The sequence below is a fragment of the Hydra viridissima genome, unplaced genomic scaffold, assembly GCF_058129835.1.
Source record: "Hydra viridissima isolate aposymbiotic clone 2 unplaced genomic scaffold, HvirCarnegie_v1 scaffold_6, whole genome shotgun sequence".
Taxonomy (NCBI): Eukaryota; Metazoa; Cnidaria; class Hydrozoa; order Anthoathecata; family Hydridae; genus Hydra; species Hydra viridissima.
The window spans coordinates 12046461-12189996 of record NW_028324305.1 but is presented as its reverse complement, the minus strand read 5'-3'; the positions used below and the strand labels follow the sequence as shown (position 1 = coordinate 12189996).

General features: G+C 29.8%; 15 protein-coding genes, 1 long non-coding RNA gene, 1 other non-coding gene and 4 pseudogenes across 24 annotated transcripts; 8 read left to right on the top strand and 13 right to left on the bottom strand.

Annotated features, from left to right (window-relative positions):
* The first annotated feature begins 14552 nt into the window (after window positions 1-14552).
* LOC145180214 (uncharacterized) lies at window positions 14553-16844 on the top strand (annotated as a pseudogene). The gene is made up of 8 exons (XR_016453659.1): window positions 14553-14843; window positions 14932-15096; window positions 15226-15399; window positions 15514-15588; window positions 15708-15746; window positions 16003-16238; window positions 16405-16582; window positions 16684-16844. The product of XR_016453659.1 is annotated as an uncharacterized LOC145180214 (transcript).
* A 10421-nt stretch (window positions 16845-27265) lies between these two features.
* LOC149887073 (E3 SUMO-protein ligase ZBED1-like) lies at window positions 27266-30051 on the top strand (annotated as a pseudogene). Its single transcript, XR_016453757.1, has 6 exons — window positions 27266-27909; window positions 27984-28228; window positions 28326-28399; window positions 28572-28926; window positions 29041-29450; window positions 29529-30051. The product of XR_016453757.1 is annotated as an E3 SUMO-protein ligase ZBED1-like (transcript).
* A 1004-nt stretch (window positions 30052-31055) lies between these two features.
* LOC145189919 (tRNA wybutosine-synthesizing protein 4-like) lies at window positions 31056-39194 on the bottom strand. The gene is made up of 7 exons (XM_090090634.1): window positions 36819-39194; window positions 36135-36623; window positions 35651-35742; window positions 35235-35366; window positions 33064-33116; window positions 32713-32845; window positions 31056-31329 (listed from the first exon to the last, which is right to left on the bottom strand). The coding sequence occupies exons 1-7, from the start codon at window positions 37735-37737 to the stop codon at window positions 31162-31164; spliced, it is 1986 nt and encodes a 661-aa protein (XP_089946760.1). The 5' UTR covers window positions 37738-39194; the 3' UTR covers window positions 31056-31161.
* Window positions 39185-49748, bottom strand: LOC145190474 (leucine-rich repeat-containing protein 45-like). The gene is made up of 3 exons (XM_080067353.2): window positions 48764-49748; window positions 44632-44780; window positions 39185-40482 (listed from the first exon to the last, which is right to left on the bottom strand). The coding sequence occupies exons 1-3, from the start codon at window positions 49410-49412 to the stop codon at window positions 39322-39324; spliced, it is 1959 nt and encodes a 652-aa protein (XP_079923479.2). The 5' UTR covers window positions 49413-49748; the 3' UTR covers window positions 39185-39321.
* A 1264-nt stretch (window positions 49749-51012) lies between these two features.
* On the top strand, window positions 51013-58768 carry LOC149887070 (uncharacterized). Its single transcript, XR_016453301.1, has 3 exons — window positions 51013-51150; window positions 51257-51326; window positions 58005-58768. It is a non-coding gene; the product is annotated as an uncharacterized LOC149887070 (long non-coding RNA).
* Window positions 52325-52398, bottom strand: Trnai-aau (transfer RNA isoleucine (anticodon AAU)). Its single transcript has one exon. It is a non-coding gene; the product is annotated as a tRNA-Ile (tRNA).
* LOC149887072 (uncharacterized) lies at window positions 52501-53838 on the top strand. The gene has a single exon (XM_090091896.1). The coding sequence runs from the start codon at window positions 52595-52597 to the stop codon at window positions 53786-53788; it is 1194 nt and encodes a 397-aa protein (XP_089948022.1). The 5' UTR covers window positions 52501-52594; the 3' UTR covers window positions 53789-53838.
* On the bottom strand, window positions 54415-57339 carry LOC149887071 (uncharacterized). The gene has a single exon (XM_090090221.1). The coding sequence runs from the start codon at window positions 57240-57242 to the stop codon at window positions 54516-54518; it is 2727 nt and encodes a 908-aa protein (XP_089946347.1). The 5' UTR covers window positions 57243-57339; the 3' UTR covers window positions 54415-54515.
* Window positions 58769-63012: 4244 nt separating the features above from the next.
* On the bottom strand, window positions 63013-64252 carry LOC145190331 (high-affinity lysophosphatidic acid receptor-like). Its single transcript, XM_080067167.2, has one exon. The coding sequence runs from the start codon at window positions 64174-64176 to the stop codon at window positions 63055-63057; it is 1122 nt and encodes a 373-aa protein (XP_079923293.2). The 5' UTR covers window positions 64177-64252; the 3' UTR covers window positions 63013-63054.
* Window positions 64253-71875: 7623 nt separating this feature from the next.
* Window positions 71876-76119, bottom strand: LOC145189849 (uncharacterized). 2 transcript variants are annotated; one of them, XM_080066532.2, is made up of 6 exons: window positions 75976-76119; window positions 75111-75251; window positions 73795-74443; window positions 73381-73580; window positions 72641-73001; window positions 71876-72554 (listed from the first exon to the last, which is right to left on the bottom strand). In XM_080066532.2, exons 1-6 carry the CDS (start codon window positions 76075-76077, stop codon window positions 71974-71976), a joined length of 2034 nt encoding a protein of 677 aa, XP_079922658.2. In that variant the 5' UTR covers window positions 76078-76119; the 3' UTR covers window positions 71876-71973. The 2 variants fall into 2 exon arrangements, with proteins under 2 accessions (XP_079922658.2, XP_089946625.1); XM_090090499.1 differs by having other exon boundaries at window positions 75924-76057.
* Window positions 76120-79967: 3848 nt separating this feature from the next.
* On the bottom strand, window positions 79968-82910 carry LOC145190782 (serine/threonine-protein kinase DCLK1-like). The gene is made up of 2 exons (XM_080067683.2): window positions 80683-82910; window positions 79968-80536 (listed from the first exon to the last, which is right to left on the bottom strand). The coding sequence occupies exons 1-2, from the start codon at window positions 82507-82509 to the stop codon at window positions 79985-79987; spliced, it is 2379 nt and encodes a 792-aa protein (XP_079923809.2). The 5' UTR covers window positions 82510-82910; the 3' UTR covers window positions 79968-79984.
* Window positions 82911-86624: 3714 nt separating this feature from the next.
* On the bottom strand, window positions 86625-91396 carry LOC145189690 (tolloid-like protein 2). The gene is made up of 8 exons (XM_080066341.2): window positions 91273-91396; window positions 91113-91142; window positions 90582-90983; window positions 88870-89238; window positions 88278-88655; window positions 87771-88121; window positions 87481-87652; window positions 86625-87266 (listed from the first exon to the last, which is right to left on the bottom strand). Exons 1-8 carry the CDS (start codon window positions 91307-91309, stop codon window positions 86696-86698), a joined length of 2310 nt encoding a protein of 769 aa, XP_079922467.2. The 5' UTR covers window positions 91310-91396; the 3' UTR covers window positions 86625-86695.
* A 511-nt stretch (window positions 91397-91907) lies between these two features.
* On the bottom strand, window positions 91908-92626 carry LOC145189691 (succinate dehydrogenase assembly factor 3, mitochondrial-like). The gene is made up of 2 exons (XM_080066342.2): window positions 92360-92626; window positions 91908-92207 (listed from the first exon to the last, which is right to left on the bottom strand). Exons 1-2 carry the CDS (start codon window positions 92540-92542, stop codon window positions 92055-92057), a joined length of 336 nt encoding a protein of 111 aa, XP_079922468.2. The 5' UTR covers window positions 92543-92626; the 3' UTR covers window positions 91908-92054.
* A 414-nt stretch (window positions 92627-93040) lies between these two features.
* Window positions 93041-94384, bottom strand: LOC145190443 (uncharacterized). The gene is made up of 2 exons (XM_080067316.2): window positions 93855-94384; window positions 93041-93646 (listed from the first exon to the last, which is right to left on the bottom strand). The coding sequence occupies exons 1-2, from the start codon at window positions 94285-94287 to the stop codon at window positions 93234-93236; spliced, it is 846 nt and encodes a 281-aa protein (XP_079923442.2). The 5' UTR covers window positions 94288-94384; the 3' UTR covers window positions 93041-93233.
* Window positions 94385-95490: 1106 nt separating this feature from the next.
* On the bottom strand, window positions 95491-97244 carry LOC149887069 (uncharacterized; annotated as a pseudogene).
* A 3242-nt stretch (window positions 97245-100486) lies between these two features.
* On the top strand, window positions 100487-106905 carry LOC149887067 (uncharacterized; annotated as a pseudogene).
* On the bottom strand, window positions 103836-105333 carry LOC149887068 (E3 SUMO-protein ligase ZBED1-like). Its single transcript, XM_090090459.1, has 2 exons — window positions 104645-105333; window positions 103836-104589 (listed from the first exon to the last, which is right to left on the bottom strand). The coding sequence occupies exons 1-2, from the start codon at window positions 105331-105333 to the stop codon at window positions 103836-103838; spliced, it is 1443 nt and encodes a 480-aa protein (XP_089946585.1).
* A 3230-nt stretch (window positions 106906-110135) lies between the features above and the next one.
* On the top strand, window positions 110136-116172 carry LOC145190311 (EEF1A lysine methyltransferase 4-like). Of its 3 annotated transcripts, XM_090090839.1 has the most exons (4): window positions 110136-110179; window positions 110283-110783; window positions 111068-111351; window positions 112332-114318. In XM_090090839.1, the coding sequence occupies exons 2-4, from the start codon at window positions 110624-110626 to the stop codon at window positions 112368-112370; spliced, it is 483 nt and encodes a 160-aa protein (XP_089946965.1). In that variant the 5' UTR covers window positions 110136-110179; window positions 110283-110623; the 3' UTR covers window positions 112371-114318. The 3 variants fall into 3 exon arrangements, with proteins under 3 accessions (XP_089946965.1, XP_089946966.1, XP_089946964.1); XM_090090840.1 differs by lacking the exon at window positions 110136-110179 and having other exon boundaries at window positions 112449-114318; XM_090090838.1 differs by lacking the exons at window positions 110136-110179; window positions 112332-114318 and adding an exon at window positions 115885-116172 and having other exon boundaries at window positions 110286-110783.
* On the top strand, window positions 116069-120248 carry LOC145190310 (lysine-specific demethylase 8-like). Of its 2 annotated transcripts, none has more exons than XM_090090837.1 (3): window positions 116069-116189; window positions 118333-118966; window positions 119143-120248. In XM_090090837.1, exons 2-3 carry the CDS (start codon window positions 118343-118345, stop codon window positions 119551-119553), a joined length of 1035 nt encoding a protein of 344 aa, XP_089946963.1. In that variant the 5' UTR covers window positions 116069-116189; window positions 118333-118342; the 3' UTR covers window positions 119554-120248. The 2 variants fall into 2 exon arrangements, with proteins under 2 accessions (XP_089946963.1, XP_089946962.1); XM_090090836.1 differs by lacking the exon at window positions 116069-116189 and adding an exon at window positions 116566-116880.
* Window positions 120249-124218: 3970 nt separating this feature from the next.
* Window positions 124219-136345, bottom strand: LOC145190780 (SWI/SNF complex subunit SMARCC2-like). Of its 2 annotated transcripts, none has more exons than XR_016453183.1 (32): window positions 136214-136345; window positions 135193-135264; window positions 134797-134844; window positions 133430-133515; window positions 133087-133168; window positions 132767-132859; window positions 132438-132510; window positions 132215-132284; window positions 131516-131591; window positions 131308-131388; window positions 131000-131027; window positions 130877-130923; window positions 130669-130757; window positions 130523-130571; window positions 130387-130420; window positions 130232-130291; window positions 129951-129997; window positions 129691-129824; window positions 129474-129545; window positions 129269-129382; window positions 129030-129183; window positions 128827-128934; window positions 128349-128388; window positions 128213-128269; window positions 127962-128097; window positions 127714-127836; window positions 127449-127550; window positions 127170-127360; window positions 126924-127058; window positions 126661-126825; window positions 126428-126527; window positions 124219-124880 (listed from the first exon to the last, which is right to left on the bottom strand). XR_016453183.1 is itself a non-coding variant. In XM_090089832.1 (32 exons), exons 1-32 carry the CDS (start codon window positions 136322-136324, stop codon window positions 124387-124389), a joined length of 3249 nt encoding a protein of 1082 aa, XP_089945958.1. In that variant the 5' UTR covers window positions 136325-136345; the 3' UTR covers window positions 124219-124386. The 2 variants fall into 2 exon arrangements, 1 of the variants encoding a protein (XP_089945958.1); XM_090089832.1 differs by having other exon boundaries at window positions 128827-128912.
* Window positions 136346-140584: 4239 nt separating this feature from the next.
* On the top strand, window positions 140585-142510 carry LOC145187465 (zinc finger BED domain-containing protein 4-like). Its single transcript, XM_080063903.2, has one exon. The coding sequence runs from the start codon at window positions 140585-140587 to the stop codon at window positions 142508-142510; it is 1926 nt and encodes a 641-aa protein (XP_079920029.2).
* Window positions 142511-143536: the final 1026 nt, after the last annotated feature.

The following is a 143536-nucleotide window of genomic DNA, read 5'->3' as shown; positions in this document are numbered from 1 at the left end:
TATTTATAAGATGGTTTCAACACAATGACTAAACTTCTTTTTAAAGATTTGAGTTTTTTATTTATTTTATGGATTCAATATTTGAATATTGCTGGTTGTTGTTCAAAAATTTAAACATTCCAAAAAATTGAAAAAGATTCCGTAAGATATTTTGTAAAATGCTTCTAAAAGTTGTTTTAAAAAATAAGAAGTCATGCGATCATTAACACTACTCAATGATATGTGAGGACTTATTCCATTAAGATTGAATAGCTATTATCACTTTATTGAGTAAAGTCAGTATATTTTTCTGAATCGAGAAAAAAAATTGTGGAAACAAGGTCTACGACAACTGATTGCTAACAAAATTATTGCCACCAAAACTGTCAAACAACGATTCTAGAGATTAATCACCTTTGAAAAATGTCTCTTGGAAAAATAATTGCATCTCCTCTCCAAAATAAAAATAATTGCATCTCCTCTCCAAAATAAAAATAATTGCTTCTCCTCTCCAAAATAAAAATAATTGCATCTCCTCTCCAAAAATAAAAAATAATTGCATCTCCTCTCCAAAAATAAAAAGCTTGAGAAAATATGCCCTTGGAAAAGACTCCGATCTGGAAAAGACCCGGATAAGATCTGCCCTCCCTCTTTCACTAGGTAGACCCTCAAACGATATTTATTTCTTGTTTTGTAACTTTTAAAACATGCATAGGAAAATTTTTTTGCAATAATGGTTGTAATTATTGTTTTCAAGAGATGCACTCGTTTTGAATTTGAAATCCATTTACATCCATAACGCACAAACATTTTCTGGGTAAATATTTAATTTTATTGTCTCAAATGATTCAAGAATTCGTGAATTTTATTGTCTCAAATGATTCAAGAATTCGTGATTCAAGGATTCGTGACTCAAATGATTCGTGAATTGCAATTCTTATAAATTACTCTTGAAGCTTAAATGAGTAGAAACTCGTCATTCTTCATAATTCTTCATAATTCTTCATAATAGAAATAACTTTACTTAAGTAAATTCTCTTTCTTCTCATTTTCATCATTTCATCATTTCTCATTCATCTCATACCGTAATTCTGAAAGAAAATTATGAAAGTATAAAATGATGCTTGATAATTTAAAGTGTAAAGAGTACACCAATGGCCATTTATAGAGAAATGTAAAATGGTTGGCTTTCTGATCAGAATGTAAGGTTTTTATACAAAATATCCTTGCTACCTATGCTAATGGGACAGGAGAGCAGACACTGGACATTACTAATAGCGCTTATGGCGCTTAGAAAACCAAATTCGAAATAGGGAAACATAATGTGATATTGGAAGGAATTGTGGAACATAAACACCTATTAATACCTCTTTTGTTTACAAAACCTCATGAGGCAATTCCTTGAACTCTTTATCAAGATTCTGAAACTCTTTATTATTTAAAGAACATTTTTCCTAAGCAATTTGAAACCAAAGTAAAAGCAGGTTTTTTTTAATATAATGGCCTGTGACAAATATTCATAACTCCCCAACGTTTATAAAAGACAAGCCTGAGACATCTTTAAACCAGTGGCTCGTAGTGTTCTCAGAAAAAATAGAGCACACACATAAAAAGAGCTTTTAGGAACTATGTAGGTTAACGTTAAACTTATAGGTTGCGGAACATCTCTTACAGTGCATATGTGATGGCCTATGAGCGTCTTTAGAGGCAATACTATGAGCATTTTTTTTGGGGGGGGGGGGGGGGGGCTTATACGAGAAAATATATTCAATCACTTGAGGAATACAAAAAACATTCAGTTACAAAAAGTATACAAAAAACATTCAGTTACAGCAGTTGTTAATTTTTCTTGTAAAGAAAATTGATTCAAGTTTATAATAAAAGTTTATTTTATTAGTTAGGTACCATGTAAGAAGCAGCATTGGCTCAAATTTTAAGAGTTGTAAGAAGCAGAATTGGCTCAAATTTTACCCAAATTTTCACATTTGTGAAAAACAGATCTAAGAGAAGAACAATCATATCTTTGTTTACTAAAAAAAAATGTGTTAACTGTGCTGAACGTGGTTCACTTTCCTCCTGTAAAACCAACTGTTTAATTAAAAAAACAAATTGAAGCAGAACAAACTAAAAGGTTTTAATTCATTGATATTTCATTATAAGTTGTTGATTTAAAATAAAAGTTGTTATTTCAAATTTCATTTGAAATTAATTTTTTTGCTCAAGGATCTTTTCATCTAATCTAACATGAACTTGTTAACCTAGTTCCCAGGGTTTCAACTAATACGAATGACTTAATCCAAATCGAGATACGAGCGGTATCTGAAAATTTTCAAGAAATAGATTTTATATTTCAATAAAATTTTCTCCACTTCAATAGACTTTTTTGAATATAACTCAATAGTTCTAATCTATCATTATAAAAAAAATTCGGTTTCTCTGCAAAATACCCATCCACCGTTGTAATGACTTCTTCATTCAATGTAAAGCGATTTCAAGTAAGAGATTTCTTCAGTTTCAGAAAAAGATAATAATTACTGGGGGTTAAATCTGATGAAAAAGGTAGATTGTCAAGAAATTCGTACCTTAGTTCATTGATTTTAGCTATCGTTAAAACGTTTTTGTAGCACGTGCGTTGTCTTGATAAAAAAAAGGTTTTTTTCTTTGCTGACCCTGGTCAAAATTCAAGAGTTTTTTCGTCCAGTTAAAATAAAATTCCTTTTTAACCGAAAAATGGTTGCCATAACCTTACCTTATGGAACGGTTGTTGGCTTCTCTGGTGCACTTCCACCAGTTTCCATTGTTTCAACTGTTGTTTTTGTTCTGGTGACATTCGAGTTTTATCAGCAGTTATAATCAGCAGTTATAAAAAGACGCTTGAAATGTATTTTGTTTTGCTTAAAACGATCTAAACAAGCTTGAGAATTTTAGATCGATTGATAGAAAATGGGGCACCCATGTGGCAAAATGCTTTTTCATCATTAAATCTTCACGAAAAATATAAGCCACTCGATCTTTGCCTAGAGTCTCAGCTATTTTGCATACTTTCAATCGTCGATTATCTAACACCATATCATTGAATTTTTAAATGACTTCTAGTATTATGATGTTTTTAGACGTCCATTCTGTAGATCATTCTCAAGACTTGTACAACCATATTTAAAATTCAACAATTCATTTTATACTGTTAAATTTTTATTCCGTTAAATTTTACTGTTAAATTTTTATGGCTTGGTGTTAGAATTAAAAAAAAATTTTTTCTAAATAAAAAAAACATGAAAATAAAATCTCTAGTGAAAATCCGGTCAAAAAATACGACGCGAAGTTTATAAAAATCATGAGCGTTGAATGTTTCATTAGATTTGGGTGGGTTGAGGAATTGACTTAGAAGACGTCAAATATTATTTATTTTATTCACTACACATCACGTAGCTAAAATATCATAATTATCCTCCCTGCTCGTCCTGAGTACATCGATTCAGTACATTAAAATTGTTGAACATGTTTCATCAGAACTAATTGTATTATCACAGCTACAAATAAAACTTAGAAACATCAAAGTTTTTGTAAAAACACTTGACCGTGAGGGACAATCAAATAGGGACCCGAGACCCGAGACTCGGATCCGGGTAGTTATTTTGTGTATTATTCGAATTTAAATATTTTGGCTAATTGCCCGAAAGTTATAAAGTACCCGTTTTTTTTAAAATCGGGTTACACTCGATTGTTTTTAATACTCGATACTTTATACCCGTAGAATACCCGTAAAATAATCATAGAAATACCCGAAGAAGTAAAAATACCCAACACAATTCAACATAATTCATTTATTACATTGAATCACAAATAACTAAAAAAATTGAAAAAAGAATATTTGCACTGAAGGAGTTCAAATTTCAGCATTAGTAAAATTAAAAGTAGCCTGGCTATTTTAGCTCTGAAATTTTATCTAGTTATTTTCTGTACTCTTTCATGAACACTAGCTTAAATTTGCTCTCCTTACATTGCAAATGTTCCTTGCAATTGAAAACAACACTCTTTAAGAAGTGGAAGATGAGGCTGAGATAGCCAGAATCTACTTAGCAAGCCTTGCAAGCATAGGGTATTTACCTGCATTGACCCTCCAAAAGTCCGAAATGAAAAATTATTGAAAATATCCGATCGTGCAAATATTCTGGTCCAATGATTGGGTAATAAAATTACCCGATTTTAGCGTACTTCTACGTGTAATATTCAGGAAGTTTAATCGGGTAATACCCAACTCGAAGGCTAAGGTATCGGGTGACTTAAGTTATTAAAATTTTCCGTCTACGGATAATTTTAATAACTAAAGTCACTTCGGGTCGGGTTTTCGCTCTCCACAATCAAGTTGTTAAAAGATGTCTTTCCTCGACTTAATGATGCAACGAACAAAGATGTGTTTTATAATGTGGTAATAAAGACAACCAAAGGTTTTTTAGGAGAAAACTGGAACCAGGATTACAAGGCAATAGCAATTGTTCTTCTGCCTTCATTTCATGCACAAGGCATAAAAAATCATTTTTTAATGAGTCAACGAAGATTCTCAAATAATAACCTACAGTTCAAAACCAGGGGTAAAATCTCAATATCTCATCAATCATCAATCATTTCATCATTTATCAATATCTCATCAATCATCAATATCTCATCAATCATCAATACCTCATCATTCATCAATATCTCATCATTCATCAATATCTCATCAAAGAAAAGCAAATCTAATTTCTCTTTATCGATTTAGATATTTCTCAATATTCTGTCGCAGTCCTAAGCTGCTCCCACACACTAGCGTAAAAAGCACGATACAGGGTTTATTGATTTCTTTGCAGCTAGTTTTTGAAAAATATTAAACATGTTTTCTAGATTATAGAAAAAAAAAATCAATTCAAAAATAAAAATGTTTACCTTCAAAGGTAAGAATTCTTCCCTCACAACAACTGTGTCTATTCATTTAAAAGAAAATGGTAGACCTCTAAAAATAAAAATGTTCTTAAAGCATTTATTCCAGTATGTTAAAGATTATTCACAAAAAATAATAGTTCTTAAAGCATTTATTCCAGTATGTTAAAGATTATTCACAAAAAATAATAGTTCTTAAAGCATTTATTCCAGTATGTTAAAGATTATTCACAAAAAATAATAGTTCTTAAAGCATTTATTCCAGTATGTTAAAGATTATTCACAAAACGAGTGTGAACCGTTCTATATCAGCGGAAAATTGTGCTTTGTTATCGTCATATTTGAAGGGTAAAGCAGGACATAAAGAGACAGGATGGATATTGTCAATCAATGATCTCTAAAGACCAAACCAGAGACTGGATGCGAAATAGAAAACTTAATTTTCTCCCTTTTATATTTAACAAAATAAAATCTTTGTAAAAAATTTATAAAAGATTTTTTTAAAGAAGATGATTCTCAGCATATTAAGAATCAATTTCTAGTACATCATATCCCACATTGACCAAATTTTACAGTGGAGCAAGAAATCTAATTTAAATTTGAAATAATTTGTTAAGAGGTATTTTAGTTTGTGAAACTTATAGTGATCTTCGGCTTACAAGATTTTGAAGGTATATACAGTACTATGAATAAGTTTTAGCCTACTATAAGTTTATAATTATTTTTGATTTTATCGTAAAAATATAAAGGACTTATGAAGTAAAAAAAATCAGGTTTATAGACATATATTATAAACAAAAATATCTAGAAACAATTTGATAAATTATGATACAAAAAGAAAGAACAGTTAATACTTCGTATGTCCGCCTTTTGCGTTGATCACGGAAGCGAATCTCTGGGGAATTGATTCATATAAATTTGTAATGAAATTTTGTGGAATATTGTCCCACTTTTTAATATTCGAAAACATTCTTCGACATTTTTGGGGTTATATTCAGCCTTTTTTTTTATCCAAATAATCCCAAACATATTCAATAATGTTCAAAACTTTGAGGAGGCCAGTTCATTACTTCGAGAACTCCCTCCTCACACATGTCCTGTAAATATTTTTTGGGCACTCGGGAACAATGTTTGGGATCACTGTCTTGTTGTAGAATGAAATTATTACCAATTAGTCTCATTCCAGATGGTATTGCATGATGTCTTAAAATTTCTTTATACTGTTCTCCTGTCAGTTTGCCATTAATTCTAATTAAATCACCTACTCCAGATGATGAAATACAACCCCAAACTAAAACAGAACCTCCTCCAAGCTTGATTGTTAGATGTAGACAATCAGGGCGATAAGCCTCTCCTACCCTTCTTCTTACATACTGTCGTCTTCTGCTACCGAACAATTCAAATTTTGATTCATCTATGTATAGTACACGGTTTAACATTCTTTGCGTCCAATTATTATGCTTTTTTGCATATTTAAGTCTTTTTTCTTTATTGCCACGACGTAGTAAAGGCTTTCGAACTGCAACACACCCTCTTAACCCAGCTTTTAGCAAATGTCGTCGAATGCAAGATGAGTAAACATTTGTCCCAGTCGCAGCCTGAATGTCTTGGGCTAGTTCACTGGAGGTTTTTTTCCGATTTCGCAGAGACACATTTTTAAAATACTTTATGTCATGTTTTGTAAGCTTTAGAGGTTCGAATTTTATCCTTAAGAGATCCCGTGTTTTTAAATTTTTTATAACTTCTCTAATGGCTGTCCTTGAATATTTTGTTCTTTGGACAATTTGTCGTTGAGAATAACCTTCTTCATGAAGCACGATAATTTTTTTTACGTTCCAGTAGTGGAATTTTACCCATTTTATTACTTAAATAACAATAAAAATAATAATACAATAGAAAAAAAAAAAAAAAAAAAAGTAAATTAGAAGAAGTTTCGCTCTTAAAAAAACAAAAAATGATATTAAACACACAGTATCTATGAAATATCTTTGTAAACTGTACTATCATCTAATATGAAGCTTTCACAGCAATAAACAAAAATGCAAGAGCAAACTAAAAACAAACGAGCTGATACGAATTGGGTTTAGATCAGCAAACAATAAATATAAACACGTTAGATATCTAAATACAAAAATCTATGTAAAATTTTGATAAATTTTGCTTTTGTTTGTTAAAATAGTGTTTAGTATTGTTTGAAGTTAGACATTATTTTAAATAAAAAAAAATTCGGAAGCTATTATTCAAAATCTGTTAAAAAAACATGAGTTTTAATAAGTGGGCTAAAACTTATTAACAGGACTGTATATCATCGAATTCGGCATGCTTTTGTATAAAAATCTAGTTATGAAATTTCTTGTGGGTCATGAGGAATTGCCAAGTAACCATCAAAATTTCAAAAAAACTTTCATCATTAAAATCTTAATTAGGAAAAAACATATTTAAAGCGATGTAATTTTGGGACCGTTTTATTTTCAGAAAAGTTCATACTTAAAGATGTTTTAAAAAATTTCATAAGTTTTTTAGTACATTGATGGGAGTGTTCTTTTAAAGCACTCAAATTTAATACTTTTTGAGCAGACTCCTTGTAAAAGCGTGGGGTGATATATTTTGAGTAATTGTTTTAAAAAATATTTGACAAGGTTTTATAACTTTTTATAACAGAAATTTTAAGAAAACCTAAAAATAAAAGTCGTCAATTAAATGAGAATAATTTTTTAAATCAAAATAGTTTTAAAAACTTATTAATTACAAAACACAAGTAGAACAATCTGGCTTTTAGAATATATAAATATTTTAATTAAAAAAAACAATAAACATGATTTATTTAAACTTTACAACAACCATTGCAAAAGATCAATCTACCCCAACCTATGGCGTACTATGACCTCCAAATTGGGCCGCATTGATCTTATATGAGTGACATTAATCAAATATTTAATACTTCTATATCTTATTGCTGTAAATGATTTAGCCGAAGCGTAATAGTGTATATTAAGTAATACATCTAAAAAAATGTAAATTATTTTAAAATATAGTAGTAAAAATATAGTATGTTAATAATTGTAAGTATGTTAAGTGGATTGTTATCCAATGTAAATTTTGGTTAAATTCTGTAAAAGGTAGAGTTTGATTTATTAAAGTTAGATTTAGTGAATTAATGTAATCCCAAATCAAGCGAAAATTAATGATGAAAATCGAAAGTTTGTGTGCTTGCTCTGTCTGAAAAAATGTTTAAGACAGCTTACTTTTTTCCAAGCACATCGAATATCCCAACTGTACAAGACTAAGATCACTATCAGTGATTCTCGGGTACCACAACGGCTCGCGAATCGTGCAGAACTACTACAAAGTATTTTTTTGCAATTAAGTGTTTGTTAAATAATTTATAAAACGCAAGTAAGGATTTGTGATCTTGTGATTTTGTGATCCATTCTCTGTTGTCGAAACTAATAAGTTAGGAATAATCCATTAATTTTGCACCACTCCACTTTGGTTTCTGAGACGCAATTTTTTGGCATAAATTAATAACTTTAATTTAAAGACAAATTAGCGAATAACTTTTATTTCTCACGATTGGCGATATGTTTTAAATATTTCATAACTAAATTTTATATGATTAATGTATATATATATATATATATATATATATATATATATATATATATATATATATATATATATATATATATATATATATATATATATATATATATATATATATATATATATATATATATATATTACAATAGATATAAATAAAATATATATATATATATTACAATAGATATAAATAAAATATATATATATATATTAAATATATATATATATATTTAATACATATATATTAAAAATATATATATATATATATTTAATATATATGTATTAAATATATATATTTAATATATAGATATATTTTATTTATATCTATTGTAAAAAATAATATTAAATGAATTCATATTCAAAAAGCCAGTTAAATTTTAACTATATTTCATTATCCAATATAATTAAATCTAAATTTTTGTTTATAGACAGAATGACCGGAACTGCCATCAAAACCATAACTAAATTGTACCTCGGCTATAATTTCGTTAGTATTAATGGATTCCATGTGCTGAAAAATCACTTCTTCTTGTAATTGTACAGTATGTTTCACTGTATGCTCTAACAAATTCTTTAATGGTACTTGTGCAATGATATCGGAAATTGATAAACCATTTGGTCTACATGCTGATTTACATTTCCAAATCTCTTTGTAACCTGGATACATTTTACAATTTTTGATAACTTCTTGTCTAATGTTTTGATACTGTTGTTTACTTAAATTAGAATCCAAAATTAATTCTAATGCTTCTTCGGCTGTATAACGTACTGTTTTTTTTTTTGGTGAAAATATATTTTTTTTAATTTTAGTTGGCCGAGATGGACTTGTATTCAATTCTTTTAGAACCAATGCTAAATCACGTTTCTTTTGCTGACGTACAACCATACCTGCTGCTTGTAATATAAAAGATGTTTCGTACAAATTATCCCAGCATAACTCTGATGCTTCCAATCTCTTGGCCCGATCCAATTTTTCGGTATATGATAACCTTGGTCGTCCAAAAGATGTTGATGCAATTGATTGACTAGAAGATGTTGATGGAAAAGCATCATCAGTAAATGTAATTTCTCTTTTCAACCAATCCGAATTTTTACTTTTAAATCGGCATATTGTTCTTTGACAATCTGACCATTTTCGTTCAAAAGAATTGCACAAATGACATTTTTTCTTTTGAATATTATTGCTAATAACTACTGTTTCATCATTTCCAACTATTTAACCCATATGTGGCTAGCGTCAGTTTACACTGACAGTCACATTATCCGATTTAATTTGCAAAATAACAAACATTCTTTGCATTTTTCGTAATAATTACGTCATGTGTGAATGTATGATGCTGATAATAAAGTAAACTGCATTAACTTATTTTAATTTTTGCTCAGTTGACACACTTTAGTAGCGTTGATTAATATTTTTCGAACATGAGTGTTTCGTCAAGAAAAAGGTATGCATATATGTTTTGTTTTTAGTTGAAATATAGATTAAATATATTGTTAAATATCGTTTTAACATTTGAATATTCGGTATAGTCAACAAAGCTAGTCTTCTTAAATTTTTATGCGATTTCTGTGCGTCAGTTTAAACTGGCACTAGCCGCAGGAGGGTACAGGTTTTCAAACAGTTTATTCACCTCAGAATAGAAGGCATTTTCATCAGTTTGTAGACACTGTATGACTCCTTGTAAATATATGAGCCTTATCTAATACAAAATAATTAAACTACAGCAGTCTGGTATTTATGTAAGTTACTGTGACCCACCTTATTTCCCTTCTGAGTTCTTATATTTGAAGGTTGAGAGTTGTTTATTGTTAATTTTTATTATTATTTTACTGCTATTTTATAATGACGTAATTTGTGGGAATGCTTTGACGTCATTTCAACATCAGAGCAAATAAATAAGTAATAACTAATTTCATATACTTTGCAGGTACCGGCTTCATGAGGTGCTACAATTGCTAGAAGATACAGACGATGAATGTCTTCAGAGCGCCGAAATATCAATTGTTCCTCCAATAACCTCTGGTGCAGACACTGACGAAGATTCTGGTGATGAGAATGAGGTGTGTGGAGATCCAAACAGTCTCAATCGTAATCAACTTTTGGCGGAAGCGACGATGAAACTACGAAGACCCAATGGAACTGATGTTATTGGAATGGAAGAGTTGGACGGTGCAGAAGACACTGCAGAGGAGGACAATGTAGAAAATAATACACAGGGTACTGCAGATGATATAGTGGAACAGGGTCCGCAGCACAAGAGAACAAAGAAACAAGTTCCGTATAAACCGTCATGGGTCAAAAGCGACCTCAAGGAAACCGTCAGAAAGGAAAAGTTTCCATGGACCATACCTCCACCTAAAGTAGAAAACCATCTGTCACCAATGTCATTATTTGAGTTGTTCATGACACCAGAATTAATGCACAGAATATGCAACGAAAGCAAAGAATACGCTGCTCAAAAAGGCCATGACAATTTTGATCTGGACATTACATCACTCAAGCTTTTCCTATCGATTCTTCTAATAAGCGGCTATGCTCCTCTGCCTCGTCGCCCTATGTATTGGGAAACTGCGGGGGATGTACACAATTCCATGGTGTCGGCCGCTATGTCACGCAATAAATTCAGTTCCATAATGAGTAATATACATTTTGCCAATAACAACGCACTTGATATGACTGACAGGTTTGCCAAAGTCCGCCCTCTTATCCAGTCCATCAATGCTGCTTGCCTGGCAAACTTTCAGCCTGAACAAATCATCAGCATCGACGAAAGTATGATCCCTTATTACGGAAAACACGGTGCAAAGCAATACATCCATGGCAAACCCATCAAGTTCGGGTATAAGATGTGGGTGGCAGCAACTCGTTTGGGATATGTAATCAATTTCTACCCATATCAAGGTGCCGGCACGACAGATAAAGATCTGGGCCTCGGTGGATCGGTGGTGGTCAATCTCACAAAAGATTTACCAAAACGTGACGGTAATTTCTTTCACATTTTGTTTGACAACCTCTTTACCAGCCCACGACTGTTGCGCTTACTAGCGGATAGAGGAATGGCCGCCACGGGCACTCTCCGTTCTAACCGAACTGAAGGTGCGCCATTGAAAAACATCAAAGCAATGGACAAGCTGCCTAGTGGCTCGCATGACGTTGCCCTGGATCAAAAGACTAATGTATGCTTGGTACGCTGGCATGACAATAAGGTTGTGACAGTCGCCTTCCAGCTGTACCGTATGCAGGAGAAAATACCTGGCGCCCCGGAGCATGATCTGCTGTCATTTCGACGTCAGATTGCACAAACCTATGTGCAGACACTATCAATGAAGAAGAATTCAGTGCCGTATCCGCCACCTCGTGTAGCAGTCAATCGACGAGTACTTACTGAAGTACGCACAGATGCTACAGATCACTGGATTGCTCAGGGTACACAGCGTCGATGTGTGACACTCGGCTGCAAAGGCACATCAGTTTTCTACTGTGAGAAGTGCAATGTGGGACTGCATCCTGGTTGCTTTAAGGCATTCCACAGCAAATAACTGATGCCTGTTTTTGTCAATGAAATATAGTCTTTGCTACTTAACATTAATGTAACATTACAGTTATTATGTGCTATTTAAAAGTTCATGATATTTTTTGCATCCATTTTGTTGTTTCTGAACACTTTTGCGTCAAACGGGCAGTTTTCATTCGCTAGGTGGCCCTGTGAAATAATTAATAACAGTTATAAAACGTCACTGAGTTATGCTGCATCAGTTAACATTGCCATGTGATTCCTGGTTTCAGAGTTTGACTATTCTTCTTGTCATAGCCAAATATGACACGTGAGAAAACCTGTACCCTCCTGCAGCTAGCGTCAGTTTAAACTGACACCTATATTTTCACCTATATTCACTTAAGTATATAAAAAGTTATGAAGCAGTTGATGAATATTGTTCATTTGGACCTAAATCACACCAAATAAAGACATATTACAGAGGACAGTTTTTCAGTTAATGAATCTTTTTATCAGCAATCACCTGATTTAACAGAAACCAATTGTTGTGAAAAGTTACAAAAATGGGCTGTAAACCATCGAAGCCATTTGACTGTTGAAACAATTGAAGATTTGTTAAAAATACTGAGGGCAGAAAGCATTCCTAATTTACCAAAGTCTGCAGTTACATTGTTGCAAACAAAATCAAATAAAAATATAAAGTTAATGAATAGCGTAAAAAACACAATGGGATATTTTATGTTTCTTGGTATAGAAGAAGGTTTAAATGATGTCATTACTGAGGATTATACTGATAGTGTTATTCGTTTATTATTTAATATCGATGGTTTACCATTATTCGATGGTTCTAATCAACAATTTTGGGCTATCTTGGGACTTATTTTGCACAACGAATATAATTCACAACCATTTATCATAGCTGTTTATAGTGGGGATTCTAAACCACAAAGTGTAGATGTTTTTTTAGAAGATTTTGTCTCTGAAGCAAAATATTTAGTTTTAAATGGAGTAAATATTGGTCAAGTGACCTTTAAAATAGAGGTTGTAGGTTTTTCCTGTGACACACCTGCCAGATCATTTGTTAAAAAATGTAAAGGACATGGTGGTTATTATGCATGTGAACGTTGCAAGACCAGAGGGACGAAATTTAAAAAAAAAGAGTTTATCCTAATATGAGATCTAAGCTACGAACAAAAAGTAGTTTTGAAATGAAAAGTCAAATTGAACACCATTTAGGTTCAGGTAAATCCCCATTGTTAGATATACCAGGTTTTGACCCAATTAAATCAATGTTCTTGGATTCTATGCATTTAATTTACCTTGGGGTCATGAAATGGATTATGCAGCAGTTAATTGGCACTAAAAAAGTAAACCATAGATGCAAGCTATCTGTGGAAGATATTAAATGTTTAAATTTAAAATTGAAAATCTTAGTGAATTTTATACCCAAAGAGTTTCAAAGAAAAAAATTTGATATACATAATTTTGCACATTGGAAAGCCACACAATTTCGTTTTTTTTTACGTTACTGTGGATCATTGGTACTACACAATATTCTGCCTAGTCAAATGTATAAACATTTTCTGCTTTTAGTTGTGGCTTGTCGAATACTTTGTGATCCTCAACTTTGCCTTCATAATGTAAACTATGCCAAAGAGTTATTGAGGAAATTCTTTGAGCTAACTCCGTCATTTTATGGCACTGGTTCACAGGTAATGAATATACACAATTTAATCCACTTAGCTGATGATGTTGAGTACACTAAGATGTCTTTATCTACAATATCTGCATTTCCTTTTGAAAACCATCTTGGTAAAATTAAACGACTAATTGGAGGAAGAAATAATACTTTGGGTCAGTTGGCTAGAAGAATATCTGAACAAAAAGCCTGTCCAAAATTAAAAAATAAAAATGCAATTAAGAAGAAAGTTCTTATAATGAACTTTAATACTATGCTTGAAGATGATGTTAATTTTGAAGATATAATATTTCAAGGAGTTACACTTAGCATTAAAAAGCCAGATGACATTGTAAAAATGTGTTCTGGCCATATTTTTAAAATAACAAGAATCCGAAAAGTGCAACATAATTTCTTTTTGCAAGGTTATATATTTATGGATGTCAATGATGTTTTTCAGTATCCATGTGCCTCTTCAAAAGTTGGAATAATGAAACTTGGAAGAATATCCACAAATGAAGAAACAGTTTCTTTAGAAAATATTGTTAAAAAATGTGTTTTGTTTGAAAGCAACGATAATACATTTGCCATAACTTATCTTCATGATTCATAAAAAAATCTAAAATACATTTGTTAACTTTATATTACATTTATCAATTATTATTGTATTATACTAGACTGTTTAATGTAACATACAATACAAGTCTGTTATTTGAATTTGTCAATAGATTTATCTTATTTGAATAGTGTTATGAATATTTGAAGGCTTTAAACTATTTTATCTTTAGAATATTTTTTGTTCAGATTTACTGAACAATAACTGTTTATTTTAGTTTGAAATAATCAGTATTCAAAGTAACTGAATTACAGTATTTTGTAAAAGTAATTTTAAATTTAATTTGCTATTTTTATAAGGTATTTAATTAATATGAATCTTCAGACAAGTACAACTCATGTTGTAGTCAAGTTTCTTGAAAAAACATGGAAAAAAAAGCATGGAAAGGAATGTATTGATGTTATTCCAATTTTATGGATGTATTCTAAAAAAGACAAATTATTCTGTAAATATCCATCTGAAAACGAGTATCATGCGCTTGATTCAATGAGTAAAATGTCATTAATACCAGGAGTTTTGTGGAAGAGTTTTGAAATTGTTTTAATTAAAGAAGCAAGTATGTAATTCAAATCTTTATGTAATCAATTTTAAATGCGTTTTAACTTAAATGTTGTCATATTAAAAGATATTTATTTACATGATAGAAAGCTATGAACAAGGATTGTGACGGATGATTAGGGCATGCTCTGAATTTGTAGTACAGAGCAGTAATTTTGAAGATCCAAATAGTTCAGAAGGAGAATCTGTTCCTGTTAAATTAAGCAGCTCTGAACTTAAAGCATCTTTAAAAGATATCTCTTCGTTTAAAGGTATGGTATTTTTTTATTATTGCAAACAAACATTACTTGAAATATTTTAAAAAATCGAAAGATTTATTTAACCATATAACTGTTTTTTTGTTTTTTTTTTAAATAATATCTATGTCTTATCTGTTTTAGAGCGTAGTATTGAAAGCTCTGGAGATAGTGATATTTCAGAAGAGTCCTTTGTTTCCTTTAAAGTAAAGAAAAAACGATCATCATCTCGTGATGAACAATCTAATGATTCATCGTTCTCGTCCCCCAAAATAAAGAAAATAGCGTCTTCTAAATGTAACAGAGAGAAACAAAACCGTATGTTTTCTTTAATAAAAAAAATCCTTATAATTACAAATAACCGTTATTGTTGCTCACACAAAAAAATGCGTCAAAGCAATTTTTATTATTCAAAAAGTTTATTATTTTCAGAAATGATAAAGTATTCCAGTATATCACATGAAGACACCAGGAAACATTTAAGCGACGATAAAACAAATAAAAAAGGTAATGCAATATAATTCTTAGTTTACATTTAAATATTATTTTAATTTTTTTTCAATGAAATCTTTTTTAGAATGTTGATCATTACTTACAAATGTAATATTTTGAAAATATTTTTTTAGATCCAAATTATAAGTATTGTCCTACATGTGGCTCTGCAGGTTAGGATATTGTCAAAAATTTTTTACTTACAATTCTTCATTCATTGTAAAGAATTAATTTAACTTTTCACTTGAATGAGGAAATGACACTATGGAAACCTTGTTTAAACCACACAAGTGTGGAAACGGACGTTAAACATTGAGAAAAAAATTACATAATGATAATGATAATTTAATAATTAATTACTGATTTAGTTATTTAAAATGGTTGTTTTTCTTTACTAATGCAAATATAAAATATATGTTTTCATGACAGCTAAAGATGCTCCTGCGTCGAAAGCTAATCTGGAGTCTGCCAGGAGAAGCATTGAATATCGTATTAGAGAGGAAGCAAAAATCACAAGAACGTTATTTAGTCTTAACAATAACACTGTTGATATCCAAAAAATAATAACCGAACAGACGATTAACGAATTACCATTCAACCGTATAGAGAGTTTCCATGATTTTGATAACCAATTGAAGAGTGATGTAGTAATGATTCAAAAACTGGTAAACAATTTAGTATTGATTCAAAAAATGCTAGAAATATTTGTTTTAAGTCTGCTACGAAGTATTGTTTTATTAAATATTATTTTTTATTTATAATTAATGTTATATTTAATTATTTGATATTTAGTATATGAATTTTATCTATAGATTAATTATTTTTTTTTAGAAATGCTTCATGATGTTAAATGTGAAAAGTACATTAAAACTTTCGGAAAATTTATCTTTTGTAATTCCAAAGATTATTTTACCGAATATTCAAGTGCTTTACAGTGCCTTTGGACGAGAGTCAAATGGTGTAAAAAAATTGAATTTTTCTGGCACAGAAACTTACAAATATTTGCTAGGTATATTGTCTTATTTCTAACTTTAACAAACATGAATAAAGTATTATTTTATTCATTTCTTACTTAACCCTTAAAATACACAGTTTTGATGTTTATTTTAGAAGTAATAACAATCAGATTTCCTGAGATAAACGAAAAACAAATTTCTAGTCAAATAAGTCGCTGGTTTTCAGGTGCGAAGGATAGAGCTGGTGGAAAGAAAAATAGATTGCTAAATAAAAAGAGTGGTGCTGGTGTTGAAATTGAAGACGAAATTCTATAAATTTTTTTTTTAATTATACAAAAAAAAACATTGAAAAATAATACTTTTGTCTTAAAAGATTACCTTATAAAATTGATGCTATAGTGTCATACCAGTCTTGCGCCAGTGTTAAACAGTACTGGCGCAATACTATGCCTGTTGCGAATTTTTAATTAAGGCAGTACTATGCCATTACCAGATGCCAGCTATGGTTAAGTACTGGACATTCAGTACTGGCAAAGCGTTATCATCCCATGGAAATGACAATACAGAACCAGTACTGACTGCCAGTATTGCACCAGTATTAGACAGTACTGGCGCTGTACTGCGCCTGTTGTGAATTTTTGCTTGGGATAAACAATTGGATTTTTAAGTCTATTTTTTTTTCAATTTGCACTAAAACAAGTAGCTGTTAATTAAGATCGTAAGATATAAGAATTGTGACTATGTTAAAATAAACTATAAGATATAAAGAGAAGAAAAAAATATAAAAATACTGAAACTATTTAAGAAAATGATGTTCTTGATGCTTATTAAGAAATAAAGTATTTGGGTCAAAATACATGATTTTTCTAATTATTTTGAAAAATAATAAAGTAATTCCAGATTTCCTTATATTACAAGATACATATATCTAGCAGATAATACTATACAAAATATCTCCACGATTGAGATAATCGTTAAGGAGATATCAACAAAAAAAAGATTATCTTTTTAAGGGCACCCAGCCAAAAATAGACAATTTTTAAGTACAAATAAAATAGTAAATATGTAAAATTATAGTATACATTAAAAAAATAGTAAAATTGAATAATGCTTTTAACCCCCAGGAAGAAATTATAGACAAAATAAAATTTCGAAAAAAATACTGCTATCAAATTTTTAAAAGTAAATTTAAATTTATTGTCTTTTTAAGAGCACTATACCTGTAATTTCCGATGAAGTGTTAAAATGCGGAAGGAATTTGCGAAAATCTAATTCGGTTTTTACGGTTAATTTAATCTTTTTATAGATTACCATCGAAATTTAATCAAATACCTAGAGACCGCCGATTCGTTACTGTTTATCGGTTTGCGGATTGTGCACCGAATTATCTATGCTAAACGGTTCAAACTACTTACGGATTGATTTGATCCGAAAATAATTTATCGGAAAATAATTCGTTAAAATTTTTTCGGATTATTTTTTCGGATTGCAATCCGATTCGATACTTTCGGATCGGATTGCAATTCGAAAAGTTTTTTTCGAATTGGAATCCGAACCGATATTATTTTTACGGATTTATACGGATTCAGAATAAAAAAAGCTTTCGAATTAAGATTCATTTTTATTTATTTATAATATTCAAATATACAATGAAACGAAATGATTTCCTTGTTAAGAAATAAAAAAAAAGTCAAAATCACACTGAAAGTTAATCATTTTCCAAATTCATTTCCTGGCCACACAATGTCTTGAATTTTACTGAGTTGCTTAGTGTTTTCTTTCATATATACCAACATCTCAACCTTTGAGATTGAAAGATTGGTTCTTCTAGAGCTGTATATATTCCCTGCTGTTGAGAAAACTCTTTCAGATGTTGATGATGCAGCAGGTATACAGAGGTTTTTTCTGGCCAACCTTGACATTATTGGGTAAATATACTGGTTTTGTTTCCAGAATTCCAGTACATTTGTATTTGCTGGAACTGGTTTTGAATTCAAATACCCCTCAATTTCAGTAGAAATGGCTTTCTTGGTGCTTGTTTCACCTCCAGGATTAATGTAACCTGCACCAAACACTTTCTTCCTCAGTTGTTCAGTGAAATCAAAGTCGTCATCATCTTCATCATCCAACATTGAAGGGGAAGGAATGCTTTCGCTAGCCAAAATTTCTTTTTTTGACAGTTCTTCCATAGCTTTTTTTACTGCAGTTTTGACTACTTCAAATTTTTCCCCCTCATCCACAAAGCACATGCCCTTGCTGTTAGGATCTAAAAAATGAGCTATAGAGAATTCAATATTCATCAACTCCCCTTCGAATCTTTTGTTTAGATCTTCATTGAAGTAGTGAGCAAGCTCTGATGACACCTCGGTTTTTGGCTTGATCATCTCCCTTGCTAATCTTCCTCTGATGTTGTATAGGCAATTAATAACGGAACAGATGCTAACATTCTTTTCACTGCTGCATTTCTCAGAGAATTCTGAAAAGCCTCTCAGAAGCCGGATGACAGATTGAATAGATTCCACTTCATCATCTGTTGGTAAAAGATCTGTCAACTTACAACCTCCAGAAACAGTAGGGTTCGGATTCTTTAAAGAATGCATCGCCGGAAGAAGATCCACCACAGACTCCATTTGATGGAGGTCAGAGTTCCATCTTGTGGGGCATCTCTGTACTAACTTCGTTCTGGAGTTTTTTAAGGCTTTGGCAGCATTAACTAAAGTCATAGCTTTTTGAGAGGACTGGTTGAAGTGACCTACTAATTTTGTTATTTTGTGGTTGAGAATTGACCATTTTGGACATCTTTTATCATCGACAGCACCACTGACAACTAGATTTAGACGGTGGTCGACACACCAAATTGCACTTTGAACCCCAATTGATTTCCTAACCCCTGCTTGGACATTAGCTGCACCGTTGACTGTTATCCAGGTTTTGACTCCAAAATCAAGTTCCAGTTTGTTGATAGATTCCTTGAGCTTCTTGGCAATATTGTCGGCAGTATGTTGTTCGGGGAAGTAGGACATTTCTACCAAGAAGCGCTTTAATTGGAACTTTGAATCTATATAGTGGAGTGTAAGGCTCATGAAAGACAAATTGGTGTGATCAGTGGTCCACACGTCGGATGTAAAGGCCACTCCATCAAGATTTAACTTGTCTGAATTGAAAATGTTTTTTACTTGTTCCTTGATGAATTTAAAAAGGAGAGGAATGTATTTTGTAGATATATTCTTTGCTGTAATGGCTCTGAATTGACCGTTGGTTGCAGTTCTCATCATCCGGGTGAGTGCGTCAGTTTCTACAATAGAAAATGGTTGAGTGTCCTCAATCACCCATTTAGTAATGTCAACAACAGTTCTTATTTGATTGATGTCAGTAACTTCCCATTCAGGTTTGGTAGCCTGTTTTCTGCCTTGCAGTGTCTGTGTGTTGGAAGTGCCACAAGTTCCACTTGGTCCAGGCTGTGGCGATACTGGTGTATCTTTTTGTGTTTGTGGACATCTCCTCTTTTTTCCTCTTTCTTGTGTTTGTTCAAAATCTGAGTCTTCAGAGGCAAGCTCATCAAAAATGTCTGGTATTGTTGATTTTTGCTTGTCTTTCCTTTCTAATTGTTTATATAAATTCAAGTGGACTCTTTTCAAATGGTTCCTTAAAGGACTTGTGGTGCTTTTATTGATTAAGTATATTTTGCCACAGGCCTTGCATTTTGCCTTGTTTTCCTCCACATTGTTGAAGAATTCCCAAATATTAGACAGCTTAGGCATCTGAAAAGAAAAAAAAAGTGAAATGAAAAAAAAAAAAAGAAACGAATCGGATTGAGTTTGCCATATCGGATCGGACGAATATTTCGGATTATTTATTGAATTTAAAATCCACAAAAACGGATCAGATTGTTAATAAGGATTACTTTTCGGATTAAAAATTCGAAAACACGGATCAAATCACATTTTCGATTTACTGACTTTTTATTGAAATATTTGCCTCAATATTTCCTTAATATTTGCCTTAATAAAACGTGATAGTTTTTGATGCATACAAACAGTTTCCGAAAAAGAACTAATTATTTATTAAGTTATTTGAAAATTTTCCTTAATATTCGTCTTAACAATAAATGATATTTTAGAGGCATGCATAAAGTTTTCAATAAAAGAACTAATTATTTGCCTTAATTATTGAAATGAGCGTAACAATTTTTCAAACTAGTTTTTATCTCTATTTCTATTTTTATTTCTGTTAATATTTAAGTAGAAGAAATATTACAATATAAATTTTATCGGACCAATCCACTAATTGAAGCAATCCGCAAAGCGAAATAATTCGCAAAGGAATTCGATCCACAAAAAAAAAAAAAAAAAACCGCAAAAATTCAGTTTGAAATATTCTTAACTTTTAAATCAAATTAATATAATATTGGCTTACCGTAATAAATGTAGGTGAAGAATAGTAGACTTGATCTGTTGAACGAATTGTTGTATGTTAAGATTTCCAAATAGAACTGATTGAAAATAAAAAAGATCCACTATTTATAGGACGCGCACATAATAAAAGCGTAATTTTTTTGGACCACACCATTTAATGGTGACGCGAACGGAACGCGATTCGTATAATTCTCTAAACGAATTAAAGTTAAATTGATTTGTAAAAATTTTTCGGATTAATAATCCGAACAGCAAAGAGAATCCGCAAAAAAAAAAATCCGCTAGTGGTTCGTAAAAATTTTTCGGATTGATAATCCGAACAGCGAAGTGAATCCGCAAAAAAAAAATTCGCTAGTGGTTTGTAAATTAGTTTTCGGATTATTAATCCGAAAAATTTTTACGAACTGACTATTTTAATCCGCAAAATAAGTCGGATTGGCTTTTTGCGGATTTTACGAACCGAATCGGCGGTGCCTACATATTTTACTTCAATCAAATTTTACAGCAATTAGTAGTCTTAACGACACATTTTTTTGAAAAAATTTATACTTAACGTAATGACAAGCACGTGACCAGTTTTGCGGTCCAATTATACATTCTGTAATCATTTCAAACATAATTCATTATGGTCAAAACATGTGCCCCAATTTTAAAGCAAGTATGTAAAAATTGTAAATTTATTATCAAAAAAAAAAAAAATTTTTGTATTAAAATTTCTTTAACATTTAATAATTTTCGTTCGGTAATAATTCCTAATTCTATTCCTATTTTCTTTTTTTGATGCTTATATTCAATTCTATTTCAGTTTTCGTTCTTCAGATATATCCAAATTTTAAATTTTTATTCACATTAACGAAATCAATTACTTTTACTTCCTCTTTTACTTCACGTTAATGAAAATATCACTGTATGGACAAATTTTAGGCACCGCCGATTCGGTTCGTAAAATCCGCAAAAAGCCAATCCGACTTATTTTGCGGATTAAAATAGTCAGTTCGTAAAAATTTTTCGGATTAATAATCCGAAAACTAATTTACAAACCACTAGCGAATTTTTTTTTTGCGGATTCACTTCGCTGTTCGGATTATCAATCCGAAAAATTTTTACGAACCACTAGCGGATTTTTTTTTTTGCGGATTCTCTTTGCTGTTCGGATTATTAATCCGAAAAATTTTTACAAATCAATTTAACTTTAATTCGTTTAGAGAATTATACGAATCGCGTTCCGTTCGCGTCACCATTAAATGGTGTGGTCCAAAAAAATTACGCTTTTATTATGTGCGCGTCCTATAAATAGTGGATCTTTTTTATTTTCAATCAGTTCTATTTGGAAATCTTAACATACAACAATTCGTTCAACAGATCAAGTCTACTATTCTTCACCTACATTTATTACGGTAAGCCAATATTATATTAATTTGATTTAAAAGTTAAGAATATTTCAAACTGAATTTTTGCGGTTTTTTTTTTTTTTTTTTGTGGATCGAATTCCTTTGCGAATTATTTCGCTTTGCGGATTGCTTCAATTAGTGGATTGGTCCGATAAAATTTATATTGTAATATTTCTTCTACTTAAATATTAACAGAAATAAAAATAGAAATAGAGATAAAAACTAGTTTGAAAAATTGTTACGCTCATTTCAATAATTAAGGCAAATAATTAGTTCTTTTATTGAAAACTTTATGCATGCCTCTAAAATATCATTTATTGTTAAGACGAATATTAAGGAAAATTTTCAAATAACTTAATAAATAATTAGTTCTTTTTCGGAAACTGTTTGTATGCATCAAAAACTATCACGTTTTATTAAGGCAAATATTAAGGAAATATTGAGGCAAATATTTCAATAAAAAGTCAGTAAATCGAAAATGTGATTTGATCCGTGTTTTCGAATTTTTAATCCGAAAAGTAATCCTTATTAACAATCTGATCCGTTTTTGTGGATTTTAAATTCAATAAATAATCCGAAATATTCGTCCGATCCGATATGGCAAACTCAATCCGATTCGTTTCTTTTTTTTTTTTTCATTTCACTTTTTTTTTCTTTTCAGATGCCTAAGCTGTCTAATATTTGGGAATTCTTCAACAATGTGGAGGAAAACAAGGCAAAATGCAAGGCCTGTGGCAAAATATACTTAATCAATAAAAGCACCACAAGTCCTTTAAGGAACCATTTGAAAAGAGTCCACTTGAATTTATATAAACAATTAGAAAGGAAAGACAAGCAAAAATCAACAATACCAGACATTTTTGATGAGCTTGCCTCTGAAGACTCAGATTTTGAACAAACACAAGAAAGAGGAAAAAAGAGGAGATGTCCACAAACACAAAAAGATACACCAGTATCGCCACAGCCTGGACCAAGTGGAACTTGTGGCACTTCCAACACACAGACACTGCAAGGCAGAAAACAGGCTACCAAACCTGAATGGGAAGTTACTGACATCAATCAAATAAGAACTGTTGTTGACATTACTAAATGGGTGATTGAGGACACTCAACCATTTTCTATTGTAGAAACTGACGCACTCACCCGGATGATGAGAACTGCAACCAACGGTCAATTCAGAGCCATTACAGCAAAGAATATATCTACAAAATACATTCCTCTCCTTTTTAAATTCATCAAGGAACAAGTAAAAAACATTTTCAATTCAGACAAGTTAAATCTTGATGGAGTGGCCTTTACATCCGACGTGTGGACCACTGATCACACCAATTTGTCTTTCATGAGCCTTACACTCCACTATATAGATTCAAAGTTCCAATTAAAGCGCTTCTTGGTAGAAATGTCCTACTTCCCCGAACAACATACTGCCGACAATATTGCCAAGAAGCTCAAGGAATCTATCAACAAACTGGAACTTGATTTTGGAGTCAAAACCTGGATAACAGTCAACGGTGCAGCTAATGTCCAAGCAGGGGTTAGGAAATCAATTGGGGTTCAAAGTGCAATTTGGTGTGTCGACCACCGTCTAAATCTAGTTGTCAGTGGTGCTGTCGATGATAAAAGATGTCCAAAATGGTCAATTCTCAACCACAAAATAACAAAATTAGTAGGTCACTTCAACCAGTCCTCTCAAAAAGCTATGACTTTAGTTAATGCTGCCAAAGCCTTAAAAAACTCCAGAACGAAGTTAGTACAGAGATGCCCCACAAGATGGAACTCTGACCTCCATCAAATGGAGTCTGTGGTGGATCTTCTTCCGGCGATGCATTCTTTAAAGAATCCGAACCCTACTGTTTCTGGAGGTTGTAAGTTGACAGATCTTTTACCAACAGATGATGAAGTGGAATCTATTCAATCTGTCATCCGGCTTCTGAGAGGCTTTTCAGAATTCTCTGAGAAATGCAGCAGTGAAAAGAATGTTAGCATCTGTTCCGTTATTAATTGCCTATACAACATCAGAGGAAGATTAGCAAGGGAGATGATCAAGCCAAAAACCGAGGTGTCATCAGAGCTTGCTCACTACTTCAATGAAGATCTAAACAAAAGATTCGAAGGGGAGTTGATGAATATTGAATTCTCTATAGCTCATTTTTTAGATCCTAACAGCAAGGGCATGTGCTTTGTGGATGAGGGGGAAAAATTTGAAGTAGTCAAAACTGCAGTAAAAAAAGCTATGGAAGAACTGTCAAAAAAAGAAATTTTGGCTAGCGAAAGCATTCCTTCCCCTTCAATGTTGGATGATGAAGATGATGACGACTTTGATTTCACTGAACAACTGAGGAAGAAAGTGTTTGGTGCAGGTTACATTAAGCCTGGAGGTGAAACAAGCACCAAGAAAGCCATTTCTACTGAAATTGAGGGGTATTTGAATTCAAAACCAGTTCCAGCAAATACAAATGTACTGGAATTCTGGAAACAAAACCAGTATATTTACCCAATAATGTCAAGGTTGGCCAGAAAAAACCTCTGTATACCTGCTGCATCATCAACATCTGAAAGAGTTTTCTCAACAGCAGGGAATATATACAGCTCTAGAAGAACCAATCTTTCAATCTCAAAGGTTGAGATGTTGGTATATATGAAAGAAAACACTAAGCAACTCAGTAAAATTCAAGACATTGTGTGGCCAGGAAATGAATTTGGAAAATGATTAACTTTCAGTGTGATTTTGACTTTTTTTTTATTTCTTAACAAGGAAATCATTTCGTTTCATTGTATATTTGAATATTATAAATAAATAAAAATGAATCTTAATTCGAAAGCTTTTTTTATTCTGAATCCGTATAAATCCGTAAAAATAATATCGGTTCGGATTCCAATTCGAAAAAAACTTTTCGAATTGCAATCCGATCCGAAAGTATCGAATCGGATTGCAATCCGAAAAAATAATCCGAAAAAATTTTAACGAATTATTTTCCGATAAATTATTTTCGGATCAAATCAATCCGTAAGTAGTTTGAACCGTTTAGCATAGATAATTCGGTGCACAATCCGCAAACCGATAAACAGTAACGAATCGGCGGTCTCTAACAAATTTGCTAAGTGAAATAACAGAGCAGTTCGCAAAGTGTAAAAGTTCAATTGAATTGCTCAAACCAATCTTAAGCCAGGAATTTGATATACCAAAGTCTTTTGTACATTGAAATATTTGGTACATTGAAGTATTTGACATTGGGACTGGCTAGAGTTCATGGATCATTGTTTGTGGAGAGTTTCATCAAACTCTTTAAGAGGTCTAAATGGTTAAGGTTAAATTTACATGATGCAATTCATCTGGCTTTCTCAGACATTTTGTAGAAGTAATTCCAATCTACGAAGAGGATATTAAAGATGACTGCACTTTAAACAACAAAGAAAAGTTAAATTTGAGATTGTGTATCAAATTATATGTATTATCAAATTCCATATTCTACACAATTTATGTTTAATTATTCTACGAAGCATTAAGAGTATTCATGCCTTTCAAAACTTTATTAACTTCATCTGAGTTTTTGTTTTAACTTCATCTGAGTTAGTTATTACTTAGTATTAAGAAGTCCTTGGGCATCAATTACTGCTTGCAAGCAACGAAGAATTCTATCAATTAGGTTTTGTAAATAGTTTTTAGGAATATTTTGCCAAGCATCCAAATCTAAAAATAAATCTTGTTTTTTAGTACTGTGCTCATCCCTATCATCTTTGTCATCCGAATAATAACACAAATTTTCAATCGGATTGATACCCAGGCTTTGACCAGGCCAATTTAACAATTCTGCTTCATTTTATTTGAAATGTACTTTGGCAATCTTACTAATATTTTTTGAATCATTGTCTTGTTCGAAGACAAATTGATGAACTAAGCTTATTTTTCTTTAGATGTTGTGTTCGGTGGACATCCTGAGAGTGCTTTATACTGCACACTTTCCATTTTTTAGTATTCTTGCATTGTTGATTGTACCGCTGCCTTGTTTTTATTATACTTTTCACCAATTTTTCTATACCCTAAGCTACTTTATGATCATTAATAGAGATGTGAGTCGTTTTTTTGGTTCTTGTTTTTTTGGCCAAAAAAACCAACTGCTTCGTTTTTTGGTTTTTTTGGTTGCTTTTTTTAAACTACTCTTTTTCTTTTTTTAAACACTGAAATAATTTTAAAAATTTGTTTTTAAGTGTTATTTACTAAAAGAGAATATTCATTCCTTTATTTAACATAAGATTTTGTTATTATTGCCTTTAAAGTTCATAAAGTAGCAGATCCCCACAAATTTTTTTTTTTTGTATTTTTTTAACTAACTACTTTAACACCTTAAACATTTAAATAAATATCACCTCAAAAGTGTGTTTTTGGGTGATATTAAAACACTTTGTCATTCTCTTATTTAACATACCATTTATCTGTCTTGTTTTACAAGCTCTTCAAATGTTCATCAAATAACATTAATTATTATCAGCAGATTAATTATTATTGTTTTTCAATGACTTACTTATGATAAGCTAAACAAAAATTGAAAAAACTATTTGAAGAAACATTTTTCTTGTAAAATACAGAGACATAAGTAAAGGAGATTTGTCTTTTTTGTTTGTTTTTTTATGTAGATATGTTTTTTGAGTTCGAAACAGTTTTTCTTCAACATTAAAAACAAATTTTTCAACAGAATGAGCGAATTTTTGTAATTTGTAGAATGAATGAGACCTTTTTTAATTTATGTTTTTTAATTTATAAATAAAATAACGCTGCATTGCAAAATGTATATGTATTGTATAAGTTTGCATAGTTTTAATTTTTTCAAATTTTGCTATCTTATTTTATGCTTTTTGTTTTTTAACTTTATTTCTGCAATTGCAAATAAGTTAAATTTGCCATTATTTAATTTCAGAAAGTGGAAATAGTACTTTAAATCATGTTATAAATGTTGCATAAGTGTGTTGTAGTATTTTTATTTTTTAATTTTCCCTTTCATAATTTGTAGTAAAGTAAATTTTTAGTAATACAATTATTATTATTTTTTTTGATAGTATAACTGAATTATGAAAATATTTTAGAATATAGCCTTTATAAGGTATTGTAAGCATTAAGCAGATTTCTAATCAAAATAATCCCATCATTTTGATTAAAACACAGTAATGAGTAGTAATAAAAGAGTAGTCTGTGGCCACACTGGGGGTAGAAAGAAAACATCTGTGAGCATTTTGTTTAAGCCAGCAAGCCAGGTGAGCAAAATGGAAAGAGTTCAATGTTCTTTTTGCAATGATGTTATGTCAAAAAGTGGAACACGTATGGCCATGCATATTAAGAAATGTAAAAAATGTCCAGCTGAAGTCAAATACAAACTTTTAAATGATGACACAATCATGTCAAAAAAAATCACGACAGAAAAAATACAAAGAAAAGCAACATGTAAATTTAAAAACCTTATTTCAAGTAATAGTACAAATGTCACAAGCATTATTTCAGACCCTTTAAAAAATTCTGAACCAATTTCTAAAAGTGGTAAATCCTGTTCAATGTTTGATAGCATGAAACAATATGAAAAGGTATCAGCATTTTTTTTTTTTTTTGTATAGCATATTTGTTTTTAATTGTTTATCAAAGATTATTATTGTCATAGGAATCAATTGATGCACATCTATCTAGAGCTATTTACGCAAGTGGGTCACCCATGAGTTTAGTTGATAATAAATACTGGAAAACCTTTTTGAAAAACTTACGCCCAGCTTATCAGCTCCCATCAAGGTATGAAGTGTCAAACACACTTTTGGATAAAGAATTCAATAGAATATCAAGCAATGTTAAAGAATCAATTGCAATAGCAGATTCTGTAGGACTTATGTGTGATGGATGGAGTAATATTAGGTTGGTACTTGTTTAATAAATTTATACAAAAATACTAATGTATTGTTTATGCAAATAATTTAAAAATTAAAACTTGAAAACTATTTACATTTTGCAGAAATGAAGCAATTATTAACTTTGTGTTGACATTGCCTTCATCATTGCCTATTTTATGGAAATCACTACCTTCAGGTAAAATTTACATAAATTTATATTTATTTTTAAGAATAAATAATAAATACATTTTTTAAAAAAATTGTTTTTAACTCTCTCCCAAATCGTAACTTATTTCTTCATGCTCAAAACTTTTAATTTTATAACTGAACAGTTTGTAAAGTATTTACATGAAAGTAATAATTTTCAGGTTCATCAAGTCATTCTGGGGAATACATAGCAGATGAAATAAGGAGGGTATTAGAAGAAATTAATCCTAAAAAAGTTATGGGAATAGTAATAGACAATGCAGCAAACATGAAAAAGGTATGGAAACTATTAAAAATCAGCTATCCTCTTCTTAATTGCTATGGATGTATATCTCATGGTCTCAATTTGCTTTTTAATGATTTTATAAAAATACCTACTCTTTGTGTGTTAATGTCACAAGCAACAGATATTGTAAAGGAAATCAAAAACTCTCACATAATAGGTGCAATATTTAAAGAAATTCAAAAATCAACTGTTGATTCAAACATTTCATTAAAACTACCGGTAAAGACCAGGTAATTATTATTTTTATACAATTAATTAAAACGTAGTTTTATATAGTAATCTATTTTATTTCGAATTTTACATTATTAAATTAGGATATGTGATTAAAATCTATTTATTAATAGATGGGGTTCCACTGTGGCGTGTCTTGAGAGTATACAGAAAAATAAAGTCTTTAAAATCTTTGGCCATCTCTGAGCGATGTGTATTGAATTCTACAGCAAAAAATAGCTTGTTATCAGATATTTTTTGGGATAATGTTCAAGGATTTTTAAAGCTGCTAGCACCAATAGCTGATGCAATCAAGATAACAGAAGCCGACAGCCCAATGTTGTCATCTATAGTTGAAAACTTTTATAATTTAGAAAATAATATTACTCAAAACATAGTAAGCAGTCCTTTAACAAAAAAAGAGGAAGTAGAAATGAAAGAACTATTTGCTAAAAGAAAAAAATTTTGCTTAACAAAAGTTCATATGGCTGCTAATCTACTTGACCCCAAATATCAAGGAAGATATTTAAATGGGGAACAAAAGGTTAAATTATTAGTAACTTTTGTTTATTTTTATTAAACCAAGTAAAACCATTAATTCATATCAAAATTTTTTTAACAGATTGATGCATGTGAAGTGATATATTCAATTGCTGTAAACTCACCTAATATCAAAATAGATATTTTGATGGCTGATTTAGCAAATTATCAATGTAAAGGAGGAGTTTTTTCAAAAACTTTTATATGGACAGCTGTTGACTTAACGTTCGGTCCAAACTGGTGGAAGGGATTATGTTCATCTACTGAATTAGCAAAAGTAGCAGCAAAAATTCTTCAGCTTCCTGCTACAAGTGCTGCTTGCGAAAGAAGTTTTAGCAGTTATGCAAATATTCACAGTGCCAAAAGGAACAGATTAACTAATGAAAGAGCAGCAAAATTAGTGTTTGTATTGCAAAATTTAAAACTGGAAGCAATAGATATGCGTGCAACACAACAACCAATTCTGCCTAAAGAACCAATAAATAATTCAGATAAATCTCACGAATCAATAAATGTTTCAGATGAAGAGTCACCTGAACAAGAATTTGAGTCATTTGACCAAGAATCAGAGTTTTCTAGTCAAGTCTTCTGTAGATGAGTTTTAGTTTAAAAAAAACAACTTAAAATAACATTGTTTTTTTATCAATTTTTGAATTCAAATTTTGAAAAGAACAAATAGTTTGTTAACTATTTTAGCAATAAAAAAATCATTAATTTAACTCTTTTGTGAACTCTGTTCACGCTTTAATAAAAATAGATTAATTTTAATATAATTTGATATAGAATCTAAAATACTCAAACAAAACTAAACATTTTATATAAGTTAAAAAAAAATTAAAAGTAAGTAAACAAAAAAACTAAAAAGAGCTGTAAAAGCCAAAAAAACTCCAAAAAAACCAAAAAAACCCCAAAAAAACCAAAAAAACACGTTTTTTTGGGTGAAAAAAACATGACAGCAAAAAAACACGTTTTTTTGCATCTCTAATCATTAACAATCATGTGCAATACTTCAACACTAATTTTGTAGGCCTTAGCCATTTTGGAAAACTTTTGAAATAAAACAAAAGAAGTATTTATTAAAATAACTTAAGCTTTACTTCTGTGGTTCAAACAAAAAAAACTTAAATAATACCAGCCAAAAAAATCAAAAAATAAACTAACAGTGCTAAATAAATCCATAGGTACGAATACTTATTGTGTGAGCAAATACTTTGTATGTATGTATGTATGTATGTATGTATGTATGTATGTATGTATGTATGTATGTATGTATGTATGTATGTATGTATGTATGTATGTATGTATGTATGTATGTATGTATGTATGTATGCATGTATGCATGTATGCATGTATGCATGTATGCATGTATGCATGTATGCATGTATGCATGTATGCATGTATGCATGTATGCATGTATGTATGTATGTATGTATGTATGTATGTATGTATGTATGTATGTATGTATGTATGTATGTATGTATGTATGTATGTATGTATGTATGTATGTATGTATGTATGTATGTATGTATGTATGTATGTACTGCAACCTCTTTGTTGTTACACTATCAGCTAACAATACAAATGCAAACCAGTATGAAGACTCAAAGTCTAAATTAAAATCTCAATCTCTTTGTAACTTTATGTACAAAGTGGTTTTACAATTAAAAATAAACTGCAGATTTTTGAGAGAAAACTGGAATCATGGTAATTTTACATCAGGTTGTTGACAAGTCTTGTGTTAAGTCAATCAGAAATAAATGCTCATTAAAGTGAGTTCCAAAGGAAAAACAATTTCCACCTCCCCCAATAATAACCAATTTGTTTTCGCTTGTTATGATGCTGCAGTGGTTGTGAAGCATGAGTGGATATTCAGGATTAGATGTCTACACAAATTACAAAAACTAACATTAATATTAACATACTATACAGATATGTTACTTATACAGGTTGTAAGCATTTTTAATCTGATAGTAGCATTTAAAGTTTTAAAATTACATTTATACAATTATACTGCGTTAAAATATATAAGCATATCATAACTGTGTATTTGTAACAAACTCTTGAATGACACCAACTATTAAGTCTATAAAATAGTACATATATAATCAATTTTTATTATCTTTTTAATATGCAAGTTTTTACTTTTGGGTTAGCCATAAAGTCATTTTTTTTTCATGCAAATGAAAAACATATACTTTAATTTTGTTTTAACTTTCAATTTAATTATACATCTTGAAAGCTGCTTACTTAACATTATTTAAGAACAGGTAATCATAATTATTTTTTCTAAAACAGATTTAAAACAGAAAAAGAAAAATGAACACTTTAGGTATACTTTGATTTTTTAAAGGAAAGAAGCCTTTCAGGCTTACAGATGAAAAGATTTGTTAAAGTGTCTTAATATGTTCTTTAAATTCTATTCTGGTGGTTATGATGTCAAAAATGAATGCTCAGGAAGACCAGTCAAGACAACAAAATAAAGACAATCCAATCCTATGAACATCAGACAACACAAAAGAGAGGCTAAAGAAGTTTAACATGAAATAGAGAATTGGTAAACATTTAAATAACTTGGTTGAATAATTGTTATTAGGATACCACATAAGTTCAAAAATATTTAAAAGTGAAGTAATAATGCACCAACTCAAATACATTAAAAACAGGTATTCACTAAGAAAAACAGGTATTGAACAAGAAAAACAGGTATTGAACAAGAAAGATTGTATTATCAGTTAAGTGTGATTTCAAAGACTTTTTCAGCTTCTCCTAACATATAAAACAATTAATTTGGAAATGTATTGTTTCCAACTTTATGAACTAAATGATGCTAAGGTGTTGTTTTCCCAGTAAATATTATCGATGGGATCCATTACTACATCTATCATATTCACCAGATATGGTGGAGCCCATCAAACAACTATTTCATTTCTTGCAAAAAACAATTTGAATAGTAAAATCATTAACATTTATGATAATATGACATCAATAAAGATAACAATTTTATAGAAGATAGCAAAAGGTCATTGAATAAAATGGGCAATGTATTATTTAATAATTTATTAGCTTTTATTGTTTTTCGTTACATTATTAGTCTTTTATTTTTATAGAAAAAAAAAATTGGTCAACCCAACATTTTATATTCATGTTTAACAAATTAATTATAAAAAATTAACTTAAATTTTTCAAAAACATTTAAAAGAAATTCAATAGTTACATATTTTACTTGATCTAACAAGCTTTTTGGAATAAATTAAATTGGCTCTTACAGATGAAACCAGAGGCTGCCATACTTCTTTGGATAAAGAGATAAGAAGAATAGGAAGCTGATGATGCTGAGAAGGATCAACACCACCAACAATCACAAGCAAATCACCAACAACATGTGAAGTATGAGAGTAGCTAGAAATATAAGAATGGTTTTCAGATGCAAAAAATTTCATACAATTATTTTTACTTAACAATAAAGATATTAAATACCTTTATCTATAAAATTTCTTCTAAAAATGTTTACATTTGCTAATGGACTTTAATCATAACTAAGGATTTTACAGTTTATGTTTTAAAATAACAAATGTAAAAATTAGATATTTTTAAAATGAAAATATTGCAATGCTGACCGTGTAGGTAGTTTTGGAATGAAATGTATCTCCTTATTAAAAATTCCTTCATCCTGTTCAGAAAGAAAGACATAAATAATTACAGTTAAGAAAAACATTTTTAACCAACTTAGTTAACTATTCAAAAATTAATAACCTTAAAAAGCTCATGTACAAAGTATGCAATTCATAAAAATATGCAATTCAAAAAATGCATTGTAAAATATACATTGTAAAATATAAATTGTGAAATACTGATTTGACTCAAACTTGCTTAACAATAAAAAATTTTAGCTTCTTGATAAATCAACTCAAAAATAAAAATATTCTGACAGAGATTATTAATCGAATATAGAATCTTTGTTAGAAGAGCACTAGGAATACTTAGTCTTTAGGATCTTATGCAATTTACAGAACTTATATTGTGAATTTAAGATTGAAAAATAGTAAGGAATACTGGTTTGATCTGAATCATGCCAGTAAACACAGTCACAGGCAATCTTAAGTAATATTATGACTCAATCAAAAACAAGGCATCCCTTGCATATTGTAAGAAAACTTTTTTACAAATGTTATTCACACCTAACAGTATTTCATTAAAAAAACAACAGTGTAATTCTATTTATTATACATTTTTAAAAGGAATGGAAACTTACTGCAACATAATCAAATATGGCATAATGTGGCATAATAAATGTAGTATAATCAAACGTATCAAAATCAACAAAAATCATTGAAATTCATTGATTAAAGATAATAATAGTCCATTGACAGTACTTTCATTAAAAGGTATTATAAATAAACATTTTTAACTACATTAACTTTAGTTCATTTTATAGATAAAATAAATTAAAGTTAATATAGTAAAAATAAAAATAATAAGAGGGATGGTTTACCACCAAAATTATTTGTTGGGTATCAGATCTTAATTCATTTGTGGTTGAAAAAATAGTCTAACCTATAAATAATGTAGTGAAAAACATTAATTATCAATAATTGGTGCTAAACAGATGTGTATAAAATATGAAGTAATTGGTTTCATTAAAAATCACAAAAGATTTGGTCACCTCCTTAAGACTTCAACAAGAACTGATGTGTTGATCACATGGAAAACAAAGAAAAATTCTTCAAGCCAAATCATTGAAAATCTTAAATTTAATGTTTCAAGTCAAGCTGTAGAGAAGATTTAATTCAAGTGGTTCAATGAGCTGCCTCAAGAAAAGCAAACCATTGATTAGTGGTATAAACAAAGAAAAAAGTTGTTTATTTGCAAAAAAATGTGTATGAACAAGGGTCAGGTGTTTTGAGCTCTGCATTATGGTCTGATGAGAGCTCCAAAAAAGGAGAAGGAGTTTAACCCAGACCTTGTGATAGAAATCTTAAAAAAACTGTTAAACATGGGGGCAGCTCAATTGTGGTTTGGGGATGCTATGCTTTTAATAGTGTGAGAAGGCTGGTGAATATCAAAGGTGTAATGACAGGACAAATGTACAGTGATTTACTTGCTAAAAATTTGCATCAATTTGCTTAAGAATTGCGTGAAATTTCAATTTTTTTTTCAACAAAACAACAACCCCAGACACACAAGCAAAGTGGCACAACAATTCCTTAAGAAAAAAAAAATAGTGAATACCTTAAAATGGCCTCACAAAAAAGAACTTTATAAGGTTCTTAATGAAACTTGGGAAGACTAACAGCTTGTATTGATGTTATGTTAATGCTTGTAAATAGCATACCAAAATGTTTAAAAGCAGTTATAAAAGCAAGGGTTAGTGTAACAAAGTACTAAACTGAAAATTAGACATGATATATTTGCATTTTTAATGATAGTTATTGACAAAACATTATAGTTCATAATCAAAACTTTAATCTTTCTTATTTTTATCACCTTTATCTGTAAATGGATAAAATAAGATACCTAATTTTATTTAATAGAGTTAGTTTTACAATGAGCTAAGAAGAGTTACAAGCATATTTGTCTTTATTTGGAATGACATTTTTCAAAAAACATAACATTATTATCTTTATGTCAATGTTGAATAATTAATTTTTGATTGTTCAAGTTTAAATTTTGTTAAGGATGTTATTTATAATATTGTCAGTGACTGTATAAAGAGCAAATTATACTTTAAGGGAAAATGAAAATAAAGAAAATCTATACATTTGTAGTAGCAAATCATTATAAAGTTTACCTGAATATTCAAGACATTTAAGACACTTAGTGTCTTGCCTTTATCATCTATTCCCCCATACAACACTAAGCTTGTATTCCAAATCTCCATTGAATGAGAATGTCGTGGTACTAACTCTTTATTCAAAATCTCCTAGGAAAATATATACTACTATGTCACTACTACTATGTCACTAAAGTAACATTGTAATTACTGTTTAACTAAGCACCAAATCATTCTGCAAATTAATTTTTAAATGAATAAAAAAGGCGAAATTGTTACAACTTCATTTGGTATTTCTATATATTTGGAGAACTTAAATTTATTAACTATGTATGATTAAATGGTTTTATTTCTATTTATAAAAAACATTAAAACCTTATTTCTTTGGAAACAAGTTTAAAATAATTTTTTAAGGTTACTAAACACAAAAATACCTTTCTCCATTGAAGTGTTTTGGTATTAAAACTTATAAGGTCATTAAATATACAACTATTAGAACCAATCCCACCAAATACATATATTTTGTCTGAAAAATGAAAATACTATCTTTAATCTGTATCTATCCATTTATTAGTAGAATATAGATGCATATACAAACACATATACACATATATTACATACGTTAAATAAATTACACTACAGATCCAGAGAAAATCAAAGTAGGGGGTCAGATGTTTGAAAGCCAGTATAACAATTCAAGAAAAAAAAAAATCACTAATTTCAATTGAAAAAAAAAAGGTCAATTGGAATTAGATACTGTTTATGAAGGGAAAATTACCCCCTAAGGGAGAGCTTCTTTTTGTTTCTTGAAAATGATTTTTTGATACCAAAAAAAGGCTTCACAAAGTGTTTGCCGACCTCTCTGACCACCCCTAAATCTATCAATCCATATATATACACATATATGTAAGTTAATACCTTTTAAGTAAACAGCAGAATGCCTCCACCTACATTTTGGATTGCCATTTTCAGATGCACAAGAGCAGTCATTAAAAATATGAATTGGTTCTAAGTTATCATTTTCTAATTTGTAAATCCCATAAGAACAACATGGTTTTTTAGGTGATAAGCGCCCACCAAAAATAAATACAGTTTGATCATTTAGCAGAACCATTGTATGAAACAGCCGTTTGATATCAGTTTTTATAAATTGCAAACTAGCATTACTGTTCTTGAAGATAAATGCACCAGATAGTTTCTTGTGCTTGTGATCAATATCAACACCAAATCCACCTGTGACAAGTGCAGCATCAGGATTAATTTTAACACATGCATGACCAAATCGCCTAACAAGAACAGATACAAGACTCATTTTTTCAATTGGAATAACTTGATTATTTACTTCAAAATTATCATCAATAATCTGAGTTTTTGGAAATGCTGAGTCAGCAAAATTTATGCAATCACCTAAAAAAGAAACCATTACAGCTAAAAATTTTATAATGCAGCTATAAAACATTCAATTAAAAACAAATATACAGTGAAATAAAACTTAATAATAAAAATAATATTTATATAATTATTATTGTACAATAATATTTATACAAAAATGATAAAATTAAACCAAAGTATTAAAAGGAAAGAACCTTAAAAAAGTTAAACCTTGAAAAGCAGAAACAAGTGCATAATGTGAACATTTCAAATGCCATTCTTCATACTCATCAAATACTTCAAGATTGCTCAAAAACAGTTTTTCTTCAACATAGTTTTCATAAAAAAAGTTCATATCCATTCCTATAGCCAACTTAAAACCAGCATCTACAAGAATCTCTTTGTGTTTTGTAATTGTATTTAATTTGGTAATCCGCTTTAATGGTGATTGAAGCTTACAAAAGTGTTTCACCATCACTTGTCCAAATCCATCATATGGATATACTTGTTCATATATAGATAATTGAGAATTTTTAAAATGATGCTGGATCCATCTCATCAGTTTTTCAGATGCATCATAATCTACATAAGTCAATACACATTCTGAAAAGATCAGTGTTGGAATATTGAAATCAATATTATTTTGCTCTAACAGCATCTTCAGTTTTGTTAAATCAGTAAAATCACAGGGAAGAATAAAATAATCTTTAGAAACAACACAATTGTTTAGACAAATCATATCTTCTACAAGCTCTTTCAATTTATTAGCATTATTAATGATAGTGTGTTTGCGCTGAACAACAGCAGGAAAATCAACTTCATAGTACCGACAGTTTACTAGCAAATGCTTCCATTTTAAGCGAAAAAAAGAACTGTCAAAACCTGCACCAAGAGATATAATTTGCGAACCAGCCATTTCTGAAACATTGGATAAAAATGTTTTTAACACATGGTCAATAGAGATAGCTCGCACATAGTATCCTCGATGAATTAATGGAGATCTGCGTTGAACTTTTTTAACAAAATACTGCAAGAATGGATCATCAAAATATCCAAATTTAGCCATGGATGCTTTGCTAACAATGCTGCTATCATTTGTTTCTTGAACTGGAATATCATTGCTCTTGTGGCTCTTTTCTTTTAAAACCATAATTGCAGCAGAACTTTATAATGGTATTTTAAGACGCAAAAGATTTTACTTTAAATTGTTTAACTACTTACAAGTTTGTAAAACAGAAATTTAAAAGACACATTTGAAATTAAAGCAAGATATTATTTTTGCTGTAAAATGAAAAAAAAAATCTCAATAAAATATTTGAAATAGCTTAAGATATTTAATTACTACTTATTTATTATTTTAATTCTAAAATCTTTTTAAATTTCTCATTTAAAATACCTGAATTATACCAGCATAACTTTTTTTTGTATTTATTCTTTAAAAAGTTATTGATACTGCTACAGTATTGTAATACTTAGAGATTTAGAATTTAAAAATTCTGTAGATACAGCAAATGATATTGAATATAATGTAAAAAATACATCAAGATTGCAGCTTTAAAAACTATGATTAGGGTCAACACAAAAAATTATAGATCAAACAAGATTTGATCAAAAATTTTTATCCTAAAATATGAACAATACTTTATCTTAAAACATAAACTGTTTTTTTGAAGATGTTTTTAATGGCAAGTAGTGTTAAAAACGCTTTGTTTGAAAAGATTTTTTTTAAAAAACTGAGCTGTCAAAATGATAATTGAATTTCATAAAAAGTCTTACTGATTTCTGCACAGTTGTAAAACACTGATCATTGGTACTTTAACAAAATTGGTATTTGACATCATTTATAATTCTGTCAATGGACAGACAAGATTGTCATTTTATTTCTTTTTAGTTTAAACACCTAACAATTATTTTAGGAAATGAAATAATTACAGAAAAAAAATTTTGAAAAAAATTTGGTTGACATCAAAAAACCAAGAAACTTAAGTATGAAGAGCCCAACTTTGATAAAAGAGTGGAGAATTTCAAAGAATTTGCAAAAAAAAAACAGACCCATAATCAAAATTAGGTCTGACACAGGGTGTCCATGTTTAAAACAGAAGACGCATTGATATATATAGGAATTTGGTAAATATTGATATTGTAAGGAGACAATTGTTTAAATAGCAATATTTACAAAAATATCAAAAAAAACTATAAGGATTTTAAATTTGAGAGTGCATCTGAAATTCCTAAATCTTGATTATATAGAATTTACAATAAAGATTTAGGAATTCAGATGCACTATTAATGAAGAGTGATAGCAATGAAAAAAAAACTTTAATAATTTTAAAAGCTGTGATATTGATGGAAACTTTTAAAAAGATAATAAACTGTTTACAATTACCCACATTGATCAATATTTAAATGTACTCATTTAAATAAAATTTAATAATAGATTTAGCTAACAACCTGTAAGCATTTACAATATTTAAAATATATGTAAAAATAAACTCTTACAAAAAACTTTTCAAAAGTTTGTTAAATAATCACGAAAGTATAAATACAGTGTTAATGATTTTTAGAGGCAAACTTTATCATCTTAGTATTTTAATAAATTTGGTTAGGTTAACAATTAATTTAAGGTAATAAATGTTAAAAGTGATTAATAAAACTTTTGATGCCAAAGAATGCAAAATATATCTTTACAAACTGAACATTAAAATCCAATATTCCATAATTGATAAAAAAGTTACTAAGAATTCATTTGGTAAGCTGATTTAGAACTAATAATATAAGTTTGCATGGCAGATTCCAATAGATTGATTCTACGTAGCTCATCTTCTCGTGTGCGTCTTATTTCTTCATCTTTCTTTTTAATTAAGTCTTTTAACTGATGGATTTCATTATCTTTAGATGATTGTAGCAGTTGCATATCAGACAGAAGTCCTTGGAGTTTGGTCTCCAAGTTGTTTATCTTTTCTTTGCATTCAATATTTGCTCTTTTTTCACTGTCATTTAACAAATTTAAACGGTTAACTTCACTTCGGTATTGTAAATCTTTCTGGTTGAGTATTTCTTGTTGTTGTTCATTTTGTGACTTATGAACTTCCAGCTCTTTAAGACAACACTTTAATTGATTTTCTGAATGTGTAAAAGTGGCACTTATTGTGCTCAATTTATTTTGCAACTCATCTTTAGCATTCATTAAGGAGTTTATACGATCTTCATGTTGTTTAAGTTTTAAAGCTTCTTCTTGATTAAATTTTGCTCTTTGAATTAACAAATCTTCTTCATGCTTTAACTTATCTGAAAGTATATGTGACTTTAAAAGGGTAAGTTCTTCTTCAAGACGCACTTTTTCTTCTACAACTCTTTTAAGCTTCTCCTCAAGAACTTTTACTTGCTTTAAGTTTGAGGATGTTTCATCTTCAATTTTCTTATTGTATTTCTCATGAAGTTCAACCAACTCCAGATCAAACATTGACTTCATAATCAGTGAGTTTTTTTCAAGAGTATTTTTTTCTTGATTCATGTCAATAACTTTTATTTCTAATTCTTTTATCTGTGATTTAAGTGAAGAAATTTGTGAATCTTGCTCACTTATATTGCATTTAAAAGCTTTATTCTGCTGTGCAATTTCATCTTTAAGAAGACCTGTTTTAAGGTTATATCTTGAATCTAAATCAGCAAAAGCTTTTTCTTGCTGAAGAACTTGGGCTTTAAGCTCATCTACTAGCTTTTCTGATTTTTCTAACTGTTTTGCAAGTGAAATATTCTCCTCCTTTAAACTATTGTTATCGACTTTAAGATTTTCAAGAGCATGTTTCATTTGCTCTAAATGACCTTTTGTTGTTTCTGTTAAACTCTCGTGCAAGTCTTTCTCTTGTTGAAGTTGGTCAGACAAAGCTAAAACCTTTAAAGAATTAATTAAAAACATGAAATACAAGTAATGATATATATCAGTTATAATTTAAACAGCACAAGAGACGAAAAGTACTAAAAAAATTGCTGTAAACAGCAAAAAATAAATAAATATACATATACACATACATATACAGTCATGGAGTATACAAATGTTTGTTTTGTTATGTTTTTAAATGTAGATCCTGACATAAATAATTTAGTTTTTACTGTTCTAGTTTAGATATTATCAACAACATCACCTAATATTGTCCGTAACTGTGTATATATATTAGGATGTTTCAAATTTTTTCAATTTAGGAAATTCAACTTGCTTGCACCTGGAATGGTTGACTGGGTATATAAAATAATTTTAAACTCAAAAATTTTGATACCAGATGATTTTTAGGGTCCCTGTCAGTCCAATTTGGGTGTAAGAACCTAAGTTAATCTTTAAGGTCCCCACCAGCCCATTTTTCAGAGGGCTGGCGAGGACCTTCAAGATTAAGTTAGAAGGGTTATTTTTTTCTAAATACTACATTTTAGCCCAGCTATCATTTTTAGGTATTGGGCAGAATTAAATATTGATGTGTTTAGTCAGTATAACTGGCAGAAAGTAAGTAAAAACTGATATTTACCTAAAAATGGCATACTACTATTTATAAATGAGACTGATTTGTTCTTTAATTTAGATCAAATTCTTTAAGTAAATAATATACCAAAGCATTTCTATAATTTTTACGTTTCATATAGAAAGGGAACTCAACCTCCCCTAGTCAGGAGGAGGATAATCTTACATGATTTTTAGCAAATATTATAAGACAATATTTTTTACATTATTTAATTTAAATCAAAATATTGTTGAAGCATTTTGAGAAACAAGATGTCAAAATCAAAAAGATTTAAAACAAATGCTTCTCTTTTTGACGAAAAGAGATTTAAGAAGAGTCTACCAGAAATGTATTCTACAAATAAAGAAATTGTTCTCCACTTTCAGTTTAGAAGATCTAGGGATAAAATAACTTCAACACAAAAGACTAATTGCTTGTGTCATTAAACACAATCATATAACAAAATGTTCTGTTCTCAGGAAAAAGCTGCACAACACAAGAGAGGGGTTAAAAGAGCTGCTGAGGAAATACTTTTCCCCATAAAAGTTCACTTTGACGGAGACATTGAGCTTCTTTGGTATTCCAGCTATGGAACTTGGAACTGAAGCTACTCAGTATGGTGCTTTAGCTAAAGTATTGGAAGACTATGGAATGTGTGATGATGTGAAGGGATTATGTTTTGACAAAACTGTAAAGACATTCTGGAACTAATAGCAGGGTTAGCAAAAGACAGGATTCATTTTTACTGGAGCTAGCCTGTAGGAGGCATATTTATGAGCTTTATATCAAACATTACTAGGATGATTAGATGAGATTGGCTCCACTGGCTCTCCTAGACCCTGATTTTTTTGATGTAGAGAGAAAGAACATTGGAAAAACATTATTCTCCAAACTAGTTCCTGATCAGTTTCAACATTCAGAAAAGTTAAACATCTTCAAGGATCTGCACTCTAAATAAGAAACACCACCAGGTCTTGCTCCAATGATTGGAGAGAACTCTTGGTTCATCTTCTGTTTACTGAACCTGACAAAATGAAGGACAAACTTTGGTTAAATACTTTGGCTTTTTGTGGTGCTTTATTGACCAATTCAAAAAGTTTTCTAAATTCATCAATAGACTGGAAGTTGTTAACGACAGCTGTGAAAGGGCTGTAAAGTTTGTTTCAGAGTCAGTGGATAATTTTCACAATGAGGAGGATTGACAGGAACTTTTACTCTCTGTGCAGCAAAGATGAGACCAGCTTGTGGGGCAGCAAGCATATGAAGCAATAGTAAAACAGAAAAAAGATAATGTGATTTAAATCTCATCATAAATTCAATATTTATCTCAATAATATCTTTGTTTTTCTCTAGAAAGTAAATTTCATGTTGAAGCTTCTATTGTTTTGAAAGTAAAGTGGTGAAATATTGATGTTGAAGCTTCTATTTTGTTTACAAATGAACATCTTTATTATAACTCACAACTATATTTTATGCCTCCATCCCTCTCTTCTAAACAGACATTAATAATGTTAGAAATCCTTAGGCAAAAAAAATGAAATCTGTCTTAGTTGCATATAGTAATAAATTATGACATTTACCACCATCCCCTCTACTTAGGGGAGGGCAAGCCCCCTTTTCTGTATGTAAGATGTTAGAAATTGTTAGTTATTTATATAACTTGAGCCAAATAGAACAAAAAAGTCTCAGTTATAAATAGTAATATATCATTTTTAGGTAAATATTGGTTTTTTACTCACTTTCTGCCAGTTATGCTGACTAAGCACATCAATATTTTATTCTGACCACTACCTAAAATTTATAACTGGGCTAAAATGTAGTAATTAGAAAAAAATTACCTTTCTAAGTTAACTTTTAAGGTCCCCGCCAATAATCTGAAGAATAATAGATTATTACACACAAATTGGACTGGCAGGGAACTTAAAAATCCTCTGATATCAAACCTTTTTGGCATAAAATTACTTTAACATACCCAGTCAACCATTCCAAATGTGGGCAAGCTGAATTTCCAAAATTGCTCTCATCTATATAGCCACCTTTATTGGCAATAACTGCTAAACATATTTTTGGTATTCTGCTTCACAAATTTTCCAATTTTTTAAAGTCTACTCTATACCACTCACTTTTAAGTGACTGTTGTATATCTTTTTCACTTTTGGGTATAAATTTTTTGACATTTTTGTTTAATTTATCCTATAAAAATTCAAATTTGAAAGATTGGGTGACTGGCCAAATTATTCTTTCAATCACTTTATCATTTACTAATTTACTTAAATGACTTCTACAAAGTTTCAACACTATTCCACAATCTTTTTTTTCACACTGTTCAAAAACTTCTCTTCAAATTAAAAATTTAAAACTTTGACTCATCAGTTCAAAGAACACATTTCCTGTCATCAACAGTCAATTGTCCATTTTGCTTTGCCCACTGTAGTCTTTTTTTCTTTTTTTGGGGCAGAAGAAATGGTTTCCTTGCAGCTTTTCTACCACCAAGCCCTATTTCCATCAATTACCTATTCATTGTTTATTTAAATATTTTACAATATTTCTACTATTTGTTTTTCACAGGGCAGTTAATAGTCTATTTTTTTTAGAGGTAACAAATTCTTTTGTCTTTAGTAGGTGATTTCAGTAGATGCAATTTGCTGATCTCCAGATCAATTCTTACTGGCCATACTTAATTTTAATTTTTTTTTTGCAATTCATCCCATTAAATATTTTTCTTACTACAATATTGTCATCCCATTAAATATTTTTCTTACTACAAATATTGTCAATCATGTTTCTACTGATAATTCACATTTTCTTGTCATCTTTTATTTTAAAATAAAAATTTTATTAAAAATGACAATATTAGGTTCTTATCAAACTTGACTTTGGCAAAACTATACCATATCTTAAATTTTTGAAATGTAATATGAATGAATAAATAATAGTGTCTACAACCTAAACATCTCGGTCTTAATAACCGCAAGATTTATTTGAAGAATATGTTTAGGTAAAGAAACCATAAACACACACTTGAAATAATATTGTAGCTTTCTCTTAGTAAACACAACGTTGCAATTCTACATTTTTTCTTCTCTCATAAACTCCCCTCTACAAATACTTTGCATTCATTGTATACTTCACAAAAGTACATTAAATATTTTCATAAAAAAACTGCTCAAACTATATTTACAAAAATTTCTTGTTAAAAGTCATTAACACAAGAAAGCTATGTAACTCCAATTCTTTCCACCACTTAATATGATTGCTTCTGTGCAATTCAATTACAAATATGAAAGCATATATTGTTAAACTTATAAACTCTTTTTTTTTTTTACCAATTAAAGCAAGGAATATGAATTTTAGGCATGAAATCAGGTCAGTTCTTTGCTGATGGTTCTACACATGTTTGCACCCTAGTCAAATTTGAAACAATATCTCCAGAACAATCAGTAAAGAACTAACAAAGAAGAACCATCAGCAAAGAACTGAAAATGATGAACCATCTTTATAGAAAGACACTAAATAATACAATCAAAATATAAAACCATAAATAAATATGCCTGTTTGGCTTTTTCTTGTTCAAGAAGCTTCAGCTCATTGTGTAAAGAATGCGCCAATGACTGATGTTGGTAAAATATTGAATGGTAATCAATATTTCGCTGAACTGCTGAAGCAATAGCCTTTAAGGAGTCTGTGGGAATATTGTTACCTTAAAGACGTAGATAAAAAGATCATGCTTTTAGCGTGATGATAGATCTTCCATATAAAAAAATAAAAACAAATACAACTTTAAACAAGTTTATCAAAAAAAATTAATTAAGCCACCCAAATTAAAAAATTGATAAGAAAAAGTATTATATAGAAACATTTTCAATCTTTTTCTTTTTTTTAAATTCTTTTTATTATTATTTTTGAAAAGCTTAAAACAAAACAAAATGGTTTAAAAGTCATAATATTTTCTCCTAAATGAATTTGATTTATTCTGTTTCTGTCAGTCAAAGTTTTAATTTGTACCAAACATAAACCATTATTATAGTTGCTCTTAAAAATCAAATGAGAAATGAAGGTTATAAACTCATAAAAAGAAACTTAAAATTTGTTAATATATTTCTAAAAAAAAATCCATACTTAAAAAAACATGCTTATATGTAAAATGCCTCTACTGCACAACTAACACTTTGTTGACTTTGATTGTCACTTGAACATACAAATTTTCATATTTTAAATACTGTTGAACCATTATCTTGCTCTGTGTAACCCAACCAATGGTTGTACACAATTAAATTCAGTACCTTTACTAATCACTTAAAAACTACTTAACAAAATTTTCTAATTTTTTTGTAGATGGAAGCTAATCTGTTGTTGTATAATAGTCTTGGTGTTAAGTATTGGTTATCATGGTTATTGAGTTAAAATGGAGAATTTAAAGCAATAGGTTGTTCAAAAAAGCTATAAAAACTTTTATGCCAAGAAAACTTGTGCATAATTGAAGATGATGAAAACTATTGCAAAAAAGACTTCATAATTACCAGGTCGGTGGTATGTCACCAACAAACTCAAGTAAAACAAATAAAAAACTTGCTCCTAAGTTCCTTGTATGGCAAGCAATCTGTTTTTGCGGCTTAAAAGATTTTGAGCTTGGATTTATTTATAAAAGAATACTTAAAAAAATCTTTTCCCATTCATTGAAAAGCATGATATGCCCACAATATTTGGGCCTGATTTGGCTGCAATCCACTACACCAAGAAATCTTTAGAATGATATGAATAAAATGGCATCAAAATGGCATCTAAGGAAGCAAATCCTCCGATTTGTTTTGAGAAACAATTTATTGAAAGTTATTGGTCAATTTTTAAAGGAATTTTATTGAAAAGCAAGAAATCAGCTTCAGATGAAGAAGATTTTCAGAAAAGTGGATGGTAGCTTCAAAAAAAATTAACTCAAAGCAAGATCCAGGAGATGATGTCAGGTAATCACAAAAGTATAGTTTCTGTCTAAGCATCTAAATAAAATGTAAAAAAAGGATTGAAATAAATAACTTAGTTAGCTTTATTGTATAATAACTTAGTTAGCTTTGTTGTATAAAAAAATTACAAAAATCTGTTAAGTAGTTTTTGAGTAATTAACAATTAAAGGGTACTGAACTTGATTGTGTTCAACCAACAGTACTTTCAACAAAATAAAAAGAATATGGTGGCAATGATAGAACATTTTTGACCAACGTCTGTTCCAATAGTATGCATTCAACACTTTTCAGTTTATTATTGACTAATAGTGCTTTGTAATGTTAGAATAAATGATACTGAAAATTTTCTTTTTCTATAGTCCAAACTCTTAAAAGTCTATGCTTTGCCAACACTGCCAATCTTCTCATGACTTCTTGTCTTACACTGAGTTAACAAAATATTTAGTTTTAATGATTTTATTTACTTTGTTTGCTCATTTGATTGCATTTGTAATTTCAAAAATCAAAATGTTGCAATGCTCTTTATTCAGGTGATGCAAAAAAGATGAACTTTTGGGTCCTCTAAAACATTCCATTAAAAATATAAAAAATTGAAATGCACAGTAATGATCATTTTAATGATTTTCACTTGTTTACTGAAATAGTGAGTTGGTTACATGTCAACTATTCTAAAGTATTATATGATGTCATACTGACTATGAAATAAACAAACACATTTTAAAAGTTTTAATTTCATCATCTGAAATAAGTGCATTAAGCTGCCATCAAAGATAGATTGAAAGAACTTCTTGACATAGCACACTCTAGTCCATCAGAACATGACTATTAAAGAGGATAAAGACTTATAGCATACACAAGGTTGCCCAAGCAAATGAGAAAGAAACAAATGAAAAGTTACAAATCAGATGAGAAATTGATTCATGAAGAAAATTTTATTTTAAAGGGATCAACTTTTAAAAAAAAGGAAGGGAAACATTTGAAAGACTGTATAAGTTAAAGTCATCAACATTCTATGCAACAGTAGAACCAGTAATTACCTTATAGTCAGTTGAGAAATTTTCAGCTATACAATGACTAATTAGAGTTGCTTGATTTGAGTCAATTTTTTTGTGGTATGATGCCAGCAAAGAATATATCTTTTAAACAGCCAACTGTTCTCCATCATGTCAAGTGGATAGCCATATATCTGCTGAAAATCTAATTAACTGTGACAGACAAATTAAGGATACATGAAATCTCCTTATCCATAAATTGTATATACACAAAAGCCTAGATTACAGTTCCATCAGTCATCTCAGATCCTCAAAATGACCTCTGGCTCATCAAAAGCATACATAAGTTAGCTTGCAAGTACTCAATAGTCAGCAGTAATAGGTGATGAGGAACAATTATCAATCAAGTACAGACAAACAGTTACTGACATAGTAAAATAAAATGAGCAAATGCAATATACAATATAAACATCATTTTAAATGTTACATTAGTAAAAACATGCAATTTTGTATGTACAACTTTGTATAAACCCTACTTTTCATTTTTCAGAGATTTAAAACATTTAGATTTGTTTTTCATTAAATTTTGCCTGAACTGATAGTCATATAGCTTTAACTGACCTATTAAACACACCTGGTTGAAATGTAAAAAGTGTCCCATACCACATCGAACCCAGGTGTTTCAAATAGCTTGGTTTATAACCTCTTTTTAGTGAAAAACAACAACATTAAGTGTATCTGATATTTATCCTACTAGCTTACTCTTAGTTTCAAAGTCTTATTGAACTATAGCTAAGATAACCATATTACTTTTAAAATAAAAGTAGAATAGTGGGATTGAAAAAAAAGGATGATAAAAGAGTAACTGAGTTTATCATTTTTACTATCCAATAATATAATCAATAAAAAGATTTAGCTTAATGCAGAGCCTATACTAACTATCTGATAAAGCTATTTTATGCAGCAAATTTGGATCTTTTAACACTTTGTTAAAAAACTTCTAACACTCCATGTTACAATTTTATCTCAAAACTGTTATTGCTTTTATTGTTTCAACATTTAATCAAGATTTCTTTTTTGTTACATACTGTTCGTAATATATTAAACTGTAGAATATTATAAAAATCTTGAAAATCAATATTTTTTGTTTACTTCGGAAAAAATCTGTACCTATCTATCAGGTATAGGAGCACTTATTTCTTTTATCTAACTGCCTCACCATAAAATATTTTATGGTCCGTGAAGTGAATATAAATGTTTCTTTTGTTTTCAGGGGTGATTTTGTTAAAGCTGTATTTCTTTTCATTTGAGGAATTCCTTAGTTACAGTATGTTCATGAATTGATTGTTTACATAAAAAATTGATATTTAAAGCACTATATTAAGTGAGAGCATAAAAAAATTAAAGCAAATTTGTTTCATATATTGATTCAGCAAACAAAGTAATGAAAATTAAATATTTGAAGAAGTTTTCTATCTATGCAAACAATTTGGATGTGGTAGAAATACTCTTATATGATCACATCTTCATTTTTTAGAACGCTTAATTCATTAAATTGTAAAAGTAGAGGCTGCAACTTTGTAAAGTCAGCCTTACAAAAAAAGAGAAGAACTTCATAATAAAGTTTTATTTTAATGTTTAAAATGTTTATATTTTTCATAATTTATACTTTTAATGCATCTTTTATGAATGGAAATAACTATAAAAGATTTAAAATAAGAAAAGAAAATTACCTGCAAGCTGAAGATTAACAATATACTTGTTATGAGCAAGTGCAGACAAAAGTGATCTTCCACCCAAAACACCAACATTATTCCATCTCAAATCAAGGGCTGACAATGTTTTGTTTCTCTTAAGAGCAGAAGCCAATTCATGGCATCCTTCATGTGAAATTTGATTATTGCTTAAATTCAATATCCTTAATGATGTATTTAGAGAAAGACCTTCTGCTATTTCAGTCACACCTGTATGCAGCATTCCAATTGCATTCCATTCTAGAGATAGCTCTTCCAGTGTTACTGATCTTTTTAGCAACTTTCCAATAAGATTAGCACTACCACTTCGGATATTGTTGCCTTTTAGATCCAGAAACTTAATCACTTTGTTGAATATAAGTGCATCAATTAAAACTTTTAAAGCTTCATCTGACAAGAGACAATCTCCAAAATAATATGCTGTAAAATATTGATCTAATGCAATGCATTTAGCAAAGACGCTGCAGTCACTGGCAGATAAATTACTGCCTGAAAGCTGCAAGGCAGGATTTCCATCATGTGCATCATTTGAGTTTGTACCACTTCTCAATGCATTTAAAATACTATCATTTGGTTGTAATTTAAAATCTTTACAAGAATGGAGATATTTCAGAATGAATGAATCCATAATTTTTATACCTTAAATTAGCTTTAAAAAATAAATTAATAAATAAGGCTTGATATTAAGTAGCATTAAGGTCTCCAAACTTTAAAAGAAAGAGGTGCAGATTTAGTAGAATTATAGAATATCAAAGAATTGTTTAAAAAATCATACACCATAGCAATTTAACTAAACTTTTTTTGAGGTAATAAAATTGGTTTGAGTTAATAATATTTCTTTTTTTTTTTTTTTTTTTTTTTTCTATAATTAACAAAGTTGTAGTAACCTTATTTTGTAAAAAATGTAAAAAATTAAAAAATATTAACTTGTCGCGCCAAATATAATTGTTTACATAATGTGACCGTTTAAAGTCGAATGTTGAAGGGACAGCATAGGACGATTCTACCAATCAACCGCAGGGATCGTAATAAAAAGGCCTGTTTATATGGAAAGCAAGCTGGCTCGTTTGCCGAGCCAGCCCGTTTGCCGAGATCTCTACGTCGTCCTTATTTCAATTTATTTTTATTTTAGGTTTATATGAATAAACGAACTAGCCTGGATCGCTATCCGGGCCAGCTCGTTTATTCATATAAATGCAAAATAAAATTAAGTTAAAATATTGATGACGTCGATATCTCGGCAAACAGGCTGGCTCGGCAAACGAGCCAGCCCGCTTTCCATATAAACAGGCCCTAAGAAATTAGATACTTATCCAGTATTACTAAATATAATTATAAGGAAAAAATGCTGATTATTACCAGTTATCTTTAATCTTTATATTCTTAAAATCCTAAGTAATACACGATAAGTGGATTGGGAAAAACACCTGTTTTAAGAACTGTTGTTTATAAACGGGTTGGGTTTTTTATCTATTTGAATTTACTTACTTTAAAAGTAGAGTAAGGTAATTTTACTTTATCGGTTTACATACAAAACTGAAAGAGTGGCTTATATTTTTTGTTTAGGTTCAACAACTTTCAACATTTATTTACATAAAAAAGATGTGCCATAAATTTGCTGAATGTTGAATAATGGGAGAAAAGGGCACTTACGATCCACTTAATCTGTTTTATGTGTGAGTTCTCCAATGAGCCCCTTCATAAGGGAGAATGCTTTTTTACACCAAACATTATAAAAATATTAGCCTTAGTAAATATTTAAAAAAAAATTTTTTTTTTTTTTAATTTATACATCGTTATAGATATTCAATTTAAATAGTTTGTGTAAATATTTTTAAAAACATATTATATTATTAAATACATTATAAACTATAAATTTTAGTGATTTTATGAAATTTTATTGAAATATGTCAATATATATATTAGATTTCAAACGCGTAATTTTTCTCGAATTTCGTCCGCTAACCATTTGGTTTGTTTACTGCCTAAAAAGAGTTAATTACTGATAAAATAAAAATAAACTTTGTAGGCAATAACGATTGAAGAATTAGGTCTGCAAAACTTGTTTATTTTTAAAAACTTTAAATTGAAATAAAACACAGGAAAAATGTAAAATATCCATGAAATTGGGTTTATTTGAAAGATAATTTTTGACATGTTTGAACATGATTTCAGTAATCTAGTTCTCCAAATTTCTTACACTCTTCTTAAATAAATCAAGCCGTATTTCAGCAATATCGAGTCGAACGTTGGCTTTCAAGCGCACAATTGTTCCTTGTTTATTGGCTTCGACATTAGAGTTATTCTATTTTCTTTTAAAATTGATATAGATGAGGAAAATTCTGTAACTGAAACTATGAAAACTGGTATAATTAACTTTTAATTAAAGATATAAACGGTTAAGTTATTTTTAATGTTTTTTTTTTTAAATAAAAAAAAAAAGTTTACAAGTTGAACTGATTATTTTTATAGCACGCTGTACGGAACGGTAAAACGACGCTTAGGTTAAGAAGCAGAGAAACTGGTTCTTTGTTGGTGTTTGGTATGTTTATTAAGATGTAAAAAAAACTTAAAATGGAATTATAAGTACCCAGTATGTATTGGACGTCTAAGGACGTCCAATACATACTGGGTACTAACTGTAAATTAAACATACAAATAATAATAATTTTTAACTTTCAAGTAGAAAATATTTTTACATTTTACTGATAAAAAATGATACATAATCGTTCTCGATTCCATGTCTATATGATGATCTCAAAAATACAGCGATAGAGCCCAAAATGTTGCAAGATCGTCGCATTGCCACACTTCTCCAACACACGAAGTATCGAACTAGATTTGATACAAAATTATGATGGGGTGTTAAAGCTAATCTGTATATCATTCATTCAACTGCTTTTTTCACTTTTACCATTGAAATGGGAAACCAAAGAAATTAGATTCTTTACCCTTATGAACATTCCTCAATTTTCCGGGTAAAAATTTACCTTGACTAATAAAAAGTACTTTATCAACAGGAATCACTTTTCAGTTTTGTGAAAGTGAGAAGAGCAGTAGAAAAGACATGCTTAGAAAAGACATGCTCAAAAAGCATATGCTCAGAAAAGACATGCTTAGAAAAGGCATGCTAAGAAAAGACATGCTAAGAAAAGACATGCTAAGAAAAGACATGCTAAGAAAAGACATGCTCAGAAAAGACATGCTCAGAAAACACATTAGGAGTCAGTAATGCCAAATCCCCAGAGCAGCCAATCTTCAAATCGTTTTCCACATTTCTTCAGCCACAGAAGAGTTTTGCGTAGTTGCTTGTACAAAAAAGATTGGGTTTTTACTGAAAATAACTCACGGGTTTTCGGTACTAGAATATCGTAAGTTGCCAGTTAATCCGATTCTAAAATTACCCTGGTAACTAGTCTAAAAACACTTACCAATGCTTTTGGAACAGTTACCTAAGTGTCAGGAGATAGGTCCACTCCCGGTAAACTTCACACGGTTAAAGAAGCACTTTGAACTTGATTTAAAAATTTAAAAGGTATATGGCCAGTATGGGGATCGAACCCACGACATTCGCGTTATTAGCACGACGCTCTAACCAACTGAGCTAACCGGCCATGACATTTTTGAAATAAGTATATTATTTATAAATAGTATAGTTATTTCAAAAATGTCATGGCCGGTTAGATACATACAATCATAGTCATAAGAAATAGATAGTCTGGTCACTTGGGCCGTAATATCTGGATTTTTCTTATAATCATACGAAACACTTGAAATTTGTCGGGCGGCCAGGAACTGAGTGCACAAAAAATGGAAACGCAGAAAGAACTCTATGGTGAATTTGATAAAGAAGCATTATTTTTTTCTTTGGAGAATGATATTCTTTTTGAAGACGAAAATTTTGTTAAAGATTTAGATGCTTTGGTGTTGGAGTTATCTAGTGAACAAGTTGATTGCACATTTTCTTGCACAATTTGTTCTAAGAAGTGCATATCTCAAAGAGGACTTACAAGGCATACAAATTCAAAGCATCAAAGTATTCCTTTAGATTTAACGATACAAAGTCCTAAACCACCTATTCTTCTTGATGAATTTAAAAATCTGCTTGATAAAAGTATTACTACCTTAATCAACGATGAATGCTATCCTGATTTGTATAGAGATGAGTTAAGGATTAATCATGCAATAATTTTAGATACTTCACAACAAACTCTATCTCTATTAGAGACAGTAATAGCTGGTTTTAAAGCTGATGGTGATGCTGAAAGATTTTATCCTAAATTTTACAAAACTGTTAATCAAGGAATTTTATTTAGCAATCTGACTAAAAAATCGACTAGACTTCTTGGCTATGAACTATGCAATCATGTTTTAGCATTTCTTACAAACTCACTTTACAATACTTCTTTTTTAAATTTAAATGGTTTATCACCTGTTGAATTTTCTGATAGAGACAAAGAAATTATCTTTTATCTAAGTGGTTATGTATTTAGCACATTTTATTGCAGAATTCGCAGTTCTCGATTATGGCAGCAAAAGTTAAGCACAGACTGCCTTTCACTTCTTAATGCTGGTAAAACAGAACAATTATTTGAGAGTCCAGAAACATGCACTGAAGCTTATGATAAATTTGTGAATGCTAAAAATCGTGGTGGTTTGTGGAAAGTGTCTCCTCCAGTTTTAGAAATTTTTACAAAAGTTGAGTTTCTCTTTCGCCATCAAAGTAAAAGTTTTGTAAAAAAAATTGATTCAGAGTTAATTGTAGCTGAAACCTTAAAAAACAGTGGAGTTTTGGCTAACATATCTGAACTTCGTGGTCTTTGCACAAATCGAGTTTCCAAAGAACTGTCTTTAAACTTATTTTATCATCTGATTACACTTTATGTCAGAGTAAGATCTTTTTCGTATGCAAAAGAAAAACTAAGTATCCACAAAATCAAAGAGAATCAAACAAAGTCAAAATCCCTCCGCTCAAAAATGAAAAAAACATCAATTGGATTATAGAAGTTTAGTAGAATATTACACTTAAAAACGGTTATTTTCATAGCCACAAATCTCATGAAAGCATGCTTGGCATAGTAACTTTAGCAACTATTTGTCATTAAAAAGATTAGTTTTTAAAATTTTTGTTATTTGTTTATAGAAATAAAAGCTAGGTAAGAGACCCTCCCTTATCTAAAAGAAAACAAAGAATAGTTAAAAATGAAGTCCAAAATTAACTATGCACACTAGTTTTATATTTATAATAAACAACTAATAACTCATAGATCAAAAACAACTCAAAGATCAATTCTACCCCTAATATATATATATATATATATATATATATATATATATATATATATATATATATATATATATATATATATATATATATATATATATATATATATATGCATACATCAACTAATCTTAACTTAGATCTGCCTGTGAAATCACTAGTTTTTTTGGGGGAAGTGGATACCTGTGGAGGTTTTATAAAAAGAATAATAGGTGCCTGTTTATATTGTAACAAAAGTAAATGTAAGGAAATGTCTACAAAATTAACTGAAATTTAGTTTATTACAAATATAAAAAAAATTCTAATGTAACTAATCAATATTTTATGCCATTTAACATTTTTAATAAGATTTGTGGCTATGAAAATAGCCGTTTTTATGTATGTTCTTTTTCTTTGTTTTCAGCAGTACAAGGAGACATAAGGGAAATTTTTATTGAATCACTTGAAAAGTCAACTTTTCATATTAATACATTTTTCAGAGTTGGTCCATTTTCTGCGTGGTATACGTGTTGTACTCTCCCTTGATATTTTGTTTGATTCATTGACATTTTGACAGTTACCTGCAATTGGGTGAAATATAAGTTGATTTCGAATGGTATTATCATTGAAACCAAAATCAAACAAGGAAGGATTATCTTTTCTTCTACCAATTGACCGTTGTTGTCCAAAGTAATTTTCTAAAGGATCCTGACAAAACCTTTCAGTTAATACATAACTTACATTGTTGTTAATTAAAAATTTGACAAGTTCAATAACAGAATTAACTGTGATTTTTAAACCTTCATGAGTTTGCCAAGTAATAAACATATTACTTCTCTCACTTTTTGAAAAATTTCCAGATCTTGATTCAATAGAAAAAAGCCAATCAGAAAGATACTTTAAAAATGTTTCTCTAAGCCATGTAAATCGAACATCATTTGTGTCAGAAAATGGTTTCAAAAAAGAGTTGCATTTTAATATACAATCATTTGTATTCCGAACATTTAAGCAATCAAAAAAATCATTAAAATATTTGCAAAATTGTGCTGTCCCAGCTGTATCTGATGGTGCATAGATTTTTAATGCAGTACTACATGAATCACTTAAAACTTGTGCAGCTAAACGAACATTCATAGCTGAAAATGGAGTTATTTTAATGTGCTCAACAGTTAGCTTTGGACATGCATGTAGTTGACATTTTAAATCTTCATAAAATAAATCAGAAATATGGGACCATAAAATATGTTGACCCTGATTCCACATATAACGATTGCTTTTACCAGCTCCAGAATGGTAAAGGTTGTTCCTTGCTGTTTTAATTAAATGAGGAACATCAGAAATAAAATATATAAATCTTTTATCATCATCATCAGCAAATAGATTATCAGTGCGGTAAGTCACATCAACATTACCATTAATATCTTCTTCTTCAGTCAGATTAAAATGCATTTTAAAAAATTTTCTATTCGATGATGCTCCATCACAAGTAACAGCAACTACTTTTAAACCAACAGAGATTTCTAAAATTCCTACAGCTTTCCAAAATAGAGAAAATAATTGCACTGATGTAATATTTGTAGTAGCAAAATTTGCAAAACTGTATTTAAAAGGATTTACAATACTTCTAATTAAAAAAACTAAAACATGAGAAGCAAGCTTATCAGCTTGTTGTAACGTTGCAAAATTAACACTAGGATCACCCAAATCAACATAACCAATTAATTCTCCAGAATGTTTGTCCCAAACAAGATTTTCTTGAATTTTCATTTCATCAAGAACTAGGACTATAAATTTCTCTTGAACTGAAAAATTAATGACTTTATCTTTTAATTCTTCTATTATGTTTTTATTGAATCCCAACTTGGGCTTTACATAGTTTTTATAGTCACGCAATCGCCTACGACTTGGTAAAATTAAAAAACCAGAATGAGTTTTCTCATTTAACCTTATTGCTTCATAAGCAGCTGGTGATTTTGCAGCTAATCCCAAACAGTAACGTATTATTGCTGGATGATAACGAATCCCTTGCTTTGAGCATTTTAAATATTTTTGCTGCTCCTCCCAAAACAGGTTCATAAATGGAGAAATCTGACTTTTATCAGCTTCTGCCATTATTTGAACTAAATCACTTTCAATATTTTTACTAATAGCTAGTGATGAATTTTCAATCTCTTGCTTCATCAAAGCTAATTCTTTTTTTAATTCTTTATTTTCTAGACGAACACTCTGTAATGTAAGCTTCAGACGATCTGGAGATGTAAATGTAATTGGTGCATTTAATTTAGCAGGGATACTAGAAGTAGCTAATCTTTTTTTCAAACATTTAATTTTACTTTTTTCAATACTTTTACATTGTGAACAGCATAACATCCACTCAATCAGCATAATACATGACTGAGATCGAAAATACTCTGTCTGGTTTAAGGGAAACTCACTCCTAGATGAAAATAAATCAAATTTTTTTGAAATACAATGTTTAATATAAAGATTTGATTTTAATGCAAAGACATCAGTTATTCCAGAACAAAGGTTAAAAGAAGTAACAATAGATAAAAGATTAGATGCTGAAATATGTCGCATAGATCTTCTGTATTTTGTATATATTAAATGATCATCTGGAATGAGCCAAGAATATACACGAATGGTGAAAGCAAGACTATCATCAACATATATTTCATATCGAGGACATGTGTGGATTGTATCATAAAGTTTAAACTCTGCCACAACAGGACTCACACTCATGGTCCAGTCACTAATTTTTAACTTGCTAATACGATTTAAGAACTCTTCAAATGATTTATATATAGGCTTAAAGGCAGTAATATTATTTGAAGTCGTTAAAGCATCTTTTTTAGCAATGATGCCAGAGGCAGATTTTCTTTGTATAGGAATTGATGGTGTGAAAGATTTTTTTGGTAAGCACAGAGTCGGCAATGATCCAGGTTTTAATGTCTTTTTTTTATCATTATAAAGTATCATTTCTGGAAGATAATGCTTTTCACAAATAAACAGACGCTTATTTTCTATTTGAGTCTTCAAACTTAAATCTTCATAACGATCTTTGAGAATAATGGCAATCAGACTTTCCCTCCAAGACGTATTAAAACTGTCGTTAGAAGCAGGAACTTTAAATATTGAGACTCCCTTATGCCTCCTAGAAGTACTGCATCCATAAATAGAACAATTAGCACCAGGCATTCAAAATATTAGATGAAAAAGATGTAATTTAAACAAGCAGTTCGTAGATAAACAATCGATGAAAACAAATTTTGTGCACTCTGAAGCGGACTGGACACGAAAAAAATGCGAACAAAGAGTTGATCAAAGGAATACCGCAAGTGGCCAGACTATCTATTTCTTATGACTATGATACAATTTATAAATTACAAAGAGATGGGCAATTCTATGGTGCCGGACGTAACTTATATTGAACTTTATCAATTAAAATTTATCTGTTACGAGTTAATATTTCCCTATCTTTTTTCACCAAAGTACGTATAATATGAAAAGTACTTATCTTTAAATTTTCGATTCGATTGGTATATTTATTTACAAAGGGAGACCCTTAATTTGCTAGTGTCGGATTTAACTCGAAAAATTGTTCATTTGAATGTTGTTTCATTTCATTGTAAAATTTCTGTGAATGTGTTCTGTGCTAGAAGCTGAAAAATCTGAAAAAGGCAATCATAAGTAGTATCATCAATCACAGATTTGCAATTATCAGGCGATCTATTTTTGTTTTATTTACTAAAGAAAAATAGTGCCGGAAGTAACATTTTGGTGCCGGATGTAACATTTGAGGATGAATAATACTAACATCTGATAAAAACCTGCTGACAATCATTTTTTACATAACTGCATTGTTATTTTAGTGCATTGCAAGTACGAACTAATATCGACTGTAAAATGATGAATAGAACGTTGCATCTAAGCTAATGTCTGTATTTTTTTTTATGTCAGAAGAAGGGTATGAAGAAATATCGCTTTGTTGTGGATATACAAATTGTGTGAACATATTGCGACAACGCCGCATACATTTAACCAGCCACCCAGGATCAATTCCAGCAAGTTCACCTCTTTGGATGACCAAACCAATATATAAACTTTTTAAACGTTGTTTTGATTCCGACTCCAATTCCATAATTACATCATCGCCTTCTTTAACGTTGACAGCTCCTACTTTCTCACATGAACACTATTATCAGCATTCGGGTGAACCTGAAAATATGAACCATGATAATGGAGTAGCCATCGAAATATAGACAACATTGTATACAAATCGCGAAGTTAGAATTATTCTCCCATTTTAAACGTTGGAAGAAAATGAGTTATTAATTTTAGTAAGTAAATGATTAAACTGAACAAACCTGATGATATTCCTGATTGAGTGGTACAGATGAGTTTCAATGTCTTTCTTCAGATGATATGTGATGAAACAACCTGGAGGCGCATTTGACATTTGTCCAACTTTTTTGACAAACCTTCAATTTGGATAACACAATGGATAGATTGTGTTTGAGGCACAGTGACAATTCCATCCCAAAGAATATCAGCGGGGTCATTCATTTCATTAATATCTTGTTGGGGTATAAAATGAATTTCAATGTTTGGCTTAACAGGTTTATCAAATTGTCCAGATAATACATTTTGCAGAAATATGGATTTTAAAACTTGAAATTGTCTTCTTCTTCCATAGGGCATAGTATTTTTAACTGCTCCTTTCTGATGACGTAAGTAATTTTTCAATTTGTTTGTACAGTCAGACCAGTTTTTAATATGAGAAGAAAAAAAGAGTTTCACTCGTCATTCATATTATTACTCAGGATAATAAACTGCTCGCGCACTGCCGCATTAGCTGAATCCAGTGATATTTAAGTTCTAAATATAATTTCAATTTCCATTTTTACTTCGTTCTTGTAGCGTTGATTTAATTTCTAATTTTAATTTTACTTCTTTTGAATCAGTTCTGATGAAATTAATTTCAGTTCAGTTCTTATGATTTCAATAATTTTATTTCTTATTTTCAGTTACTAATTCAGTTCATATTTTACTTCAATCAAATTTTATAGCAATTAGTAGTCTTAACGACACATTTTTTTGAAAAAATTTATACTTAACGTAATGACAAGCACGTAACCAGTTTTGCGGTCCAATTATACATTCTATAATCATTTCAAACATAATTCATTATAGTAATCAGACTATCTATGGATAGACTTACAACACAGACATAGACAATTCTGTATGTTGTAATGGACACAACAAATGTTTAATTTTTTGTCCTTGTTGTGTCTATCAAATTTTTGATGGTGTCCTAAGATTGCTCAGTTAAAAAATAATTTTCACTTCATAAGTCTACAAAGCATAATTTTTTGTCTATTTGGTGTCTATGATTTTGTCTAAATTTACTTGATTTCATAAAACCAGAAATATTGATTTTTGCCAATAAAATCTAAATTACCCAAAAAATCCCTTAGAAACAAAAAAGAAAATATACGATACATTATATTTGAATTTTATTTCAAGGTAAAAATGACTTTTATGGTGACAAATTTAAAGTGGTGACAAATTTTAGGACGGAATTTTTAAAATAATTTTATTGAAGGTGATAAAGATTTTAGTGACTAAGGAAAATTTTTTAAATGATAAACTTACCTTCAACTTTTTTGAAGTAATCCCAAACTGGAGAGGGCATTTTAAAAATAAATTTTCACGCACATTCACTGAGAATTGAAAAACAACTGAACTGAGTAATTAATGAACTTCAATTGAGCACAAAATAGTCCATTTTGAGGTTTTTAAATAGACATTAACTTTTTAATCAACAGCACACGCTGGACAAAAAATTAAAAAATGAACTTCTGTTAGAAAAATTGTATTTTTAATTTTGTGCTCGTTTTCAGTTTTTGAAACGATGCTGCAGTGAAAATTTAATTACTCGTTATAAGTCCAAATTATATATGAAATAGATCTTCTATACCTCATTAAAAAATCGAGATTGTTCATTTAGTGTCCGTTTTTAAAATGATTGTCTAGAAAGACAAACATTTTTTATAGACAATTCATTTTTGATAGTTGTAATTAAAATTGTTGCAATTAGTGCTTTGTCGAAGTCTATTTTTGTCATTTTATAATAAGGCCATTAGAGATTGTCTGGTTGCTAATTCATTATGGTCAAAACATGTGCCCCAATTTTAAAGCAAGTATGTAAAAATTGTAAATTTATTATCAAAAAAAAAAAAAATTTTTGTATTAAAATTTTTTTAACATTTAATAATTTTCGTTCAGTAATAATTCCTAATTCTATTCCTATTTTCTTTTTTTGATGCTTATATTCAATTCTATTTCAGTTTTCGTTCTTCAGATATATCCAAATTTTAAATTTTTATTCACATTAACGAAATCAATTACTTTTACTTCCTCTTTTACTTCACGTTAATGAAAATATCACTGGCTGAATCATCGTATTATCTCTGACAATGGCATTTCCAATTTTTTTGACACATTAGAAAGTTAATGCAGTTGTAAATGCACATTTCAGCAATACTCTTGATGGTAGTTATGCAGAAAAAATGAATAATTCAGCTCCTACCTACTGTTTTTTTTCATGTGGCTTTATTTGCCTAGTCCCACAATCCTTCCCCAGGTATTTAAGGTGGTAGACTGCTAAAAAACATTGAAAAAAGTAGTTTTTCAAAAGTTGATTAGTTAAAAACTTTAACTATTGCTGTTTTTAAAAACATACATATTATTTTACAAAAAAACATAAAAAGGCCTAAAAAAAACAGTTTAAACTTAGTAGGGTGATTTTGCTTCCCCTAGCAACGCTCATAGCAACGTCAAAATAAGGCAATTTTAACTAAATTTTACAAAATCTAAGCACTCAAACCAATAGCTACTTCTTTGTTTTTTGTTTTTCTATGTTTAAATGACATGGTGTGAAAGAACAACGTTGTTGAATTGGTTTATTACTATATATTAACTCGATAAAAGTGCATACTATCAACATGGGTTCTGCAGAAAGAAGAAATAAGTCTAAAAGCAAAAAACGTAAATGTTATAGATTACTTGCGAATAAAATTCACTTGACTTCTGAATATACTACTTCAAGTTCAAATAATACATCAAATAATACATCTCTAACAAATACTTCTTCAAGCAAATCAGCATCTGCTGAAAAGTTAAATTTACCTACTTCTGATACTCCAAGTATTAGTCAAGATAGTAATCCTGAATGTTACATTATATTTAATTCTGATGTCTTGAGTTCAATTTTAAATCTTGTTGGTTCTTTTTCACACAAAGATCTTGGTGCAAACAAGTTATTAAAAAGATGTCTTGATGGAGAAACACAGAATGCAAATGAATCGCTCAATAATGTAATTTGGACAAAATGCCCAAAAAATGTGTACGTGGGTAGGTCAACACTTGAAATTAGTGTTGCATCTGCTGTCATACAGTTTAATGATGGTAAAACTGGTATGATAGATGTTCTTCACAGTTTAGGAATTTTACCAGGACATTTTACTAAAAACGGTTTTCAAAATAGTGATGTGCTACGTGAAAAGCTTATGGACATAAAATCATCTGAAAAGTTTAAAAAACAAAGAAAAAAGCTTAGAGCAACAAGGAAGGGGTTTGATGATAAGCACAATGATGAAGAAGGAACATTATATGAAAAGGGGGGGTTTTAACCTGTTTTCAAGTGTTAATATATTTGTATTTTCAAAATATAAAGTTTTATTTGCATTTTTCTCTGTTGTAAAGTTTTTCATATTCTGGATAAGATTGCGGGAGCTGTATTTGTCCAATTGATTTGAAATTTTGTACAGATGTTCATTTTTATGAGCTTTATGTCCTGAGATAAAGAAATTTTGGATAAAAATTAAAATTAAATTTTTTGGGCTGTTTTGGGGTCAGGAATTTGGCCTAAATTTAGACGCATAGAAAAAGCTTATGGTGCATCGAAATTGAAAAAGATTCAAATTTTTTGTTTATCTCAGGACATTTATCTACTTAAAAGGTACACAACTGTAAAATTTTGAGACTTGATATATTTTACTTTTTGAGATATCTTTTCCAAGAACTTTGCACTTTTTAGGCCTAAAAACACTTAAATTTGCCCAAAAATTAGAAAGAGGAAAAAAAAAAAAAATTTTTTTTTTTTTTAATCCTATTTATCGTGTTTAAAATGAGAAAATCAATTGGAATAATGTCAGATTTAAAAATTTTTTTTTTAGCAGTCTACCACCTTAATTCTGAGTGAGCTACGGATGAGCTACATTATCTCTTCAGTGCCCATCGGCAGAAATAGAAGAAGACAATTAACCTTCCAGACCTTTGACAGATTTTAACAGCGAAAAAAAAGAAACTAATAACTCTTTAAAAGTTTTTTACTTTCTGTATTTTTCGATAAAATAAAACTTTGAAGTTTAAAATGTAAGACCAGATTTTGGGTCTTAAACTTCAATGCCATGCACTTATGGTTATGAATTTACCATTAAGTCATTAAAGGTTCTTTAAAGAATACTACATCAATGTTAAACCCCGTTTTCTAGAACTGTGAAAGTTCATCTTCAATCACTGCGAATTGCGTCATTAAAATAGTTGGTTTGAGAAGAAAATTCAAATGAAATTTAAAGCTTATTGTGCTTCTTTTTTTTTTTTGCTATATTTTCAAGTATATCTTTTTTTTTTTTTAAGCACTAGATAAAACTTAAATCATAAAAGATAGTACAAAGTCAAGTATATGTTCTCTGAAATATGCCTTATCGTGTTTAGGTAGCTTTTTATGATGCTTTGAATAAAATAAAATCATGAATATTTTCATTTTTTACCTTCTACGTTCTAAATGATTTTTTAGCGGTGGATAACCTGTGAACAATTTCTTTTCTTAGGAAATAATTCACTTTAGCTTAAAATTACTTTGCTTAAAAGCTTCGTTAAAAACTTATATTAAAACCCTAAGTTGGCTGCTTTGTTATTTGTTCCTATTAAATAAATACAAAGGCTAAGATCCCGTGATCGATGACATTGTATTAGTTATTCCCATATCCAAGTCTTTCGTATAATACTTCATGTGCAAACATAAAGGAATTGATAAATCCTCAGAAAAGTTTGGCTTCAATTGAATTTCAACTGCATCTTTCTTTTCGAAGCAAATGATTGTACGAAATGAGCGGAAAAATAAAAAAGGATAGTACAAAACAAGTGCGATTAACTCTGATAAACCATCGTGAAAACGTTGGCTCATTGAGCATATTATAAGAGGGTTTAGAGCGCTGTATAAATAACCACACCAATATGCTGATAGTCCCAAACCATAAGGAACATCTTGTGGTGTTTTCACAATTACTGCTAAAATGCACAGCGTACAAAATGGACTCCAGCAGAGCAGAAAGCACACCAAGCTTAACACAACAGTTCTTATCATGCGTTTTTGCAATTTTAAAACGTCAAATGAAGTTACCGAAGATTGCATTAAACGTTTAGTATGTCTCTGCACTGCAATAAATACTTGAATATATGCGTGTCCCATTATCATATTAGGAACAACAAATCCTATCCCTGCTAATACCATTAGATAAATCCTATCAGCTATTCTGTGTGGATCAGGAAATCCAACGCCACACACAAGAGTAGTATGGTTATAAGCATATTTACCAATGTTAAAAAATGGCAGAATTGTCATAACAGCAGCTATGCACCAGACGAGAAAAACAATTTTTAATGTACGCTCTACTGTCATTGCCCTACTAAATGGTTTCACCACTGCAAAATACTTATCTAAACTTATAACGGTGTGTGTCAAGATTGTTGTGAGTAGTAATTCAGATGTTGCAAAAGCATTAAATTTACATAGACCACCTTCATTGAACGGCCATCTCCCCAAAATCACTGATGTTAAACTGAACGGCATGCAAAATAAGGTTACTAAAATTCCTGATAGTGACAGGTTTACTATCAATATATTTGTGCTATTCCATAACTTATCATTTCGATAAAACACAATGAGCATGCCAAGATTACCAAGAAAAGAGAACACCATAATGGCCACTAAAACAACAGCTAATACAATCTCCTCGCTCTTAGAATAATGAGAATGATAATTTAAAGTTTCATTTATGTCCATTTTCAACTTATTTTTCTCGCTCAGAATTAAGAATATATCTCGCAATCTAATTTTAATATATTTGTGAATATATATATATATATATATATATATATATATATATATATATATATATATATATATATATATATATGCACACACACACATATAAAGCAAAAATCAATTCATCAAGTTTAAATACTCAACAGATAAATAAATATAACAGTATAAAAAGTTACATATTTCTCTAAATATTGCTTCAAAGTTCCTTGAACTCTTTTTAAATGTATAAAACACTTTTATGGAACAGAAATGTAATCTGACATAAAAAGATTCAACGCACTCCTTCGTATAAAAAGATTCTACGCACTCCTTTAATTTCCTTCGTATAAACAAAAACAAAGTTTTTATGTTACCAAATTCATCTTAACAATTTTTTAACACAACGCAATGTTTATCAATAAAACATTTCAAACATTAAGTATATTCACAAACATGTTTAAGTAAAACGGGAAATTGAATTCGGCAAAGTTTAGAAACATAAAAAATGGACAGTTGTTTTTTAAAGACATTTTTTTTTTGAGATTATTTGCACAAACTACAAAAAATCTCACATCTTAATTTAAATTTTGATTTTGAATCATTTTTATTAACTTATAGCTGACAAGTTGTTTTTTGTAATTGAAGGTTTAAATGCTAAAAGTACTTAAGCTACAAAATATCCGTTTTGATAAAACTTTTATTTATATTTATTTAGTACATCAATAAAAACTATGCATAATTATAAAGCATGGTTCTTTTTTTTAAAAAATGTGACTAAAGTTCTTTTAGCACTAAGGTTTTCAATTTAACGTATCGTTTAAATCTTTAAATGTAGTCAAATAACATAAATTTTTGTTTACTCAAGTATTGAAACTATAGAAACATAGATTAAGAGAGACTTTTACTTCCAGTATTATTATGTTGTTTCGTAAAAAGATTATTATTCCAATCTAATGCTTCATAAGATTTTAAAGGAAGTTTTAGAATTTAAATTTAGAAAGATTAGAGGAACCAAATAGAAATCGCGATAAATAAAAATTCTAAATCTTTAACCCGCTGACGGATACTTGCGTTTATAGCCGTCAAAGCGAAGTTCACTAAGTGGCATGACGGCAATTGCCGCAACCAAATTAAAGGTGCTGAATTAATCAAAGTTAAGTTTATTTAAGCAGAAAAAGTAAAACTATACTTCTAATATTCTAAAAATTACAAAAACTTTATATTGTTAATTTTCGAACTTTATTGTTCCTACTGCCCGTCAATGTGTTTACATATCGACCAATCATAATGCATTAAAGTAGAAGGCTGAAAAGAATAAATTAATTTAACTTTTACAACTCCAAATGCAGATTAAGACTTTTTTTTTCTGCTATATGTTTTCATGTGTGTAGAATAATTTTCTCCATTAATTACAATCCATTTTTTCTTCATTATTCTTTTTATGTTTTTCGAAGCGAATACATAAATGAAAACTATTGCAAATATTGTTGAAAAAATATTATTACAAATATTGTTGCAGAAAAAATAAATTTAATTCCTCCATTTTACATTTTGACTTTTTTTTTTTTTAGTCGACAAAATTATGGTTATTATTCAAATACAGCCATTTCTTTTTTGATGCAAGCCAAAACCTCTAAGGGTACCTTTTTCATTATTAAATTGGAGTTTTTCAGCCTTTCATACTCTTTTTGTAAAGGTTCTTTAATTTCAACATTATAGGCTTCACTTTCATTTGTAGATGCATGTTTAAGATTATAAAAAAGACCAGAATAAATATCTCTTTTAATAATTGGAAACTCTTTTTTCTTTGGTCTAAAATAGAATCTTATTAAACTTGATCATACTGATTTGGTGCCTCTAAATATCTTACAAGGCCTGCAATTCCAATATTTCCTCTTTCAGAAAATCTTTTGATAATTGACTCAAAAATATCAGATATTGCTGTATCTTGATCTTTAAATTTTGTTAAGTTTACAATTTTTTTCACCTTCAAAGAGAATAATATCAATTTTAAAAAGGATATTAACACAAGCTTCAATAATTTCTAAACAAAACGTATAGAAGTTTTAATCTCATTATCAGTTGATAGCATTTCCAATGCACTAAAATGCTTTAATGTTTTCCTAACTCCTGGTTTAATTTCAAGAAATCTTGAAATCAATTAAGACATTGAATTCCAACGTGTTTTTGTATCCAAAATTAAAAACAACTCTTCTCCAAACTTACAAAGACAAGAGCTTGAAAATCATCATTTCTTAGTGGTGGCCATTAAAAGGCGTTGCAATTATGCGAACTCTTTGAACAGTGGTTTTAATTTCAACAAGCTAACAAAACAGCTTCTTCTTTAAGTTCACATAACTCAACAGCTTCTTCGCTAAGTGGTAATTCTTCCCAATTGACAGAAGTTTGATAGTAAGTTTCATTATCATCATCATCAGCTTCTTCAGTGTCCTTTTATTCTTTGCAACAACAAAAAATTTTATCTTCTCCTAGTTTATTTGCTTTGTTAACAGCATCAACTTCTACCAAGCGAATTCCGTGAGAAAGACATGGTTGATAAGGTATATGAGACAATCTTCCGGTTTCTTTTATCACACTGACTTTTATCACAAAAATTATTATTAAAATTTAACTCATCACCTTCAAGATTTGTTTCAATCAATTAAAAGCTATCCTCAGCCTTCATTGAGCCAAAAATCCTCATTATTTCAAGGCATTGAACTGAATTATCTAATAAAGTGTAAGTTTAGGCACATACATCTTTGATTTCTATTCATTCAGAGTCAATAAAAATTTATCATCATTCTCAGTCATAAAACATCTTGTTTTTTTTTTAAGATTTTTCCTGTATTCCAAAAACATTGAAATCATAACAAATCACAGCCAAATATAACCTTACAAGTCATTGCCTTGAACTTGGAATTTTAAGCCTTTGAGTAGCTCATTTATATGAATATCAATATTTTTTGACATTTGTAAATAAGATCAACAGCAGCTACTTGAGAAAAAACATTAAGCTGTTAATTTTGTCTCTAAAAAGATGTTAGTTTGGAACAAGCTACATAGTTTGATCATCATAGATCATAGTTTGATCATCATAGATCATAGTTTGATTATCATAGATCATAGTTTGATCATGGCTACTTGGTTTTGTAATTACATTTAAAGATGAAAAAAACATTTAATTTTCAGAAGCTTCGCACATGAAACCATCATTTATAATGAAAACAAATTCAGTAAGTAAGTTAATTATTACAAAATCGTGAATGTAAATCATTCTTAAATTTAATGTAGATCTAATTACATTAAAAATACAGATAGTGTTACAACTTGTACAGAGTGGACCGTAATATACTAACTTGATTTCGGATTTTTGTAATAAGGAATTTGGAAAAAGATTCTGGGTAAATTCATGACAGAGCAACGACTAAATCATATTTGCTTTTGTTTTGAATATCAGTGCTTCTTTGTTCTTACTCAGAGACATGTGACACTTTAACGAAAGAAATACTCAGTCAAAACCAAAAATGTTAGCGCTTATACAGCATTTTCAACTGATAAGTTCCAACCAAGATCTTTTGCGGATTTAAAGATCTTGTAAGGACACCACTTAGCTCGTTCACAGGAAAATAATGAAGGGAAGTCAGAGTATTGATAAAGAGTAAAGGATGGAGTTCTCAATAGCATGTAATCAACCGAGCTCGCTTTTGAATTACTAGAGTTCTTAAAAGCCTGAAATCAAAGTAGCGCAGGTACATATAAAAAGGTCTTCAAACATTTTCATACAACTCTTCTTAGTGTAGATGAAGAAACTACTCACCCAACATAAGAGACTACAGCTAAGACAAACTTTCAGAAAAAGAACACTTTCCAAAAATGCGGAGTTCCGATGTCCGTCAAGTTCCCTTGACAGACGGCTTTTGATTGAAACAGCGAGCGTTTGTTCACGAACCCTTTGTTTTTGCTGAGTTGAAGGTTAATACGTTCGCTGCCGAGCTATTTAAAACTATGCGTTATTTCTTTGCCGAGCCATAATGTCTGCAATGATTAATTTTTGCCGAGGCTGTTTTTCGTGGTTTCATTCTCATTGCCAAGGCTAGATATCAACATTTCAATAAAAAAAATATTTTTAATCTGAAATAGTCCTATAGTATTTTTTTATTCTGAATGTAACTGACAAAAAAAAGAGCACTACGAGTATACTCGTAGTTTGGCAATGGAGAAGGAATTTTTTTCTCCAGTGCCAAAGTACTCGTAACACCGTAATAAGTATAACTCATTGCGGTGACTACATCTTTTCAAGATGTAATTGAGAACTTGAAAGTTGTAATTAAGAAACGTAAGATGTGTCTGAGAAATACAACATGTAATTTAGAAGTCGCAATATGTAATTAAGAAACACAACATGTAATTAAGAAACTTTAAAATGTAATTGAGAAACCCAACATGTAAATAAGAAATTGCAATATGTTATTTGAAATACATATTATAAACTTTTCTTAATTACTTCCATGTTCTAAATTACATGTTGTTTTTCTCAATTACATGTTACGGTTTTTAATTACAACTTTCAAGTTCTCACTTACATCTTGAAAAGGTGTAGTAATATAGCTTATTTTATGCATTATTATTATAAATAGTGTTTCAATTTTTTCGCACATGCACATTGGCAGTTATCATGAGTAAAAAAGGTAAATTCTAAATTGTTGTGTTTTTTAGACTAGAAGCTAAAATATATTTGATAACTACATTATACAATATGTTATTAAAAATGTGTAAAAAATTGTTAAGTACACAATAAGATGTTTTTTAATACATTAAAAAACATTTTAGTGTGCACTTCGAATTTTTTACAGAGTATACTAATTAATGTGTTTTATAGATGATTAATTTCTTTTTTATAAACAGATAATTTATAAATTTACCTATCTGCTATAAGCTCAACACAGATATTCCACAATTGGATCAGCACATATGATTATGGAAGCTTGTGAGGATAGTGAAGATGATACTACTACGTCTTCGAGCTTGACTGCATCAGAATCAGGTTCTGAAGATAACAACACTGAAGAAAGTGATGACAATCAGTACACAGACGTTCATTTAGCAGCCACTGCAGAAGATTTTTTAATGCCGCCGAAAAGAGCAAGAACAATGGGTGGTCCATCTAGAAATTCAAACCAATGGAAAGATGAGCCGAATATTTTAAAACAAATTCAATTTACTGCCAATCCTGGTTTGAAGATAAACATGGAGAGCAAGAAACCATTAGATTTCTTTAGACTATTTGTTACAGAAGAGCTTATAAATACTATGGTAGTTGAAACTAATCGCTACGCAACGCAAGAAATAAATAAGCAGCGTCTCCTCAGAAGAAGCTTACGTTTTAAAGATTGTAAACCAATAAATTCAGAAGATATGCGGCAGTTCCTTGGAGTTCTTCTTCATATGGGGTGTGTCAAAATGCCATCTTTAGAACACTATTGGTCTAAGAACAGTCCCTATAGATTTCCCTTATTTTCTAGAATAATGTCGCGATATAAATTCCAACTAATATTACGGTTTTGGCATTTTATTAACAATGAAGATTCGGGTAGTAGACATTTGTGTAAAATTATTGGACATCTCGATCATTTAAATAATACAATGGATAACATCTACTGTCCTAATAAAAATATATCAATCGATGAGTCAATGATGCTTTGGAAGGGACGTCTTGTATTCAGGCAGTATGTGAAAAATAAAAGACATAAGTATGGTATCAAGTTCTATGAGCTTTGCCAATCAGATGGCATTTTACTAAAAGTAAAAATCTTCTCTGGCGAGACAACTCTCGATAAACATTTGTTGGGTTAAACGGGAGCTATTGTTTTAGATTTAATGAAAAAATTTCTGGGAAAAGGTTATCACCTGTACACCGATAGCTTTTACAATTCCTTTTAATTAATTAATAAATCAAATTATTTAAAAATTTAATTAATTAATTATTTAAAATATTAAAAATTTAATTAATTAATAAATCAAAAAACATATATTTGTGGTACTTTAAGAACTGACCGAAAGTCAAATCCAAAAGAGTGTACAAAAGCAAAACTGAAACAGGGAGAAGTTATAAGCAGAAGCAGAGAGGGTGTAGTGGTTGCTAAATGGAAAGACAAAAGAAACGTGCAAATGATTAGCAACTTGCATTCGTTGCAAATGATCGAAGTGACAAATAGGAGAGAAGAAAAACCCAACATTATTAAAGATTACAATCAATATATGTCAGGAGTAGATAGGGCGGAACAAATGGTATCATATTATGATTGCCTAAGACAATTAGATGGTATAAAAAAGTAGCACTTCATCTCTTTGATACTTTTTTGTTTGATGCTTACTGTCTAAACAACAAATATGGGGTAGATAAAACAATTTCCTTGCTTAAGTTTAGAGAATAAGTTGTTACGGATTTATTGGGTGAACGTTTGAATGAAATTGTGCCTCGAATCACCAATAACAGCTTCCACTACTTGTTTTCAATACCACCGAATGAAAAGAAAAAATTCCCGACCAAATCATGTTGAGTCTGCTCTAAAATAAAACGTAAAGAAACACGATATGAATGTGCTGTTTGTGAAAATAGACCTCCGTTATGTATTGGCGAATGTTTCAGAAAGTATCATTCAACAGAATAGGTTTACACTTAAATTTTCATGAAATAAAATTAAATCAATATGAATGTTTTATTTTTATCTGTTTTAAGCTATTTCTGTCTTTATCCGCATTTAAATTAGTTTCCCTGGATTTTTAAAATAAAAACTTGAATGTAATATTTTCTGAAACCAAATGTGAATCTAAGAAAAAAAAAAAAAAAATGAACAGACAAAGCCAGTCATGCACAAATATTATTGGAAATAAGTTAGTATAACTACGAGTTTACTCATAATTGGCAAGCTCATGACGCCGGCTTACTACGAGTATTCTCGTAGTTGGCAAATCGTCAGGTTAGAATTATTTTGTTCTATCTCCAGTTTTAAACGTCGGGAGAAAACGAATTGTTAATTTTATTAAGTAATGAATACTTTTAAAATACATTTTATTTTTAAAATTTTTTTTCTAAATAGTTTCTTTAAATATAAATTATTTAAAGAATAAGTTATTATTTCTTAAAAAAGTAATAGTAAAATTTTAAATAATTTTCACTTATAGAAGAAAATCAAAAACTTTCTTTCAACGTTTAAAATGGGAGATAGAACAAAATAATTCTAACCTGACGAAATATCAAAGTCCCGCTAACTACGAGTATACTCGTAGTTGGCAGCGAAAGTGTTAATATTCGTCAGGAATTTTGAATGAGAAATAGTCATAATTTTGCAAATAGCTATGGAGAGTGAAATTGAATGAACTCGCCTTTGTCATATGAAAGATATTACCTTTGACGTTTAAGCCAAGAAGTTGACTTCTTCGTTTATTCTTTTTGTAACATAACCTTACATTAGATTAGCATTTGCAAGTTTTGCTTTGATTTGGTCGAGTTATTTTGATACATTTGACAGTAATATCTCAAAATTTATATATTGATTTATTTGTCGTTGTTGATGGCATTATTTGATTATTTTTACGTTGTTACATGCAATAACTAGAGTAGGAAAAGTTTAAAAACCAGTTTCAAAAAACCTTTAAGTAAAAAAATAAAAACTATAGCTGTAATATTGTCCTCCATCTCATAACTCATATATACAATTTAGACAAAGAACATCATAAAACAGATTAGTTACGCAGTGAATATTCACTAAATCAGTGCAGTTCACCTGCCTCAATCACATGCAGTTCACCATTATTGTCTAGAACATGAATAGAACCAACAGATTGCTGAATAGGCTGCTGAATGACACGCATACTACTACATTCATTCTCTAAACTGGTTAAAGTATTATCTTCAAGGGCTTCTTGGAGCCTTTTAACATTTTCATCAGAGGATCCTTGTGTCACTTGCATATTATATTGTAAGTCATCTTCATGGACGTCATCTTGCTGTTGTTGAGCAGCATGCAGCTCTTGCATACTTTTTTGTATTTCCTCATAGCTCATAAGAATTACACGACCAGACTCCCCAATAGGTGAGCTTTCAATGGCAGCTTGAGTGAGCTGTGCTAGTGCAACATAAGTAGCATCCTCCATATTGATGCCAGATATTGGAAGCATTCCAGCAACAACCATATTAGGATCAGAAGTTGTTTGTTCATCAACATTGATGTGTAATACATGAGACCCATCATCTGGCGAAGAATCATCATCAATGTGATCAATTTTTTCACCTTCTTCAAGATCATCTTCGGCTTTTACATCAACCTCAGACATACTTAAATCTATATCATCTAATCAAGAAAAAATAAATATGTTTTTAACTGATTGTTTCTCTAAAGCATAATGTTTTTCTTTAGGCAATATCAAACGAACTTACCTTCTTCTCCAGCCATCTCTAATTCATCACCACCAACATCGTCAGAAACATTTAATTCAGCTGAGGGATCTCCAACAATACCTTCCTTTTCAAGCTTCAGTTTCTTTCGCCGCTTACGTTTGTTCTCATGACGTTCTAAATGCTTTTGTAAATAAATCTTTCCCTTGAACTTTTTAGGACACAAATGACATACATATTCCTCACCACCATCTTTACTTTGATGTACCTCAAGGTGCATTTGATACCTCCTTTTAAAAGAGAATGACTTTTTACAAATATCACACTGCCATGGTTTTTCTTTGTTATGGATGGTTTCATGTTCAGCCAGGTATGACTTGTCACGAAAACTTCTTTTACAAATCTTAGAAAAGCAAACAAAAGTATTTAAAAGATACAAACTCATACTTTTCTGGAAGTTGAAAGTAGCAAATTGATTGTTCTTAAAAAATGCTTACTAAGGGAGAAATTTCAATTTTTATTTTAAAAAAGTTGCTATCCCATCGTGCTTTTATTCACCATTTTACAACCACTTCTAATATTTTATTTTTAAAGTAAGAATGAGAAAATTAATACCCTCTGGTACTTACATTAAAATAGCAATAATATCTTTAGTTGTAAAATAAAATGCCACCCACAACATTACCTTATATACATAATATAAATACTATATACAATAATTGTAATAAATATAAGCATAAATAGTTTATATAAAAATGTAAAATATTATTTGATTTGAATACCTGGCACTGATGTCGCTTTTCAATATCTTGTTTTGTATGAACCATCATGTGTTTGGCTAGTGTATGCTTTAGCTTAAAATTTTCACCACAAACTATACAAGAATGAGGCCTGACACTGGAATGAGTTGCCATGTGTGTTACAAGATTAGAGCGATGGTTAAAAGCTTTACCACAAATTGAGCAAACTGCATTTTTAATACCTAAAATTTAACAAACACAAAAACAAAAGACAATTTTCATTCCAGAAAAAACCTAAGTTAACTAACTCAATAAAACCTGTTTTCATTTTAAAACTAAACTTTTAAAGAAAAGCCAAAAATATTCAAATATTAAATCAACAATCATAGCCTAAGCAATTAAAGATTGTTTTTTTAAAGAAATATAGAGCTGCCTTTAATCATTTTTTATTTTTACCTTTATGAATGTTAACATGCTGCTCTAAATGAGGCTTTTGACGAAATCTTTTGAAGCAAAACTCACACATCCATGGCTTCTCACCAGTATGTGATAACATGTGTCTTTGAACATTACGTTTAGAAACAAATAACTTCATACAAATATCACAATGAAACTTTGAATTTGCATCAGGACCACTCACATTCTTTGTATTTAGAGTATCTGCAGTAATTGTAGTAAGTGTTCGTCTGTTTGCAATAGCAGGTTTGACTTCTTGACTACTCCACTTTGCTGCCATCCCAGGTGCAGCATTGATAAAATTAGTTAGTATTTCAGCTTGATCACTCATTTCAACTTCTTCTAAACCTTCCTCTTGTTGTTCATTTTCACTATTTTCATTATCTTGAACAGCATAATAAGCTACAGTGGAAGACTGTTCAGGAAATGTTTCAACAATTTTTTGGTTGCCATGTTGGAGGCTGCTTATTGTGATGTTTGTTCCAGAGAGTGTGCGCACAGTACTTTCTTGTGTGTCAACATCAACTGGATTAGTGGTGACAGATGGTACTTCTACTGTTAAATCAGGATTCTCTGATGTAACTATTTCAATAGATGCATCATTTTTGCATTTATTAACTGCGGTATTTATGACTTTAGAAGCACTGACCTAAACAAAGTTTTACGTAAATAGATAAGTAATTATTTGAATTTAAATAAAACTCAGTTTCTAAATGCTTATTGTATTAATTAGATTAAAGACACACCATCAACTTAAATGTTATAAATTAGTAAGGAACCAAACTTGTAGAAAAAACCTTCTCCTAAATTAAAAGCCCATCCTATATTTTGTTTCTAATGCCAAACAATCTTGAAATAATAAAGTTAATTCAACTTAGAGTACTCATTTAAATTATTTGGCAAAAGATCATTGAAAACACCAGCAGACTCTAAAACCTGTGTTTAAGCTTAATTTCTTCAGTCTTTTCCTCAAGATACCTCAGTACTTTCCTTCCTATATCAAACTCTATTTCTCACACCATTGACAACTTTTTTTTCCTGCCATAATCAAACAGATTCTAGGTACATTGACAAAAGTATATATGAGAACAGTGTCCAAACAAACAATGTAACATCTTTCCAAACTGAAGAAAAACTCATCAAATGAATTTATTTTTATTATTCAGTGCTGATATGCACCAAATAAACAATGTTCACTCTGATGTTTCTAAAAACTCCCACATTCTAAATAATACAAAACAATAATGATAGATTAATATTTTTAAAGTCTAAGATTTTTTTTTTACCAATTTCATTCTAAACTCAATAAAACATACCACTTGTTTTCTGATTTCTTTTTCAACATTTGTATAATATTCTTTCCAAAAAGTTTGCAATGCACCTTCACATGCTGCCATCAATCTCTCCTCTGGTTCCCAAGAGTCCCTCCATTTCACTTGATAATACCTTTTCCCATCCTGAAATACAACTAAATTGAGTCACAGTTTATAGCAAGAAAAATATTCAGATATCAATCTGACCAGTAAAAAATGATTTTTATTCAAAATATGATTTAAACCCGTTTTATAATTTATAAATTTTATAACTTTAAATGCGAGGAATTCACTTTGTTGCAAAACTTGTAGAGTGTAATATCAAATATATTTGGACATTTAAACTAATTACTATATAATCATAGATCCTACATATAAAATACATGCCCACATATGCATTAATGGTGTGGGTAAAACATGTAGTCTAATAAAAATAATACCTCTAATTTTAATAGTGGTTTATTTTTTTATTAGTATATATACAAATAAATTACATCTTATAACAGTTTTAACTAAAATGCCAAAAACTGAGAGAAGAAATATTATACATTATAGGATACAACTGTTTTCAAATTAAATCTGTTTCCCTTAGCAAACTTGAGTCTCAAGTTTGTTCAGTTGTAATAAACTTCACTTTCATAAATGTTTAAAGATACATTCCGATTGCTCTTTTATCCAATTAAATTTTTTATAAGTTAAAATATTTTTCAGCCGAATAAGTATGCTATTCAGAAATTTCTTTCTTTTGACTTTAAATATGTTTGTACCCACATTATAACTACTGAATTTACATTTGAAGAAAGAGAATGAACTTGCTTAATGATGTTCCTCACGACACACTTATACGGTTGAATATGGGAACTTTTACCTGACCGAGGCAAGTGTCTGTAATTTTCTCGATGACATTTTGCCCAAACAAAGCGTTTTCAGTCGGATGATTGTAAGGAACTTCTGTCGAGCTAGAGGCCATGTTATTATATAGCCATCTCGATCACCCAACATTCAGTAAACCACGATTCTTAATAAGATGGTTTCTATTATCCAAGACATTTTAATGTTGAGATTGCGGTTTTAAATTAGAAAAGCACACAACTAAATGCTTTTAATAAAACTTTTTAAATAAATAAAAATCAAGATTTACTCAAATTAAATAAAGAAGGGCAATTAAATAAAATTAATGTGTAAATGACAAAAAATTTACTGTTAAAACAAATTTCAGTAAGTTGAAATTAGTGGAAACCATTCACATTCTATTGAGCCCAGGGCCTTAATTTACGGAAATTATGTAAAAGAATGTTTCATTTAGAAATCATATTTAAGTTTCTGCTTTAAGCTCTGCGCACTGATTTGTTCTGGGTATTTTCAATCTCGATGGTCCCTGATTCCAAAACTTTTTCTTAAAAATTAACGCTTTCTCGTGAACCTGCAAACTGCTACATAGCTTTTGATAATCATCTGCATTGTACATTTGGTCAGCAAACCAATGATCAGACCATGCATTAGAGATGAATTTACAAACATCAAGTAGTTAGTCTCTTCTCTCTGGTAGAAGTATGAATGTCAAAAGAGCTAGTATTACTCTGGAATTCCGTCTTGCATTACTTAAGTTTGGTATTCTCTGAAACTTCACTTTAGGAAATACTCAAGATTTTTCAAAAAACCGGAAAACTTGAGTTAAATTAAATAGAAATTTCATGTCATTACGCCATCCTGCTGTCTCAGTAATAGCTTCATTACCATTCTTGAAATTCATCCTGAGCTGTTTGTAGTTCTTTACAAGTTTCGGAATAAAAGGATTTTTGATGGTTGGCCACGTGATGTTTCCTCCAAGTTCTTCACCCATTTCTATGCGAAGAACTCGGTCAAAGACATTGCGTTGACAACCAATTAATGGTACTTCTTCCTGGTTCTTTTGAAAAAAATGTTTTTGTAACTGAGTGACGATCTCATTCCTTGTTCTAGTGTTCACATTTGTAGTGTCTGCTTCAATCATCTTTATACTCTTCCACAAATTGTATTCATCGAGAACGGCTGTTATGCCGGCTGTTATGACAATAGTATCTGCTTTTCTGTTTAGTAGATCTAGTACTTATAGCTCAACTTCTCTTTGTTCATTCTTCAACATTAACACTTGATATTTTTGGTGAATAATACGTTTACTATCAAAATATAATGACCAGTTTTCGAAATATAATGTTCTCTTCATTTCTTCTTTAAATATAACATCTTGTTTAATAGTGGATCTGAATATGTCAGGTTGTGAAGGTGTCTAAATGTCGATCCCATCTTGAAACATCAATCGACAAATGGTTGCTGTTTTTCTTTTGACAACGTTGAAGATGTGACTAATTTCGTTCCAGTTTTGGTTTTGTTGTATTTTTTGCTTACACTTATGGGCTGTTGTTCAGAATCTTTATGTTCTTGATATTCTGTCTCAGTCTCTGATTCGGAAGTTGACGTTATTGCTGTGGTGTTGCTGTTGCTTCAGTAGACTCCAAGGACATTTTTCTTCTTTTTGATGGATGGATAGTTTTTAAACTCGCAGCTTTCCCAGTTGTATAACTGACCTGTCCTTTGCTTTCTATCTTATACAACCATTTTTCCTCACTACAGAGCCATTCACTACTTTTTTTTTATGATGTCAAAAATATTTGATTTGCAGTGAAGATTAAAAAAACAGGCAATTCATCAGATATTGTAGTTGCTCCTGAACCAATCAGATTATCTGATATTATTTGTCGAAAATTCTTTATTTTAAAAATGCACGGGTTGAACACAATGAAATTCAACATCCTTAAATAGTTTATTACTCAAAAACAACATATTTTTCTAATTTTTTGTTGCAGAAGAAAGCTAATGTGTAGTTTTTTGATTGTATTGGTGCTAAGTATAATTGGGTTAAAATGAGTAAACAAACATTAATGTGAGAAAAAGTTTTGGAAACTTTCCTTCAAAATCCTTCGTTGTCACAAGTTTACATTTTAAAATTGACTGGTGTTGTTTGATCTTTAATTGAATTTATTTTGCGGCCATATAAAGAGACTCGATCTGTTGAAAGAAAAGCAGGAGGCGGAAAAAAGAAAGAGTTTAAAGATAAATATAAAGCAAAATTATCCATTCGCTTCATAAAGGCAAATCCATGTCAGTCGCAGAGAGATCTTGCTGGAAAATTTAAATGCAGCTAAGTTTTGATAGAAAAAGTACTTAAATCTGAAGAATGTGAAGCATGTCATAAAAAGAACTCCAAAGAGATCCATGGATGGAGAAATTAAAGCAATTCGTCGTTCAAAAAAGCAATACAAACTTTTAAGCCGAGAAAAGTTGTGCATAACTGAAGACAATGAAACATATTGCAAAACTTTTCTCAATTGCCAGACCAACAACATTATCAATTGAAAAAAATTGTTGCAAAGAAGTTCAAGTATAATTAAACTGAAAAATTTGCTCTCAAGTTCCTTGTATGGCAAGCATTTTGTGGATTTTATTGCAAATTTATTTTAGTTTTAAATAGTAATTGAAATTCAACGATTGAAAATGAAAATAAACAAATCTAAGCAAGAGCTTCTCCATGAATGTGTGTATGGTTTTTTCATGGACAGTAAGAAACATGGTAAATATTACACTAATTGTTATTTTAAAGCAGGAAAATACCAAAAGAAACCATATACCATATATTTGAACAAGCAGAAAATGGAATTGGAACTTAACGAGAGATCGGGTTGCTAAAAAAATGTTGAAAAAAAAACATTACTAAGCTGAAGATCATGTTTGACCACAGGGATGGCGTCTCACAGAGGCAAGCATCTAGAAAATTGTTATGCAATCAATCTTTTATCTGCAAAATATTAAATAAACATACAGATATCAAATGCAAAAAAAAAAAAAAACAAGAAAGATTCTATTAAGAAGACTCACAAAAACGCAAAATAACAACGAGATGCAGTCGCTTACTCAAAAAATACAAAAATCACAAATGGACAATTGATGACGAATTTTATTTCACTTTAAAGCACAGCACTATTAAAGGAAACTAAAATTTCAACTCTAGTAACTATAGTAACACTTCTTTAACACCACCAAGCGTAAAATATAATCCAGTTGAGAAATACGAGCAAAAGTGTAGAATTTCGAAATAAAAAAAAAGTCTGGATTAGCATTTCAGCTATACGTTCTAAACCTTTTTTTTTCTTGTAAGCAATCAATCAAGCAAGAATTATACCTGAACGAATGCATCATAAAAAGAACTGTTCCTTTTATCAAAGCAAACCATCTAGATGACAATTACAAATTTCGGCCTGACATAGTAATACCACATTACGCAAAAACTGTAGTGGAGTGTCTCAGCCAAATTAACATCAATTTTGTTGAAAAGGAAGACAACCCTCCCAACGTACCTGAATGCAAACCTATTGAAGACTTTAAGTCTGAATTGAAAGAAGTATACAAAAACAACTAGCATGCAGAAACTATTGATCAACTTTGCATTAGAATAAAGTATTGTTTGAAAAAGATCGATTTTACTGCCATGCAACGTCTAATGGGGTCGGTAAAAGGTGGAATAGATAATACTCGTAAAAATGTAGTTATAAAAGATAAATATTTTTAAAGCTTGAAAAATTCTCTACTTAATACTTTTTTAATTTGAAAAAAATCTTTTAAAATAAAGGAGTTATGCCTTTTTAAACGCAGTCTCATTTTTTTTTTTGTCATCACCCGTTATATAATCAAACAATCTTAGTTTTTTTTTTCTATTTAACTAAGCAAAAAGTATTCTGCTACTGTAAAAGATAGTGCCGTCTGTATTAACCTACATTTTACATTTAATATACTTTCTACTTTTTAATATATTATAAACTACAATTTTTATAATTTTTATATTACTTTTTACTTTCTGATATAAAATTAATAAAACTTTCATCTCTTTTAAAATGTTTAAATCTTTCAACAGCACGCACAGTTTCTGCAACAATTCTAAACTTCATTGTTTTCCCTCGTCTATCCATGCTATCATGAGTTGCATTTCTGAGTAATCTATGTTGTGTAATCCAAGAATGAGATAAAATATCTAAAGCTGAATACCTTTCTTTGACATTTACAATAAGAATCTTTGAGATGAGATCTTTAGCTGTCTCACTAACATCATTCCAATAAGGTGAAGGAAACTCATACTCTCCTTTTTCAATAAGATCAAATAACTCTGTTTGCTTTTTATTCTCACTTCGGAACGGAGGAAATCCACACAGCATTATATAAATAATGACACCTGCTGCCCATATATCTACTTGTACACCATAGCCTTTCTCACTAAGAATTTCAGGAGCTACATAAGTTGGTGTTCCACATATTGTATAAATAGGTTGTTCAACTTTCATAGCTAAGCCAAAATCTGCAATTTTTAGGATTTGCTGCCCGGTTGCTGTTACCATGACCTAAAACAATCATATTATTGTTTAATGTGATTCAATAAATTAATTCATATGCAATTATTGACATTTTAGTGTTTGTATTATTTAGCTATGTGAATATATAGTTTACATATATCTTATGCAATTAAAAAATTCAAAGGAATACAAACCATCAGATTTTCTGGTTTAATATCTCTATGAACAATGTCTCTTTTATGTAGGTAATCTAACCCACTGCAAAGATCTCTAACAAATGGGGCAGCCTCATCTTCCTCAAAACAACCACTTTCTGATATTAAATCAAAGAGATCACCACCTGTTATTAATTCCATGGTTAGAAATATTGCTGTTGGGGATCGAAAATCACAGAATAATCTGACAATATTTGGATGAGAGCTTTCACGCTGGATTTTTATTTCATTATCAAGCATTTCTTGTCTATCTTTTATTTTTGAAGCATCAATAATTTTTATTGCAAATTTTGTATTTGTTTTTTTGTCAAATGCTTCTTTGACAACAGCAAAGTTTCCGTCACCTAATTGTTTACCTAAGTCAAAGTATAGCTCTATATCCTTATGATCTGAAATGACATAGCTGTGTTTTTCATGTTCAAAGTATTGGCTTTTATCTTTTTTATTCATTTCAGCACTAAATTGCTGGAAATATTTATCTTTTTCCTCTAATATATTCAATTTTTCATCTTCTTCTCTAAAGTTAGATCTTTCATCTCTTTCTGATAGATCAGATGATTTATCTGATGTTTCTATAATATTCTTGTTTAAATTTGAAATTAATTTTTGATCTTCAAAAATAATTGAAGGCTTCTCAAGATTAATATTGCATATTTCTAAACTAGCTTTCTCTTCTTCATTGACTTCATTTTGTAAATCATCATCACTTAAATCTAGTATGACATGTTCATGGATACTTTTATTACCATTTTGATGATTTTTTAAAGAACTATGTACTGTAGATTGTAAATATTTAGATTTTTTAATTTCCTTTTTAATTTCTGGAAGTTTAGGTGTTTTAAAAATTTCTTTGCTTGAATAATACACTTTTGAAGAATCAGCAACTTTAGAATCTCTAGGATGAAACTTATTTGAAGTTTCTATTTTACTGCTTTTCAAATTAGCTTTCATTAAAGGTGGTGAGGATGTGATCATACTTGGAATATACATATCATTTATATTATTCTTTTTTTTGCTCCTATCAATACCAAATGTTTGAAGTATTGCATGCAGATCTGACTGTTGAAACTTCTCACTTCCAACTGCTATAAAAATATCTTCTTCACCAAAAAGTTCTGATAAACTTAGCACTAGTTTACCATCAAGATTAAAAAGTTTTCTTACACCAGTAAGTCCTTCTATTCCAACTGAAGAGGTAATGTCATTTAAAACTTGATCAAATGTCTGAGCTGTTCTTTTATTTAGCAAAATTTTAATGCATCTTTTTTGTCTAACCAGAGATAAAGTATTTCGTATAACAGTTATAACTCGTGGTCTAATGCTAGAGTGAGAGAGGTCTTTTTCTGTATACAACTTTGTAGGAGGTATTTGAATAAATGGCTTTCGACCCTGTTTTCTATCTGATCCATCTGGTGCATGCTCATAATTAATTTTTTTAAGTTTGGGATAGGAACCAAAAACATAAGATTGTCCATCTGTTAATTCATCTAGAGATTCAATTCTTGTACCTGTAGTTGGTGTGAAAATATATCGTGCTCCTTGTGCCAAATTTGTAACTCGTGTCAATTCATTCAGAAGGTTCTGGAAGCTATTAAACCTTCTCTCAGTTATACTAATATGATATCCTCGAAAATTTCTATCGCCATTTTTATAAAACAAAACAGTTTTTGGCTTTAATGAAGTGTTAGAAGGTGATGATATGTGCTTCAGTTTAGATGGCATTTTTCTTTTCAGACTCTCAATGGTATATCGATTTTTTAAAGAATAATTTACAGGTTTATACTGCAAACTTATTTCTAAAACCATTACTTTGACGGTTATTTGAACGTAAACATTGATTTGCCACGAACATTTATAATAGATTATAATCTTATTCTAAAACCAACTTCATTTTATGTTGATTGAACTTTACTAAACATTGAAAGCTTATAAAGCTTTAGCAATTTTATAAGTATCTATTATGCTCGAAAATACAAAATGGTGTATAAGTATACATTCTTTTTCTACCGTTGACAACAAAGTAAGCAGTTCATTTTTTTGTTATCAAGATTTAACGTTTAAGTATATATTTGCTAAAATTTATTTATGTACTTATGTAACTTGGTTACAAATCGTACGCAGTTTTAATTATAGAAATCTCGCGAGTATTTATAAATGGCAACTTGAAAGAAGAAAAATCCGACAACTGATGCTTTCGTCAAAACCATCAATAAAATATAAAGTTAGACATTTTTTAAGTGCAAGGACAAAGGGAGCGCCAATTCATCAGCCGTGTTTATTGTTAACAATTTTAATAGTTATTTAATTTCTCTACAATGGAAAAAAAATTTTTGTTTGAAAAGTTATAATAGTGAATTCGTTGAATTATATATCTGAAACAAGCCGACAAATCTTAAATGATAACAGCACTTAATTACACATCCTTTTTTGCAAATGATTGAGAGACTTTTTCTATGTATATTATCTGTTAAAGATTATTTGCGTTTGAGTAGCTATTTTTTAATGAAACAAATAAAAACATCTTTTTTTGTATTGCATCGCTATAATGTTCCTATTCCTGTACAATGATTTCTGTCAAACAATGATTTCTGTCAAAAAAAAAAAAAAAAATTATGAGGTTTTCATGATACTTATAGTAAGTCAACTGGTATGTTTTTTTCATTCAATTTTGATTGAGAAGTTGAAGATTGAGAATTGTTTATGTTGGATAATTAGTTAAACGAGCTTTTAAAAGTACACAAATATTTAGATGCTTATATTCCTCTGAACATTGAAGCATAAAAATTCATTTATTCTAGTTCGTTTTTCAGGCGCAACTGAACACAAAACATTTAGTGTTGGCTGTATATTCTGAAGTGGTAGCAACAATAAACAGTAAACAATAGTCTTTTTAATCAAAACATTCTAAACTTCTGATTTAGAAAACCTGAATAACTCTAGATGTTTTGATTTACAAATCATTCCCATAGAATTAAGAAGTAGATACTAGGGGAGAGGGGGCAGCTTTGAACGGGGGCAGCTTTGAACGGGGGCAGCTTTGAAAAAATGCATTTTTGAAGCATTTTTGTATTTAAACTTAATAAAACTATGTATTTTGTGAAGATAATATTTACCTTCGCACCTGTCACCTGTCCTTCTTTGCATTCGGCATAAATTGGACAAAATATATAGTTGGCTTGTTTTTGAGGAAAAATTGTAAACATTTCGATATAAAGTTGTAAGAATTTTTTTACCACGTTTCTAACTAGTGAGATGTTTAATATTATTTATAAGATAGAATAACTCATAAGATTTACAATTAAGCAGAAAATGTCAATCGTTGAGATAATTTTGTTTGTAAAAATCATCGTTTATTATTTAAATCGCTATTGGGGCAGTTTTGAATAAAATGAATGGGGCACCTTTGAATCGTTGTTTAAACTTCTCGCACTTTGTTGCTTGATTATTACGGCCTGAATTTTGATTATTTTAAGATAAAAATGGTTCGAAATTATAAAAAAAAGAGAGTGACTGAAATTATAAAAAAAAAGAGTGACATTAATCCATTTACAACTTGAGAATGCTCTTCTCCAAGTTGTAAATGGATTAATGAGGCCAAACGACGCTGCTATAACTTATAGTATAAAACGTAATACTTTACATTACAGAATAAAGAAGTGTAAAAATTTATCATCTAAGACCAATCTTGGTTTGACGACTAAATATACTGTCGCACAAGTATTTAAAAAAGATGAGGAAATAATGTTAAGAGACTACCTAATAAAAAGCTCTAAAATGAATTATGGCTTGACATACTCATCTTAAACTTAACCCATTTCCATCTACGTTATAATCGTGTTTTTTTTTAAGGTTTAGTTGGTTGTATAAGTTTTTTTTTTTTTTTAAATTGCTTCTATTTAAAGCTTAAATAGCTTTATATAACTTTTGTTAGATTAACTCTTTAGAGTGATTATAAGATTAGATACATTAGAAAAGATAACTGATTTTTACTATTTAGAAACTTAAACTTAATGAAATTTAAAAATAAATCAATGCTTTATTAAAAAAAAAAAAAAAATTAATCACTAGTTATTTCCATTTGCCAGAGTTAAGTCAAAGCTGTCCTAGGTGTGTTCAAAGCTGCCTCAGGTTGGGGCAGTTTTGAACATTTTCACGCATGTTGAAGAAATAAGGATTCTGACTTATTTTTTAGCTCAAAATTTGTTAAAACACTGCAGTTTTATTCCGTAATAATTGTTTTGAGTTCAGAAGGAAAAAAGTGGTTTGACTAATTAAAATATTGATTTACAAAAAAAAGTTTAAAAAGTGTTCAAAGCTGCCCCCCTCTCCCCTATACTTTTATGCTACTGATACCCTTATTTATTATTTGTAAACATGTTTTTACAATAGCTTAATCTTTTCTGCTAGTAAATATCGCAATTCCAATGTGTTAATTAGTTCTTATTCAAAATCTATCATTAACTTTAGGAGGAAGCAAAGAGTAGAGGTCTTGCGTTTTTATATAAAATAATAAATAAAAACAGTCAGAAAAACTGTAAATAAACCAATTTTGATCAATTAAGTTACATAACTGGGTACATGCAAACTTTAGTTTTGCAAATGAATTTATCAAAGAAACTTGATATTTGTATACCTTTTAATTGTAGACCAAAAATATTGCCATTCGGTAGTACATTCACCGTCTTAAAAATATAATCATCATGCAAATTTGTAGGTCAGTTCAATTTCAGATCTTAAATGTGAAATAAATTTATTTTAAGAGATTGCATTTACAATTTAATTATCATCTGCACTTACAAATTGAGCAAAATCTTAATAGATTCCTCGACCTAAAACTAACTTTCAAGAAAATATTTATAGTTAATGATAAAAGCATCATTTTTACGGCAAGACTGCAACATGGAAAACTTTAAAAAACATCTCCGGAACCACTTGGAATCGGATGTTCAAATTTTCAGATTTATTTTCTTATCATTTCTTTTGGAATTCTAAAAATCAAAATTCTCTCAAATAGACTTTTTTGGCTATATTGACTTGGAATTACTCTTCGTTATGTTTCAAGGATTTAAACCTGTTTTTATATTTAAATCTTACTTTCTTATTCGATCGTGTAAAATCCATATTAACTGATGATTCAACTAATCAGGTTGCGAAACAGTAACACGTATTAACTGATAATTTTACTAATCAGGCTGCGAAACAGTAGGTACTTACTTGGAATATGACTTAAATTTAATTTGAGCAGAAAAGATCGTATTCCTTAAAATAATTTGCAGCATAGAAAGTAAAGTGTATCAAGCGTAAGCGTAAATCTACTGTAAATTATAAATGTTCGCTGATGAGGGATATAAGATAAAAGGTGAGCCCATACCCATTGTTGATGTTCTCAACGTTATTCGCGAAAAAGTGGCCTGGATCCATGTGAATTGTGGCCCTAACCCTAACCTCGCCAACGAGAAATAGAAATTAAAAACAAAATAGAAAGTGGTGTACAACTTTTTATTTTGCTTTTAATTTATATTCCACACTATTTAACTCACTTTCACTATGATGAATTTCCCAACAGCATAACAAAATTAAAGATTTAAAACGTTAGAAAAAAATGTTGAGAATAGTTTCTTATTTTCAAAATAAAATGCTCAGAACAAGATATGATTTCCTTTTCAAAAAATTATTTCATAACAGCAGTTTTATACAGGAAACGCAACTAGTTAGTTTTAAGACTGGTGAAACTTTCATCCTAATATGCTTCAGATAAAAAATCAGAAGCCAAAACATTTTTCAGCTTAATATAAATTATTAAGACTAAATAAGATTAACTGCCACTAAATTCAGCTGCAGAGTTAAGTCCTATTATAAAATGTAGAAAAGCGTTAATCTTCAGGGATATATGATTAAACGTTAAGTAAATAGTTGTTATCCAGGCAATTGAAATATTTCGATATCTTATTAAAATGTAAACCAACGATTTTGTACAATACACAAAGAAAATTTAGTTAGATTCTATTATATTCTCAATCCATTTTCGGAATTTTCGAACATCTGTATAAACTCCAAACTTGCCAGGAAATGCACATCCATTACCCCAGCTTGCTAATCCAATTGCATAATATCGGTTTCGATCAATACATATTAAAGGGCTGCCACCATCTCCTTGACAGCTATCCATTCCGTCGTCTCCAGCGCAAAACATTCGGTTTGTTAATCTCTTATTGTATATTTTTGAACTGTTGCATTCATTTGGTGAGACAATCTTAGGTTCCACATGAGCTAGAAGAGCTTCCGGTTGTCGTAAATACTTACGCGCCCCCCAACCAGCAACAGAACATTTTTTCCCTATGGGCAATTCAGCTTCTTGAGATGGTAGACAAACTTTATTAACTCGATTATTGAAGTATAAAGGCTCTTCTAACTGTAAAAGAGCAATGTCGTTATCGTGTGTAATAGACCCATAACTAGAATGAATAAAAATCTTTTTTATGGCGCGATCCTGTTCATATCCTTCATCCTTCATTATATCATATTCACCAGCTCGAACACGCCACATTGAACGCAACGGTAACCTATGTTAAAATTAATAGCAAAAAACTATTGAAATTGGATACTCTCTTTTTATTTCAATTTTTAATTTTAAAAATATTGAATGTTTATATATAAAAATTATACAATTAACAAAATAACTCATAAACTTATTTGCAGTTTATGAGAATAATACAATTTCATAAACTGCAGATAAATTTAGGAGTTACAATTTAAAGTAAAAAAAAGAAACTGAACCTTTGGAAACAATGGGCAGCTGTTAATATCCATTCAGGTGATAAGATGGCTCCTGCACAGTGAATACGTCCATACATCCCTATAATTGCTGAAACCCAAGGAAATCTACCGGGACTAACCTTTCCATGAGATTCTGAGTCAACAGACTCTAACGTCAATGAAATACAATCATCTAAGGGAACAGGAAATGTAATTTAAAATAACAAAAATAGTAACATGAATGGATAATTCAAAACAGAAGAGTTAATTTTTGGTTCTTTTTGAACCAAAACAAAAGATTAAGAAACTACCATATTTTGGGGAATATAAATTGCTGCTAGAATTGATTGCATGCCAGAACAGTTTTAAAAATGATAATCTTGATACATTAAAAACCATGTGTTGAATAAAAGCTGTATTTGATATGATCATTATAGGTTTAGATTTCAGCTGTCCACATGTTTGAAATACTAGAGGTGCACCAGCAGTTTCTCTTATTTCTAACCATTCTTGCCGACAATCAGGATCATCAAACATATCAATTTTAATAATAAAGATCTGAACAAACATTTCCTCAGGAACAACTATACTCCAAGAGCAGTTTTTAGATGACATAGTGGTAATATATCCAGATGGATTTGAAAGTTTACCACATGGCGTGTCTAAAGTGTAATAGATGTTAAAAATCAAAATACTATTTTAATTAAGGAACTTTGAAATTGTTTCTTGATATTTACCACAAAAATGTAAATTTATACTAAGAACTAGAAAGTTTATTCAATGTTTGATAAAAAATCTCTTCCATATGATTAACAAACCTTTATCAGAGGGCAATATCTTTATTTTAGGATATATAGTAATCCACCTAGCTTTAAAACCACGATTGGCTTTAAACCCATCTGGTGAAAAAACAACAGTCATTGAATTATTTTTTGATTGAACAAATTTAGGCAAACTTGAGCCACAAAACAAGCCCAGTTTCTTTCCTGAAAATCCTGTCCCATCATGTAACTGTACATACACTTTACCACATCCTGATTGCTCAGCAGATATTTGAAAGTCATCAAACATCAGCTCAACCTGTCCACTTTCAGGAACTGTAATGACCCATGTGCATAATTCTTTACCTTGAAAACCATCAGGATAGTTTGGTGTAACTAAAACTCCAGTTTCTCCATTAAGGAGTCCACCACACCCTAGTTAAATTAAATTATGTCTAGAAAAATTAATGCCTGGAAGAACTACAGAGTATAGCTCATAAAAACCTTAGCAAGAGAACTTTCGGGGGTAGGGGTTTGAATAAATATTAACAACAATGTTGCAGGATTCTTTGTTACTTTGTATGCTAGTTTATCTGACTAGATGGTACTAAAAAAAGCTAAAATAAAAAATCTTTTAATCAAACCTTACTTGATGTTGTGGTCATAGGTCTAGTAACCATTTTCCATGTTGCTTTAAAACCTTTATTTTGTGTTGAAGTATCTGAGACAAATTCAACATAAAGAGCTGAACCATTAGTAGTTATTTCTTGAGGAATTTTACTTCCACAATATTGGGCAATAACCTTGGCATTTCTAGTTCTGCCATCTTTAACTACAACATAATCATATCTGCATTCAATATGCTTTTCCAAATCAAAATCTATAAACTTTAGGAATATTTGATGTGAGGAGTTTGATTCCAAAATCCAAATGCAATGTGATGAGGCTGGGTAATTGTTAGGAAAGTTAGGTGATTGTATGGTTCCTTCATTTGCATGTAATATACCGCCACATTTTTCTAAGAGAAAAGTCAATTGTTAAAAATAAAATAAAATTACAGAAAAAATATTTTTTTAACAAATCAAATGCAAACCATGATTTCATAAATCAGATTTATTATATTATTTTGCACTTTTTACGTAGTATGTAGTAAACAAAACATAAACATAAACTCCAAACACAATCAAAACTTATTGAAATGTAATACTAAATCAAATAGTTATAATTCAATGTAAATTTTGGCTGTGTGTATATTGCAACATTTTCTTTTTTAATGTTTTTGGTTTTTCATTTTCAGAAAATTTTTCATTTTCTAAAAATGAAAAATTTAATTTAACAAGTTTTTTTAAAAAAAACCTACTACATTATTGTAACGCTAACTAGATTTCTTAATTTAATAAATATTATTTAAAATCCTTTTTATAAAATATTAAAAAATCTTGTCTTTTTGTTTCATGGTATAAAAAAAAATTTTTTAAACTACAGGCAAATGTATGTAATAAGAAAACCCAATGCGTGAAATGCTTATCAGTAAAAAAAAGTACAACTATCAAATTAACAAGACATGGCACTCGTATATGGTTATATGTTAACATATAACATGCAAAAATGTGATTACATTTTTTGGGCAAAATCAAAATATTTAATGATAAAAAGTCAAGGTAATATATATTTTTTTAGGAAAAATATTTTTAACCTAAACTTTACATCATATCAGGGATTTGTAACCATTTTTTGATGGCATATGACTCTTATTAGAGGGCTCTTTTCTGAGTGTTGAAACTAAATGAAGTTTTAAAAAGTTATCAAGGCTCAACACTAGATAGAAATCCCTGCAGAATTCTTTTATTGCACAATAATAATATTTTAGAAAAAGAAATTTTAGGTGATATTCTATGATCAAGAAGAATTTTTGCAGGTTCCAAAAATACAGAGAGTGTACTTAAAGAAAATGATACCTTTAAAAACTAAAAAAGAAAAAAAGTTTATTTGATATTCATTGTTTGCTTTTACATTTAAACTTTTTTTTTTATAGATTGTAAGGACCACTGTGAATAAAAAGAAATTTCTTTTGCAATATAAAATATTTTTTAATGTTGTTAAGAATATCTGTTCAGTGCTAATGTTAATAATTAAATCAAGGATTAGAATTAGCAAATTAGTAACTATTTGAAAAACACATATAAAGAAAACATAAAAGAAAAAACATACAAAAAAAAAAAAATTATAAATTAGTTTTCATTTTTATGCTCTTTGTACTTAAGTAATAAACTGCCTAATTAATAACAAGAATTCTATATTCTATAGAAACTAAAGCACTACAATTTTATATTGCATTTCCTTATTAAAAAATTAACAAACCTATTTCACTTTCAACTTGTCTTTTGGAAATATAATTTTTTTCTCCTAAAGTACTTTGACTCACTGCTATCCAGGTTGCTTCAAAACCTCTTCTAACATCATAACCATCTGTACGAAAATATAAAAAAAGTGAATTTGATGAACTATAAATAACATCTGGTATTTCATTTCCACAATAACGACCAACAAATGAAGAACTTTTGGAGTTGCCATCATAAATCTCCAAAAAATCATATAGGCAATCAGAACTTTTTTCCAATTCAAAGTCAGTGAACCGAAGCTGAATAACAGTTGAATTAGGAGAAGTTAATCTCCATTTACACAATGCATTGTTTTCATAATTCCTTGGATAATCTTTACTTGTAAACATACCAATGAACCCTTCTTGATTTTCATAGCAGCCTGTAAAATCAAATGACAAATGACTAAAATATAGCTTACAAACCAAAAAGGTTTTAAAAAATTTCAATGTAAAAATTACAAAAACAAACAGTTGTTATACATTTCATTAAATCTAAAAATAATTGATACCTGTTGAAACAGCATTGCAAAAGAGAAGACCTGGTAAATGTATAACTCAAAAAATATTAAATGTTTCAATTAAAATTTTTACATAAGTTTTCTTATATGATTTTAAAACTTTCTAAGAAAAATTCTATTTCTTTTCTACATTCCAGTAATTAGTACTCACCTAACAATAATAAAGATATCCAAGAGAAAAAAAACATTACTTAAAGAAAACTATGTATTAAAAAAAAAAAGCTGAAATATATCTTCTATCAGCTTTGATCAAAAATTAATTTAACTACCCCCCTATATGATGACTTACAATAGAAAAAAAAAAGACTCATTATGTAAGAATTAACTCTTTTTTTATATCACAGTAATGGTTATGAAAAGCCTTAAAATATTGGACCTTTGAACTTAAGTGGAATTAAAGGCTTATTTTTAAAACCATGATACTTTATGATTTATGTAATTTTAATTTAACTTGAGCTTTCCTGTATAAAATTTCATTCACCAACTGTATTTCTATTAACTTAAATTAGAAAAAAAAAAATTTCTTTTTATATAATTGAAACATCAAAAATATCAAACAGTTTAACATTATAAGAATGTAATAACCTTAACATTATAAGAATGTAAAAACCTTAAATTTGAAAATAACAATATCAAACAAAACTTTACAGTTGCTGGTTAACTACCAAAATTTATTGTAACAAATTTTTATACCTAATCCCAGATTTCCATTTTTTTGAACTTAACAGCATAGTAAAAACATAGTAATCAAGTTATTACATTTTTTTTATTTTTAATTTTTCAGAACAAATTATTTTGGCATATCTAAAGTATGATCTACAGCCTAAAACAATTTAAAAACTTTAATTTAACAATTTTTTTATATACAACTTTTTACACATATTGTAACTATAATAGTTTACAAAATTTTTTAAATTGCTCAGCAAAAAAAAGTCATGTTTTGAAATTTTTTTTAGTAGTTACTTGCTGAAGTTGAAACAATTGACCCAGTTGTTCTTGTGACAAACAGTTTACTTTATCTTGATCAAGGTTTACACCCAGGGTTGATTGTGACATAACTTGTTTCTGCAATACATCACAATATGACTAGAAAAAAAATTTATTATTTGTCAATAGGGTATAAAATATATTTTAAAAAATTATTAATAAATTAAGTAATTTTAACTGAGATTTTAATATTGTTAATTAAAAAAAAATCAATTATGATTAATGCAGGTAAAGTAGAAGTATTAACTGACCTTCCATTCAGTCAAGAATTCATATGCTTCAAGTTGATTTGCACCTTTGTGTCGCCTAAATTCATCCTTTGCATACTGATCACCTAACTTCTTTAAGTCATTAGGAAGAGATCTATGCAACTTTAGTATTCGACGATATAGTCTTTGCACTAAAAATAGCCTAGCTATAGCCTTTTCCTGCATTAATCTCAATTTTAAAACTTTTTACTTTTTATGTACCTACGATAAATTATGAAACTATAATAAATTTACTGCATGCAACTTTTTCATAGATGCACTGAACCTAGTAGTCAGAAGAATTTTAAAAATAAATTCCAATACATACTGTACATTTCCTTTAGTGTAAATTAGGTTTACAAGTAACAATATTAATGTAATGTATTATTGTCTACATTAGATTGTATTATCTTTAATTTTGGCAAAAATAGAATTTTTTCAGTGGTATTATATTTTATATCAGTGCCATTTTCCATGAAAAGGTTGCCAAAGAAACTACCTAAGTATATATTAATCTGATGGCTTCCTGTTAATTTAAAATTACAAAGCATAAACTTACTTTTCTAATTGTAAAAGCTACAGGGTGCACCTTATTTTACCAACTTGTGTAACATAGAAAATTAAATAACAAAAAAATAAGGATTCTGAGACAGTGTTTAATCAGTTACAAATATATCAGCAAACTAATTTTCCAAAAATTTATTCTATATCATTGCAATACAAAATACAAGCATTATCAAATGAGTAACAACTATACCATACAACATAAAGCTATTGTAAAATATGGTTTATGGATGTTAGTTTATGTAACAATGTTCTTTTTTCTGCAAGGAAAGCTGTATTTGATATAAATATTCTATGAGAGCAATCAGAGAATTTAATCACTATCTTCAAACTTAATTGAGTTGACAGAAGTATTTATAGCACCACCTCTATAACTTCCACGTTTCTTTTTTGTTTTCTCATGACGAAAACCTTTTCCCCTTGTAAACTTTAAGTCCTGGTTTGCTTTCTCTCCCCAATCTCCTTTTGAACCTTTTTTTGCTTCAAAACTATTATTTCTTAGCTTGTTATCAACATGTATTTCCTCTTCCTTAACTCTTCGAAATGGCTCATTCTTCTTCTTTTCTGCAGGCTGAAAAGCTTTTTTGATATTTTCCAATATACTATTTGATTCTTTTTCAACTTTTACATTATCATCAACTGGAGCTTTAGGAAGTGCTGGAACTTCCTTTTCATCTTTTAGCTTTTGAGCCTTCTCTTCTATGTCATCTTTTGTTAACTTTTTCTCTAGAGAAATAAAAATTCAGTAAATTATTATTAAACTAAATTAAATTACTCTTTCTATAAGGATTGCTTATAATTCTTTCGAAATCATATAGCTTGCCACCAGGCACATCTTCCTTTTTTGTTGTAATTTTTTTGTTTTCAATGTCTATTTTGCTCACTCAATGTTATATTTTGCATTAGCTAATATCTACTATCGTATTTTACAAACCTTTTTTAGATTTTTTTTTCTTAGACAATAAATCAGTTTCTGTTTTAAGTTTTTTTGCTCCTGAATCTTCAACAAGTTCTTCATCAATATGTTTTCGTTTTTTTTGTTCTTTTTTATTCTTTTTTAGGTTAGCAACTTTCACTTTTTCATCTTTGTTGTCATTTACTTTCGTATTATCCATTTCAAAGGCATCATTTTGAAATGCACTAGAACCGTTAGAGTCACTATCATAATTGATCTTCGACGTTTTGTTTGTATTTATTTCGTTAAAATATTTGTTAAATATATCAACTAGAGAGAATCCTGACGGACATACGTAATCACTATTTGTTTCCTTGACGAAGTACTTTGCAGTTTTGTGCAAACCGTTTTCAACTAGAAATTTATGTATGTATGGATACAAGTTCGTTGGCACGCATGTAGCAGCAACCATCTTAAAATAGAGTTCATAAAAGGCTAAGGGCCTGTTTATATGGAAAGCGGGCTGGCTCGTTTGCCGAGCTAGACGATAATTCGTCTGACTTTTTTTCCAGTGAACTTTGGGAAGTCAGACGAGAAAACTTTGGTTATTTAAAAAAATGAATAATGGCGAAATATAATTACGGTTCGCATGTTCAAGGACGGGGGTAATAAACTTTTTAAAAATCAACTATTTTCAACCAATTATCAACCATTTTGCCAAATATAAATATACGTCGAATATATTTTGTAAACCCGTATTTTTTACTTTCAAATTAATGTTTTTCACAGCCTGTTGGTTGGCAAACATAACAATCTATGCCATTGCTGAGAGCTATTAAAGCTTCTTTTTGGTAATCCTTTAAAGACTTAATAAAAAATAAATCACAAACTTTTTTAAAACCATACTTTAAATTATCTTTTTCTTTTGTTATACTGCTTCTGAATAGCATTGATAATTTAATTAACTAAATTTTTGGCGCAACCGATAATTAACCCCCCGAAACTTTACAACATTTCATTAAGATCAAAGAAAAGCCGCAGGAACATATTTGTTCCGGTAGATAAAAAATTGCATTAGCGCAAAAACCAAAGTTTTCTCGTCTGACTTCCCAAAGTTCACGGGAACTTCCCAAAGACCCCGTGAACTTCCCAAAGTTCACAGGAAAAAAAAGTCAGACGAATTATCGTCTATTGCCGAGCCAACCCGTTTGCCGAGCCAACCCGTTTGCCGAGCCATCGACGTTATCAATATTTTAACTTCATTTTATTTTGCGTTTATATGAATAAACCAGCTACTAATCCGGTCAAAATAAACATTTCAATTTACAATAATTCGCATAAAGCTGAAAATTGGTACATACCTTTAGGATATTATTACAAATAAAATATCAAAAGTCCCCACCGATCCCATATCTGCAAAAAAAGTTATTAAAGGTTAAAGGTTAAAAAAAATAGTTTTTTCTTTTTTTCCAATTAATAATAAGTTTTATCATAATAAAGATCTAACAAAAGTATTGCATCATGAAAGTATTTAATAAAATTGCCTTTATACATTTTTATAAGAATCGTTATTCCTGAGATATTAATATGATTGCGAAAATATATTGCGAGAAGATATTGCAAGAATATATTGCGAGAAAATATATAGCGAAAATATATTAAGTATATGGCGATTTTATATAAGATACATTGCTAGAAAAGACATTGCAATTCTTGTGAAATTACGAAATTAATATTCATATAATATAATATTAATATTACAAAATTAATATACATATAAATAATATATATATAATATTTGCATTTATTATATATTATTAAATGCATATTATGTATTATATATTCGTATTATTGTGATATATTATATACATTTTCTTCGCTTTCTTCTTCTTCGTAATCATCTTCTTTTTCAAGCTGGATATGTGAAAAAGATACATCAATTGTCTCCTCATTGATAGCATCAAAATCATCATTTATTTATTTGATCCAACGTTGGAGCAAGGCTGGCGTCGGCAATTAGTACACACCGATGAACATAATAACCTGACTTTTTTACAGCTATATTTTGCATTACAACCCTTTTTGCAATTGCAGAAGAGGGTGTTGAGAAGTCTTTCCGGAGCTGGTGGAGGTAAAGTGTCAATCGGCTCTAATGTATTATCTACTAATTTCCAACCCCAGTCAGATGGGTCCAGTTGATTGCCTAGCCATACTTGAACTTGATAATATACTCGATACAAGTGTTGACTTGAAGAAGCAGATGTGGTAGGTTTATGATTATCCTCATACATCAAAGTGTCATTGTAGGATGCGCATAAACCAAAAGACGAAAAGATTTGTATAAGAAGTTTGGAACCGTCGATGGAAAAATACTGAGAGACCCAATTGCAATTTTGATTTAAAAGACCTAGGCCTAACAACAGACATAATGCTGTGGCTGATACTTGTACAAACTAATTTTAAACGTTCTAATTTTCATCGTTTATTTTTCAAAATAACTTGCTCTAAAAAATAAGTCAATGACTCTGGAATATCGCTGTTAATATTTTCAAACATTTGACTAGGCAAGGGATAATTGGTATTATCAAATACCAATGATTGAATGTCCTCTCAAATCATTGCTGCCGCAGTTTTTAAAATTCGAAATCGTTCTTCTTCTTTATTTTGGCTTTTCTTCTCATACCAAGCTTGGTTAAGAATATCGCTTTGATTGTCAAAAAAAAACAGATAAATGCTAATTTTCCCGGTTCTTCCATCGCAACATTTGTAGATTCATCTTGAGGACGACCGATTTTACACCCATTGGTTGGTCTCAAGAAAGAATTATAACAGGTATTATGATATTTAGCCTCAGCAGCAACTAAATCAAATTCATATTCAATGCGTGCAGTAACCTTTTTTGCTTCCTCGTCAAAACGATTCCATGCTACCTTCAGAATTGATTCTTTAAGTTCAAGTCGCAACTTTATGAATTTTACGCCGAACTTTATGAATTTTTACGTTGAACTTTCTTCGCTTTCTTCTTCTCGGCCTCCTCGTTTGCTTCATCGCCGCAAAATAAGCAACATCTTTTTAAACAAAAAAGTGATTCACTTACGCGCGCTCTGGTACGAGGTGGACTATTTTCAGATGTGCTGACTTGATCTATATCTTGCTGTCTTTTTATTGCAACAATAGTACTCTTCCGAGTATACTTTTTACGGCACACCACATGAATCGTCACAGACTTCAGATCTTTCAGATATTCATAAAACCTGTCACTTCTTTTAACACTTGTATTAATCAAAGTCTTCATTCCACGATCAACAACAACGGTTTCACTTGCTATTAAAAGTTTACTACATATAAAACATAGTTGCGACATTTTAATAAAAGTATTAAACGGTTCCAATCGTTATAAAAAATACTGCTCGATACTCTTAACTGCAATGGAACGTTCAACGTTAAAAGTATTTCATCGTTCGTAACTTTGTTCCAAGAATTTTGGGAAGTCAGACGAGAAGAATCAGTTGAAAAAATTAGTTGAAAAAAGCATTTTTCATTGTTCTTATACAAGTTCAAAGAAAAGCCGACGAAACAGTTTATTCAAAAAATGCGTTTAAATGCTGTTCGCTTTTGTTTGATCTATTTTTATGATAAAACATTTCCTTTTTTTTTTTAAAAAAAAACAACTAGTTTTTATACCTTAAACCTTGAATAACTTTTTTTGCAGATATGGGATCGATGGGGACTTTTAATACTTTATTTGTAATAATGTGCTTAAGGTATGTACAAATTTTCAGCTCTATGCGAATTATTGCAAATCTACCACTATTTTTATGTCTATTTTGACCGGATTATGGCCCGGATAGCGAGATCTCACTGTTTTTTGCCGAGCTCTCGGCAAACGGGCTGGTTAAATTCTTATATAAATTTGTACGCATGCGTACAAATTCTTATATTTTTTAAATTTGAAAGCTTGCGCGTAAAATAATAAATTTAATAATAAAACTGGCAACTTCCGTGTAATTAAAATTTTAATTGTTTTGCTTTTATAAATTTACCAAAGATCCAGTATCTTTTAAGTAATATAAAGTAATAGCTACTTTTTTATCTGCTGATAGAGCTATAGAGTTAGGCGAAAAAAGAGTTAGGAGATAAATAAGGCCTTAACTCTGAAACCAAATTCATGAAAAGAAACCGTGAAAGCCTAAAATTTGTTTTCCATACATCAATGGGAGCTACACCAGTTATTATATTATGCCATCATAAATCAGTTCTGCCAGTTTTAAACCAGCAACAACAATTTTTTCTTTTAAGGCGCCTCTCTCTTGCTTGTTTCATCTTTTGAAGTGATTGTGATCGTTTTCGTAAAATAATAATTTTTAAAAAATTATCAAATTTAAATTTGTGAAGCTTATATAATACAATTAGGCTTTTAAGAAGCATTATTTGTGTTAAAATATCAGTTAAACATATTGTTAAAATGCAATGTTTTTTTTTTTGTCGCTAGCCGTCATCTTTAAAGTTTTTATTTTACCGATAAAGAGGCCAGCCCTGCTAGAAAAAGCCAGGCTGAACTCGAAATCATTTTTTATTTTTTTGGCAAAAAACTCATATAAACGCAATTTTAAAACTGGCACGTTTTCCGGGCTAGCTCGGCAATCGGGCTAGCCCTTGTCCATATAAACAGGCCCTAATGCGGGTTATTTATTTTAAATCCCTGCGAAAAGAAACTCACCATAAATTTTCGTCATGTAGTATAGGCGTTAAGTTGTTAAAAATGTTGTTTAGGTAGGAGAGTGTTAAGAAAGAAGAGAATGATATTTTTTGTGCTATTTTGTACTTTAATCATGGAAAAGGTAAAATCATGGTCAAATACCAGTCTATGCTGTTAGCACTAGCAGTTATAGATTTTAGTGTTAACAGCATAGACTTATTGTCTACTTATTAAAATCGCCGTGGACAGCCTACCGAAAGTCAGTAGACAAAAATAAATTCTTATCCTACCGAAAGTCCGTTTCATTGGCTAAGAATTTCACGGGTCAAAACAAATCGAAGTGTTATATATATATCATAGAGTGAAAATGGCAATCGCTCTTACTTTCTCTGAATCTTTTTCATCATTTGTAGTTTTAAAGAAGCTATTAAAAATATGAAGATACTAATTTTTATAGTTAATAGTTAATTTAAAAGTTAATATTCGCCATTTTGGAAATAAAAAGTTAATCTTTTTGCTGACAAAAGCAATACATTAATAGCATGGTTTTTACGTTAAAAAAGTCGTAAAAGTATGTTTATCTAGCGCAATTTTTTGTGGCAATGAAAATAGCCGTTTTTTGATTTATTAGAGAATAAACTATAATGCAAGTAATGTACTTTCGTAATAAATTTTAAAAAAGAGTTCAACAGTTTTGTTTCCTAAAAGAAGATCTTTTGAAACTTAGTTCATTGTTGTTTTATCACATGTAAAATTTAGAAATAGTAACCTACAAACCGTTTTTTTAATAAAAAAAACCCAGCGTACGATACAATGATAGTTATTCATTATTATTAAGCAGGTGAAAGTGAAGTAGTTGCTGTAGGTTTACTTAAAAATGAGGATGCTGCATCATTGAGGTTTGATTTTTTTTTCTCATACAATACATGTATTTGATTTCCATGGATAGGTAGCCACCAAAAAACATTTCAAATTCATTTTGTTTCACATTTTTAAACTATACTGTAGTGACTTAGAGCAACTAAAAAAGTTAACATCTGGAAAAAAAAAAGAATTCTTCAGTCCTGTTACTTTGAACCTGTATTTCTACTGTCTTATTGCAGCAGAGGGACTACAATCTGCAGGACAGTCCTATGGTCCTCCAGTGATGTTCAATGATGTCAGTTACAGATGATTTTTTCGTTAATCAAAAGATATGAAATGTGAAGTCCTATGGTTTACCTTCTCGTGGTGTGTTTTGTTAAATAAGTTTCATAGGTTTCAAACTTATGTAATTTATGAACTAAAAACCAAGACAATCTTTTAGTAAAGTTATTTGCAATAAGCTATTTAAAGTATGAATAAATTCTTAAAGTAGACGTTTTTGGTAAGACAATTAACTAAATGGTCATTATAAAACTTATCAAGTGGTCCGTATTTTAAATAATGTTTATATAGGTCTACTGATTTAGGGTTAGGCGAAGTGAGTGTACATACATCGGCTAATTTAGGGATAGGCGCAGTGGATATAAATTGATATCAAATTGAGTTTTTTTTGTTTGTGCAGGTATTCTCGTGGGTACTGATCACCGTATATTGATCATGACTATAAAACAGATAATTTATTCAAAATAATACTGACCATTTAATTAAACATACTTACCATTTAAATACAAACCTATTACCCTGACATTCCCTTGTATGTGCAAAACCTATAAAACATGTCGCCAGCCAAGAACCAAGAGGCCATATACCTAGTTTTGACTTTTTTTCTGTTTATTACTAAAAAATGTTCTCTATAATGAAATCTATGTTTTGAGTGATTCTAGTCACAAAAATCATAAAAACTAGGGTTATATTAAAAGAACCAGAAGGCCGTATGTCCAAAAAAGAGATGACTGTTATTATCAGCTGGGCGTATGACCAATCAGAGTAGCCAGGACTTTGTTTACGCTGTTAAACAACTGCTAAAACTCTATTTGTTATCAATAAAATGGCGTACCATGAAACTACTGATGAAGTCTCTCAAAGGTACGAATATAAATATAAAGTTCTCTAAATTATAAAATCATGTATTGTTTAGACTAGTCAATGCTTCTTATATAGTTCTATATATTTAATATATTATAATTGTTAATATTGTTATTATTGTTGTATATATAATATTTATTATTTTGAAACTTAAAGGAACAAGATTACATTCAGTTACAACATAATCTTCAATTCAACTACTCTGAATCTATCATTGTTATTCAATTACAACATGTTGATAAAAATAATGATTTCCTTAATCAAACTGATTCGAACAGAGATGCCAGGGAAAGTAGCAGAAAACACTGGAAAACTGGAAAAATCTTACAATCAAACGAAAAAGAGACCCTACCTCCTGGAAAAAAGAAATAAGAAAAAAACTTAGACAAAGTGGTCAGCAATACATAACCTCAAATGGCAAAATACACTGGGCGAAATTTATAAAAGACTGTAAGAGAGACCACACTCAATGTTGTTTTAAATGTAAATTAAAAATAAGCATTGCTGATCAAGAAACTTTGCACAAACAACACTGGATTTTAAATGATCAAGAAAAGCGTCTTTTTTACTCCCAAACTACAATTGTAGAGAAAAAAAAAAGGACTCGTTTTGCTGAAAATTCAGAATTAAAAAAACATAGTTATTCATATTAGTTTATTGTTTCTGATGAACTTATACGTGTTTGCAAAGAATTTTATCTATGTACTCTAGATATTGATGAAAAAAGAATTAGAAATTACTATTTAACAAAAAACAAAACAACAGGAGCACCTCAACAGTATAAAAGAGGTAAAGTATCTAGTCGAACTGTCCCAAATTACATTAAAGATTCTGTACGTAAACATATTCAAAGCATTCCCAGAATCGACAGTCACTTTTGTCGCGAAAGTACAAACAAAGAGTACATTCAAGAAAATCTGAATATGACCATCTTGTATGAGAAATATTGTGAAAAATGTGTTTCTGACAATGTTATTCCTGCAAAAAAAAGTATGTATACAGCTATTCACGAAAGTTTAAACGATTGCAGATCTAATCTTCGGTTTTTCTTGAATAAAAATCTAACGGAAATAGATATCAAAATAATTATTTTTCCAATTTGGTAAATAGGTTATTTGTTGATAGAATAAAAAAAAGTAGGCTTTGACTCATTACCGTTTACTCAGAAATTTCATTAAAAGGTAGGTGATACAAATTAAGAGGTCTCACAAAAGTTTAAACGATTTTATTTAGGATCAATTATTTGCTAATTAATTGATAAATCCGTTGCGAAATTTTTTTTCGCAGAGAAATTATCAATTAATTAGCAAATAATTGAGTAGTTTTTCAATCAAAAAATTCATCGCAGCATCATCAGGCAGCTTTTAATTCATTAAAAATCAACGTAAAATATTGTGAATTTCAAATTAATTTCAATTGCGTGCAAATGGGTCGAAAATCAGTTTCTAGTGACATTAAATGGCAAGTTATTGGTATGGACAAAAAATCACACAAACGTTCAAATAGGCAAAATACTTAACATTTCTGAATATTGCGTTAGAAAAACCATCAGAACCTGGGAATTTACCAAGGACGTCTCAAACATGCCGCGTACTGGGAGACCATCCAAACTCAGCAACCGTGGTATATTCAGAATGAGCAGAGAAAACCCCAGACTCAGCTACAAAAAGCTAGCACAAATCTTCAATGAGTCAAAAATAATCCTAAAGTTAGCAGAGAGCTTGTGAGACGAACATTGTCGGACAAAGGTATTGAAACGTACATAGTTGCTAAAAAACCTATTCTTTCAATCACGGATAAACGTAAACGACGAGTGTGGTCCAAAGAAAGGCTGGACTGGTCTGGTCTGTAGAACAGTGGGCAAAAGTTATTTGGAGTGATGAAGCTAACTTTCAAGTTGTAAACCGCAAGGGAAGAATCTATGTCAAAAGATTTGCAACTGAGAAATATTCAGACAGGTTTTTGCAACATCGTCGACAAGGCGGTGGAGGTTCGGTTGGCATCTGGGGATGTTTTTCTCACAAAGGTATAGGCTTCTGTGAGCTGTATGAAGGCCGAATTAATCAATACACCTACAAGAACACATTGGAAACGTGTTTAGTTCCATCAATCAGACACTTGTATGGCAGAAGCAAGCAATTCATCTTTCAACAAGACGGGGCTTCAGCTCATACAGCACACTCAATCAAAGAATATTTTTTGAAAAAAAAGTTCTATGTGATGCCCTGGTGCCCTAGATCACCAGATCTCAACCCAATCGAAAATATTTGGTCTTGGATCGACAATCAACTGACATACCATGAAATTCAATCAACTCAGCATTTAAAGCAACTTTTGAATGAGTACTGGCTGAAGGTACCTTGCGTGATGTGCATGAAATTAGTTGAATCAATGCATAAACGAGTTTATCTTTGCTATAAAAACAAAGGAGGACACTTCAAATATTAATTTCGCTTTTTTTTCATTTTTTGTTCGAATGTTGCAATTCGTTTAAACTTTTGTGCTTCTTATTTTTCCTATAAGATTTTTTGTAATAGCTTTTTTCTAACTAAATATTAAAATTTTTATAACATGTTCATATTCATTTTAAAGCTAATTACTTTTTCTTTAATAAATAAAAAAAATTAAGTCGATATCATTTTACAGTTTTTCTTTATTAAACAAAAACCAAACATACTTGATAAAAATTCTGCAATCGTTTAAACTTTCGTGAATAGCTGTAGATCAATATTTAACACAGAGTTTCACATTGAAGTTCATAGACTAAAAAAAGATAGATGTGACAAATGTGAAAGTATGAAAATGAATCCTTCACCAAACTCATATGAAAAAATAGAATATGAAATTCACATAAAAAACAAAGCTGAAACTAATGAAGAACGTAATCATGATAGGCTTGATAAAAGCAAGTGTGTTATTTGCTTCGATATGGAAAATGTTTTTAGCCTACCAACAGCAAACTAACCATGAGCGAGACTAGGTTTGAACATGAGTGAGACGAGACGAGACGAGAAATTTAACAATTTTTGAAAAAAAATTTATTAAAATCAAAGTAAAAAAAAAAAATGTAAACATGGGTTTTGACAAATAGACACAAATGACATTTGTCAAATGTAAAAAGCTTTTTCAAATATTAATTCAGAACTTTTTGCCAAACTTTTCAAACAAGACTATGTTTTCTCTGATTAAGATGATTTGTTCTACTTTTTCTGAGTGTAAGTTGTGTCTGGATGCTCGGATGACATTTCCACCTGAGCTAAAAACTCTCTCTGATTTAGTTGAACTTGCTGGAATAGCTAAAATTTGTCTAGCTAATGTTCTGGCGATGTATTTGAATGCAATTTCCACCAATCAAGAATCGGAAAGTCTTTTTTGGCATCAGGGAGATATTCATACTGGCACATTTCGCTCAAAATAGGATTCAGTTCAGATGTTGGCTCTTGTGTTTCAGGTCTGACGTTTAACTTGCGCTTCAGTTTTGAATTAGGGGACAAATCTGCTGAAAGGACTCTGTCAACAGGTTGGCACTCAACATTATCCTTAACCTGTGAGGCTAACCATTCTTTTGTTGCTTGAAATTTTTTGAAGAGCTTCAAGTGAAGTCCCTTTAAAGCAGGATTTAAGTAGTTTGCTGCAGCACTCAATAAGTTTCCAGTGTGACAAAGAGGAAATCTTTTATCAATGCAGCTTTTCAAGTTTTTTGCATACAAGACACCGTAGCCATTTTTTCCATCCGTCTCAATAAATTGATCAACTTTGTCATGGATTAAATAAAGAGAATCGGCGACAGTGTTAATTGTTGGAATAGACTCAGCCGACCACGTTTCTGTAGCTTCTTTAAGTGGTGCCAAAATTTCTACTGCTCCCTCGATTGATTTCCACTGTGATGCACTGATGGTCTTTGAAGAAAAAATATCTTCATTTGCACATAAGCTGATAATTGCACTCTTTAGATGTAGGACAGAAGCCATGCAATCCAGTTCACTATTCCATCTTGTGTCAACAGATTGGCGTAACTGTCTAAAATTGATTCCTTGAGCGTCTGCACAAGTATTGGTCAAGGCGCTTTGACAATTTGACTACAAGTTTCATGTTTCTTGCCTGGTCGTTTACGTAGTACATTGGCAAATCAGCAGGCAAATTTAGTTCTTCTAAGAAAGAATCCAGCTTTCCTTCAATTAAGATACCTGTGTGTCTGCCTGGGAACTGTTGGACATGGGGTGTCCAGTGATGTAGTCTCCAATTTTCGTCAATAGCATGAAAAGTCCAAGAGATGTAGCTGTCCTGAGCTCTAGAAGTCCAAAGGTCAGAAGTAAATGCAGCACTTTTTAGATTTGGCGTAATTTCCATTATTATGCTCTTCATTCCAGCATGAACTTCTCTTGACCGAATTGAAAGCTTTCTTGAATATGTTGTTCTGTGATGAAGGCTCAGTTTAGGGTTTGCAATGTCAAACAATTTCTTGAAATCTCTTCCTTCGACTGCTGAAAAGGATGCCAGATCAGTGCAAAAGTAATCCAGCATTGCAGAGTCAAACTGTTTTTGAATGGAATTGTCTTTGTCATATTTGGACTTTGTTTCAAGCATTTCGACCATGGTTCGTTGTTTCTTCTTAGGAGGAGGAAGAAGAGAGTTGTCAGTTTTTTCAGAATACTCAACGTAATCTTGGCTGTGTTTTTTTTCGAGGTGACGATGAAGTCCGCTTGTGTTTCCATCTTTTGTTTTCAAAGACTTTTTGCACGCCTTGCATTCAGCACCGTCACTTGTTTTTTGAAAATATCTCCAGATTTTGTTTTTTCTTGGTAACATTTTTGATCTTTGAAATGAGACAAGAATATTTCTTTTCAATATGAAAAATATGTGTCAAATTTAATTCCACTGGTAAACTAATGAAATTAAGTCCAAATAAACTCCAAATAAATAAAGAAATTCCAAAATTCCAAAAAAAACTCCAAATAAACAAAGAAATTATAATTAAAAGAGCGCACAGAACAGGGTGAAGTGATTAATTGAGAAAAGAAGGTAAATACGCAATTCTCAAGTTCGATTCTGTTTTTTGTAGAGATCATAAAAAGTAATAAATTTTTTTTTTAACATATAGTGTTAAGAAAGTTCTTCTAATTTATAACACAATCAAAATGTCTGAAACAAATGATTTTAAATCGTTTAGTTGTAATTTTTCAGAAATGAGACACTTCGCATCTGATGAAAAATTTGATCCAGATATTATCTCAATGACATTATTACGGATTGTTCTTATTACCAAAATATTAATTAATTAAAAAAAACAAATTATTAAGCATTTTGTAAATTATAATAATTTTTAATTTGGAAAATAATATAATATTTAAGTCTCGTTCTACTTCTCGCGAGAATTTTCTTTTTTCGTTTCTCACGAGAAGTCCCATTTCTCACGAGAAACGAGAACGAGACGAGATCTCGCTCATGGTTACAGCAAACATATCCAACTTTTTTACAAATGAAAGTTGACTGTTTTTCATTTGACTGCAAAATGCTCAATATAAAAAAAAATTATGGTACAGTCTGGTCAGAACTTACAAGTGGTCGAACAGGAACTGATATAGCTAGTGTTCTTCTTGTTATACTCGATCAAATAGTTGCAGATGAATCTCAGGTAACTGAAATTTGTTTATGGAGCGACTCTTGTGTACCGCAGAATAGAAATAGTTTTATGACTATTGCTTTAAAAATTTTCATGCAAAATCATCCACAAATTAAAACAATCATTCAGAAATTTTGCGAGCCAGGACAAAGTGTTATCCAGGAGATAGACAGTTTACATAGTATTACTGAAAGAAATATGGAAATAGCTGAAGTTTACAGTCCAATTGGCCTTGTCAGAATTCTAAAATACATATCTCGAAAGAATCCAATCAAGTTGATTCAAATTAAAGAAGAGCAGATGATGGACTTTCAAACGGTTGCTAAGAATTATTCATTGCTTAAAAATGTTCCATATGCTAAGGTAAAGATACTTAAATACTCATCTGATAAGCCATGAAGTGTTGAATATAAAACTGAGTTTAGTTCTGAATGGAAGTTGGAAAATATTTTCAACTATAACACTAGACACCAAAATTCAAATAATAAAAAAATAGCAAACCATGTAAAGTTTGTGCAACCATAGGTGCTTAAAAAAAAAAAAGAAATCTCAATAGAAAAAGTAAAAGATCTAAAATCAATGCTAAAGTTCATGCCACATCAAGACAAAGAATATATGTCATCGGTCTTACAAACATTCACCTAGTGTTTAATGTTAACTATTATCAATTTTTTTTTGCAGCAATTTTCAGCTCTATTGACACCTTGGTTCTGCATCAATTTTTTTTTAACTCTTTTTATGAACTTTTGATCAAATAAAAAAAACTATTATATAAATTTTAATTTGCAGACTGTTGTATTTTCAAGTAAAACAGAATGTTTGGATTAGTCTTTAATTTATATTTACTATTGCAACCAGCTTAAAAATTGTAACCAACATAACATAATAAGTATATATGTTTTTTTTTGTTCTGAAACCCTGAAACTAGTTTTGTATTATTTATTATTTGTATTGTGTTTGCATCAACATAACTGACTCTCGCGAACAAAAAACTATATTTTGCAATCTTTTTTGGTTTTATGCTTTTCAAAACTGCATTAAAATATTTTAAAAAGTAGTTTATCATGAAGGGCTAACCACAGCAGATTTTAGCTTTTCTCCACAACTTTTTTGTCCTATGTTTCTTTTATAGTTCATCCAAGTTTTTTTAAATTTGTAATGAACTGATTCACCACATTGTTCTGCAAAGCTACCTAAGCTAATGTTATTGCAATCTACAAAGGTGAGAATGTGACACACTAAAATATTTATTTTCAATGAAACTGTCTAGTCATAGCCAAATACATCTTTTGTATATAGTTGAATACTAAAAAATGAACTTTTGAAATCTTTAATTTTAACAGAAATATCTGTACCCATTTCCAAACCAAACACAGCTGATTTTACTAATGAAAACTACGCAAACAATTAATTATTGGAAAAATATTGATTGTTGCAGTTAAGGTAACATCCCTCTCCAAAATATCTAACTGGGGCATAAATCAATTATGATTGTTTCCATCTAAACCTACACCCTCTCATTAATATGTAATGTGTTTTTAACCAGCTTTGAAAAGCTGGCCAAACATATTAAAGCAAAGTACAAAGTTTATCCACAACTCGTATCATAATGTGAAGCTCAGGTGGAGGAACAATGTTTTCAAGAAAAGTCTATTGATCTTCTTTTAAGTAATTTAAATGAGGATTTATTACATTTTTGTATTCCTGCATTTTCAATCTTTTTTTTCCACCATATACATTTTGATCATAACATAAGTCTATGGAGCCCAACGTTCTTAGTTTCCTGCTTCAAGGGAGCATTCTCCTTCACTATACAGACAGGGATATTTGCCAGAGTGACTTGAAAGTTCGAAAACACTGTTTGCACACTTTAGATCAAATGCCATACTGAAGTTCACTTCTTCAAGTTAAAGAGGTGCCAATAATTTTCGGAGATTGCCATTATCCTCTGAGACCATCTAAACTATGGCAAGAATATAGAGAAATCGGAGTTAGAGCATCCCGCCATCGGAAATTGCGTAAATGCGTAAATTCCGATGTGAGAAATAATTTATAAAGGTGACTCCGATGTGATTTAATCTTTTTATTTTCCGATGGTTTGTGGTGGCTTGCAAAATTTTGCTGTAATTTTGCGAAAACTTTGTAATTATAAATAAATATATCGGAAATACCACAATATTACGAGTTTACACTTTAAATACGATTTATTGTGAAATTACGCGAAAATATCGTACGATAATGCGTAAATCTCAAAATATATCGGAGAGTGCGTGAAATTCTCCCTATCGGCCTCGGACTACATCGCACCTTCGATGTGATACCATTCCTCACCATCGCATCACATCGGAGTCACCTTTATAAACTATTTCTCACATCGGAATTTACGCAATTTCCGATGGCGGGATGCTCTAATTTATTCTACCGAATGCGTGTTTTATTGGTTGATTTGACACGTGAAATTCTTAGCCAACGAAACGGACTTTATTTTTTTTTTTTTTGAATTTATTTTTGGCTACCGACTTTCGGCAGGCGTATTAATATCTAGTGCTAACAACATTGACCTATTGTCTATCACTTAGTAAAACGACATAAAGTCCATGGACGTCTCCAGTTCTGTCATTGTTTCTCCGTTATCTATTAAAAAAAAAAAAAAAAAAAAGAAATCATGCAATCCTGCTTTAAAGTCAAACCATTAAATCTAAGCCTGGAATAAATTAAATAATTGTTAGTAGAGCTGCATTTGTTGAAGAAATTGCTGAAACCTCACTCCTGAAATGGGAACCTGGTTGCTTAAAACCATGGCGATGGGAAAGCAATGTTTTTTGCATTCCTAATGGCTAATTCCAAGTTGATGCATTGTAACAAATACAGCTTTGAACAATCTTCTGTGTTACCTATCATACTTAAATCAAAAGTATTTAAAGTTTGCAGCTCTTTACTGCTCCTTACTCTATAATTATCATTTATAAAGCTCCAACAAATTTTGTATCTTCAAACCATAAAAAGCTTATTTGCTTTTTTATGGTTTGAATAAACAAAATTTGTTGTTTATTTGAAGCCGTATAATTCCAGATAACTTTTAAGCTACTTCTCAGTAGAGTAGCAAAACTAAACTGATTTTTAAATTTCGTTACATTTTTCTATATAACTTAATCACTTTAAATTAAGCATTGATAATTAATAAAAATTATCATTTTTTTAAATTTTAAAAATTATTATTAATTTTACGTACTTTTGGCTCATGACAAAAATAATTTGCCAAACATTTTAAAATGATTCTTTTTTAAATTGTTTTTTATAATAACATTTATCATTTACTATTCACACAACAAAAGTTTGTTTCTATCTTTTCAATGGTGACGTTTGTTTTCATGTTGCATTAGGCATTTAATTTGTTCAAGTAAATGATTTTTTTTTTCCTTATTATTTTTTAGGGGACAAGAAAAACTGTTAAATTACTTATTATAATGGCTTCAAAAGATTGTAAATTACCAGCGAACTGCTTCTGATTTGTTTGTTATACTGGACCTGCTCATGTGAAATGCGCAACTTCAAGAGATGTAAAGTATTACCAAGCTTACGAGAAGTATTTTGAGATGTTTATTGGAGACTTATGAGATAAGTCACCTGAATGATTGCTACTTTTGTATTGTGGATGTTTGTGGTTGTAAGAAGGCTAAGGACAAGAAGAACCTAGTCTATCCTCACATAGCATTTTTTTTTTACACCGGTATCACATACTGAACATATGCCTATTCCAATTCCACCGACTACAGATCAAGTCAGCATAGAAATATTGGATAAGGATAATTATTATACGGAAGAACAAGAAGATAGAACATGGCAATCTGGTGAACCTTACTTTCCAACAAACTTGAAAATCTAGTTAGAGTTTCGAATTTTTAGAAATCTACAGTAAGTTACCAAGTACTAAACGAGACATGGGTGGCAATATCTGGAATTTTTTCCGTAGTGATGCCTCCATTCACAAAAGACAAAAACGATCTAACGTATATTTCTGAATTATTGAAAGTAAATTGTAGTTATGTTAACTTATGTCATGTTATGTTTAAGCATGTATATTTATCTTCATATTTAATGTAATTACATGTTAACTGTAGTTTGCCATCTTTAGATAAAGTTCTTTTGTTTTCTGCGAATGGGATCAGCTGGAGCACAATACATATAGCCTATCTCCATAATCGTTAAGGAAGAGAAAAACTTAAAAACGACCTTTAAAACATAACATATACAGCGTGTATTTAAGTAGATCATGAAGCATTTTTTATAATAACAAAATAGTTGGCTTATTCTTATCGCACGTTGCTTCACTTTCGGTACGGTTAGTGCTATTTATAATTAAAAATCTACCGAAAATAATTTTAGCATACTTGATACAGATTAAGATATATTTTGGACTATAAATTAATATAAATCATGTAAACAAGTTAGTTGTTTAATAGCCTATACTTGTCTATGGATGTTGAAGCAGTGAGCAATCTTGAGTATGAAAAGAAAGATTACTGGAATAAAAGATTTGAAATAGAGAGTAATTATGAATGGTTTGCAGGGTACTCATGTTTTAAGCACTATTTAAAAGAAGACATCCATACCTCTGACAGAATTCTAATGCTTGGTAAGTTATGCTTTGCTATCTCATTAGCTGTGAAAATACATTGTCATACATACATACATACATACATACATAGATATATACATACATACATACAAACATGCATGCATGCATGCATGCATGCATACATACATACATACATACATACATACATACATACATACATACATACATACATACATACATACATACATACATACATACATACATACATACATACATACATACATATATGTGAATTCACACTATGTATTTATGTGAAATATGTATATATTTGTAAAATTTAGGATGTGGAAACAGTGCCTTAAGTGAAGAAATGTATGAAGATGGGTATCACAATATTACCAATATTGATTACTCTGCAATTGTTATTGATAAAATGTATAATCGATGCAAACACCATTCTTTAATGGTTTGGTTGGTTATGGATATTTTTGAATTAAAGTTTGATCCTTCCAGCTTTGATGTTGTAATAGAAAAAGGAACATTAGATTCATTAATGGTTAATCAAAAAGATCCTTGGAAATTATCTTCAGAACTTGAAGAGAAGTTGCATAATGTGTTGGTAAAGGTGAGGTTTTTTATTAATATAGTTATTACTATTATTGTTGTTATTATTATTATTATTATTATTATTATTATTATTATTATTATTATTATTATTATTATTATTATTATTATTATTATTATTATTATTATTATTATTATTATTATTATTATTATTATTATTATTATTATTATTATTATTATTATTATTATTATTAATGTTATTATTATTATTGTTATTATTATTATTATTATTATTATTATTATTATTATTATTATTATTATTATTATTATTATTATTATTATTATTATTATTATTATTATTATTAATGTTATTATTATTATTATTATTATTAATGTTATTATTATTATTGTTATTATTATTATTATTATTATTATTATTATTATTATTATTATTATTATTATTATTATTATTATTATTATTATTATTATTATTATTATTATTATTATTAATGTTATTATTATTATTGTTATTATTATTATTATTATTATTATTATTATTATTATTATTATTATTATTATTATTATTATTATTATTATTATTATTATTACTATTATTATTATTATTATTATTATTATTATTATTATTATTATTATTATTATTATTATTATTATTATTATTATTATTATTATTATTATTAATGTTATTATTATTATTGTTATTATTATTATTATTATTATTATTATTATTATTATTATTATTATTATTATTATTATTATTATTATTACTATTATTGTTATTATTAATATTATTATTATTAATGTTATTATTATTAAATTATTATTATTATTATTATTATTATTATTATTATTATTATTATTATTATTATTATTATTATTATTATTATTATTATTATTATTATTAAGTTAGTGTATTCCTTCTATATATCTCCCATATAATTTATAACTATTGTTTGATAATTTAGGGATAGCCCTTCTACTTTACTAGTTTTATTAAATGCATTTTTGGTTTATTTGATTTAGACTAAAGTTTTCTTTGGATTTATTTTCCAAACAGTTTAAAGAATGAACATTAAAAAAAAAAGTTAATGTTTAGTTACTGGTGTTTCAGTTACACAAAACTAAATTTTATTTGAATAGTTTTTGGCAATTATCAAATTGCAATAATCACTATTATGCCTGATGCCTCAACCAAGTGATGCAGTCATTCAGGCTCTGATGAGAACAATCACAGAAGAAGTGGCAAGATCATGTATACTGCATTTTTCTAGAGCAGTTATTTTGACTGCAGAAGTGTCATGTCTTGATTCAGTTGATAACTTTAGACATTAGTTGTGGCATTTGCATAACACCTGGGATTTGAAAGTGTATTCTGTAAACTGTGACATTTCTAAGTAATATTATTACTAGTTCAACAAATTCTCTGAAGTCATCTGTTCAGATTCCAGCTGTTTTTTTGTAAATTTCAAGGCAGAACAAGAAGATGCTACCAATGACTCCACTGATGGGTCTGATAATGTTGTTTGAAAGTTATGATCTTAAAGTTGCCACTGATAATTAAACCTCTTAAAAAAGTAAAATTTGGAGTCTTGAGGATGTACCAAATGGAGTCTTTTTAAAAATAGCTTCAAATCCAATACATGCTGGTGACAAGCCATAAAAAAAAGATTTTTATACAATTTGTTTTCAATCAATTATTAAACACTAGCGATTATCTGTTAAAAAAACACTAGCGATTAATTTGATGCAATTTTATCAAAGTACAGAGCTTCAACCTGGTCTTCATCAATCCAGCGCTTCCAAATACTGAACAATGCAATTATTTGTGCTTCACTTGTTCCAGCTTGCAATTTTAGAATTCCTATAAACTGCTCTTTTCTAATATGAGAAAAAAGATTTGTGAGTGGTTACAGTTATACATGCCATCAGTGTATCATCCTGGTGAACTGTTAAAGCAATAGATGATGAGGATTCTGACCTCAGATTCTTGACTTTTATAGCTCAACTGTTTGTTTTATTGGATTCACATTGATGTTTAATTTATTTACTTCATATCAAAACTGGGTAGAGCTTAAATGATAAATGTTGCATCTCCAGATGACACTGTTGTTCATTCTGTCCAATGATGAAATTCTAGAAGGCATTACACTTTCTCATTTTGGTGCATGCTTCATTAAACCATGCCTTGCTATATCTTATCCATAAAAATAGTTCAACCTTGAGTGACCCCTAAATATCAACCAAATGACACTAAAGTTTGCAGAACCAGTTGTGAGCTGGCATGGAACAAAATTAAGAGTTTGCAGCCTATTCTGTTGAGTTTTGTTTTTGGGACTCCCCTAATGTGCATGCATATACATTGCATGACCCAAATGCAACAACAGTTACACTTCATTTGGCTGGAAAAATGCAAAAGATGAAAATCAAAGAAATATATTAGAATTTTCTGACTTAAAATGGGATACACAGGTTGGAGTGCAGTCATTTAAGAGCTTTTAACAAGTTCCATCTGTTAAAGTGACTGAAACGCAACTCTTCTTCTGAGGACAAAAATGAGAAATCACATCACATTTAAAAAATTTATGATTGGTTTTTTATTCTCAATACATTGATTCTCTATAACATATTTGCTGGTATTTTCTAAATCTCTTTCCGTGGTTTTAACATTTTAGCTTGACAAACTGCATGTTCTGGAATGTATAAGAAATCAACTAATATTTAAGCTCTCCAAACATTTGAAATTAAGGCAAGTTTTTCTTTTTGGTTACTTGTGGCTAATTTGTTGTTGATACAACATGCTATTGATACATCTGTCCCAAAAAAGGTGTACAGGCTAATGTTTAGCTGTAATAAACTAAAGTCATTAGCTGCAAAACTCTCTGGACTTAAACCATTTGGATTGGTTTTTGTGATAAACTTGTTCACCAAATGAACTGGGATAAAGTACAATTGAAGAAAGCCCTAATTAATGAATTGTAGCATGCAGTGAAATAAATAAGATTATAAAAAGTGTTAAGAGTTTCTTGTGTCGGACAAATAGATTGTTTCATATGTCTATGAATTAGAGAAATTATTTGCACTAATGAAAGTAAAGTTTCTTACAGAAAAAGAAAAGGCAAAACTTTTATTTAAAAATAAACCTCTATCATTAGAAATAAGATGTAAAAAATAAAAGTGCACTTTTTGCAACACTTACAACTGGCAATAATTAGTAAACCTCAAACAAACAACTATTTTTACTTTACAACTTTCATTAATAGTATTTGTCTTTTACCTGTGCAACCTTAAAAGAATGTTAAATAGGATAGATGAAAAAGTCAACAAGTTGAAAGATAAAATGTATTCTTTAAAAACAATACGAATGATGTTCATTTAAATAAGTTTTACATTTTAAAAATTACAAGTAAAAGAACAAGTATTGATAGCCTAGAAAATATTCATAATTATAATCATAATCATTATTATTAAGGAATTTATATTCATATATTCACAAGTTTTAAAAGTTCAAAAAATTCAATCGAAAAATTTAATGAGTGCAATTTTTTAAAACTCAAAGAGCAGCTCTTGCTGATAGGTTACTGGATTTTACCTCATGAAACTATTTTTCAAAATTGCACTTAAAGCTGTTTATTGAAAAAAAAGGAGAATGATTGATGCACTTATATCAGAAGAATGTAAAAATTTGTTAAAATAATTGATTTAGAAAAACAATCAAGCAGCTATCAACAGATAAATTATTGGGTCACTTCACTGAAGGACTCAAATAGTTTAGTGAAGTTGTTGGAAATTGCATTACAAGAGTTTACCTTGTCAACTCAAGTTTTTTCATCTTTAAAAATTTGATTTACTACAATGATGAAAAAATAAATATATTTTTATTCACATTTTGTGACTCCAAGGAATTCTTTTTAGTTAGTTTCTGCAACCTTTTTTATTGAGATTAATTTGATTTTCTTGGATGTTTTCGGGGCAGAGATTAAACAGATTCTAGTTAAACAATAGAATTTGAAATAATTAGGCTTTAAAAATTAGAAATTCAAAGTTTATAAAAGCTTTAAAGTCATAAAATCTCTGAAATTGAAAATCTGACTGAACTTTACTCAAACACATTAAGTTTTTACAGAAATTTACTTAATTTTTTTTGTTGATCAGACATGAAAAACTTTATAAAACTGAAAACACTCTAAGGTTAGCCAGTTGCTAGCCAGTTTATGTAACACATTTGATAATTTGTAGCTTGGTAACAACTTGAAAAATATTTTTAGTTCTTTTTTTTTTCTTTGTTTTTTTTTTTTTTGTTTTTTTTTTTTTTTTTTATATACCCATTTGGTTAACAGTTTTGCTACCATATTAGCATGAAAAAACTAAATTTTGAGAATTTTTCATTTAATCAATACAAATATTGATCTGATATGAAGAAGAAATTAGGTTTTTGTACATACATAAATTTTATTTAAAAATTGTGTGCACGCAATTGTGGCATTCTTTTATTATGAACATTATTAATGAGTATATTATGTTATAGATCAGTTCTATTTTTTTATGAAATTGTTAATGAGTATATTACATGTTATAGATCAGTTCTATTTTAACAAACAATGGAAAGTTCATTTCTATTACGTTTTCACAGCCGCATTTTCGTAAGCCATTGTATGGGAAATCATCTTTGAATTGGTCAATGGTATGTAAATCATTTGGAGATGGCTTAGAATATTTTTATTACAAGATGATTAAGGGAGAAAAGTTAAGCGTAGAAGATCAAAAAAATGAATTGGAAAAGCAAACTTTAAAGATAATTGATCAGTGTTCATCAACTGTTTATGAAGAAGATACTGAAGATTTTTTATTTAATATCAACTGGTGAAATTAACTGTATGACAGGTAGCTTTGCAATGAACTGGTTTGTTTCTGTCTACCTTTTTTATAGTGATCATATACATAAAATGCTATTTTTAGTCTATGTGTAGTATTTGTGTCAGCATGTAATGAAGTTAGTATTATACTGTTACTGTGGATGTAATGTAAATCTTAGTCTACAATTTTATTCAATATATAAAAAAGTTATAAATATTTTTGTATTCGTGTAAAATAGTATGTGTTATTATATATTAGCTTGCATCATCCACCCATAACTTTTTCTATCTTTACTATAATTTTGTTCTACAAGCCATAAAAACATTATTGCTAAAATTTAATATTTTTTTCAACACAAATTTTAAGAAGTGCTTTTTGCTACTCCTTGCAATTTTTAGCATAGTCAAGTTTCTAAGGAATTTCTTCAGTGCTGTGAATGCCTTATTTTATCAAAGTCTAGAAATACTCTAATCATACCTTGGCACCTCTGCTAAAGTGTTATTTACAGGTAGAAATATTTGACAATATTGTTCTCTTGTTAATGTACATGCTAATAGTTGCTTAGTCTGCACATTACAAGGAAAGGTTGCAATCTATCACATATTTGGCTGGTGTGACAAGATGTATTTGAATTCATTGCTATCAGTGTTTTAAATGTTATAATTTCTGGGTGTTATCATTTTGCTCAAACAGAACGTTTTACAGCACTTGGAAAAAAGTAAGGTTTTAACTTCTGCCTAACATCTGAGTTTAAGTAATACTATGTATTACAGTAATGAGATGTACTTATAGTTTTAAATAAAAACATCTGAGTTTAAGTAATACTATGTATTACAGTAATGAGATGTACTTATAGTTTTAAATAAAAACATCTGAGTTTAAGTAATACTATGTATTACAGTAATGAGATGTACTTATAGTTTTAAATAAAAATTTGAGTTAATAATTTTTTTATTTATGAAACAAGCAAACTATTTTACAAACATATTTTTGTTTTTCTTCAATTTTAAAACCCTGAAATGGCATAAAAATAAATGGTAAATTAGACTAAACCCTATAAAATAATGTACATTTCAGTTTTTAAATTTTTTTTTAAAGGAAATAAGTAATAAGTTAAAAATTTGTTCTGCAGCATGTAAAAGAAAATTAGGTTTAAAAATCCAAAGAGAAGATTAATAAAAGATAGGCTGTTATAAACCTTTAAACGCGTCTTTTAGAAAAATCACAAAGAAATCCATAATATCAGTAAGTATAAGTTCTTAAGAAAGTTGAAAACAGGAGGAAATTCCATTATGTAGAGGTCTAAAAGACCTAAAGCCACAACAGATTTAGATTATTTCTGAAATCAAATTTAGAATAGTTATTTCTAAAATATGAGCAACTCACATAAAAGTAGCTTCAACCTTCTCTGGACAAAATTTTGCATGTTTCAAAAGTGTTAACAAATTATATATAAATCTTAAAGAAGACTTCTATAGAATCTCAAAAATCTATAGAAATTCTATAGGATTTCTAAAGAAATTTTTGTCCTGAGTTAGCACTGGTTTAAGTAAGCAAGTCTAAATTCAATTGTGAAGGTTACGCAAAGTGGTAATAAGAAAGTCATTGTTAGAATAAGTGAAATAAGAAAGTGGTTTGCTATGAAACACTGGCAGTGGGTAAATCGAGGACAATGGTTGGTTTCTAAGTGCATCCTACTGTCCAATTTGAAGAAAGTAAGAAACTCTCAGATTCAGAGAGTATGAAGCTGTTAGATTTAGAGCAACTTGCACTGACTTTGTGGCACCCTATTGATTTTCTACAATATGATTTCTTAGTGTATTTTTATTTGCATTTAATAGTTTTTGATTTAAGGAGTTTTTTATTTTATACTAAAAGATGCAAAATAAAGTAATTCATTACTTTGTGCATGAAAAGTAAATCTAAATAACGTGAAATAAGATGATTGCGCATGTTTGGGGTGAATATCTGATGTTTTTGCTTATGAAGGTTTTTTAACTTGTCTGATTTTTTTCTACTTAAAAGTAAGAAAATGGTTTGATTGATATTGCTATACATAAATATAAGACGACTATTTGTAATGGTTATTTATTCTTTGAATCTTAAAATATGTCAAAATAATGTCAAAGTTTTTTATTTTTTGTTTATCTAAAAACATTTATTTTCTTAGAAAATAAGACATGAACAAATCTGCAAAAGAAATCAAACGAGTGGGATCACTGTCTGTTGAAGATTTTGAGAGATTTTATTTAAATGGAGAGACTCCAGTGATAATAGAAAACTACATAAGTGAATGGCCAGCCTCAAAATGGACGTTATCAAGTTTAAAGTCCAAAGCAGGGCACAACAAAGTTTTCGTTCGTCGAAACACGGCCGAAGAAGACTATAAAGTTGGTAAAAAGTATAACATAGAATCCATGTCTTTCAGTGAATATATAGAAAACATTGAAGCAAATAATAAAAAAGCTCAGTCTTCCTATTTGGCTGTGCAAAATATAAAGATAGCGTTACCAGAGTTAGCGAACGACATTCGTGTTCCTTCCTATGTGAAAAAGTTACATGGAGGACCGTTTCTTTGGCTGGCAAGAAAAGGACATTATGAATTTTGCCACTTTGATCCTGATGATAATTTCTTAATTGTGTTTTCTGGTGAAAAACATGTTAAACTTTACAGAGCCGATGATCTTGATAATCTCTATCCTAACCCGCTTGGATCCTATGGCCGCACTATTCAATCGCAAGTAAATTGTGACAATCCAGACTTCAAGAAGTTCTCAAACTTTAGGTGTGTTCAAGAGTTTGAGGTAATGTTCTATTTTTGCATATGTATCATATATGTATATATAACAGTCCTCTTAAATTTCAACAAATTTTTTATTTTTTTTTTGTAAAAAAAAACAAACAATCTTTTGAATAAAAATAGATAAGGATGCACTTACGGTGTAATTCGTAAAATTCTAATTGTCCATATCATTTCCAGTGTGTATTAGGAGCTGGCGAGATGCTTTATTTCCCCGCATTTTGGTGGCATCAAGTCACTTCAACCGAAACCACAATTTCAATGAATATCTTTTTCGGAAACGACGGGACGAACACTTATATTTCAAAGATAATGAGTGGAAATCAATGGCTATGTTTCAAATATTGGCTTCTTAATATTGTCGAACAGAATAGGCAACTGGAGTCATTTCAGAATGTTTTGGAATATTTACCCGAATCACTTATGAGTTTTCTTGTAAAACAGTGGCACGAGATTCCTACGGAAAAACAGCTGCATACACTTATAAGTGCTATCTTAGATTATTGTGGGTTATGCAAGGTTCCAGCGAAAACAAAACTTTTTAAGAATCCGCCAAAGTTAAGAATTAGAGGTTTACTATGGAGGAAGTAAGATTTTCATTGGTAAATCTTCCAAGATTTTAATTAAATAATTATTTCTTAGATTATTTTTTCAAACAGAATCCCAGATTATTAGTCTATATTTTCAAACAGGATCCCAGATGATAGATTAATAATGTCGATGTTCAATAGTTAAATATCTTATAAAATTGACTCCTTTGATTAACTTTAATAAGGTCTGGATTAGCTTCTAAATACGTAAGACTCTTCTCGTTCTTCTCTCCTCGTTCTTCTCTCGTCGTTCTTCTCTCCTCGTTCTTCTCTCGACTCTTCACATTCCTTTTAAACTTTTTGAATAGGTTTTACACCTACTGTACATCTCTATGGAGTTTTGTCCATGAAACTTATCCTAGGTTTTTAAAAAAAAGCAGAGATTCATTACAAAAAACTAAACCAGTATAGAAAGAACCAAAGGGGTTTCCCACTCAGGTCGTTCAGGCCATCTCTGATTTTCTAAAAATTTATGGCAATTTACATTTGTAATCCAAAATAAATGTAAGTAAAAATCCAGAAAGTACTCAGAACTACTACACATTTTTTAAATTTGGTTTCAAACAGTTAACGTCCTTTTAATTATTTAAGAGTACTGTGATGCCATGTTTTTCATTGAATAAGATGCAATGTCTAGTGATGTAATATTTAGACTTATTGCATGCACACAACCATTTTTTAACTAAAAAAGAAAAATCCATATCGCTGTAATCTTACGATCATGTAGAAATGTTATTGCTAAGAAAAAAGCAAACATTTTTTTTGGCAAAAATATTAATTTGATAAACTTTAGCTGAAATCTATAATAGCGCAAAAGCAATATAGAAAGTTTTGATATAAAGACCGTTTTTTTAACTAAGTCAGAATTCATGTGAGTAACAAGCAATTTAAATGAGTTAAAAACAACAAATATTGAATTTTAAAAATAGCTGAATAAAATCTGTCAAATAGATTTTAATGTTAAGAGAATTTCAGGAGAAAAAAACCTCATTCAATCAGAAGAAATCGTTTTGAAATCAAGATAAATTGTCAAAAAGCTGCACTTCCAGAAAAACACCAAATAAGTATAAAAAATAAGCAAATTTATATATATATATATTTAAAAAAAAAATCACGTTAGAATGTTCCTGTAACATTCTTGAAATTCCTTTGCTTCTATATTGTCACTAAAGTGTTTTTTATTTTTCTTAGTTTTTCTTTTTTTTTTTTCTCCATCTTTTGTTTCAATTGTTTTACTCGTTAATTGTTCACCAAACCTTTTGTTGATTACCAAAAAACACAACAAAGTTAAATCATTTTAAAACTTAAATTACAAGTAAACTTTTCTTGAGCTATTGTATTTCTCAAATAAAATACATTTTTTTTGGTTCAAAAACGGTGTTTTAATTGTGGTCCAACCACCTTAAAAACAATGCATCACGTATGCTCCGTTTTCGTTGTCGTACACTACCAGCTTCATTTATATCCAACATTAGCACAGCATTCTAGTGAGCATTACATTATCATACTAACTGTGAAAATCCGTTTCAGTTCCGGATGCTTTTGTGGCCTTTTATTTATTACTTACACAAAGCATTTACCTTAAAAGTTCGCTATAGAATATTGTTGAGCTTTTTTAAATATCTTTTGGTAGTAAGATATACCGAAAAAACAACCTTTTTCCTGAGCCGTGTTTCAGGAAAAACTACCTGCTTATATCTAAAAACGAGTGTTTTTCTCGAAGCATATTGCACGGTTTGTCTATAGAATCGTTTCTCGTGTACTTTTTCTGTTCCAATGAACACTTTTTTATAAGAAGTATGCAAAAGCTTTGTATTCAAGCCTTAATCTTAAAGTTATTTACTATGTTTTACACATGATTTGAAAGAGAATTTTTTCTTGTTTAATATGACTTTACTTTAAGTTAAGATAATTCTTTATTTTTGAAATATTTTCTTTAAAATAATGGAAGCAGAAAAGCTTTGGATACTTGCTGCTGTGGTTTGCCTTTACCAAGCGAATGGGGCTACTTTAATATGGAGTGGAGCCTAGCTTTCCTATTCCATTGTTTGATAGACCGCTATTTTGCTGTATATGGACCATATTTGTGTGGAAAGAGTGGATTTCAGAAGTTGTTGCGAAACTGATTATCTTCTTCTCAAAGGCAAGGCTTTTCCACTGAGGTGTATAGTATCTTTTAATGAGGCATCTTTGGAGGGCATTGACTGCTGAAGCTAACTGTTTTGCTCCTACTGAATCTGCTTTAGCCATCTTCTTAAAATTTTGTGAATGACCTCTACCAATAACTGACAAACATTGAGTGCAACGTTTTCAGAATCTATTGACTTGGTTTAGTGATTGGATCCTTTTTTTTGGCTAATGATGCTGCTCTTCACTTTGAAGCTTGCCAATCTTACAATTAAGACGCTATTTGTTAACAAACGCGTGAGAGGCTTGGTTGAAATCAAATGAAAGTAGTACGGTGTGGGAATGATTTGAGAGCCATCTAATTTTCCTATTTTAAATCAGTAATTTTCCCAATATAGCTCTTTCATTCAAAAAACTCAAATAATTCTGAATGAAATGAAGATTGTGGCATTAGAGAGTTCATTGTCACTCTTCTTTATGCAAATGACACAAACTGTCTTTCTGCAATCATACGTTTTGTCTCTGTTAGGCATTGTGAAATATTCTAAAGACGGAACTGTCACTAATAATGAAAATTTGAGGTAGTTCTGCGATTTACCAGAATAATGAGGGAAGTTTTCAGCGATTATTTGCAAAAAAAGTCCCACGAATGGCAATCCCAGATTTCGAAATGACTATGCACTAGCACAAGCTAAAAAGATTTTTTCGTGTGTTTTCGTTGATAAAAAATTTTTTAAACTGGGAAATATAATGACCTAACTATACTGGAGTTTGTCAGTACTACGGAAGGTTTCTAAGCAAAAAAAATTTTGCGCGAAGTTAAAATGTGTGGTTTTAAAACAAGACTCATTTGTCATTTGCATTTGTAAAAAACGTTTGTAATTTATGAGATTTAAATATGCGCAACCTTTTAAACGACAAAAAACCATGAATTTATAGAGTATTTAGGATGCTCAATTGCTCCTTAAAAGTTCAATACTTGTTAAGTCAATACACAAAGTAGGGTTTGGTAAAGACAAGAGCAGTTATTAAAAGAAAAATCATTATTCGTACACTGTCCTCATTGAGCTTTTTTTTATCACTGCTTTAATCCTAGGACTGATGGACTGGCAGGTGCTGATCAGTTAACCCCTTGACATTCAAACAGTTTCAAACACGAATAATGGATGACTTTAGTGAGTTGATACTTGAGTGGACCTTTTTGCAAGCTTTATTCTCAACTACGCTCAACACACTGTAATTAAAGGGATTCAGGTCAGGGCTGGATGGTGGCCAAAAGTCATCGGAAATTAGCTATATTGTCCTGAAGATATTGTTGGGTTTTTCTGTACTCATGACAGGGTGGGTTGCCTTGTTATAAGACGTAATTGTCTTCTGGGAATTTTTTATTCCTACAATCAAAACGGACTGAGGGTGCTTGGTGTGACACACAGGTGGTGCCCGGTCATCTTTCTGCACTATGAATCTATCATTTCGCCAATTGCACTATGAATCTATCATTTCACACACTCAACACTAAAAGGTTTTTATCTGAGAATATAATGAGTATTGAGATAGTATGGCTTTTCAGCTGATTCAGAAGCTTCTTAATAGCTCCAACCTCAAAGTTTTAAGTCTTTCTGTCAACAGTTGGCATGTAGGTTGGGCCACACGACTTTTTTAAGTGTTTTCAGAATTCTTCTGACTGTCCTCTCATCAACATCGAACAGTTTTGTTGTTTTTTTAGGATCTCTCAGCACTGTGACGTATTTTCGCTAAGATGTCAGAAATACGAATCACTTCAGTTGCAGGCAAACTCGCGTGAATCAAATTTTAAATTTCAGTTCTTTTGGCTTCCGTTGTAAATTTTTTAACTGAAAAATTTTTTATTAACAACTTTATTCAAATCTAAGAAGTTCATTGAACATTACTCACCATAAACAAATCTCGGAATTTTTTTAATTTACATCACAAAATTAAACTAAAAATCAGTCCGTGAATTACTGCTCTAACAATTGTTTCCCATAGCTCTAAGTATCTATGAAATTCATATTAATAGATCTGAGATAGTAAGAGATAACCCAGTGCCTGATGGGTCCTTTCTGAGAAGATATTGTAAAGCCGAAATAAAGGCGTACAATAGAGGATATTACACCAGAAAATTTTCCAGTACTCTTTTTTTTATCTTTTTAAATAAAAATGAGTTAAATTTTTTTGTAATCTATTTTTCTTAAAAGGAGTTGTAATTTAAAAAGTTTTTTCGCGTTTTCTTAAATCCTAAAATCTTAGCTCTACGGACCTCAACTTTCAACTTGCAATTTTGTTATAATTTTAAACTTTAAAACTGTTGATCTGTAGTCCGACCTGAATCCTTGCATGGACCTGTGGTTGTGAACCACTACATGAGGTTGAGCCGAAAAAACTAAAGGGATAAACCATACAACTAAATTTACATGAATTGTTATGAATTTGGATTTCTTTAATTCACGTAGCATAAAATTAACGGCAGAGCTATTAAAGTTCTGAAGGTATATATTTTTTAGAATAGTAAACAAAAGAATGTTTTATTTATATTATCTTAGAACAATTGATATAAACCACGTCAAAAACAAAATGAAAAAAGTCACGTGAAGTACAAAAAGCTTCGTATTGACTATTTTTGTCTTGATCGCAATTAAAATTATGATGAAGAATTTGAGGGATCCGATTGTGAGAAGTGACCTCCTAGTCATAAAGGAGGAAATTGGCCACCAAGTCCGGGTGGGTACTGACTAGTTGAGAACTGGGCTGGATTTATTTGGGGCATCATTCCTGCACCAGGTTGCATCATGGAGTTAGAAGGAAACCCTTGCATCCCTGGAGCCATCCCAGGAATTTGCTGACCAGGAAAACCTCCATATCCTGGATAAGGCGGCATACCTCCAGTCATATACGGAGGAGCTTGATGATGCTGTTGTATATCACTATTGACTTGAGCATTTGCACGATTTGCTTTAGAACGATTACCTCTACCACCACGAGCACCACGAATTGCGGGCATTGGTAATGGTGGTTGGACAGAATAGGGAGGTAAATCTGGAATTTGCTTTTTGTCATCTGGCTGAATACATCCTAATGGTAAAGGTGCTTTTGCTACCATTAACTCACTCGCGGCTAAAGAAGATGTAGAGGAGGTATCGGAAATCCGATCACTTGTTGGAGATAAGACTGAAACGCTTGAATCTATAAAATGATTAAGATTTACCAACTAATTACTAATATTTTGACTAAAAATAAAAAAAAATAATTGTAGAATATAAACAAACAACAAGTATTTTATAATGAAATTGGACAGTTGCTAATACTTTAAAACTGTCATAGGTATATTTCAAAACTGTACTTTATAGCTATAGCAAAACTATATCTTTGGTTAACAGCAGAAAATAAAGCAATCATTTAGAAATAGAAAACGCTGGGGAGTTTTTGTTCTTCAATGTTATCATCTTCTAAAAAGTACACCATGGCGTGAGGTTAAAGAAACTAATGAAAATGTATGGAAATTCAATCTAAGAAACCTTAAGAACTAACCCTACAGATTTGTTACATACTTGAATCTGGTTCTGCTATTGAATGTGTTATGAACGGCAACATTCACATGCATTTGGCAAAGTCTTGCTAGTTACCCTGAAAAGTCTTGCTAGTTACCCTGAAAAGTCTTGCTAGTTACCCTGAAAAGTCCTAGAGACCAAGATCACATTCTGGTTAAACTAGATTTAAGATTTTTTGAATTAATGCTACTTTAAAAAATCTCTGAAAAACATGTCTAATATTGCACAGACAAAAGTACACATTATGTTGGCAAGTAATTGATTTTCAAAAATTAAAGTTATAGGACTTAATATAAATATGTAATTAAAATAATTCTTTCCTATTTAACATCAATATTACAACTTAACATTTAATGTTTGAGAGTGAATTCTTACTTCTCAGCATTACTTTTCTGTGTGTGCACCAATTTTGAGATTCTATTTTTCAATCATGAGATTACAAATTTAAACTTGTAACTTGTTATAATTACAACCTTTGAACATTTTTAGACTTTATCATTTTATTGATTTTGCTTTAATGAAAATTAGTAATAAAAAAAAGTTTCCATTCATCCAAAGTCTTTTGTAAGCCATTAAAAGAGAAAAGTTTAATATCCTACTTTTTTAGAAATTACTGAAAAAGATGCGAATTGTCCACTCCAAAGATGAAAACTGCCTGTTTTAGTACAGCTTTTATCTGACTATGAACACCAAAGACACATGTATTATGTGTACATCCAGTTTGAAACTTTAAAACTTTGAGACTTTATTCAGAACAGGCTGTGAAATCTTGATAGTCTGTCTAAATACAAGTTAGCCCCCAAATAACCCCTAATCTGGTCAAATGTCAAAAGAAAGTATAGAAAACAAGTCATTTTATACTTTTTTTTGACATTTGCTTTCAAACAATGTTAAAAAGTTTTAAATGGTATGAAAATTTGAGCATCTAGACAAAAACTGATTTCAAATTAGAAGTCAACATTAAAAAAACATCTTTGTTCTTTAGTAACACTTTTTAACAAATCTCCTGATAATTGTGTAATTATAGTAAAAGTTGCAATAACAAATTTTAAAGAATTAGAACAGTTACTTTTGATTTATAAAATAAAATTAATCTATTATCTACAACATTAGTAAAATTGTAATTTTTTTTTTACTTCATTAGTTCATCACTATTACTTCATTGCATTTAAATCTACTTACTAGATCTTGCAGATGTCATTTGGTGTTGGAAAAAATCTGGTCCTGGTATTTTATTTTCAGTAAATCTCTTCAAGTCACTACAGTTACTGCTCGTAGGTGCCTAAACATCATCACATTTAGACACTATTATGTACATTTGGGTATATCTATATGTAAACTAAACAATAAAATCTTTTTATCAGTCAATAGGTTATTATGTAAACTTAATCTAATAGCAAATTGGAAATAATAACCCTTTCATCAGCAGACGGTGTTGCAGAGGGCACAACAGGTGTGATTGATGGAGGATGAAGTTGAATTTCAACAGGAAGACTTGAAGCACGTGCTTCTTGCATTTTTAACTGGTCCATAAACAATTGTTGACGCTCTTTGACCAAAGCCTGACGTTGCTGTTCTAACTAAAATTTCAAAGTTTAAGTTCAACACAAAGTTAGGCTTCTGTGACATTTAAGATTTTAGTTATTTCAATTTCAAAGTGGGGTTTAAACTAGCTCACTATTTCACGTTCTTTATCCATTATTGTTTCTAATTCTTCAAAATGGCGTAGTTTAATCTCAAGTTTTTTCATCTGAGTTTCAACAAGAAGTGCTACAAGGCTTTTGATCTTTCTCTCTTCAACTTGACCTAGGTGCTGCAAACAATTTTTAAAAGCATTTTGGTAAAATTTTACAACCCATTCATATCTTTAAGACTTTAAAACCAAAAAAAGTGTAAAATATTTAAACAACAACAACAAATTTACTTTAGCCTTAACAGCAGCAGCTGCAATGGCAGCAGCAGCAGCAGTTTTTATGTTGCCTTCAGAGATTCCTTCATATTTCTTTATTTTCTCTTTATCACTTATACTTAATTCGCTTGCCGAAGCTTCCTCATGCACATCACCATTCGTTACTTTATGCTCATCCTTGTGTTGCGAATCAGCAGTAGATGTTTCTAGATTACAGCAAAAAAATATTGAATAAATTTTTTTTTTCACCTAAAATTTGCTCTACTTAAAAAAATGACAGAATCAATATTCTACCCTCTTCTTTTTCAACAGATTCCTTTAACTCAGCTTGGGCTTTCTCAATGTGTGCATTTATGAGCTCACTAGGTATTTCTTCCTTAAGTTTGGAAAATTCATCTGCACAGATAAATGTAAATTTGATGCTTCAAAACATTACAGATAATTTAACTAACATTTACAATATTGCAGTATCACTATGATTTACAATATTATAGTATTAACATGATTTAATAAATAAAAAAAACTAAAACTAAAAGAACAGAAAATGAAAGCAAATTACCAACAGCTGCCTTAGCAGCAGCACTGGCCACTCTTGGGTCAACTATTGAGGCTAGAAAAGCTACTGTTGACATGACAGGATTGCCTGACTGACTAAAAGGAGTTGGTTGGAATGCAAGTGGTCCTGAATAAAATATTTTGACAAATATTATCATTTTGTATAAGACTTTTTCATGCAGCTTTTTTGTAGCATAGTATTTTTATAAGGAACACATGTTAATTTATAAAACACCTTTCTTTACAAGATACCTAAGAAGCTACTGTCATTCTCCAAGTAAGGGTCTTCAATTGGAAGTTTAAGGAAATGCATAATACATTCATCTTGAGTCCTGGTACCAACATGCTCAGATATCTTATTCCAGTCATCTTTGTGAAGCTCTAAACCCTGCAAAGCATCATAAACTTTTCCAAATACAACTCAACAAAAAGATAGAGTGACATCCAGTTTATAGTTCACACAGTGAAAGATGAAAGCAAAGAAAATATTCAAGAAATAAAACCTCAAGTAACAACAAAGTCTCTTGGTCAGTCCAATCTTTGTATGCTGCAGATCGGCTCTACAAATTCAAGAAAAGTAGTGAGAATTTATCAAAAACTTTTTTACAATACTAAGAAAACCTAAACAGATTATCATACCTTCTGCATCTTTTTGGTTAGATAGATGTCATTTCGTAATCTATATTAAATAAGTGCAATTAAATAAAGTATTTTAGCCTTTTTTCAAAAAAGCTTTTTACTCTGTAGATGTATACTCAATATTTTAACAATAGTAAGCTCAAACTTAGTCCAAATTAATAGAACTTTTAAACTATCAGCTGAGTTTTATTCTTAGAATGCTCTTTTCAGTCTGATAACTAATATTCATTTAAACTCTTTTTGTAACTAATAACTATTAAAATATAAACATAAAAACAAGATGCTGTTTCTTAGAAGATTGCTTTTTATGAATGCTAATGATGGTATATGAATCTTCATGACCAAACATTATCGATTGTTATAGATGTAACTCCTGATGAATACAACGGTTTATAGTGTCATTACATAAAATCTCATAACTAAAATCTTGTAAAAACCTAAAGCTTTGAACAAATCAAAACCATTCACTTCATTTTACCCAAAATTATTTGCATCTGAAAGTTTTTCTTCATCCATTTCCTCTTTCTTTTCTGCAAGATTGATTAACTGCTGTGATGCAGAAATCTGTATGGAAAATAGCAGAAATCTGTATGGAAAATAGCAAAAATCACAATGACAAAAGAATAAGACATATTTAAATACTTTTTTAAAAAAAAAATTTTCTAAAATCTAAAAATTTACAAGTGACTTTGCAGGCTGCAATGGTTGTAGACCTGATGGAGTATCTGCTAATGCATGAAAATGGGAGGTTGGAGGAGGTCCCATAGGAAGAGGGCGACTATCAGCATCAACTTGGTAGTTAATTAATCCCCACTGCTCCAAAAAAGCATGCACTCTGAAATGTGCAAACAAAAAAATTTAAAAATTTTGTCAAATAAAACTAAGAAACTTTGAATATTTATTAAAAAAAAGTCTAAAACCTTGTTATTGCGCAAACATCTCCTGCTAAATTTCGCCTACAAGCAGTTGCAGTCAGATATTCAGTGGGGTTCAAGCGGTAAGAGTCAATCATAAAGTTACGATAAGCCATGTAACTGAGTAAAAGAAGTAAATTCTAAAAGTATTATATTTTTTATTTTGCAACAAAATATTATAAGTATTTAGAAAGATAATAAAAAAATTTACATTTCAGGGGTTTTTGACTTGTTCCTTCCATTAAAATACTCTGGAAGGGCTCTTCGTTCAATGGCATGTACACTTAATTAAAAAAAAAAAAACCTCTTAATTCTCTAAAAAAAAAGTAGTTAACTAATCAAAAACTAACAATAATCATAAAATAATTACATTCTAAAATATATATTAAGATAAAATCTAGATAATTCTAAAGACAGTAGAAAATTACCTGTTGTAATTGAACCAAGCAGCATAACTTGGTATAACAATATGTCTTGTTTGTTCAGGTAAGTTATCATCATGTGGGATTTCTGAATCATTAGCCAAATACCTGGACATATTTTCATTTGTTTTTTCTGAGTTCTAATAATGTAATAAAACAATTTATATGCAAATGAAAATAAACAATCACAAATAAAGTCTATCATAAGATTACATCATTTAATGCATGCTGTAATGATGAGTTTATGATAATATAGACCTACATACCTCTAGATTTATATCTTTTACATCTGTATCATGATCTATTACTTGATCTAGTATTTAAAGGAAGATAAGAGTTTGTAAATAGTTAAAGATTGGTGTGTCACCACATTAAATGAAAAAAAAATAAATAAAAAATTAGTACTATAAAAAAGACATCAATTATATTAAAATTGTAAATGAGGCTTTATACAGAAAAATATTATTAACTTCAAAACATAAAAAATCTGTTATTTAGCAGAAACCTATTGTTATTCATTTACTGATTTTTAAACAAATAATCTAACCTCTCACACTTGGAGTGTTATCAGATATATCCAGCACAATATTTGTTTTTGTAATGATAGCTATCAAGAAAAGAAGAAAAAAAAAACCCTCAGAAATTTAAATAATCTATAAATAATTTTTATAACTTTGTAACAAATTTAAAAATATAAATTACATAATTGGGCTTCATCCACTGGTAGCATAATGGTCTATTAACATAAGAATACAAAAATATATCAGAAAAGTAAATATAGCTAAAGAACACAGAGAACTTTAAAATATTTTCTTTTACTGATCAAAAAGGAACATACTTGAGGTACAGGTTCTGGATCAGGTAGCTGCAAAGTTGGATCATTTTCACTAAAATTAAACAGATAAACTTAAATATATATGGTATGATTTATTAATGAAGTAACATTAATTCTGTTGCACTCCCCTTAATTAAAATATTTCTTACTCAGAATCATCTTTACTTTTTGTAGATTTTTTCTTCTTTTTTCCATTTGGTTCAGGAGATGTTGCAGATTTCCGTTTTTTAATGTTTGGCTGAAAAATCAGGCACAATAATTACACTGATCACCATCAAGATTTTGAAAACTTTGATAGTGATCAAAATTTATTGCTTTTTTATTTAATTAAAATTTTACATTAATGACAGCAGATACCTCTTCACTTAATGATTTCCCTCTAAATCTTCGTTTTATTCCTTTCCCTAAATTTGATTAAAAAAATTAGTTTTATGTTTTTAATTCCAAAATTATTTACCTACAAATTGTTATCATTATCACCTTGTGGAGAGATGGGACCAACATTTCCCTAAAAACATAGCATTAAAACTTTTTTATAATGATAAGCTGAATTTACTATTATTAGGGATTTAAAGTTAATTTTCAAATAAATTTATGTTACATTTAGATAAAGTTAATTTTCAGATAAATTTACATTACATTTAAACAAAGTTTTTATCTTTGGTTTTGACCAATACTTAATTTAATATTACCAGAGCAACTACAGAAAAAAAAAACAACATAAAATGTGATTTAGTAAAAAAGTAGAAAATTTAAAAACAAACAAACTTATAAAATACAAGGCTTACATCAATGTATTCAATTTCATAGTCTTCTTCGTTCATCCATTCATTATACACATCTAAGTCTAACAACCAGCGCCCATTTAACTAATATCAAAAAATGTATACAAATGACTAACAGATCGATAGGAGTTAGTATAAGTTCTTAATTAAATACAACTATCATCCCAAAAATATCTATATAGTCTAAACATAACATTTTAGAGAAATTCACCTCCCAAGCTTTTGAGCGTACTGGAGCTGGCTCAGGTTCTTGATCACATTCACTTGAAGGTATCCAAGAATCATAACTATAACAAAAAAACGTTTTTTTATTTTATTCAATCAAAATAAACTAAAATAAATTATATCAAATATTCTGGAAATAACCTGATCAAAATCAACTATGTTGATTAAATTTAAAAGCAGAAAGAATAATATAAAGACTTTAAGACAATTGCGAACCAGAATACTATTAAGCACTGACAACATCTGAGAAAAAAATAATTTCTTTCGCATTAAAAAAAACAAAACAATTTTCTTGTGAGTTTTTATGAAAGCATTCAAAGTGGTCCTAATGATTGTGATTATTTGAACAGCAGTGTCTTGACATAATAATTTTAAAAAATGTTAATGTTGCAAATTTTATACTTTTTAAGACTAGAGCTAGCAACCAACTTCAGTGACCTAATGAATTGTTAAATGCAAAACATCTTCAAACTTAACTAAAAATTTCAATCATCAGAGAATAAAAGAAAAAAGAAGATACAAATGTCATTTTTACATGAAATTTTTCTGTATTAATTTAGGCTATTAAATTTTTAAGTATCTATGAGATTTCATCTTGCCTAGGAAATCAGATTAGCAAATTTAATTTCATTACAATAATAATAAAAAATTAGAGTACTTTAAATTAATTAACAAAAGAGATTACCTGTCAGGAAAATACCACCAATGAACTAAAACTTGCTTATCATGTTTCATAATAGGACGCAACCATTCCTCTAAAAACAACTTTCTAGTAATTACACAGTTTTTATTTCATTCATGTGAGGTTTTATAACAACAAAGTCACATTTCACAAAGGAATGTTGCAAAGACTTTTTCAAATTTCTTTTGTACATAACAATTAAAACGAAAAATTAACCAAAACATGCCATCATTTTGAATGTCAGGTGGGCATGCATAAACAATATGTGTACATTTTTCTTTTGAGTCAACTAAAACACCCTAAAAAATAATATAAATGTTCCCATTCAACTATTTTAAAGTAAATAAAAATTCAAATGTAAATTTTTTAGTTAGCAAATAAAAGCTGAGAGAAAAATACAATTCAAAATACAGTTTATCAACAAAAAATTAAAACAATCCAAGCAATCTTAATTAAACTGCAATGAGTTCCAGAAAAGCTTAGCTTTTAAAATAAAATTCAGATGCACATTGCATATACTTGGACAGTCTACATTTGTTAAATATAATTTTGAACCTGGTGCTTTTTTACAATTTCTTCCAGTTTAGCATAATGCTTTTCATCCATAGATGGGTCTAAATAGATTTTACGTGTTTCAAGAAATCCTCTCTAAAACAAAATTAAAAGTAAAGTTATGTTAAAACTTTGAAAAAACAAATATGAAAACTTATATTTTTTAATTGTATTTATGTTTCTTTTTTCACAATAAATATTTAATTTTGGGAACAGAAATCTTTGAAACCCCATGTTTTTCCTTAAAATTTCTTCGTATAACTTTATTAAGGTTAATTTTTTTAATTATAATAGGCAAAAGACACAGAAAAAGAAATACTTACTTCTTTAAGTAATTTCTCTATGTTGAGAAACATTTCAACATTGCGATCAGCTCTTGATGGTGATTGAAAGTCAAAGCGTCGCCTGCATTTTTAATTTACAAGAATTACAGTGTTATACTTTCTTAAGAATTAGTTTTTTAGTAGAAATTTACATAAATCAATATACCAATAAATTAACAAGGAGAAAGGTATTTAAGTAGGTATTTCTAATAAATATACCACTAAACCCCATTACTATTGAATATAAGAAGTCTTTTTAACCAAATTTCATATTTTGATAAAATGACAACTTAACCCTATTTTTATGGGACTTAACTCAAACACAAGAGTAAAAATAGCATACCATCCTTGATTAACTTTGAACTTGAAAGCACATGATAAAAGGTGACAAAGAGAACCATCTGGAGAGTAGTCCATAAAAACCTTTATCTATTAGAGAAAAAAACAATTACAAGCATTCAACCCTTGAAATTTAATTTTAATGTTTTAAAAAGTAAGCTGGTTGTAAAATTTGCTCAAAACCTGTAAACATCTCATTGTAAGAAGGAAATCTACTTACAATGAAGATGGGTTGAAGCAAATTTGAAGAATAAATTTTAAATAATTGTGTAATTAAATATAAAGGTGGAGTATATGAGTGCATTATAAAAACCATTTTCCATAACTGAGCTGTCTGATTAAACTATTTTTAGTATTCATGGTCTGTGAAAAAATATTGTCAAAAAAGATTTTTTTCTTACAATATTTGACTTTATTAAGTAGGATATAATATAGCAAAAATTAAAAATTTATACTAACAAGACAAGTTTGAAACAAGAGAATAATGACAGTGATTACAGATTATACTGTAGACAGATTATTTAAAGTGTCAGGTGTTGGAATAAAACTACTGCTGAAATTCCAAAAACTATTTCTTGTACATTGACACTATGAAAAAATGCAATAAGTAGCTGTGGAACAGTCTATTAATACAGGAGTATTTTTTGAAATGATTGCTAGCTATAGTGGTCAGCATGTAGGTGGTGCACTCTAATGCAAGACTACAAACTTCTTAATCTTGAAAAAAAGAAAAAATTATTGCTGAGAAGGTATTTATTGTCAAAAATACTGTAGCTCTCATGGGTCCAGATGTTCTTTTTTAAAGTATTTCAGGTTTAGTGGAGTAAATTCTACATAGTAGCAAATGTAGATAAAATTTCAACATAATTAATATTGCAAAAATTAATCTTGAAATCCATAAACCTCAAAATGATTGCAAAAAATCTTAAAACTACAAACTATGAAAAATTACTGGCAGGTAGAAGCATTTAGGTAATTAAAAAGATTTTTCAAACTAGCAATGAGCTGAATATTCTTCATTTAATCTAATTTTAACTTTTTAGTTGGTTTGATATTGCCAACTTAAATACTTATTATTAACACAAGACATGTTGAAAGCATAAGATTAAATTAATTAAAGACAGAATAGAGTTGAAGGCTTTTTGATTTCTTTGAAATTATTTTATTAATTCAACATATATTGAATTAGATATTTCATCTTTTTCTTAGTAAAGTATGCATGCCATCTTATTAGTCACATAGCAAATTACTTTCCTAACTTAATCAGCCTTATCAAACTATTAGTTTAAATTCAACTCTTGAGATAAAACTTTTTTTTGTGCGTGAAAAAATAAAAAACCACTAACTATTAAAAAAAAATTTAATACTTACTGGTAATCTTGTTAATGGAGGATTACTTATGTTTTTCCCAAAAGCATCCTAAAAAATTTGAAGATACTTGTGAAAATTGTTGATTTCCAACATAGAAATTTTTGAGAAAGCATAGAAGTTAAATAAATTTTTGAGAAAGCATAGAAGTTAAATAAATTTTGAGAAAACATAGAAGTTAAATAAATTTTGAGAAAGCATAGAAGTTAAATAAATTTTGAGAAAGCATAGAAGTTAAATAAATTTTGAGAAAGCATAGAAGTTAAATAAATTTTGAGAAAGCATAGAAGTTAAATAAATTAAGCTACAAAAAACTTAGTCAGTAATCAGTTTTAATTAGTATGATACTTTTCATTACAAAAAAAATTGATACAACTTAATATTATAAACTGTAAATACCTCTTGATATTGGACTAATTGTTTAACCAACTCACATAGTCCTTTAGCATTTGGAGGTTCACCTTGTGCAAACTATGAGACAAAAAACATTAGAGAACTTTTATTGTGCTAAATGTTTTTATATCACAATATAATTTTCTAAGACAAATTTCTTAGAAATTGGAACTCAGAAGTTCGTTTTTTTTCAAAACATACATCTATATACTAATAAATATTCATCGTATACTGTAAAATTAAATTTAAAAAAAAAGAGGAGAGAAATTCTGATTTCTTTTAACCAAGATATTCTTTTAATTTAACCACCAGAAAAAGGAGTTAATTTGATAGCTGATTTCACACAACACACAGATTTAAGCTCAGAATTGTTCATAACAATATCTAATTTTTTTTTTACCAAAAAGGACCATTTGTTTGAAATTGACATAAATAGATGACAAAGAAACAGACAATGTATTAAATAAGATTAGTCTTTTTTTAAGTAAAAATCAAATAGCAAATCCTAAATACTCTACTTTTTCTCAATAGTTAAAGGGAAAGCTTTTAATACTCAACACAGCTATGAACCATGTTTTATATTTGGTCAGAAAAATATTTCACAATTCATACCCAATTATAAAAAATGATACACTTTTACATAGATCTTCATGTTTTCTCCAAAAACAATTTATTGGATTCAGGTCAGGACTAATATTAAACAATTTCCTGATCACTTTTACTGTGCACTTTGGACAATTATTTAGTTAGAATGTTCAAAGTTTTTCTGCAGATTCTGAGATGCTTTGCTCCATAATCATTAATTAGTTTGATATTGCTCCAAAAAATTTAACTAATTAATTTGTGTGTGTGTGTGTGTGTGTTTATATATATATATATATATATATATATATATATATATATATATATATATATATATATATATATATATATATATATATATATATATATATATATATATATATATATATATATATATATATATATATATACACACACACGCTTTCTTACATTATAGCTAACTTACATTTTTGGAATTTTTCAATAGCCATTGCCTAACAGATTCAATCGAATCTAAAGTTTCTTGAAAGTCGTAGTACTTTGAGTTTGCTCCACCGTCTTTTCGCGCGATAGCCATTTTTAAAAATATCTCTAAACAAAGGCTAAATCTTTAAAATGAATGAACACACTTACCGTCTTAAAAATACCGAAACACTTTAGAGTAGGGGGGGGGGTCTAACTTTTTTTTAGATTTTTGGTAGTTTAACCACTTTTTCCTAATTAATTTTTTATGCTGATTTCGAATTTCACAATTTTTTTACTTCATTATCCATATTTAGCCTTCTACTTCAATTTTAAAAAAAGTGATTATTTTCACAAAAGAATTTACTGTTAAATTAAATGAGATAATTATTATTTTCAAATATAAGCGATGTAAAACACATAGTACAGTTTTTTTTCATTATATTAATAAAATATGTAATCATCATGCCTAGTTATAAATAACACAAAAAAATTGGACATTGCACATCATTAAGTCTAATATTAATAATAATTTGTTTCGATCTCTATTGAAAGTGCAAAATAACTTTGTGGAAGTCATCATAGGTGATTGTGGTTGCTGTGATGACTTTCCAAGTACAACCTTCAAATTTATATCATATTCTTCTATAGACATAAGACGGTGCTTTTTTTTATTTTTATCAAAAATTATGATTTTAAATAAAGTTGATTTCCGCGGCAATGACCTACTTGTATCTCTAAAATAAACTACTTCATTCTTCAATCGTTTTTGGCATTTTATCAGATCTTGCTCTTTTTCAATATATTCCCTTACATCTGATCCACAAGTAAATGGGCCGCCTTGTAGTTTTAAACAAGTTAAAATAGAATTTCTCCTGGACGCCTGATGTAACGCTTGTCGTTCTTTTTTAGTTAAGCCGCTTTGTCTAAGCTGAATCTGTCGCTGGTTCCAACTATATTCTATAACTTCAATTTTTTTAACAATAGGACCCATTTTCCGAAATAGCTCTAAATTACTTGAATCTTCATTTCTTAAATTATTTGAATATTTAAAAACATTACCACGTGAAACTGTTGAAAGTGACGGTTTTTTTTGAAGTCGATTGCTATGAATTCCACACTGACGCTCAAGTTCAATATTATTTGTAACTGTTTTATCAACTCCAACGACTTGATTAAAAACGTAATACTCATCAGGTAACCGATCATTGTTTCTTTCTCCAAACCCATAAGGCTTTCCTCTTTGGTGTTGAAGAACTATAGCTAAACTTTGCCGAACTATACTTGCAAGAATAATGCAATCATCAAAGTTCTTTGATGCGTATTTTCGAACTACATCAACAACTTCTAACCCATAATCTTCTTTAATGAGATTTTCGAATAGTCTCTTTGATCCTCCTTGAACAAATGGCTCTTTAAATTCAAAGAATTGTTGATTTATGACATCGTTAGATAAGCTTGAATGCATCTTGCTAAAGAATATTTGCAGTTTAGAATGCGTGGCTTTACCTTTAGTTTTACAGAAAAATGGTGAAATGACTTGCATTCCGAAAGCTGCTACCACGACTAAAGTAACTATAATGTAATCAAAATTCATAGAATCTCGGACTAAACAAGCAAGTTTATTTGTAAAATATTCATGTTGGTCTAAAAACTCCTTAAAGTCATCCCAGTGAAAGCAAACTATAGGGTCATTCCACGCCAAGTGGTCCAGAGGTCCCCGCACTACCATCTCCGATTTTAATAAAATTTTGTCAGTATGTTGTTAAACATGTTTCATGAACATTGCCAAAATTTCAGATCAAAATAATTATTATTTCGGATTTTGTGGCACTTTTTGTAAAGCTTACCCAGACTTCAATATCTGTCAGTAGCTAAAAATTGAATTTTTGGGGTCCTATATTTTTGCAATGAAAGGATAATATATCTTAAAAACGTGGTTTCTTAGTAAACCGAAAGTGCAGATCACAAATAATTTATTACAAGTTTCATATTATGCCTACATTTTAGTCTATGGTTCGCCAATTATCGTCACAAACGTAACACTATAGATAATTTTTATTTATTTGTAGGGTCATATCTCTAAAACTAAAGGTTTTTGAATTTTTTCGGACACAACGAGTCTGTGGCTGAATACCCGGTCTAAGACTCGGCGAGCCTCGTGATTTGAATGCCTGAACTTGTTTCGGACGCATCAGGGTATTTTTTGAATCCCTGACCTCTCTAGTCATCTGTATGTGATGCATAATAGCATGCTTAGATAATGCTGTAATTATATTATTGCTAGGGCAACCCACGGTAAAAAAAGTTCATAAAATTAACGGTTGGATTAAAACTGTCAATTACAAAATAGTTGGGTAAATCTAATCCAGAAAGAGGCAAAATATAAATTATAATATTTTCTAATGTATTTTAAAACAATTTTGTATCATTTAAGAAACTCTTCAAGGTATTGGAAGTGTGCACTTTAAAAAAATATTAATATGGAACATGAGTTGACAATACGCTTAAGCCTATTAAATTAAATGTTGAAGCTTTTAGTAGAAACGCTGCTAATCTTGCAACAGCCCAATTAGCAATTGATTTTATGTTAAGAAAATTAAAAGAATCTAATTGTACTTTAAGTAGAGAGCTATTAATGACAATAAAAACTAGAATATATAGCCATTAAATTCAAGATTTAGAAGAGCTATTTTAATCTCTTGAAAATGGTTTTACGCCAAGGAAAAGAAAAAAACTTACAACAGATTTATTGAAGAAATTATCTTATTATCTATAAAATACTGCGGATAAATGCATGTTATTGGCAATTTAAAATACTAGAGAAGTTGAGGCAACTGACTATGGGCACCAACCAAAAAGGGCGCTTGTTTTTTTGTTATATATGTATTTTTTAAAATTTTATTACGAAATTTTAGGCTACGATTATTCATATGCCTAAGAGCACCATCAATCCAACACGTCACAAATGCGGTCCTGGTTAAAGATGCAAAATCTAGTTAAACAATACAGCTTTTACAACACATTTTCTGCAACAAAGAACTAAAAACAAATATTTTTATGTAAATATATTGTTTCTTATCTACAAAAAAAAAAAATTTGTGATAGAAAAAATTCAGTTTGTGATAGAAAAAATTCAGTACGAAACTATAATCAACTTGATTCCTAATTACATATTTAAAATGGCTTCAAATTTGGAACTAATGTCTTAAACAACAATTGACGGTAAATTGTAATATTGACCTGTTGCAGAACTGATTAGATTTGGAATGACTGCAACAACATGCTGCTCAGGAACCCAACAATTGTCCTTGGTGCTAGGCCAGTAAAATAACTGAGCCATACCATGAGGATGCATAAAATCAATGAAAACATCTTCCTGTTCTTCACAAACATGTCCAATCCATCAATGTGCATCGTAAATACATGCAACAAAGTTTCCAGGACTAAGATAAGACAGTGAAACTAATTTGGTTGAGTTGTTGTTGTAACTCTCATTAACGTTTGCAATAAAAGATGTATTGTCATTTGAAATACGACTGACACAAACCTGATTTTCATTTACGAATTTGTGATTATCGCAAGTACCTGCAACTGTATTTCCAGTACTAAATCGTTTCTCTTGATTGTCTTTAATATTGTCTTCTTCATCACTATCAACATAAATAAATGAAATACCTGTGATACTTTCCTTGCAAAAATCATATAAATTTAAGGGCCTTAAAGTTTGATTATCAATTGACCCTTAAAGACTGGCACGTGCTGCTAAACGCTTCACAGTTCCTCCAATTCCATCACAGGGAGATTTTCCATGACTAGTTGCAAAGAAATTAGAGATGTGCCGGGTACCCGGTTCGGACCCGGGGACCCGGCAAATCGGCTGTTTTACCGGGTACCCGGTATCGGCCACTTGTTGCAGTACCCGGCACCGGGTATCTTCTTTTTTATCTTAAAATGATTTTTCTTTTAGTTTCTACCAATAAACTTCAACCAATAAACTTCTTGATATAATTCTAAGAGCGTTATGTAGTTGATAACCACAAAGTTCTATTAACTTAAAACAATCTCACTTAAAATATTTTTTAATATATTTTTGCAAAAAAATTTATACGAATACAAAAACTGTAACGCTAAATAAAGTAATTTGAGAATACGAATAAAATGAATGGGGTTAAAAAATATTTAATAGCTTCTTTTTATTCTGTTAGAACACAAGATAATTTTTCTTCTTTCGAATGCTGATAGCGCTTTTCATTTGTAGCGCATTTCGAGCGTATTGTTAAAAAAATTATCGTTTTATATAAAATAATCGAAAACGTATGATATCAAACGTACTTTCATTATCTTTATAGAAATTTTATTTGAAAGAAAAATTATGAATAAAAAAAGTATAGCATGGAAGTTTTTTGATATAAGCACGACTCCTCATATGAGCAAGTGCAAACTATGTGATAGTTTAGTTACGAGAGGAGGAAAATCTTTAAAGTCTTATGGAACTACAGCAATGGTAAAACATTTGCGTTTAAAGCACTCCAAAGAGTTTGAACTTGCGGGAAAAAAAAAGGTTCAATCATTTCCGTCTATTTCTGAAACCTCAGTTGCTTCTACCACCAATACAGTACAAAGTAACATTATTCATGCTTTAAACAAAAAAAAATTATGGAATATTGATGACCACAGATCTATTCGAATCCATAAAATAATAGGCAAACTTATCACATTGGATATTCAGCCATTTTCTATTGTTGAAGATACGGGATTTAATGAACTGATTAAAGATGCTTACCCCAATTACAAATTACCATGTAGAACATATTTCAGCCAAAACGTAATCCCTAGCATGTATGATGAACTGTTTGAAGATATAAAAATAAAAATCTCCGCGACAAACTATTTGTCTTTGACGACAGATATCTGGACAGCGGATACTGCGAAAATCGCATTCTTAAGCATTACTGGACATTGGATAGATCCAACTAAATTTTCCCAAGAAACTGCTGTTCTTCGAGTAATTCATTTTCCGGAAAATCACACAGGTGTTCATATAAAAGAGTATTTACAAAAAGTTTTAGAATCTTTTAAAATCCCGCTAAGCAAAATTCATCTTATTGTTACCGATAATGCAAGCAATATGAAGGCTGCAGTAAAAAACATTGGAATGACATCAATTCCATGCTTTATCCATACTTTGCAGCTATGTATTCATGACTCTATATTTAGCCAAACAACCATCAAGGAAATTTTAACTTTATGCAGAGGAATAACGACCCATTTTAATCATTCACCAATAGCATGTGCAAAATTAAAATCAATTCAGCAGCAATTAAGTACTGAACCTCACAAAATGAAACAAGATGTTCCAACCCGCTGGAACAGTTCATTTGAATTGCTACAAAGAACGTTTGAACAAAAAGTTTCTTTGGCCACTTATGCAGCAGAGTTTGATGAAATTAAACTTCCTACTAATTATCAATGGGGAATAGTCGAAAAACTTGTTTATATTCTTGCTCCATTTGAAAACTTAACAAAAAAATGTGGTAGGAGGTACGAAACTTGCGCAATAATTATACCATCTGTTCTTGCATTAAAAGTTTTATTACAAAAAGCTTCATCAAGTGATAAATACGCTGGGATTATGACGATGATTGATGAACTAATAAAATCTGTTACCAAAAGACTTGAGAAATTTTTGCTTAATAAAATGTTATGTGTATCAACATTTTTGGATCCACGATATAAATTACTTTATCAACATGCATATGAAAATGTTATTATAGAGTGGGTTGAAGAAGCATGGAAAGAAATGCAAGGAGCGCAAGATGTTGTTGACTCTGACTCCGACGATGTTCCAATAGTAAAAGCTCCAGCCTCTACTGGATTCATTATCATTGATGATTGTTTTAAAGATGTAGCTTTTATGAGAACTGGAAGAAAGCAGAGTGAAAAACGTTCCGAGGCAGAAAGAGAACTAATAGATATTGAAGTTGCTGACATAATTAAGAAGCAAACAATATTAAGGTCTGCAATTACTCAAGAAATAGACAACTATTTATCTCTGCCTCTTTTAGAAAATACAGGTTGTCCGTTTTTGTGGTGGAGTAAATGTGGAATGCAATTTGAAAAACTTAAAAAGATGGCATTAAAATATCTTACAGCACCTCCGTCATCAATAGAAAGTGAAAGGTTATTTAGTGCTGGTGGGGACATATACGAAGCAACAAGGAGCAGACTAAAAGCAGATAACGGAGAATACCTAATGTTTGTTCATTACAATCTAAAGTTAATAAAACAATTAAAATAAGATACAGCAAATAAGTGTTGTTTAAGTTTTTTTTATTTGTTTAAATTTGTTTTATTTTAATCACACTACAGTTGAGAAAGTCTACCTTTTTTTGCAATTCTTTGTCTCTCTTAATCTTTTAATTTCCCTAATAAAACTTTCAGTGGCGGAACTTCAAATTTTGCCCTCTTCCATACAAAATATTATTTAGGCCAGAACCAACAGGAGAGAAAAATGATTTTAAACTAAGTATAGTTATTAAAAAACTGTTGCACAACTTTTAAAAAAATTTAGGCCCCTACAACTCAGGCCCCTCACCCTGCATTGCGAGGTTTTGCTAAATGGTAGTTCCGCCACATAACTTTTGGTTAGTTAGCGTAAAAACCGTATTTTGTGTGAATAGTTCATCGCTAGAGATTTCACAGGTTTGTATTCCAACTTTTAAAAAAATGGACTCGGTGCCGGGTACCCGGAATCGGAGACTCGGCATAAACTGGTTCCGGCACATCACTAAAAGAAATTCCATTCTGCTCTAATACCATAGTCAGTATAATGGTGACATAAATTCATAAAATTTTTGAAGTTTTTGTACTGTGCAGCTGAACCTTCACTGAAATAATGAATAAGTTCAAAAGATGAAAATGTTTTAAGTTCAGTTAATAATTTACTAAGAAATACATGAACAGCGATAGTATTGTGATGCATGCAATTACTGATAACACAATAACATTTATTTTTAAGTATGTCATTAAGTTTGTAGTAAACAACAAAAGGATGCAAAGTTGTTTGGCTGTTTTCTGAGTAAAACCCTTGAACAGCATCTTGCACAACAAATGAATAGTTTTCAGAAAAATCCATCAAAATGATCAACTTGATTTCAGTTCATTTTTCAATAATCGAAAATAGTTGTTTTGGTTTTTGGCAATAAAATGATGCTTAGATAAAATAGATACTTTTGAAATTAAATCATCTATGAAGTCATCTACTGGTAATTGCAAAGATTCTAAAGTTTCACGATCTACTTTTATCCATTGCTTGAATGTTATA

Coding starts and splice junctions, on each gene's coding strand:
- LOC145190782 (XM_080067683.2), bottom strand. CDS start 82,509: ATGGTTTTAGAAATAAGTTTGCAGTATAAACCTGTAAATTATTCTTTA. Junction 80,537..80,682: donor TTAAACCAGAAAATCTGATG/GTTTGTATTCCT, acceptor TGATTGTTTTAG/GTCATGGTAACAGCAACCGG.
- LOC145190331 (XM_080067167.2), bottom strand. CDS start 64,176: ATGGACATAAATGAAACTTTAAATTATCATTCTCATTATTCTAAGAGC.
- LOC145190310 (XM_090090837.1), top strand. CDS start 118,343: ATGAACAAATCTGCAAAAGAAATCAAACGAGTGGGATCACTGTCTGTT. Junction 118,967..119,142: donor GGTGTGTTCAAGAGTTTGAG/GTAATGTTCTAT, acceptor TATCATTTCCAG/TGTGTATTAGGAGCTGGCGA.
- LOC149887068 (XM_090090459.1), bottom strand. CDS start 105,333: ATGTTACCAAGAAAAAACAAAATCTGGAGATATTTTCAAAAAACAAGT. Junction 104,590..104,644: donor TTGCCTGCTGATTTGCCAAT/GTACTACGTAAA, acceptor AAATTGTCAAAG/CGCCTTGACCAATACTTGTG.
- LOC145189919 (XM_090090634.1), bottom strand. CDS start 37,737: ATGGTTTTAAAAGAAAAGAGCCACAAGAGCAATGATATTCCAGTTCAA. Junction 35,367..35,650: donor AAACACTTCAATGGAGAAAG/GTATTTTTGTGT, acceptor ATATTTTCCTAG/GAGATTTTGAATAAAGAGTT. Junction 31,330..32,712: donor GGCAGCCTCTGGTTTCATCT/GTAAGAGCCAAT, acceptor TAATTTGTGTAG/ACATCTAATCCTGAATATCC.
- LOC149887072 (XM_090091896.1), top strand. CDS start 52,595: ATGGAAACGCAGAAAGAACTCTATGGTGAATTTGATAAAGAAGCATTA.
- LOC145190443 (XM_080067316.2), bottom strand. CDS start 94,287: ATGGTTGCTGCTACATGCGTGCCAACGAACTTGTATCCATACATACAT. Junction 93,647..93,854: donor GAAAAAAAAATCTAAAAAAG/GTTTGTAAAATA, acceptor TTATTTCTCTAG/AGAAAAAGTTAACAAAAGAT.
- LOC145189690 (XM_080066341.2), bottom strand. CDS start 91,309: ATGTTTTTTTTCTCTTGGATATCTTTATTATTGTTAG. Junction 89,239..90,581: donor ACAAGTTGAAAGTGAAATAG/GTTTGTTAATTT, acceptor CTTTTCTCTTAG/AAAAATGTGGCGGTATATTA. Junction 87,653..87,770: donor TTTATATTCCCCAAAATATG/GTAGTTTCTTAA, acceptor CTGTTCCCTTAG/ATGATTGTATTTCATTGACG.
- LOC149887071 (XM_090090221.1), bottom strand. CDS start 57,242: ATGCCTGGTGCTAATTGTTCTATTTATGGATGCAGTACTTCTAGGAGG.
- LOC145189849 (XM_080066532.2), bottom strand. CDS start 76,077: ATGGCCTCTAGCTCGACAGAAGTTCCTTACAATCATCCGACTGAAAAC. Junction 75,252..75,975: donor CAGACACTTGCCTCGGTCAG/GTAAAAGTTCCC, acceptor GTTGTATTTCAG/GATGGGAAAAGGTATTATCA. Junction 72,555..72,640: donor AGAGATGGCTGGAGAAGAAG/GTAAGTTCGTTT, acceptor TTTCTTGATTAG/ATGATATAGATTTAAGTATG.
- LOC145187465 (XM_080063903.2), top strand. CDS start 140,585: ATGAATAAAAAAAGTATAGCATGGAAGTTTTTTGATATAAGCACGACT.
- LOC145190780 (XM_090089832.1), bottom strand. CDS start 136,324: ATGGCTATCGCGCGAAAAGACGGTGGAGCAAACTCAAAGTACTACGAC. Junction 132,285..132,437: donor ACCTGACATTCAAAATGATG/GCATGTTTTGGT, acceptor AGTTGTTTTTAG/AGGAATGGTTGCGTCCTATT. Junction 131,389..131,515: donor TACGCTCAAAAGCTTGGGAG/GTGAATTTCTCT, acceptor TTTTGATATTAG/TTAAATGGGCGCTGGTTGTT.
- LOC145189691 (XM_080066342.2), bottom strand. CDS start 92,542: ATGCAGGAAAAGGCTATAGCTAGGCTATTTTTAGTGCAAAGACTATAT. Junction 92,208..92,359: donor AATTCTTGACTGAATGGAAG/GTCAGTTAATAC, acceptor TTTTTTTTCTAG/TCATATTGTGATGTATTGCA.
- LOC145190474 (XM_080067353.2), bottom strand. CDS start 49,412: ATGGATTCATTCATTCTGAAATATCTCCATTCTTGTAAAGATTTTAAA. Junction 44,781..48,763: donor TGTTAATCTTCAGCTTGCAG/GTAATTTTCTTT, acceptor TACGTCTTTAAG/GTAACAATATTCCCACAGAC. Junction 40,483..44,631: donor AACAAGAAAAAGCCAAACAG/GCATATTTATTT, acceptor AATTCTTTAAAG/GTTTTAGCTTTGTCTGACCA.
- LOC145190311 (XM_090090838.1), top strand. CDS start 110,624: ATGGATGTTGAAGCAGTGAGCAATCTTGAGTATGAAAAGAAAGATTAC. Junction 110,784..111,067: donor TGACAGAATTCTAATGCTTG/GTAAGTTATGCT, acceptor TGTAAAATTTAG/GATGTGGAAACAGTGCCTTA. Junction 111,352..115,884: donor TGCATAATGTGTTGGTAAAG/GTGAGGTTTTTT, acceptor TACATGTTATAG/ATCAGTTCTATTTTAACAAA.